The following is a 121,435-nucleotide window of genomic DNA, read 5'->3' as shown; positions in this document are numbered from 1 at the left end:
CATATCCACCCTGTTGTTATCCCTAGTTGTAATGTCACGTTGTCTATCGGTCGAGTAGAGCAGCTTATCTCGACTCTATGGTACGCGGCACATGATAGGTGTACGTATGCTATAAATAAATCGACCTTACCCGAAAAAAAAAAAGCAGATCAGGCATCCGAATCCATCAGCAGTAATTTGATGTTTGTCCAGATTGCTTGCTAGCCGGCCAGCTTAATTATGCATGTACAAGAAAGTGGGCTATAAAAAAGCCTTAATGTTCGACACAACAACTCTCTCCTACAAAAGATGTTGGAAAAATTTACAAAAACTGGCAGTCCAATCCGATCATTGAATAAGACAAGCACTGACGCGCATGAAGTTCAGGATTTAAGGGCATGTTTTTACGGACAGGAATGCTTGAGGAATGAGTTATCACGGTCATCGTGATGCGGACCTCTCCCATTAGTATCCTGTTCCAAGATTAGTATAAATTGCATCACATGGGCACTTAATGTTGAAGAGATTCCTGAAGCAAGACAATTTTTCACCTTGAAAGAGATCCTAATGGGAATCAAATTTGCACTTGGCTCAAATCATGAAATGAGTAAGAATAAGGCATTCTGCTTCCACTTTATTATTGCAGCTGTCCAAATTAGGTCATGTTAATCAACACCGATCTTAAAGGTGTTTCACCTCTCAAGGTTGAGAACTTAACATGAGTTTGCGGACATCAAACAAAAGAGCATGTGAGTTCCTGTTAAGAGTAGATTTTGATTCACAAACCAGAGGTTCAAGGCCTTTTGCATTATATTCAATGGACGAAGTATACATAACATTGACTATGGCAAAATAACATTAGCATCCTTCAGAACTGATAATTTGCCCTCTCCTATAATGCTCTTATTTCAGCTGTTAAATGATTTTTGAATTAGGCATATCCACCTACTAGTTGCAGCATTGTTTTTAGGCACACAAGTTCTCCACCAGCTGAATAAATGAACTGGGACAGTAGGCAGATGAAATCATACATCAAACAGCAAAACATTTCTGTATACACTTGCATGTATTAAAAGTACATATATGCCCTAGAAAGTTGTTTTAAGTTTCCCTTCACATACTCACGACCCGAGCTTTATACATGCAGATGTATGCCATGTGCCAGTCACCTATCAGAAGCAAAAAGGTGCTTAATAGCTGAACAAACAAGTTAAAAAACTAAATGAATATGCAAGCTTTAACAAAAAAAGAATGCAGAATCCAAAACACAAAAGCCACTTATCAGTAACAATACTTTAGGTTGGCAAATAGGTAGTAGTATTGCTTGGAGAATAATCAATTTATTCTTGTGGTGAAAGGGATTTCTTTCAGCTTTACCTAAGCTACAGCAGTTTGAACTTTATACAAAAATCTCATATTAGTGCTTTACCTCCGCCAGAGAGTCTTGTGATATCCTCCTCCCTTTGTGGACTAGGATTGTCATCATCAAATTGAATCCATTTCCCTGGAGCATTATCACTTTCTCAATATGGAACCAACTATATACTTCACAGAACCAACAGATGGCCTAAAAAAAGAGGAATGTGTTTCGAGTTAAACTGACCACTTTCTTGCTTTACCCAACCAACATAGTGCCCAGAGTCCGCACTCCTACCCTTGTGCGTCAGCACCGCAACCAGATCGTAGATTCCAGTCAACTGCACTTTTTTCTCAGAAGATGTAGCTGAGGATAATGGAGAATGCATAATAAATTAGAATGAAGGTAAAAATCAGCAGTTAGCAATTCATTCGAGTAAACAACATATTGGTACGAAGATGCAGGATTATCATCCATCTTTACTCGATAACCTTTTAATTCATCCTTTAATTTCAGGAGGATAAAAATCTTAGGGAAGCAAAATTTTAAGATTCCATAAAAGCATTTTATGGTTGTGCCTAACAAATTGAAGAGACTTTTCCAGCCAGTTAGAATTTAAGCAAGGACTATGCAATGTCTGGGATAAAGCCAGCGGAAGAGGGGGGGGGGGGGGGGGGGGGGGGGGGGGGTGGCGGTGATATTTTTCATAATGTATGTATGTATGTATACAGAATCAAGTTTCTTGCTAGACAATAACGGGCTTTTATGGTCATGCAAAATTGTAATTGTATACCTTTTTCATGGGTGATGGCAGATGGCTCTCCAGAATTATCAGATGGCCCCTGTTGAAAATTTAACAACAAAGAGAGTTATATCAATTCAGATCCAGAGTCTAACACAAGCATATCTTCTTCTATAAAAAAGTAACTGATCTATCTTTCCACAAGCCTGCATTGAAATTTCATGTTGGAAATTGGATCTCCCATCAGTATTGACATTCAAAATGCTGTGTGATGCCATGCGTGGAGGACAGAATGCTTCTAAGAGGCAATATTTAAGGCAGATTTCTTGCAAAAAAAGGTTCTATTGAATGGCCACCTAACATGCTGCTACATGATTAGCTTAAGAAGTATATATAGTTTACTATACGTTTCAGGTGTTTGTAAGAAAAAAATAATAATAGAGATATCAGCTAAATTAACAAGAATAATTCTACATGATAACCTCCATGTCAAACTCTTGTCACCGTGCAGGAAAGGGGGTTTAGGTTGCCACCCCTAGTGAATACAACCTGTGTTTTAACAGTGATGAGAGGGGGCTGTTTCTAATCACATGCCCTCCTGTGCATTGCATGGCTTTCCCTGAAACAAAGGGAAGCAAAACCATACATGGGGTTCACGTGCTTAGATACAAGCCCCTTATATCACCATTTATTTTAACATTGTGATCACCAGGGTTGGCGATCTAAACCTCGTCACTGCAAATGTCTATCTGGGAAAGTGCATATGCACATGCAGTTATTGTGTCGATATCAAACAAGCAAAGAAGATCTGACAGTTGTCCATACCTCTGATTTAGGGATGTTGGCATCATTTTCTTTGGAACCGCTGTTCTTGTCCTGTGTTTTCAACCCAAGCTTGGCATTTTCTAGTTCTCTTAGAGTCTTAATACATGCAAATCAAAGAATGATGGACAACACAACAAATGTGATAAATTTTTTTAATCAAATCAAAATAGAGATCTTAAGTATTTGTTAAAGTTCAGGTAGGTAAAAGGTTATCATCCGGGGAAAAACACCTGACGAGGAGCTTGCAGCTTTTGCCGTAGTTCATCTGAACAGAACTCATAAACATCCAGTTCCAATGGATAGTCCACTTTCTAAAGGAAAAGGTACAAATATATAAATGAAAATGAGGTTAGTAAAGAAACAATTGAACTTTTCATGCATAGAGAAGCAAATCAAACTGCTTCACAAGAATATTCAACTTTAAAAACACCCACTGGAAAAAGGAAGGTTTTGTGTGCGTGGACGCGTGTTTGAGGGGGGAGGGCGGAGAAGATAGAATAAAACCAACTTACCCGCAAAATCTTTGCCTTCTGATTTGACTCCCTTTTCCAGAAGAAACGGACAAACTGAACAGTCAAATACCTGAAAAACATGGCAGTAGCATATTCAGAGAAGAACAGCCACCATTTAGTATACAGAAGCTGAGAAATTTTCGCCATTCTTGCCTAGGCAAGTCATTGATGCGTGATTCTTTTGAATAAATTGCACTACGTCCCAGAGATGGAGAAACCTTCTCCAATTCTGATTTCAGACCCTGATAAGTCAAATCAGCAAATCAACAGAATCAGTATTCATGCACAGATTACACTGCAAATTTGCACAAATATAATATTGAACAACGAACTGAAACATTCAATTCTGTACAAGCTGTTGAGAATTTTCAGCAAAGATAGATTGCACCTGCATGAATTTTCATTACAGAAAGTTCTATATGTTAGTTAAAACCAGAGTAGTGTTGGGAGCAAAGAGGAATTATCTCATGTTCCCCTGCAATAGATGTAGTTATGGTGTTCAAATTTGGTTTATACAAATATGATGGAATCAATACAACTACAAGACTTGAAGAAATGACATCTCAGCATAACAGCTTTAATCATGGATGACTAGAGGTTCTTTAGTGTTGGATGATGCATTGATGTTTATGCACAAGAATTAATCCATTCTGTGAAATGGGTAAAATCCTCTTTGAATATACATTAGATATACATCCCAAGTAATAGTCTCACAATTAATTTTCATCTTCCCCTGAAAGTATCTAATTATTAGATTCTCTATAGATTTGTAGCCCATTACTGCTCCTCACAGATTGGCAATCCCATTTCCCAATAATTTAGCTCATGAAATCACAACCTTTGCACAAATTCCCAAAGGGAACTGCTTTGATATTTCTAGACAAGGTCCATCAAACTCTTATAGATCCATGAAAACCTCTTGCTTCATAAATTTCCCTTATCTCTTTGACATGATGCTTTTGTTCCTATTATTATTCCAGCATTCCCCACGGGACTCCTACAATCAAGCTGCAGTAACTAAAGCTACCTGAGCCTCATAGTACTGCCCCTCTGAAATCCCCTAAAGGATAGGCAGATAGCTACCCGTCTTTCCTAGAGCTCTTATCTACAGTTTAACCATCCCCATTCCCACAAGTGCCCCAGATACTTCAGCTACTCTAGCTCCTCAATGCACAACATAGCATCCTCTCATTAAACTACTTACATGATCAAACTGCATTGCCTTTAGCGATGTTAAACTTATGAAATCGTTTCCTTTTTTTCCCATCTTGGTCTATATCCTCAGTTCCTTTTTCATGTTTTCTTAACACTCCTTGTTGCTATTTTCATTCTCTCTCATATATGCTTGGTAGTTCTCATTAACAACTTCCTTTTTCTGGGTTTGTACCTTCAACCTTGTCATATTAAACTTCTGCTTATACTTTGCCCTGATGTGTCTCAATTGCTCTCATCCTTCACTTATGCTTCCTCTCCTTTTCTTTTCATCTGTCTCCTAAGACTGTAACTAACATTGTTGTGCACCTCGATGACTCCATTCAATGTTCTCTAACTCCCTAGGATGACTGTCATTGATATAGGAACAACTCGTCACTGTGATTTATGTATGCAAGTTGTTGGCTTGCCTGTGGATAATCCTCTCCCACATCAGTACTTCCATTTTCCCAGGTTGAGAAAATGCCCTCCCTCTTATCACTGCTCTTTTCCCCTAACGCGCAACTCCACCTACACCTCATTGTCGCCCTTGTTGCCATCAGCGATGCTGCCCATGACATGGCGAGCTGGTGTCCTTACTCCTATTGCCGTCAGGATGTTGCCCATGAAATAGTCAAGCCAACAACATTCTTCTCACTTTTGTTACCTACAACGATGTCTTGCCACGAGGCCCTATCTCTCTCTTGAGGAAGACTTAAAGAGAGCAAAAAAAAATTCTCTTTCTCTAGTTTGAAGAGAGGTAGGAGGAGACCAGAGTCTTCTCACACCCACCACCACAAGCTAGAGATCTTCAACAATTGGGTTGTTCTTCTTGTTTTGTGTATCTAAAATGAGAGAAGGTGAGGTCATGTTCTCTTGCCCCCCAAAAAGATCCTATATGTTTTTTTTTACCCAAAGGATCCCAATGGTGGCTTGGGATTCCTCAAGATACAAAAAAAATGGAGCCTTTTGATGCCCGATCTGCTACACTCTCCCTAGAGCCACTTTGTCTCCAGGTGAGCCTCTTCATATCTGTAGTCTTAACCGATAAAAGGGGACAAATGAAGTAAAAAGATCGCATATTTAGGTCACCTCAGCCCACCACCCAACTGTTCTCCTTTTCCTTTTCTAAGGTCCTAAGGCTTTTCTCCTAATGGGTGATGGGTTATTTGCCTGCTTCCTTGCTGTGGTGTTGTTGAAGTGCTCAGCCTCTCAACGGCCCAACATGGATGAGTTCTTGCATGGCCAATCAGCAGGAGGGCGATTTACAAGCAGCTTTAGATCAGCAGAACTAGTCCTAAAGAGTTGTTGTAGACGCCCTGCTTTTTATTTTTGGTACAACAGTGAATCATACTGATCTAGCATGAGTATAACCAAGAAAATTGGAAAAAAGGAGTTGTTGTAAAGGAGGGACAACCTCGTGGTTCTTCCGGAGGATCCCACCCAAATGCTAAGCAACAAAGGAGGCGACCCAGTCCGCAGCCTTGTTTGCCTCTCTGTAGACATGAGCGGCCCGAAATACGCCATAACCTCTCGTCAACCTGCAGATGTTCAGCAGTAGCGAGTGTCCATCGTCGGTCCTGTGCTGATCCTAGATCCACTCAATCATCGTCGCGGAATCTCCTTCAAGGTGGATTCTATCTACACCCAAGACGAGCCTCGCATAGATAAGTCCTTCCCAAGCGGCTCTCAACTCTACTCCGGGGACAAACGTGTCAAAAATGTGCCGACCCCCAGCAACAATTAATCTAGAGTCATGATCCCTGATCACAAAACCAACACCTCCCCTGCTGCCGCCATCAGTTATACTGTCGTCGAAGTTCAACTTGGAAAGCTCGGGGGTAGGACCTCCCTGTTTTTTTAATGCCTATTTATAGGCCAAGTGCCTTAACAACAACACCTTGGATACCTATTTTGCCAAAACAACTTAGATCATGATTGCATTTTGTATCGCATCATAGGTTGCATTCTTAAAGGGCCACACTACAGCAAGAGGATTTTGATTTCAGGATCTTTGCCATCCAAAACTTTCGGATGGCAAGTGATCTACCATCTACATTGATACGATGTTAGTTATATAGTCGTCCTACAATTCAACCCACCTGACAAGTCAGGAACTGAGCTTATCAGATGGTAAGCTCTCGCCATCAAATGTTTTATGACAGTGGAACTTCCACCTTCAGTTCTTTTCCAATAGTTTGTCCTTCAGCATCAAAAGCCCTTTGACAGTGTAAGCCACACCATCTGAAGAGTTGACCACAAGACTCTAGAGTCCGAATCCCTTGCAAATTTCTTCATTTTTCACAACCATAGTGAAATTTAGTAATTCTCTTTAGTCCCATAATGCTCGTGCAAAGGCCTACGCCTCCTAAAGAAACTACATAAACCCCTTTACCCCCCTGGAAACAAATCATTAAGCACCGCTCAATCTCTAGCGAGCAGCTGGTTACCAAAGCTCAGGCACATCTTGCAGAAGAGAATGAAAGGCTTATCTTTATAAGGTAACCAAGGTTTTACCATTTTGCAGCTTCGAAGGAGACAAAGCGTGTGGAGGTGCTATGAGAAATTGTGCTGGCCGAGGGCATAATGATTTAGTGAAGCATTCTCTCCACTCCGTTATTTCCTTTTTTCTTTTTGCTTGTATATTCCTAGTTAATTTAAATTTCACATAAGCATAACAAAGCACAGCATAGCCATCCTAGCCTTTTAGTTCCTCAGGGAATTTTTAGAGACAAAAGGTGACCACGCCGTCTTCCTTCCCCACCAATATCCCAAGTTAGTTCCTCCACAATTAGTCCCTCAGTAGCCCTTAGCTTTGATTCTAATACTACATCCCATAGTCCTCATTCCATTTGATCTTTTGTTTGTAGGAAGACACTCGGCATGACCTAGACCACTAGGTAGAATCTGCAAATGGAATCTACAAATCAAATTCCCATCGAAGGTAGCGTCTCGATGGCCACTGGAAGCAAAACATCAAATGGCAACTGCAGAACATCAGTTCAGTAGCAAGGCTCTGAATTGACGCTTGTAAACTACTACATCTGTGACAATCCCCCAACGATTGGAGAGCGGCGCAACCCAATCATATAGTTGTGTGCTTTGAAGCATCTAATCTCACCTCTTGTGGTATTTTGTTGAGTTTATTATCCTATTCTGTTGGCAAGGACACGGTGTCTGTTTTGCTAGCTTTGTTTTTTGTTAGTGTGTAGGGGCCATATGGGGACCTTGATGGTGTTGTTCCCTTATTTCTCACATGTGTCATTCCTACTGGATGCAAATGGAAGAGGAGTTTGCAAAGGTGAGTATAGAGCACCAACAAAGTATTATCTAGGTGTACGGCAACAATCAAAGGGGTCTCGGACTCACCTAGCTTGGTACTCCATTTACGTTGATATATGATGGCAATTCATGCTTCCATGACCTTCTAAAGTGGGAACTGCTGAAGTTTAGGCCCACTCTATCTTGGGAGTTTATGCTTTGGAAAGTTTACCCTATTTCAAGTACAAAACAAAGGCGAGTCTTGGCCTCTCTTCCACATTAAGAGGTCTCTTCCAACCAATCCGGGAATTTGTGGAATTGGGAAGGCCCCGTCTTTCTCACAATTGCTTCTCTAATGAGATCTCGATGGCATTGGGCTCACTCGCAACCTCAGGGTTTCTTAATCTCATTAACAGTGGATTTGAAGGCAGCATTCTCTCGAGCAATAGATTGAAGGGGACCATGCCAGATGGTCTCTATGATGCATTCAAAAATTTGCCATTCTTGGATCTTTCTGGAGCACCATTGGTGGGGAGAGGTGAGGAACATAGGGATCTGGATAGGATAGAGGCCTTGATACATCTTTAACCCTAAAAGAGTGGTGTGAGGTGATCCAAATGGGATCACCAAGGTCATTTTAGATCACTGATAATCCTTATCTCTAGCGATTAAAGATCTTCAAGTCTATAGATAACTGTTTGGTATTCCACGAAAATCCAATATCACTGACCATATAATACCAAAACTACCCCTAATATATTCCATAAAAATATATTTATTAATCATATAAAATAGATTATAATAAATTATTAGTATATTTATTAATATATTAGTTATTAACATATTCTATCAAAATATATTTGTTAATCCTATAAACATATATTAATTATTATTATAGAATTAATATTTTCATTTATACTTATAATACATTCTTATTTTAATAATAATATTTATTTTGATTAGAAAAATAAGGCAAATAGAAGTAATATATTAAATAATTTCATAATATAAATATAAAGTACAATAATATATTTCTATTATAATTTAAAAACACAACTAAATAATAATACGATTAATAATATATTATAATTAATATATCATAAAAACAATATATATAATATTAATATAATATAACATATGAATGGTATACTAATATACTAATTTTTTTTGCTAGATTGAGGGATATTTTTATCTCCAAATTTTAGCCCAAGATCACCCCACTGCCTTAGGATGATCTTGGTTACCCGACCTCAAGGACAGATTTTCCATCACTGGGTTAGGCAATGATTTAAGTATAGGTGATTTAGGATCACTGCCACGTAGGATCACTATGGTGCAACCAAATGCGGTGATTTCATCACCTCCATCAACATCACCCTTGATTCTAGAATGGTCACCCGATACCAAACGCCCCTAAAAGACAAAAGTATTTTAGTCATACAATAGGTTTAACTTACTACATGATGGTCATGTGAAGCAATTCCTTGACAGCCAGTTAACAGAGATGGAAGGATCACATTGCCTTCGAAGCATAACTTTAGAGACCCACTTAAAAAAAAAATTGAAGAGAAGGAAGGCACTTTGCAGGGTCAAACTATTAAGTTTCCCTAATATTTTTGCTGGGAGAAACAAGAAAACTACACTATCAAAAACAAGACAGCTATCAAATTTCAATAGCAAAAGATCGTCATGTTCATATGATCCAGCGCATGCATCATACATGCTGCGATCAGGGCCGGCTCGAGCCTTAGGCGACTGAGGCGGTCGCCTAAGGCCCCCGGCTCGAGGAAGGCCCCTCTTTGCCGCCTAGCGCCTGCTTTATGCCTTCACATCCGAAAGCTAGCCAGCTAGGAGCAGGACTGTAGCTTGTAGGAGGAATGGAGCCATGGAGGATGTCTGTCCCGCCTGCCGCCTGGCTACACCGCTATAGTGGGTTCCCGTCGACGGACAGCGACTCAGCGAGAAGAGCTACGGCTATAGGTGACACCATGACTGGTGAGCTACGAGCCTACGACAAGGACAACCAACGGCAACGGACATTTCCTGATTTCCTCCCCCCTTTTCTTCTCTGAGTTCTCTCCCTCCTCTTCTCTCCCAGTGCTTTTTTTTTTTCTGAACCTTCTCGGCCAGGCCCCAGACTCCGGTTCTTCTCCAGTTTCTCGACGACTCGACCGTCGACGGCTTCTTCAGTTCTTGGGCCGCCGGCTGCCCCTGCTCCGAAGTCCGGAGACCGGAGTCCGGACCTCCTCTGTCTTCTCTAGCTCTCCCCGGCTCCTCCGGCCTTCGCAGCTCCGCTCTAATCCTCCTCGGCTCCTCGCCTCCTCGGCAGCTCAGCTCCTCCGGCCTCTGCTCCTCGCTGACTCGCTGACATCGCCATCCTCGGCTCCTCCATCCTCTGCTTCTCGCCATCCTCGGCTCCTCGCCTCCTCCGTCCTCCGCTCCTCGCCGACTCGTCGTCCTTGGCTCCTCCGTTCACGGTCCACCGACCACCTGAGTCATGAGGCACCGTCACCACCGTGGCACCATCCTCCAGCTCCAACTTTCGAGAGGCAAGAACTTAAGGTTCGTTTGCCAAATGCCAAAGGCCCAAAGTTCATCGTCCACACTCCACGGCAGAGTTTAGACATTTTAAATAGCTTTGGGAAGACATCAGACATGTTAGCATAATATGGTATTCCTAAATTAGTTGGTGTTCTGTAGACTGTAGTTGTCTTTCATTATTTTTTTTTTGTACTTCATCGAAAAAGAAAACCAGAATTAATGTACTTCATCAAATGGTATATACTGATTAGTCATTACTGATTACTGAACAAAAAGATTTTTGGTCCAATTGTAGGTTCGTTGTGACTTCGGCGGTTCGGCCTCTTTTCGTTGTCAAGTTCGGCACTATTCGGCCTCTTCTCGACACAATTAAGTTCGGCACTACTTGTCGGGATCTGAGTTTGTTTTTCTTGACACATCAAGTTATATCATTTTTAACTTTTTTATATTTTGATTTATTTATGGTGTTTTTTTAATTGCTTTATTTGATAATGTTATTATCAAATGAATAGGTGGATTAATTTAGAAGTGAAAATAGTATTTTAATGGATCTTGAGTATAAAAATTTGATTAGTAATTTTGCATCTCAAAAAGCTAGACGAATTATTTTTAAATAAAATTTTAAAATATTTTATAATTATTAAAAAAATTTATTATTTGAAAAAAAAAAGGCCTCTTCTAGAGAGTTCGCCTTAGGCCCCCAAATGTTTTGGGCCGCCCCTGGCTGCGATCCAGTAAAGATAATGAAAAAAGGACTTGATACCCTTTTTAGTTAAGAATATTTTTAAAAAGAATTAAAGGGCATGGTGCCAACCCATGCCAGTTACTGGTATTTGAAAGTTGAAACCTTGCCCTAAAATGTAAAATGGTCTTTTGAAGGTATAAAAATGTGGAAATTTTAAGAACAAATAGATATGGGAACATGTAGAAATCCATAGGTAATAAGGAACATACAGAATGCACCACATTTCTGCACATCAATGTTCTGATTACCATGACTAGCAAACTGTTAATTGATTATGAACAAAAGTTGGAATAGCACAAAAAAACTTCGTTCTGCATGCCCTTAGGCAATATCTGAAATAGGAAGCCTTCTATCTTAAACAGCAGTCAATCTGGCAATATCACTTACATGTTTGAGCCCCTCATGCAAGTGGTTTACATCCTGAGAGATGTGGCATTTCAGTGCATATACAGATTCCATCTCAGAGCTTTCTTCACCACTTTCTGCACAGTGGATCCTGATAAACAAAAATAGTGTGAAGCAATTCCAGATCGAGAACACAGCATCTACAAGTACAAAACTATCAGAACGCCACATTTTAAATAGAACACAGATGCTATATATAACACTTTGTTGGTAGGATACACCTAATATCCTAAGAAAAATAATCCTCACAGCCAAGGTCCGTTGTACCATACCAAACTGGACGGCACAGAGGGCATATCATACCGTACCAGTTCGATACCGATAAATGGTATGAGGTACGGGGGCGCACCAATACTTGGTATGCTGAACCAGTCCCATACCGTACCATATCGATACAGTGATAGTGTGGCACCAATACAAAGCCCGATACCAAGACAACATACCTTGCTCACAGCATATAATAACACCTAATCTTATGCGCCATGGTTTTGTAGCATCCAATGCACAAGAGAAAAGAAATTTGATTCAATAATAATAGACCAGTACTGGGCATGTCCACTGCACGTAAAAATATGCTATCCCGGTAAAAGCATTTTTTATTATTTATGTAATTTTACAAATACCCTGCAATATTTTGGTGCTGCAGTAATAATTTCTCTCTCCCTTAAAATAAGAACTGAACTAAGTGAGATGTATTTATTATAGATGAGAGTTTTTAGAGATGAGGGGAGTGGTAAGAGAGTGCAGAAGGCATGCAAAGCTGGACTCACATCCTAAAATATTATAGATTATAGATGTGTGGTGCACCATGCAGAATATTCTCCATAATTCTTTGATTAATCAAGATCAAAAATAAAAGCTTCAACCTTCTGCTACAAGAAGCAAAAAGGGGGTAAATGCAAGTTATTACATCCAAACTACATTCCTCAATGTAGACGGAGTTGATTTTGAAAGAAAGGAATGTAAAAGCATATGGTCTGAGACGAAAGCAATGATTTCGACAAACACAAAGATGGGGGATAAAACACCAAAAACCAACTCGGTGACATTTTGAGAAGAGCCCAAACTCGCTTTGAATGAGAAGGACAAACTACAGGAGCTTGCAAAGTTCCATGAAATTCTTGAGGAGGTACAATGAGCAAGTCTGGACAGATATATTTGGGGTCAATGGCCCTGAACCATTTGAGACTTTCACTAGAAAAACTTCTTTATGTTTTTTCAAGACAACTGTCAAAATTGAAGATCTATAGTTGTATTAGCATAGTGGAAGACTACCATGCTTCAGTCTACAACACAAGAAATTGTTGTGTAAGAATGATCAAGGACAACACATCATCAGAAGGGATTAATGTTGATTTATATGGCATAACAGAAAGAAAGGATGGAACATTCAAACAAGTAGCATCATCAGAAGGGATTAATGTTGATTTACATGGTTATCTGAAAGGACAACACGTCATCACTAATCAAGTTTATAAATTATCATGCCAATGTTATTTGGAAAAATGAATACAAAGAACATTGAAACAAGGCGATATCCAAATGGATGCTCAACTGACATGAATAATATATAAATTGCTTTTCAAGCATGAAGCATAATGGGAAGCCTAGAAAAATAAAGCATCTAAAAGGAAAAAGTAATATTGTCACATAATATCCTTATAAAAATTTAAAAAATGAATGATACTTATTGATATGCGATTCATCATACCTCATCCTCTTATGTTAATATGCATATATCAAATGACAAAATCACCAAGTAGAGTACAAAGAATGAAAGTTAACTACAAGAGGCATAGCATACCATATCAATTTGCAATAGGTATTCTGGATATGCTTGGCTGTTCAGCAGACACTATGAAACAAAAAACATATGCTGATTTGCAACCACCATCAATTTATACTGCAGATCAGTACTGAACTACTGATTTTATCAAAACTTAAAAATTCACTAGACATAAAGAAGTCCAATGTCAGGTTGATTATGATATTCATTGATAATCACTTAGCATTAGACAAGCTCTCTGTCATTCAATTACTTGGGTTTGAATTTGATCTACCCGACCCTTACATTGCAAATTCTCCTGACAGTATTTTGACAGTAACAAAAGCATTTCTACCATTGGTTCAAGATTGCTAGTACATAGAAAGTACAGGGTGCTGGAAAAATAGTCATAATGAGATTGCGCTATTTATAATGCACATCTTCTGGATATCGCAATATAGCATAGGCAAACTGCCAGGAAAATACATCAACGAAACAACCATTTTATTCTCATTTTGATGTTAATGAATCTTTTAATGATTCTAATCAACTTTCTACTAGATCCTTGTTCTAAGAATGTATCTCAGAAGATAAAAGAGTTGTATACACAGTGTTACTATTCTTAACAAATCCAGGCAAGAAAAGATACTTTGGTGCAAGTTAAGACGAAAAAAAAACATGTAGCTAAACAGGTATCACCCATACCTGCTGACAAGGTCGATCCCAAATAGAGCCTTTACTGTGCCTGATACTTCGCTGTGACAGAAAATCAATTTAAAGAAGATTAAAATCTGCAATATATTGGCAATGTTAAAAGCATTATAACCTAGTATAATCAAGATGAAATAATAGTTAGTAAGGCTAACAAACAATAAGCGAGGACAAAATATAGCATATAATTCGGAAGACGCTAAGAAACAGACTAAACTAATGGAATTATATTAAATTGAGACAAACTCTGTCAGTTGCTAAACATACTGATAATCATTCATATAGAGAAGCATTTTTCCTCATACATCAGAGCTTCGACAGGTAGCATAAGAAGACAAGGATTGGGTTCAAGCACTTGCACCATGAAGTGTTCAATATAGTGGTGATCTAAAATGCAAATAGTAATGATTTAAAATGCAAAAATATCTGTCTGTCATGAGTTTCTTTACATTAGCAGGTCTATCAATTTTTGGAGGGGCTAACAGGTAGAAATAACATCTATATTGATGAAACTTTAGCCATTGAAAATACTATCTTACCAGTACGTCCATTCATTTTCTCAGAATGTCATAATAAATATCAAATAAAAATATAATTTGACACGACAGAAACAGTATTGATCCACTGGAATCCAGGAAGAAAAAATATCAAGAGCTGTAAAAATGTCCACCAGTTGACTTTGCTGGCTCCAAAATATACAGAAATCAATAATATCAGGAAAACAAAACCATATAGCTACATCTAGGTTAGTAAGCCTACCACAATCTCTTTAACAATCTAGCACACAACGAGCTACTGCTCCTGCAGCTTTCAAGATTTAGTAGTGAACTTTCAAGTCCAACAATAAAGGAATACAACATGAAGGCATATAAGACTCTAGGGTCTGCATCATTCATTCTTTGCATAATTTGATGTTGTTTCTTCTTCTCATGATTTCTTTCCAACAAGAAAAAACTGGAAAGGCTTTTTAAAAAGTTCTAGTTGGTTACACATCCCCTTTAACTTTGTGATTGAGCAGGTTATCTAAATGCCCGCTTTTTTCTCCCAAAACCAACTAATCAACCTCCATTTTGTTTGTTTCTTTTCTCTCATTTTTTATGTCATTACTATTTGACAAAAAAGGTGGATACATGCATCTTAGAGAATGCCAAGGCGCCCTTGTCTTTTCTCATTGTAAGTATGGAGTTGTAAGCTTCTGCTTATATCCCTTATCAAAAACACAATGCAACTCGATCCATGACAACTTGGAGCTAAAGCAAGCTTTAATCTTGAAGAAGAATACATGACATAAATGCAGAGATTTAATACAACTAAAATGTCATAATTGTAAGGACTGTTCTATGTACATAATAAAGCACCAATGGACAAAAAATTTGTAACAAGTCATAAAAGTGACAAAATAATGACTACAAAAAGGAGTGTGCAAAATATGGGCAAACCAAGACAACCTCTTATAATTTAGAAAAGCTCCACAACATGAAGAAAAAGGAATCCAATCAACAAAAAAAGAACCTCAAGGAGATCCGAAGTGTGACCAAAAGAAGAGGGAAGGGTGATTGGAACTATAAGTACGATGCAAAACTACCACAAAGTGAATCTGATATTTTCAGCAATGATTAAGAGCCCTGGCTGAAACTGAAAAAAGAAATATACCTTGATTCTGATGACCGAAGAGACTGAGAAAGTGTATACATAAGTTGGGTCCAACATTCTTCAGCATCCTGGCATACATTAACAAAAAGAAACATGTGTCTTAGAAATCAAAAATTTTGATTATGGCTGCAAAATGAACTTAAATAGTTGGAAAAACCTGTTGCATGTAAACACCATTGTGCTGCTGTGCAAATTGGGGATATTTTTTACGCAACACCTGACCAAAGAGGCTATCCAAACATTAAAAAAATAAGAATGACAAGATAGCATATCACATCAATTGCATTTTTTTTCTGCACAAGTATATGAGGAACATGATAGAATGCCATTTATAAGCAGCAGTCCAACTGCAGTATAAACTCAAAAAGATCAACCATTCTAGAGAAACACCAGTACGAGTTCATTGGTTACCCAACTTCATCATCCTAAAAGAAGGAAGAAAAGAAAATGCACTCAAAGTTCGACATGATGTCACAATGAAGTTCAATATTCCATTTTTATAGTTGTCCATCCAAGTACAACCCATAATCATGTTTATCTTGGATCTGTTATCTAAAAGCTAAAGATATACGTGGACACATCTAATAGAATTAAGGCTCAGTGACTTGCATGAAAAAGTGCTTCTGTTGTGCTATACAATCAAAATATGGCATTGAAACTTGAGGATTTTTTTAACCAACATAACACCCAAAATGTTTTAAAAGGCGACTGCCATACACAGGTGGACAAGGGACCACATGAAACCCACAACCAACTCAACCATTAGTTTGAACCTGTCTTATTCGCATGGTTGCATAAGAGTGACCAGATATGTGGTGTCAAATTGCTAAAAAAGAAAACCATGTATGTAGTCCCACTGCATATGCAGCTGCACAATCGCGTATGTGTTCACAAAATGATAAGCAAGCCATCTTTTCAGCCTATATACGGCCCAATGCATATAGTAGCCATGGGTATGCAGTGTGATCAGGGGGACAGCACACACATATGCAGCCTTATGCACCACATTTTAAAGCAGATGACATTGGTTAGGTAATAAAGAAGGCCCGAGCACAAAATGTGGGAAATGAATGCACACGGAGACATTCTAGTACATATCATGATTTCGAAAAAAAAAACGCCAATTATTTTATTGCAAACATTTCCAAAATTTATTCCAGATAGGAAAAATTGTGATGAAAAATGTTTTGGTTTACCAACTTACCGAACCAAAGTCATAGGTTGGAACTGACAATTACCTTTTTCAAGCAATTTCTAAGAAAAGAAAAGTAACTGTTAACCTAGATTTTGAATCCATTTGGGGTTAACTCCATATCTGAGGCCAAATACTCTAGCACAGAAGGGGCTGGATGCAGAAGCAACTCTCCTAAAGCAAATAAAGTTGAGCAATAATGCTAACTCCAAGACCAATATCTGCTTTCTCCTTTAGGAGGATATTGGTAGGAGATTCACTTGGCAAACCAAACGAGATAAAGCTTGAGAAATGTATACTAAAGACATTATTTTTTATCAGAAAACCATTGTTAGATTATTCTGCAGAACTCATAAGACGGACAAAGATAAAAGAATGACGGTAGCACAATAATATTAAGAAAACTTGCAAATTAAAAGCATTTTGAGGAGAACTGACCGACAAAAACTGTAATGGTGCAACAGGCCTGACATTCCGATCCAGATCACTAAAAAGATCGCGAGTTGCAACAGTCAAAAGATGGGAGTACTGATCTAGCTCGTTGCTTCTTCCAGAATTTGTATAGCTACACATAAATAACAGGACATATATGAGCTAAACAAAGACAACAAATTTTTTTTAAAAAAAAACACAATGCACCTTCAGATGGCATCATAACTGTTCCATATAAAATACCACACAAACATTGCAAGGAAAATGGAATGCACCTTGATAATGCGGACTTCAGCTCTGGAACTGAATGAAGGCACTGCAAAGTCGAATTCATATAACAAGTGTTTCCCAGGTTATAAAGACCAGCACTGTGACCCTGGCAATGGTAAAAACCAACTCAAAATTACAACAATGTTGGCAGGTTGTGCCTCTATGAAGGCGCGCCATGTTGTGACCCTCCCTCTTTAATTATGGCGAGGAAAGGCCACCATTAACAATCTTGGAAGGATAAATAAATCTTAAGATAACACAATGAGCAGCTACTGCATTTAAATCTCAAATATAATTTTATGATATGATGTTGTCATGTTTTAAGGATCCCAAGAAATAAATTGCCAAGTCTCCATTTGCACAAACCTTACAGTTAGCATGAACTAGCCTGATTTCACATATTCCATCACAAACTCGAAGCTAATGATTCATGACAACTTCACAAAAATTACTCGCAACAACCATATCATTAACTTAGTTCAAACTTCAAAATACACTTTTTGGCTCCAATTTTCTTCCTTTCATTTGGTTAACTGCAGTTCTAACTGAGACCATAGGATTGAAGCCTCTATCATTGCTTCTGGACTGTAGGTATGGAGATAAATATCGATAACAAATTTTCACATCTAGACCAATTTCCTATTCCCTTCAAATCTAAACAAATTTCCTATCCCCTTTAAACATAAGTTTTCCATTGCAATATTAGTCCTAGGACGATCACCATTATATTCCTCTTTCAAAATTTCTAATATAGATAACTATGACAAGAAAAGGGACAATATGGACCAAATAGCAGAAACAAGCCATTCCATACGGTAAGAGCTGGCAGATAGACAGCATTACTAATCAGCTTACGGCTCAAATACAAGTGTATTTTGTAGCAGTATAGTTAGCAATATCATATTTCAGACAGCAAATCCCACAATATTTCCTCACACCCAACCCTGCCGCACCAAAGAACATTAACAATTTACATCTATCATTTCCTCATTTCTCAAAATGTTTTTGATATTATCTCCTGATCTAGCATTTAGAACATGTAAGAAAACACAGACAAAAAAAAAAATCACTATCAGATTGAGTAGTAAGATACTGATTATATGTGGAGGCATGTAAAATTATCCAATATCTCAAGAGCAATCTGTTGAAAAGGACAAGATTCTAGTTCTAGCTGAGATCATGCTATTAAGTAGTTCATAGAGCAACACCCTTTCAACTGGAAGTCTTGCCAATTGACTGTCATACACGACTGAAAGGTCAAACACATGGGTTTCAACTCACTGCTTCTGGAAACAGGAACTTACAATTCAAATTTTGAATTAAAAAAGATACTACTACGTATCACACGACAGCAAGTAGAGTTGTAGACAGAGTTAAGAAAAAAACAGCAGGAAGCCCCCGGGGGCAGGGAAACACAAAAAAAGGGAGTCCCATAGCACGAGAACCCCACGATTACAAGATCTAGGGAGGGTCAGATACAGCAGTTGTAACCCCATGTGGGAAAAGGCTGTTTCTATGTTTTGAACAAGTGACACCCGGGTCCCAATGAAGCAACCTTACTGATGGGCCAAGGCTTCACCCCCCCCCCCCCCCCCACCCCCCCCACCCCCCCCTGCGGCGGGGGTGAAGGAGGGCAAGGAGGGAAGACAGCTAAATTGTATCCAAAATATAGCAATTTTACTTTGAGAACATAAAAAATGCTTTGCTATGAAGAATTGGAATTCAAAGGGGTAACTTGAAGGGGCAAAAAGAATTCCATGCAGATAATGTGTTGTTTGACTAGAAAGTCTGTAAGATGAACAATCAAATAAGCTCTCATAAGCCAGGCAGGTAAAGCATTGAAAGATGATGTTAAGAACCAAGTGGACAAGTAGGTTATCAACCAATGCATATACTCAATTCGAGAAAGACCATGATTCGTTTTAATGCCTGAAAAAGGAAAATTATCAGTTCTTGACTTCTACTTCACAACCGAAAAATCATCAATACATCTTGCAATTAGCATAACCACAAGTTCATACTCCATAGCCAACAAACAATTACATGTCCTAATTTACTAAATGCAAACTTATGTGCAAGCATGACAAAAATTTGATAATTAAAGCCAACAAATTACTCTTTCACAACTTTCTAGAAACATAGGAGGTGTTCTCCCATCTCTATCATTGTTCTGTGGATGTGTCTTTCAATACTTTTCTCTATGATCAAGTTCACTAGTGAACAAAAAAGTGCGACTACTAAAACCAAAATTTGATTATATGGCAAATTCGAAAACTTCACTCAACAAGCTCTTGCTCACTAAAATGTCACATAAGACAACTTCTTGTGATCTCACATAAGCCTATTGCAATTCCTCTCATTGTCAATACACATAATATTGAATTGGTTGCATACCAACCCATTTTAATGATGCAAATGCAAACATTTCCCAACATAATATTTTTTTTATAAAAAATCATATCAGTATCTTGATTATTCATTTTAAATTGCCCTGATGATGGAATTGACTAAAAAAATGATATAATGATTGTCACCAGATAAAGAGCAAAAATTTCAACCAAGAATCATTAAACTATGAGACTCACCACAGCAACTACTTGTTCTTCTTCTGGCAGATCTTCCATAAAGACAGGACCCTTTTCTGGAGCTTTCACAATTTCATCTGCAGTACCCATCATCATCAACTTTTGGCCCTATCAAAAAAAATTCCAAGTTTCTATGACTTAACATGATCAAGACACAAGAACATGAACGTGAAAAACCAACCAAGATTGAGAGGGACAAAAAATGTACATCTTTTACACCTAAAGTTGACCAATCTGCATCATCCTGCATTAAAAAGAAAGAGCTCATTAACTGATATCACACTTTATACATATCCAGCGTAAAAGATATAATTAAGTTTGCGAAGCAAATGTAATTTTTACCTTCAAAAGACCACCCTTTACCATAATCTTTTGCCTTTCTGGGGGCACACCAGTTAAATCGTACAACTGACACTTAAAAACATAAGGAGGTTGACTAGTGTCAATTTCCACAGCAGGAAACAGCTCCTTTTGCCATTTCACACTCACTGTGTGAATTAACTTCACATAGTCAGTAATCATGCTTAACTGGAACCAAAGGGCGAAAAGTCTAAACAAGTTCCCTAGGAAAATAGGGAATGTAATACACAAGTACCAAATTTTAAAAATTCTCAAACAAAGAAGAAGTATCTGCAGCAAAAATAGTAATGCGCTCATAATGCCTAACTTGAGCAATGGAAAATTCAATTATAAACACCATGATCGATTTTTCTCATTCAAAAATAGAAAATTTAGTGTTAATGGCAAACAATTATGGTACTGGCTCTGCAAGGAAAATAGAAACATACCGTATTCGATCGTATAGAAAAGGCTTTTTTTCTTTTTTTGCATTTAATCTTCTAAATCTAGAGTCAAAAATAACGGAACTCTCTATGTATATGTTAATCTTGACTGACACGTACATATACATAATATATATACAAACCCACATGCACAGACATACAAACACATGCTACACATACTTAGAACTCAAAAAATGCTTTTCTGGACCACTATATATTAATTTACCATCCCAAAGAGATACTTAAGTTGTCCAATAATGACTGATTTTGAAGCATAAATGAAATTGCATTGTATTAATCAAAAAGCTAAAGAGAGATTCGGGGGCCTTGTGCGAGAAAAATAGAAATAAATAACACACCCTAATATGGTATGCCTGACTTCAGGTATGTCAAGCCAAATTTATGTTCAAATCAATCACATCTAATCCATGGATAGAGAGATGGAGCCTCTTTCTTGTCTTGCATGCACCAGCTATATATGGCAATTAGATGGTAAATAAACATCAAAAATAAGAGTCGAGCTGCTGGTGACATGGAGTCTACATGAGTACGGGACACAACCAGACATTGCCCATCATATAAAAAGAACTGCCTTTTTTCTCTAACATGTGCTATTCCTACCTTGAATATTAAACCTAGATATAAATCACTATTCTCTCTCGCCCCTTGGCCATCATCAGCGGCCACCATGGAAAGAAGGAATTCACCCATCTCTTTCAGCTCTCTCCTTTAACCACTATTTTTGACAAGGGTAATTGCCCATTTTTTATGCTGTTCCAAAAGCCTAATGTGCTCCAAAGTGCTCCATTCCCCTCTCTCCTCTCACTCCATTATTCGAAGCCCCTTTGATAGGGAATCCTGTAACTGAAGGCCGTTGCCAAGATGGCACTGGTTAGAGGGAGGAGCACTTGGCCATCGCCAATCACCTAGCTGCTGAGCACGGGTAAGGGATTGAGTGAATGTCACGGGGTCTTTTATATTTAAAAGAAGTCCCCGCATTTGACCTAAAATCGAACTGCAAAATGATGTCCTGACCACCAAGGCAATTCAAGGGTAAGCTGTTTAAAACACTGGTATTTATTCATATAAATTTAATAAGTTTAATTGCAATTATAACCAAGATGTCACATCTCATTTGAGATCACTCCTACACGTCAAAGGTTGCTTTCTTTGCATATGTCATAAACTATTTTTCGACAGGGAACCATAAAGGGGACCGGAGGGTCTTTTGGATGCCTCCCCCAAACCCCAAGAAAAAAGAGAAAAAAGATTTCCAATATCCTATTATGTAGTCTGTTAAAATTTCTTTATGGACCAGCAAGTTTTTGGGATGCCTCCCTTCTTTCTATCTAATTAACTAATATGATCATAGTCTGCTGTACCGCTCAGTATGAGATGTACCACAATGTACCGTTACGAAACTCAGCTCCGAGTTAGTACAAGCCCCATACCGCCCCACACCGAGGCGTATCGGCCTGTACCGAGGCATACAAAAATATGTACCAATCTGTACCGAAGTGCGTACCAACCTGTATCGAGGCATAGAAAGATATATGGTTAGAGAGTTATTTCGGTACAAAATGCGTATCCTATTGTATCGAACCGATAAGGTACCGATACCGTACCCGGTACCGAGATTGCGGACACTGATTATGACGATCACTTAATTACAGGTTGCTGGCTAATTGGTTCCTTATTAGTATTATTTGTTTGCATTTTTGATAATCCTTCCTTACCAAACTAGATTGGAACTCCTACTCCATCCATTCCATATCATCTCCATTAAAATCCTAAGCATTAATAGCCATTTAAGCATGAGCATATAAGGAAACAACATAAGCACCCTGTTAAGTCTTAAAACCTAATCATTAATGATTGATGATTGATGATAGAGATGGGAAAATCTAATTTTGGCAGGCACTCTTTGGGCAGGAACCTCTAGAGTATATTTTTATTTGACAAACAACACTTACCTATGAGGAAACTTTAAAAAAACACTTAACTATGTTACAAACTAAACCACATTGAAAGGGAAAGAAAACACAGATAAGACTGGAAATAGATCTCTGGGTTGGGATCAGAGAAGCATGCCTTTTAATGTAGGAGTTCACATTTTTATTTTCTATGACAAAGCTAATATAATTATTTCTATGCTTTCTCTTATAACTCTTTGAGATCCCATTCATGAATAGTTGAATAATTTGCTTGCCTTTATGAATTATGATCCTCCTTTTACATTATTTATTCACTTTTATGTAGCATTTATGTGTAATTAGATAGAGAGTACATGCTTATGCATGTATATCCAAGAATAGAATGGTTTATGAACTAGCAACAATAATATCAATCAAAAGATGATATTTAAAGACAATTATAATAGCAAAATTTTACATATACAATTAAATGCAAAGACTAAACATAAATACAGATCCAATATATTTGTTTTCTTGATAAATTGCAGATTAAGTTGATTCAAATGTAGTGATAGTTCATGAAGTCTCAAATTTACTTTATTTTGCTGGTTGAATCAGTATATATTATTCTTGCATTCCCTTCTTGATCTTATGAGTAGCAGCCATCAAGCATCCCTTTTGCTACATTGCCGGAACTCCTTTTGCATTCATTTTGCTTCATATGAGTGACAACCCACATCCAATAATACATTGGGTCATGTTTGAGACCATCTCCAAGACAATGCCGATCTCGACCAAGACAAAATTTAGAAATTTATATAATAAAACAGGAACAGATTCAGGATGAAATCTAGACTTAACTCGTCAAACATCAGACTCAATGTGATACAAAAGGTTCACCCAATAATCCATAACTTTCTACATTTAGCATAATCTGAAGATCTAGATCTCATATCTCCAGCGCCGATCTCATAATTGATCAAAATGATTTGAAGATTTTATATCAAAAAGAGAGACAAAGAGAGAGCGTGGAGACCAAAGACAGATACAAAGGATCTGGTTTTATACAATACAAGCAGCTGTATTAGATCACCCAGATAACTCCCACCAACTTTTAAAAAATATTTTGTACATAGTAGATGTGTACATGTAACACATAAAGAAAAGATGTTCTAACATGCTATTATCGTAGATCTCCAATATCTCCTGTCACTCTTCTCTCTTGATATTATTTTTACTAACTATTCTAATTTTGATTATGAGGAGGTTTCTCTTGTTCTTTTTCTTGGAAATTATAGACATCAATATGTCCTTCGGTGGGTATTCATATTGAGCTTGACCTTACGAAGCCCTGCATTAAGAGCCCATGGATACTAAGAAAGGGAAGGAATTGGAGGCATTCGTGAGGTCATGTGAAGAGCTTGCTAGGGACCACCAACTGTTTGCTTAGATGACACCAACCCTTGCCACTTGGGCAACTTCGATTCCAGCACATAGTATTTAGTTTTTAAGATTAGGATTTCCATCCTTGAGTTGAGAGTTATGGTCGTTAGAAAAATCTAAAATACTGTGGAAGTATTTTGGGGACGGGTATTTTGAGAATAGGAGAGATACATTTTAGGGACATCATGGGAGAAGGGTATTTTAAAAACAGTAAAGCTTTCATATGGAACATTGCCACACTTATATAGTTTATAGGATATTTAGCTTTAACGTGTTTTCGTATGATAGATAATTTAATTCTTCATTTCATAAAGTAGAAACACAACCCCAACAAACATTTTTATGTTTCTTTTGTAAAAGTTACTATTCCTATATTTTTTTTCTTTTATGCGACTGAAATTTCTACAACAATAGGCTTCTATTGTCTCCAACAAGCTATTCAGTTGCTTTCCCCAAGAAGACCCTGCTTTTGGATGATATCAAACTTCCGCTACTGCCAAAATTGGCAAAACAAAGTCAAAAACAAAGGATATATAACTCCAATAAGGATTGAGATGAAAGGTAATCAACAATCAGTTTTTTTTTTTTAATGTATGGTGCAACCACAAGGGAAAAAGAACAATTATTAGCAGCCTTGGCCCACGTATGTGTAGAAAAACCTAGAAAGTATTTATGGATATGCAAACGGATTACTTTTGAATAAACACTTGAGATAAGAGAGGTTTAGAGCAAAAGAGAAACATAGAGAAGAGAGGAAACCAAAATACCTCATTTGATTTGGAGAGGAGAGAAGAAAGAACAAATAAGGAAAGAAGAAAAGAGAAACAGAGAGAAGATGTTTTCATACTAACTAACGTTCGCCGTTTCGGTACCGGACCCCGTACCAGTGCCACACTAACATAGTGTCGGTACAATACGGTACACGCATTTTTGGCGTACCAAATATCGGTACGCCACACTCGGCACGCCACTAGTACCGGTACTGGTACCGCCCAATTCAGTACGGTACGGTACAATTACTAACCCATTATCAAACACAATTACTAACCCATTCCTTTAATCTCTTCAAGGGTAAAGAAATTCGGGGAAAACACATTTTCTTCTTTTCTCTCACCTGAAATTCTTCTCCTTTCTCTTGTCTTCTCTCATTTTTTTCTTTTTTTCTCTCCTCCACTACCTACCCAAATAGGGTGTAGGAGATTCTTCTAAGTGTTTCAAAAGTCTCATGAGGATAATGATGCAATGCATTTGGGAGGAATTGATTGTGTTTATGCCCTTCCTGGAAAAAAAGAATGTGGTATATATCTTGTACTTAAATATTCTGGCATTATTGGAAATAAAAGTTTTTTTTTGAAAATAAGATATAACAAAACCATTTGATTCTATTAAGGGCCGTTTGAAGGTATTTAGATTACAAACTCATTCTAGGTGGATTTTTTTTCATTGCTTAAGATTTTTTCAATTAAGAGGCAAAAAAATATTTTTTTCCTAGTGGTTTCCTTTGTTAATTGGAGGAACTTAATGGTAGGAAGAGAAAATCTCTTAAGCTAGAAGACTCTCCTCAAATTTGAGATTTTCAATCCATGATTCCAAGAAATATTTAATTTAGACAACATGGAATAAAACTGAACCATATAACTTTTTAGCAACACCAGAAATCATTAAATGTTATGATCTTGTATAAGTCCTATAGAAAAGTTACGCACCCTTGACTGTCTACAAATGCTCATCATTCCAACATTCAAAGTGTGCATATGAAAGAGACTGGCTTGGTTCCATAGTTTTCGTTTTTCATCCAATAAAATGTAATAGAGAGGTAACTCCAACAGGGAAAGGTCATAGATGCATTTTGCAATAGTATGACGGGAAACATGGATGGAGGTTATGAAAAGAGATATTGGAAAACTTGCAATAATCTTGATGTGAATCCGTGTGAAATGAGGATTCACAACACTGAACCCAAACATGAGACAAGGATTTATAGTTATTGCTAAATACAACAGCATTGCAATTATCTTCGAATGTTCTCGACTTTATGGAGGACCACCCCAATATCCCGGTTATCTACTGGCGAGTGGCGACCCGCAGTCTCACCTATGCCCAGAAAAACAAGAAAACGATCTAAGCCTTCCCATTCTTCCATCAGAGTAAGACTTAATTCCAGCGATGGCGATGCAACCTAAAAATTCAAGAACACCCTAGAATTTCGTCTCACGTGAATCAAAAATAAAGTAAATATATAAACATTAAACGACCACGCAAATGAGATAGGAGTTCCTACAAAATTGCAGTCAAAAAATTTCAAGAAATAATGAGATAGATCGCCCCGACAACCAAAACATCCGATAATATCATCACAGTAAAACAAAGAGAAATCAAGAAAAGAATCGTACCAGTAGGCATGATTTCTATAAGCTCTCTCTATCGGATAGGCGGATGGAGGGAAGACAAGGATTTCTTGGAGGAGGAGGAAGAGAGTATGGGAAGACGAGGCAGAGGAATCGGCACAGGAAGAAGCAACCTGTCGGCTGATGAGAGTTTACGGATTTCGAAGAGGGGTACGAATAGGGCAACCGGTTCGGGGGAGGCAGCGAGCGACAGGGTACGGTGTGAGTCTAGCACATGGAAGGGAATCTCTATCGTCAGAGAGATCTCGACCATCCATCTTAACCGTTTGATGAGATCAATTTACGATCATGGACTCGGAGTCGCAGTCTTTCCACGTCTCCTGATCTGATTTAGTTCTAGGGCTGACATGTCTCAGATTTTGACTTCACCCAGATAGATCCGGCCCAGTTTGAATGAGTCAGGCCCACGCCTTGGCCCATGAGCAACCGAGCCTGGACTCTGGTGCAAGTTATTTATTTGTGCTTCGCAAACATCAAATTCTAACTTCGTTTAGGTTTTAACGATCTTTCGTACTCTTGTTTTGTGTTGAAACACAAAGTTGTGATCTCACCCTCTTCTTGATTACAATAAGCAATAGCTGTAGCTGTTGTTGTTATTCCTCCTCCTCCTCTTCTTGTTATTGTTACTGCTTAATGTCACCTTATCATGCAGGATTTAAGTAGATTCCATGTATTGTTCCGTATTAGCAATCCAATCTAATCCATCACATAATTAGCTTCTCACAGCACATGATAGAATTTGAAACCTATTCTGTTGTCAGTTGTAGTGTTGTTTGAAACTGTGAATCATTGTAGGGAGTGGCTTGCCTTGTGCAAGGTGGAAGCTCAGCCAAATCAAAATGAGACTAGGATCAAATGCAGGTCACTTGTATATCCAGTACCTATTGGTTTCACCAATTTAACCAGCCGGCAGTGTCTAGTTATTCGAGTAGCTATGTTTTTGAAAAGATTTAGTGCTACAATGTTGTTTACTTAAATAAATGTTTCTACCTGAAAAAAAGATACATTTCTACCCAAAGCAAAAAAATAAACTCCAAAATTATCATCTCTCACATCACACACACAAGCTAGCATTGTATAATTGGGAAGGCTCCTACATATGGGTGCAAATGAACTGAGTTGCTCCTGAATTGCTTAGGCTTGGCTTGCTTTGAGATTGGCTCGATCAGAAAACGAGCCGAGAGCTCAAGCACATCCTAAGCTTGGATCTTAAAGGAGCCAAATCCAAATAATAATTTTTTTTTTTTGATAAGATGGAGGGATTATATACGTCCAATATAAATATATCCAACAAGATCAAAAAAACAAAATATCGCAAGCGCAATCAGGATAGGTTGGTCCAAAAATAACCTCTTCAAAGTCCTCCGACATATATATAGCAACCCAATAGAGCTCGTTCTGGGCTAGGCTATTTAGGGTTTTATGGAGTTTTTTTACTCTTCTCATGGGCCCGAAAGCATAGATTGGGCATAGCCCATAAACTTGTGATGGTATTTTCATAGCAACAACAATGGCAGGAGCGACTCCAATCAAAGATCAATCAACCCATCTCAGGAAAAATGGTTCAAACCTATCCCTTTAGCAACTTGGCTCCAATTATGGGGTTGCCACTCTCGTCTTTAAAACCATGGATCCAAACCGCTCAGGAGCTCTGCAATTAAATTATAGACAAATGGTGAAAAGATTCACTCTCATGTTGCCTTTCAAATGGATGACTTTTAAGGTCAATCTAAACCTATGGAACCAAGCACTTACATGCAACGGGCTGTTAATATAACTCACTATCCCCCATTTTCCAGAATAATTCATCTACTTCATTCTTTTGCCACAAATCAATAAAGGATTTCAATATCATTACATGGTCAAACAAAATTACTTGCAATATCAAGTTTCGACATCAAGGGCAGGACACGATGTCTACACCATAGGCCCCGCTTGATCATTGGCTCTCATGCTTGATTATGATTGAAAAATTAGTTTATGATCAGGACTCTTTAGTAAGCGATGAGCGAGAAATAAGAAGAATGTTTTAGGAATTATTTGATATAATCCATAATATATATGTCTAACCTTTATCAAACTTGTTATTGTACCCAACACACGAAAATTGCAAAGTTTCAATGAGGACTTTTTTTTGCAATACCCGATCATTACCAAAACTATTATTGACCATTATGATGGTTAGCCCATTACTTAGCTCAGATACTGCTTTTCCAAATTTTTATTACTAAATAATCATTTATTATAACAGTTGTTATAATGACATTATAATAGAAATTATTGGAAAAAATTCTTCCAGACCATACAATCTCTGTTGGGGTGAATTTTATATAAGTCTGAATTTTAAAATTAATAACATTCCCGTGACAGAAAGCTACAGATAACCAATATCGAGATAAACTAAAGATAAAATGAAAATTTTTGGATATTCAAGGTCTCAGCTTATACCAAAAGAGTCGAACCATTAAAATTTTGAAATTTTAGAAAATATTGTAAAATAATGTAAGAAAATATAAAATATATAAACAAATCTACCTTATCCTATTAGCTTAAATTTATGGAACAAGTGAAGATTTTAACATGGTATCAGAGCAGAAGTCCTGAGTTTTTAGCAAATAAATATTAATTATCATTTTAGAATGTTAATTTCAGAATATAATCATTAAAATATTTGTTTAAAATAAAATTATATTTTATGAACTGACAATTGAAAATCGATCGGTGAGTTGAAGTATATCTGTTTGTATATGTCATACACTCCATTGGAGGAGGTTGATCCTGATAAAAATCGAGATAAAAAATCTTCACCAAACCTCATCAAAATAGGCATGCCATAACGATTTGATCCAAGATCATTGAAATTTGCCAGAGTGTGACTATTTTCAATTCGGGCACCAAACCACCACCTGCAACTTCCATGGTATCAATTTAGACCACTCACCAACTTAGACTTGATGAAACCAGAGCGGCAATTTATTAATATCATGTGACTCGCCAACATGGTTAGGTCAGGTTATAATTTGCGATTAAACAATGCACCAAATGGAATCAAATTGCACGATTATAGTCTTATTTCTCCGTGGAAATTTCAACAAAAGTAGGCCATCAGCCTGAGGTCTAGATCTCGAGAAATGTGATAGACTTCACCCCCCCCAGAAAAAGTGAAACAAAGGGACGAGGTCAGCTACAAACTGCTCCCCCGTAGACCATAGAGTGGAATAATTCCTCTTCATCTAGGCCGATGTCATTGACCGTTGTCTCAACGAATTAATGGATAAACTTAATTAGTAGGCATCCTCGTGCAACAACCTACAGCCGTAGCTCTCGAATAAAAGCATGGGCGGACCCATTTAGAATTAGGTAGTGTTAAATTCGGACAGATAAGTAGATGAAAACTGTCTAAATACAGCACGAACCACACCTAATCCTCTCAAATCACAAAGGAATATGTGCGTTGGCTGTGGGCCACACAGCAAGAAAGGTTTACTATGGATCATGACAGCCATTAATTACTTGAACAATATGACAAATTGGCTAGGTAGGGTAGTATTATGTTGTTCCATAATGTCAGCTTGTGCTCCAGGTTGGCTGGGAGCATGATTCAAATATCTTGCTTGAAGGACCTTTTTCGATCACTCATGAGGTTAAAGTGTACTTAAACCAAGCTACATTTGAGATGTAAATACACTGGATTGAGGTATCAAGGGCAATCAAGAGGTGCAATAAAAGGAAGCACGGAAATCGACCCGAAGTATTTGATGTAGGACAACTGCAGGGAGGAGAGGGAAGAAGGAAGAAGAAGAGAAGAGGAGGGAAAAGAAGAAGAATCAGGCTTCTCATCTGGCTCTGGCCATAGCTTCATACCAGAGTTTCAGAAGAAAAAAAAAAGTCTATTTTCATTAAATCATTCAATAACCCTAAACAAGTGCATGAACCCACATATATAGGACCAAGAAAACAATCTCATAAAGACCATAAAATAACAATATGCAAACAAGCTCACTCAATATAAAATAAAACAAAATAAAGTAACATAAAATTAATCCAGCCACAAAGAAAATGGCTGGACCATCCTCCTGTGACGACTGTGGTCCTGCGTAACAGACGGTCCGGTGCTGGTGTCCGTACCAACCAGTATAGTAGAAGAAGCCACAAATTTTACTGGAAGAGCAATCCACATGCAGCCAACAAGTCGCACCAAACCTATTGTGGTGGCCACCTAATATCATAATAACAATATTATTGCAGCTAGTAAACCACTTGACATGGGATTCCTTCTATCCTCGGCAAGGTGCTACTGGGAACAATTGTTATGCCGGGCCAATTGCCATGAGTGCAATCACTAATGGATATTTAAGTCCAACGCAGGCCTCTGAGCAAATGATGGTGCGTGCACCAAGCACGGAAAGGTCCGCTGGCCAATGCAAATGTCCCAGTTGGAGCGAATGATGGGCTTCTGCTACTTTGGGTCAGTCTATATGGAGGCAAACTTTGACATATTTCAGAGCATTATGCTTGGTTTAAAATGATTACCGTTGGAATATCATGACAGCCATTGCACTGGATTCTGATAACCCTGCTAAGATATAATTAACGGTCATTTATTCAACTTCTTGTAACTTTTTCAATTGGACCCATTGATACTCTTAGATGCAGGGTGTTAGAATTGTCTTACCTGGTTGCTACTGCATGGCTGTACTCATGAAATCTTAAGACCGAGCCCACCTTCTCTATATTGACATGGATTAATTGAGGATATTGGGATAAATAACAACCGTTATGTAACTTAAAACTTGGCTAAAAAGTTCTACTCCTTCGCAACAGATCCACACCATACCAATTCCTATATGGTCCTCCATTCATACAGAAAACATCTCCGAAGGACCAAAGTGATTAAAATTTAAAGAAGACACGTAAAAATCTTTTAGAGTGGTTCTCATGAAACACATTAGGTTGATTACAGAATGCAAAGTGGTTTGCATGCCTTCACGCCATGTTAATTAATTTCCAAGACTTGTTTTGGGATAATTAGATGAGATATTTGAGTCCTTTTCGATGCTTACACTCCCCAGGAGCCCAATAAGCAGAGCTTTGAAGGAGAAGGTAGAGAAGGACGATGATGATGCCAGGCTAACTACCCACATGCATGGCTAGTTAAAGGACGATGGCATCGAACACTCTCGTGGGCCATCGATCATATCAAATCATGATGGCATCATTTTTTTTTTCCCTGATGCAAGATCGCATCACAGTCAAGTAACCATCTTTCGGTGCTTCAAAGCCAATGCTGTTTTAATTAATCTATGTTTCTCTCTGGATACAGCAAACAATGCGAGCGTGAAAGAAAACCTTCCCTTCGCCGTATCGATATACCGTTGAGACGATGCACGCGCATAGATCGGGATGGAGAATTTTCCAGGCTTCTGTCACCATCCTTAAGCTTCTCTCCATCCACAGAACTAATGTCTTTGATTTGATATCACCGGATCTTCCAACCTTCGTGTCTCATTATGCGCATTTCTAAGAGAGAAATCCACTTCTTGCGATATAATCCAATAGACTTGCCAAAGGAATAAAGATTAGACCGGTGGTCTCATGCAGTGACTTTATTTTGGATTTTATTTTATTTGTGCCATAATAACAGACTGTGGGCCTGATCAAGATTTTTCCATTATGTATTTAGAGTTCCTTTGGTTTGCATAAAGAATCCTCTCATTAAAATATTTATTTTAGAAAACTAATATCTAAAAAAATAATTTTTGTATATTTGGTTGGTTATAAAAAATAACATATTATTGAGTGGCTTATAATTGAGCATCTATTTTTTCAAAAAATATAAAAAATAATATTATTTTATTTTATATAAAAGCTTCAGAATATTTTAATTCTATCGATGAAAATTAAACTTCTATATTTTTTTTTTCTCGTGAAATACGGGCCGGAGATATAAAACAGTCCCTTAGGGTGAAGGCAGAGTAAGAAAAAAAATAACTCAAAATATCATTAGTTTTTCCTCCTCCGTGCGCATCACACGTGTTGAGCTCCATGTAACAAGATATTCACAATTTCCAATCAAATTCAAAAATATCATTAGCACATACTTTATACATCCAACTCTGGCGACATCACCATTAAGGTGATAGCACGGTTGGAATAGGATTAAAATTTCAACGAAGTAGCTCAAATTCGAAATGGCAGGCATCAATTAAATGCGGGAACCAAATGCCTTCCGTCTAGTTTGCACGGTAGAGTTGCCATCTGGTCCGCCAGTATTGAAGTGGTGCTTGGATGACGTACTCACACGTAGATATGACAATCATATTGGTGGGGCTCCTTATGGGTCGGAAAAGGTATGAGTGTATTATCTATCTGCATCGGATTTTTTCTGGTGGAAGGGAGGTCTAGTGCGGGCTGCTATGTGGATAGGATTAATTATTCTTCCCCTTTTCTTTTTCTATAAAAGAAAAAAAAAAAAAAACCTCTGGAGACATCAATACGAATTCTGATCACAAGTTAACAAATTGCACCTGGCCTGGTGACACATGCCAGAACCTGATGGTCGATAACCTAGAGGGTCCCTGGCCTCGAACAGGGCAAAAGCACCTAAATCCAATGCACGTCGATTTACGTGCCAACCTCGGGGCCATCCCATCAGTAATCTGGCTTGCAATCTCACACACGTGGGAACGAGCCAGGCGACGCCACCCTAGTCCGATGGATTGGGCTGCCGGCTCTCGCTTCTTGTCCACAAGACGTGCACCGAGAGACGCGGCGCTTGTTCACCTCACCTAACCCACATCCCTTTGACGGTGTGAAGTCCCTTAACAATTTGGCAGGACGGTATTATCCTTCTTAAGTCTATCACGTCTTTCTATTTTTACCAATTAAGTATGAGCTTGGAGAGTGCATGAGATCAAAGATTTTGACTCCAAAAAAGCTTCATTCACTACATCCCTCAAACTACATGCTAACGAGAACATCTTTTGGTGACACCGATTACAGCCGATGTAGCATATCAACCAGTAAAAGCTTAGCATGCAGCCAATCCTAAAGGTGTGTAGAGAATTCTTCAAATTCTAAACTTTTCCAAGCACGGTGACAATCATAAACGGTTTCAATATTGTACGAATGAGTGAGATGTGCAGACGAACTATCTGCATATGATCTTCCGAATGTACAATTTGATAACAAAACTAGCCGATTTGTACGTATGGTTTTCTCGATGATGAATGCTGACCATTGCTTGTATAAATAACTTCTAGAAGATGACCAGATAAATACTTTCGAGCTTCTTTATTCTCTTGTGCAGCCACTCTGCCACTTCTACATCATCTCCATCATTTTCTGAGAGTTGGTCTCACTTAGGCATTGAAAAGTCTTTCGTCAGACACTCTTTGGCAAGAAAACTATTTTATTTTTGTTGTTTCATGTCGGATCCTATATCGAAGCAAAAGTCCGAACAAGATCTCCACCATTCAATACCATCTTGGAAGTAACTAGCATTGGAGCTATCACCATCCAAATACAGTAGCCACCGAACAATACTTGTGATCGTTACCTAATTTCTATGATTTAAACAGGGGCCAATTTTCAGTAGCAACGCTTACTACTCTCCATAGCAATGCTTACCATTCTCCAGAAACAAACAAAAATAAAAACCTGATGATGGTACCTTCCGAACCGAAAAAGATATCCGAGACAAAAAGGAACCCTATATCCAACATAATTAACCTCGCCATGCATGTTTCTAAGATTTTTTTTTCAGACAAATTGATTTGCTTGACAGGAATAATTATTGTGTTACTTTTCTTTTTTGTTAAGCTTAAATATTAAAACAGAGAAGGGCCCTAAGCGTACAATAGCTTTAGAAACCTTTTGGCATCATCAGAAGCCAACATTTTCTGGGTCCTTTCTCCTAAACAACCGTCTCCCTTGCTAAAGCCGATCCTTTTCATGCGCATAAACGAGAATACCTCGTTTCTCTTTGGATCATCCCACCAAAAGTTATTAGCTTGGCGGCTTACACATATGAAGCATCCATCAACTTAGCATACATCGTATTCCCAACAGTTCAAAAGATTACCACATCACATCAAATCTATGCTGATGGTGATCAGATAATAAAGGAAAAAACAAAAAATTCTTGCTTCCTACTCCTAAGGGACCACTCTATGATGCTCCTCAGTCCAATCTAGCTAAAAATTTTATAAGATGACATAAACATCAAAGACAAACTCATCAAGAACCATTTAGCCAGCGTTTAAATATTATCTGACCTAGATGTCACAACTTATAATTATTAGGCGGACCAAATTCACCGTAGGTTACTCACTTCATTCTTTTTTTTTTTTTTTTTTTTTTGGGGGAAACAGGGGGTACATTAACCTCCACAAGGAGACCACTCAAACAGTGCATGGAATAAGAGAGAGACGGGCAAAGTGGAAGGAACTATAATATTTAATTATAGTACAGTGAACATAGGCCAGAAGCATCATAAAATACTAAAATTAGGGAATGCGAGGTGGAATGTCTATTGCATCCACTGTCCATAATCCCATCAACTTTACCCACTACACAGAATAGTATCCAACTAAAATACCCTAAGACCAAGATAACTTGAGACGCTGTGTCCATTTACATTACATACAGAGCGCGCAAACAGAATATTTATTAAATTGTGGGGGAATGAGAAGATGGAATTTATGCTACATCCCACTAATATCACCACTCCCAACAACTTACCATCAATGGAATCATGGAATATATGGCCTTCGAACATCCAAATGCTTACATCAATTCCATTCAATTATCAAATCCCAACATCCACCCACATCCTTCCCCAGAAGGTTGAAGGAGGATAAAGGAAAAAAGAAAAAAAGGAATCCTGAAACCAGGCAAAAACCCTAATGGATAGCAAAGTTATCTTAAATAAAAATGATAACCACCAAGCTCCTTAACTCATAATCCTACTAACAAGATCGTGCATCTAATTTATTAATAATCCCAACTTGTCTTCAAATTAATGGAACCAATACCTACCAAGTTTGCAAATGCTTTGCGCTAACATTTCATTCAATTATCAACCTGAAGTACCATCAACATTTTCCACCAAAAGATTAACAAGGAAGAGTCAAGAGATTTTTTTTTTTTGCTAAAATAAAAATTTAGAAATATATTTAATAAAATTAGAAAATAATAAATTTCATAGAATATCCTGGACAAATAAGAAATCGCCCCATTTACATGTTTAACCTGAAAGGCCACCCATCACTCATTATCGTCTAAATATGTATCCCCTCCACCGCCTCTCTCGAGCCACCCTGGATTTTTTCTTTTTTTTTTTGACAAAAAGAAGAAGAAGGAAGACCATTCCCAAGCCCCAAATGCAATAACAAAGCTACATGATAAGAAGAAGATCACCTCTCACAGAACATAGCACAAACGAGCCATAATAGAATTAGCATGCTCTTACAATTCATCATCATCATCATAATAATAATAATAAAAGGCATTGCATCCCATTTATATCTTTCCCAGCAAGTTATCATTGACAACTTCACAAGAAAAAAAAAAGCTTTTGACATTCCAACATCAACATGCTCACATTAATACCACTCAATCACCAAGCCCAATAATCAACCACATTCTCCTCCAAAAGATCAGAAAGAACCAGAGAAAATGTTGCACAAAAGCATATTTCAATCATGCAAAGAAGCTAAAGCCCACAAGAAATCTAGAAAATTATTCAAGCCCAAATCAGTATATATCCATCTCAATATCTGCACCTCATTACCTCTATAACTAACACATACATGTGACAGGGTTCTTAAGAACAGTTCCACAGACTGATAATAAGAAAACCCAAGGAAGAGAAAGGAGGATGAAAACAGAACAAAGGAAAAAAAAAAGAGTCTATTGTTTACTTCTCTTTGCTCTAAAATTCTCTATTTTTCTTGATCATTGGAAGCCGGAACCTGGAGTATAGATGCGGAGATCGGGCCAGCCATTACCCCAGCAGCTGGAATCCCCCAAGAAATTCTCCAGCGCCGCAGGGTTATCATTACCGTTGCTATCGCCGGAGTTATGCAGCTGATCCATACCAACACCAGTGGAACGGTTCAGATCGCCGGAATTCGGCAGCGCGCCGGCGGCAGACATGGCCGAGCCGGAGCCGAAGCCATCCAGAAAGTTTCCGAAGCCTCCACTGGAGGCGAGCAGCGAACTGAAGCTCCCGCTAATGTCGAGTAGGCGGTCATCGGGGTCGGTGGTCGAAGAATAGAGGACGGAGATCGGCTCCGGTTTGGGAAGATGATCGGAGGAAGGGGGAGGCGGCGGGGACGTGGTGGAGGGCCGTTTGGAGGCGGTGGCGCCGGCTGTGGCGGAGGCGGCGGAGCGCTTGGAGTTCTTGCGGGTGCCGCCGCCGACGGGGATGTTGCGGAGGGCGCCGCCCTTGGTCCAGTACCGGCGGCAGTCCTTGCAGAAGTGGCGAGGTTGGGAGAGATTGTAGTTGTTGTAGTAGCAGAACTTGGTGTTGGTGGAGTCGCACCGGGGGCACTTGAGGTGCTGCTCCGGCTCAGGGAACGTGGGCTTCGCCGCCCCCTGGACCGCCGCCGAGCCTTGCATCGCTCGTAGTGGTGAAGCTCCTTGATTCCTTGGGGAAATGTGATCCCAAAAACTGGATTTTTATCACTCTTTTAGGCTCAAGATCAGATTTTTTTTCTCCCTGTTCGGGAATTGTCAGTGAATCAAATTCTCGCAACTTCAACAACTTAATCAGAAAACTAATATATTTCCGGTCGCGAGAAAACGGACTTTGAACTCAAATAAAAAAAAAAGCCACCTTTTTTTTCCCTAAACGAAGAGCAAAAACAAAAAAGTTTGGGTTCGTTTCGTTTTTGAGAGAGAGAAGAGTGGGACTTTCAGAGTGATCAACAGAAACGAGATACTTCCGGCAATAAAAAGCACCCTCTGAAAAATCTTCAAAAAAAAGGCAAAACTTCGTATACCTTCAATCCATGAAATGGATCTTTTTTTTTGACTCGAAAACTAGTGGCAATTCTTCAGATTTCAACTCTGAAATCTAAACATCTATCACATGCACCACCAATACCAATATTCCCTAACGATGAAGAAAGCATACAAACTCTTGGATTTCCAGACAACACGAAAAGATCGAAGGAGGAGAAAAGATAGAAGAGGAGAGCAGGAGATAAAAATTTCTCAAAATCTCCAACGCGTTGGCCGCTTGTATTGGCGATCTTCGAGACCGGCAGGCAAGAAGAGCCGAGCTACCCTCCTTGCTTCCTCTCTTTTCAAAGCACTCTATTCCACCCTATCCCTTATTTTGTACCGGCGTTAACTATGGGAATATATAGTCGGCCTCACGAGAATTCCACTACCGCCCAATGGTTTTAATGGGTTTGGCTTTTCCTTGGCTTTACTGCGAACCTCCCCTGTGGCGTTGCCACACAGCGTCGGCATATTCGCTGTCATGTGGTAACTTCGGGCGGCGGAAGTCGGTCGTGTATTGTGGTTAGGGTCGGGGGGTTGTGGTGTCGTCCTGCGTTCCCTCCACGCTTACCGAGATAAAATCCTAAGAAGATCTCCGTGATGGAGAAGCCATCGACCGGTGTCGGTCCCATACACCCTGCGTTTTTATTGTGTCGTGCCCGATCTTCTGCCGGACGAGAAGCATCGAACGGACTGTGTTTCCTCACGCGCTTGTGATGATGTTCTCAGGCTCAGGCTCAGGCTCGCATCCGCAGCGCGGTTTTTGTTTCTCCCGCTGCATGCGACTGCGAGTCGCAGGCTTCCCTTCTGCTGCCACGTTGCTTATACAGCGAGTTGGTATGCCCATTAATAGCAAGGAAAAGATCAGGCTTTTGGTCAAGACATTACCTGGCTCGGATTGCTTTTCCGTTTCATGTCTATTAGTTTACGTTATAATGGTAAATAATGATCAATATTTTATTTTCGGAATAAATCTAGCCAAAAATAATCACGATAGTTTTCATCAATTTAAAAACTAAAATTACTTTATTTAAAAGAAAACTAAAATTACATTTAAAATTTTATTCTTTTAATATTTATACCAATATAATTGAATTACTTCTAATAATCCACGTGAACTTACGTGTTCTATTCATTAAATTAATACTAAATACTAATTAATGCTAGTTGTTAGATGGGGCTCCCCTTTAATTAGGTAATAACTACTTATTTTGAAATAATAAAGCCACGGGTAGATTGCGCTTAACCATAGTAACAAATTAGCTATTCTTCGCTATGTAATTAAATTTATAACTAATTTATTTCGAAATAAGAGTGAAAAAAATTCATTAATATCTAGATTTTTATTAATTTATTTTTTTATACAGCTAAGTTCTGAATAAACTTTGTTTAAATAGTACAATTACTTCTATTTAAGACACTTAAATATCCAAACAAGTAAAAAAAAAAAACTATGTTTCAAGACACTACTTATAATAGCTAACTTTATGATATATCTGTGCATAAAATATGTATCTTTCTTGCTCTCTATTCCAAATTTTAACCACAATATCAAAAATGAAAATCCTTTTTTGCATGAGTACTTTTCTAAATATCGAATTTCACATGAATACCCTTCCAAAATTGATATTTACATGTATACCCTCGTAAAATATTTATTTTGTTATTACATTTTTTTTATTCTTATTTTTGCATATCTACCCATACCATCTAGTGGTGTTTAAAAAATTAACGGTTTTAAATTAAAATAACTAAAATATCTTTAATGGATAGATATGCAAAAGAAATAATATTATAAGCAATCATGATGGAGAATAAAAAAATAATTTCAAAAATTTATTTTATTTTAAATTAAAATAAATATACTTTTTATTAACAATGTTAGAAGAACATTATATTAAGGATATTTGTGTAAAAATAGTATTTTATGAGGATAAAAAATAATATAAATTAAAAAAGTATTTATGTAAATTTAAATTTTTAGAAGAGTATTCAATGTAATAAAAAAAATATCCTACATATTATTTATCATATAATTTTTGTAAGAATAAGAGAACAAATGTGCCAATAACTGGAACCGTCCAGAGATGTTAATGACCGTTGTTCTTTTAAAACCTGGCTGGCGGCTTTCATGGTAGTTCCTGATCGCAGCCTCTGCGACACAAACCGTGAAGCATATACAACGCAGCCGGCTTGGCTTTGGAGCGGAAAGCCAATCATCAGAAGATATCACAGCGGTTGAATTCGTGGTTTTCGTTTAAGATTGATCAAGGCGAGTCTAATCTAATATGATCTTATTGGCTGGAGTCTGGATCCGACGGTACGATAGGCGTGGCAGGGGGAGGGCGTAGCCGGTGGCAGCAGAGTAGAGTTTGCGTGCAGGCCAAGCAACCTCTGCGCCGAGCGATTCGTGGCAGCGAATCTCTGCCGTTCGTCCCTGTAACGGACAGCACCTCGGCCGTCCACCTGTGGCGCTTCTCGAGGCGCGGAAATCGTAACGTTCTCGGTCTACCGTCAAAGCCCCCACCCGTCTCTGACATCACACGTGTCGTACGTCGACTGCTCTCGGTACGGCTCCCCTCAGCTAATCCCATCGCCACCTTCTAAGAAATTTCGCGCGGCTTGACTCCAATAAAAGAAAACGCCATCTAGGGGCTCGCAAGGCTGGCGTCCGGACTGACGCGACGCATGATTTGGACCGTTGTTTGGGACTGAAAATCTAGAACGTTATTTGGACGCATCCAACGGTGCAAGACGGTCTGGCGACCGCCTGTTCTAAGTCTTAGCGCAATGGGAATCGCGGTCTATACGCAACGGAACTGTAGGGACAGTTGTGGGGCCCAGGTGAAGTGGGGAACGAGGGACGTCGAGTCCCATCGCGTCCATCCCCGGCGACCCGGCCCCACGTAAGCGTTCGGTCTCCGGGAGTTCGATGCTTGTGGGGTCCATTCTATTAAATATTCTCATAACATAATATAATAAGATGTTTACTTCTTTAAGACCGTATTATTGTAACGACTTATGTAACTCTCCCAAATTAGCTAGCCGAGATTTAGACCTCCATCCTTTTCTATTCAACCCCAACATATTAAAAAAATTAAATCCATTCAAATTTACTTATAAATATTATAATTAGCTCGTAATCAGTTCTAATGGATCCGTACTGCAATATTTTCTAATCCATATAGGTTATAGGCTGAATTCACTCTAATACTATTGTAACAACTCAGAGTTTTATCCAAATTAACTAGCTGAAAGGTATGGTTTTAGATTTTTTGATCCTATATGAGTTTTAAAAATTTATCCAGCGAATAACCAACGTAGGGCTAAATATACGCTTGGGTGGATCCTCACAACTTAACCTCCACGTGTCACATCTTGGATGGGTTATTTTGAGGACTTCTGTTAGGTGCAGCTAGCTGGTAGCTAGCGTTGGTGATGGATGGAAATGGATAAGACGGAAGTATAGAAAAGGAAACGAAGTAAACTGAGGCGTTTCCTTAACGCGCGACGCAAGGGTTTTCGGATAGGGAGCTCAGTTCGCGAGAAATGGTAGGGAGGCGTGTCATTAGGTGACGCGTGTCCAGTTTCACTTTGGAGGGGGTTCGACTTCGTGTGTTTGCTTTGGGTTCCGTTGGGGGAAGTCGGCGAGCTTGGAGAGTTGGACCGGGATGTAACAAAAGGTGGGCCCCGGAGCCGGGAAGCGGTCATGGGCGACGCACTACCCTCAAATTTCGCTATATTGGAAGTCGCTGTCCAGGGACGTACCAACTACCTGGGCCCACCCTACTAGCCACGAGCCCATGATAACTAGTGATGTTTACGGTCCAAGGCAAATGGGGCCTACGACATCGTTTCAGGTAACAAACAGCTTCGAATGATAAGTTATATTTTTGATCCTCCAAACTTAATTTAAATTTTTAATAAGCTCCTAGATTTCCAAAGACTTAAATTTAAATTATTTTTTCTTGTCAAAATTTTTTACTTACACAAATCAGTCATTATGTTACCAATTATATGGTATAAATTATTTAGATAGATAATTACATGACCAGTTGATGATGACGTGATATATGAATGATGATATAATATAATGGATGAAATTTTTTATTTTGATGATGATGTAGTATCTAAACGATGAGGGAGGATACAGGTGATGGTATGACATATGTTGTAAATTTTTTATTCAAAATTATATAATCGCCGAGTATTATGTCATCAATACTATATATTATGTTTTTGGCCTTTTAAATATCTCAAATACTTTTATTTGCATGAAACGGAAGGAGCATGAAAGATAAATATAAGAGAAGTAGAGTGCGGCAACATTCAGCATTTCCAACAACGAAAACAAAGTTGTGAGGCTCCTTATAGCTCGACTTTATAATAAATTAAATCATAGTTTTATTAAAATTTATTATAGCTCGACAAATACACTGAACTCCAGGTCTTCTCAACCCATCCTCACGTTCCAGGGCCAGGTGAGTGGTGGTGGAACAGTGAACTTGACGGGATTCCGGCCAGTTTTGGACCAACAGCAGCGTGGTTCTTCCCGCAACGTCCGACAAAAAGGAAGACGGAAAGCGGAAGCCAAAATGGATGGTCTTACGCGAGAGTGCTCTTAAACAAATCCAATCACGATGTTTGATCTTGGAGAACGACGGTGCATCAACTCAAGCAGTGCTTGAGAACTGTTCCACCTCGCTCGACCCTCTTCAGGCAAAGCTCTGTGAAAAGAAATGGCGAGAAGACTGGCTTTTGTTATCCATCGCCCTCATTGTTTCTCCATGTAGAATTCATGTCCTTGCTCGGTTGCGTCAAGTTTTGTTCCATCGTTGAGAGTCCCGAGAGGTAGTAGGTACAGATTGACCAGAAAGAATGCGACAATGGGTTATTTAGGTTAAGAAAAGAAAGAGAAAAAAACAAGGCATTTGGTGCATAGACTTGCAATCAAGTTTTGCTTACTACGCTCCTATTTAGTCACGGGATAAGGGGTGTCCATTCCACACAAATAGGACTGTTAATGAGCCGAACTACTCGGACTCGGCTCAGTAAAAATCCGGCTCGGGCTCAGGCTCGACTCGTTAGTCAAACGAGCCCGAGCCCAATATGAGGCTCGTTTACATCCAAGCTCGAGCCCGAGCTCGAGCTCGAGCAGCTCACGAGCCCAAACGAGCTCTAGTCTCCTACTGAAAAACCTTATTTCCACACCATAATTTATAAAAATCTGACAACATAGAGAAAAATAGCCTGTTATCGAGCCCGAGCCCGAGCTCGGACTTGTTCTGGTGCTCATAATTGAAACGAGCTTTACGAGCTTAAGCCCGAGCCTTGGCTTTGCCAAGCAAGCCCGAGCTCGAGCCTGAGCTTCGGTGAAACGAGCCGAGTCGAGCTCTCCCAGGCTCGGGCTCGGCTCGTTAACAGCCCTACAAACAAACAGCTGTGATCCTGGGTTATACCGGACTATAGATTACTCTATCAGCATGAGCTTATTCCAGCTTATTTAGGTTAACTCCAATCCTGATTTATAGGAGACCATCGATTACTATATCTGCATGCCTTTATTCCGGTTTATTTTGGTTATGCCCATGAAGATGTGGTGCATGCAACACGTTGCCAGATTTTGCTTGCTATCTTGAATTTCATGTGGGCAACTTGTTCTAAGAACAAGTATAACAGACTTGGCATTTGATGCCACAAGATGCATAATATTAGCCCATCAAAACTTTGTTAGTAGATAATTTATATCAATATATCCATTCCATTATTAAAAGCAATATCCTAAGCGGTAAGCAAGCAGCATGGTTTGCATGAGATACTCTGAAATATGTTTGTATATAGATTGTTATTAAATTTGGTTAGTAGATAATTTATATCGATATATCGGTTCTATTATTAAAAGCAATATCCTAAGCGGCAAGCAAGCTACCCAGTTTGCATGAGATATTCTGAAATATGATTATATATAGATTGTTATTAAAGTTGGTTAATTTTTTTTAAAAATTCTGAACTTTATGCCTCAATTTAATTTAAATCCTGAACTTTAATTTCTTATGGGCTCGTTTGGTTCGCAGGAAAGGGAGGGGGGAAAGTGTGGTCAACGGGAAAGTAATGAAATGCCTCTTGTTTGGTTGGAGTTTTCAAAGGAGAGAGATGGGAAAGTTGTATTCCCATGGGAATATGATTCCCACATTTCATGGGAAAGTCTTTCCCATGAGAAACATGGGAAAGTTACTTTCCCATGAGGTGGGAATCACTCCTTTTTTATTTTTTCCCAAAAAGACCCTTCAGCATTAAAGAAGCATTAAAGAGGCATTAAAGACCTAATTTTTATTAAGGGCATAATAGGAATTATACATAACTTTCCTAGGAAAGTGGATGGTCAACCAAACATAAGCACTTTGGAAATTTGTCACTTTCCTATGGTTAACCAAACATGCCAAAAGTGCTTTCCTAGGTATCCTCTTCCTAGGAATCTGATTCCCAGGAATTATATTCCTAGAAGGGAAAATACTTCCCGCGAACCAAACGAGCCCTATAGTTCAACTTCAGAACTTCTTGACCCGTTTACGGGTGCGAACCCTTGTCGCTCATATGTTAAATAATTAATGAAAAAAAGCACATGCCTCGCATATGTTATTTTTTTTTTTTGGTACAATGACTAATCAACCAACTCGAGAATAGGTGCTGCCAACAGAATCACAAGTGATAAAATGGCCTAAGGATTGGGAATAAGCCCAGCATAGATAGCAATCCAGTCTGTAGTCTTGTTTGCCTTCCGGTACACATGCATGATCTGAAAGGCACTGCATGTGTCCTTTCAATTTACTTACATGGCACCATCAGAGCTCCCAAGCCTAACATTCCCATACCAGGATGACGGTAAATATACATGTGGATTCACTCCTCTGCATCCAGAGCTCCAAGATCTGCACAGGCGGATAGAGCAATAGTAATGGTAATCAAATCGGGCACTACATTTTCTAGGACGTTTCGTTGAACACTCGGTGTGCATCGTTTATGCTTCCCCCATCTCTGACTACATGCTGATGAGAGCTATTTGTAAAATTATGTAGAATGGGCTCAAAGCCGAGAGTTATAAAAAATGTGGGGAGCTGGGTTCCTTTCCACTCGGAACGATGACTTGGGTCTGTGCTATGAGAACACGAAGGAGCGCATTGCCGTCAATGGAGGAAGGTCCTCTTCTCTGCAAACGCCCAAATTGCTTGAAGGGCTTCTTGGTCGGCAACCATTTGCATTTCCGTTGGAGGTGGTCGCGGCTAAGCCTACTCTTTCCTGCGTGAAAATGGCTGGACGTGAAGCCGAGGGAAACAAGGTAGCCTTACTTCTTCTTCTTCTTCTTTTCTTTCTTTTCTTTTTTTTTTTTGTCCTAGACCGAGTGATTCATACAACACGTGTACAGATGCACCTAATAAAATTGAAAAATATAATATCATAAAGCTTCCGAGGCAGCTCTCCATCCTCCGCCCATAGTGTGCTACTGGCATGGTTAGCAACGTACATAGCCTCCCAATTCACAGTCTCGTTGGCTTCTCTAAATACATGCTTTGCCTAGACAACCCCTCCATCCCTCATCATCATCATCCAAATATTGCAAAATTAAGAGATGGTCAGTGATGTAGCCTTAGTTCAATTACTTATTTAACATCTGATTTCAATGACGGAGGGGTCACATTGCAAACGAATTATTAAGTACAAGAGTCGAATGAGTTTTAAGTTCCATTGGGGTATAAAGTTCAGATTATTTTATGAAGTTCAGCCTTTTTTTTTTATTAGGCTATTCATGCATATCTGTCTAAGTTGAATCCCAACTTAGCATATTAAATGCATTTTGTAATCCAAACATGAATGATTTTGCAATAATGGAATCATCCACAGCCTTACCACGTTTACAGTTCTAGCATCTTTTTCTCATGAATCTACCCTTTATATCAAGCCCCGTTATCAGAAAGTCAGGTTTCACTTACTTGGAGCGGCTCTTAAGCTGGGCCTTGAACTAGCCTGTTATGAGAAACAACCAACAAAGATGGCGTTCACCAAACTAGGCCCACCAATTGGTCCATTAATTGTTGATTTTCTTTATCCATGAGAAACCGATCAAGGTCTTAGCATTAAATAACCTGTGGGATGCTATGATTCTTGGTATTAGAACCAGCATCAGCCACAAACTGAGCCACATCCAACCTATATAACATGAGTAGAATTTCCATATATCACAGAATGCTTCCTGCTTGCCACAAAAATTCACATCATACCTGCTACAAGAAGGGACCGCTTCTACTAAATATCATTTCTCAAGGTTTTTTAAAACCTCAATACCAAAATACATAGTTTTTTTTTTCTCTAATCAAAACTGACCGATACCAGAAGAATCAATGCTAGTGAAAGTGTTGGTTTTCTGCAATTCGGCAAGATACCACATATAAAGTATAAGATGCTTGGATATGCGACCTGAAAGGGAGACATTTTTATCCAGAAGCGGAAATAGAGGAAGATTGGGCAGTGAATTCGCCATAGGAAACGCATCACTGATTTTGATCATCAAATGAAAAGACTTCACCAAAAAGAGGTTCAGAATCACTACACTGACCAAGCAGTGAGAAAAAGATTACAGACACGAAGTATATAACCAAGAAAAATTACAGAATCTGGCCTCATATAACATTTTTTTATTGCTAAAATCACAAGTGGATGACTAATAACTCCTGAAAAAATACTATTTATACCTGTGAATTTAAAATTATAAGATAAATAACCTATTTATTGCCACAAGCCCCATATATGCACAATGAAAGGGAAAAAGAAGTAATACCTGCAGTTAGGCTCGATTTGATCGAAGTGACTGAAAATGAGCCATAATGGAATCATAGTCAGGCAGTTTTGGGTGTACATGAGAAGCATTTTTATGTGAGCTTCCATGTGAACTTGATTCTCTGCTTGAACTTGATGTCTTTGAGTTTGCACCATTATCTGGAACGAGAGGTTGTGCTGAATCACGATGCGATGACTCTACTAGACTCCCCTTGAATGTTGAAGATTCAGTCTTCAAAGGTGTCACCAAAGATTGCTCAGCTGATGAATTTGATTGCAGAGACTTGGAACTCTCCTTCCCATCTAAGTTTCTGGCGTGGGTTCTTTTGTTGGAAAAAGATTCAGTTGCATAAGACCTTGATTGAAAGGCCTTATTTTCCATATCAGGGACAGTTGTCATTTCAGATCGATTAATAGTTCTTGAGATACTACCTTTTTTACCCATTGATGGTATATCTCTTGTCCGCCGAGAGAGCTTTGCATCTATATTGCCTCTTCTTCCAATAGCATAGCCTGACTTCAGATCTTCTTCACCACTATTGTCCAAGCCAAAGTAGTTCACTGGCATACCTGAGCTTGATTCAGAATAAGGCTTGATGTGCGGTTTCTGGTCATACGGTTCCTGCTTCGGAACTTCAGAACTTAACATTGTCTTGCTTGGGTGGGAAACAGTTGATTTCTCCCTAATGGGGGAAATATCTGGGCCTTCTGTTGGTGTGGAAGAAGCATCTGTGTGATGCCCCCTTCCGACTGTATGATGTTCCTGTTCATTACTACCTGGATTGAAATTTGTTCCTGTGGATCTTAAACTTGATTCTTTGTAATCTTTCCTGTGCCGTCTCTGAACTGGGACCTCGGTGCTCGCAGGGGAATCATCCACGTCAGAGACAATAGGTTTCTCAATGATAGAAGGAGAATCATCTGAGGCTTGCTTTGATGGGAGTGAACCACCAACCAAGGGGGTCCTTACATAAGGTGGACGATGGTAACCTCTATTTTTAAATCCACCACTTAACCTTCCCAGGTTCAAGCCTTGCCCACTTTCATAGCTCTCATCTGAAATTACAGAATCTTCGATACCAGGAGGCGATGAGGGTATTCCAAACTTGTCCATAGTTTCAGCCTCATCCAATGATGAAACTCTTGGCGATCGCCAAGACTGTGGCTCTTTTTCTCTTGGGCTGATATCCGACCCTTTCATAGAATCATCAGGGTTCCTCTTATCATATCTTGGAGATGGCTGGTTGCCATGCCCACTGAAACCAGAACTTTTCCTGTATCTATTAGAAGAGATTGGTTCTGCTTCACGAGTTTTCTCATTAATATCACAGTAAGATGAAAGAGAATTTGTTTTAGCTCCATCAACACCTTTCTTCTCCTTAATGTAAGTTGTTTCATGTGTAGATCCTGTTGGTGGTGAGCCTTTTGTGGAGCCTCTCTGGATATGAAACAAATTCTGAGGTTCCATAGCTTCTGTACACATGGACTGGTCTATCTCGTAATCATCCTCAGAGCTGAGGCCATCCGAATCATAAGCTGGAGGTATATTATCAGACTGTGATGGACGAGTACCTTTATTGATTGTTTCCGAATACTCTTTATGGGGTTCTGTCACAAAAGGTGATCTAGCATCAGAAACCAGGGATTTACTTTTTTGCTGCCTAGGACTCCAAGGTTCCCTATTTGATGAAAAACTAGAAGACTGTTGCTGCATAAATGAATCCAACAAGTTTCCTCCTGTCGAATGACCATCAGTATCAGAACTATAGTCATCAAAGGCTGCAGCACCATAGTCACCTATTGTAGTATTCCTCTCAGGATTATCCCAAATGGTATCACCATCAAATGCATTAAAAAGCTGGGAAGAGGCTGGTTTGCTTTCATGTACATTCCCTGAACCTACATCAGCATGCTCGACTTTCTCATTGTTCTGATGTTGCACTGCATATTCTGCTTCTGAGAACCTTTTTGGAGTATAATTGTATGCCTCTGAATCAGCTTTTTGAAGACCGAACTCTGAAACATCATCATTGATTGAAGAGGCGCTTGAATGAGATGGAGATCTACTCGGCGATATATTGCCAACAGTTCCATGGCCATCATATATATAGTGGGCGTCTCTCATAGTGCTAGATTCTACTACTTGGGGTTTATGCATCTCGAATTTCATCCCTTGGAAGCTTTTCCCTTCGTTCTCCTCCATTCTTACAGACTCCCTAACAGGGCGTTCACCTTCTGGCCTTGAGCCTTTCGAAGTGCCAGGCGCAGCTCTGATAACATGGACGGTTGATTCCTGTGACCCAGAAAAATTTTGTCTAGAAACATTCCCATGGCTTGCAAGTTCAGCAGCAGCTCTAGCAGCTATGCTAGCCCTTTCTGCAGATTCTGCAGCTGCCTGAGCAGCAGAAGTTGCATCCTTAAATTCCATATTCCAATTTGACTGACTTAAGGCACCATCTTCCTTAGAATATGAAAACTTAAATTCTTCCCCTCCAGATCTATTTTCTGTTAGTGAGCAATCATAAGAGGTCATAAATCTTGCATGTAATTTGAGTATGCGATGAAACAAAAATAAGAGATTCATGAATGAAGGTTATGCTTCTCATACCTGAAGTTTTAGGAGTAGATTGAGAAGACATAGGTACCGAACTGTCAGGAGTGTTCATGCCTTCATGAGACAATGTATTGAAATTGTTTGGTTTGCTGGTCACAACATTCTCAGGCATTTCCCTAATTGATACATTCACTTGGTCTGGATTGACACTAGATGATTGCATTGTCATCTTGCTGGCACTGGTAAAAGATGTAGGGCCATTCTGCTCAATCACAGATTCAAGAAACCTAGTTGTCAGTTTTTCATGCAGGGATCTAGAGCCACACATGCAACTGAAGAAATTTATAAAGCCTATATTTTACCAGCAGATCATCATTAGGCTTCTTAATCTGCTCCTGAAATGCTTCTGGATCCCATTTGACATTATGTTCTTGGGCAATTGCAGTCAAGGTCTTGATTTTTGCCTCAACATCAGGTGCCCTTGCTGACAATTTCTCAACCACCTAAATTTCAACAATGTGAAAGAAAAACAATGAAAAACATGACTGGTAGGTGAAATTCAAAATACCTGATTATCTCACAACCATGAAAACATAACCGACCACGATCATGAACAATCTCCCCTCTCCCCAGTGCTACCCCACACACTCACAAAACACATGCACAGACGCACACAAAAAACATGCAACAAAAATTTAAAACCTACCATACGGCTAACACCACATTCTGGTCGAACTTCAAGAGCTGCAGTAATGAACTCTTTCCCATATTTTGCTAGAAAATGCTTGCGAATTTCCATAAGTTCTGGTATGTCCGCACATCTTGGGGATGCAAAAACAATGCTAGCTACAGCCTCTTTCAGATCTATGGGGCAGCTCCTAGTAACAAGATAGTAACAAGATTATAAAAAGATCAAGCAGTCCGATAAATGACCTCTAACTCTAATGTAGTCAAAATTTATCCAAAGAATGACAATCATATGATGTTGAGCAAAAATATTATTTATCCATAAGACAAATATATAAGATGCATAATCCTGGAAAAGCAAGAGATGCATGTTGAAGTCCTGAGAAAGATTCAAGTAAGAAGAAACTGAACAAATTCTGTGGCAACACAGAGTCAGCATATGCATATACCATCATGAATTGCAGCTTTTGTAGTTCGGATTGGATATTTTTGTTATAACATAAATTTAGGCAGGTACCTTTTGACCTTCATGAATTGGAGCTCATGATTTGTATTTGGGTGTTACGAAAGTGATTCCATAATCTTATAATGCCATCGAGATGAAAGCTGAAACTTTCTAGGCGTTGACTTTTCAACTAGACTCCCATGTCCAGCTTGAGGAATTTGTATGGATATGTACCAACAATTTCAATACACATCAGAAGCTATGTTTATCAGATTCTTGCACGAAGGATGATAAAGATTGGTGGACACTTTTTGGATTCTAAAGATTAGTTGAAAGTCTGGTTTTATCAACCATGAGTCAGTCCTCTTTTTGGATTCTAAAGATTAGTTGAAAGTCTGGTTTTATCAACCATGAGTCCTAAATGACTTGCAAATGAATCCCACCGTGGTATTAGAAATGGACCGCCATCGATGGAGCTTGGTTAAGAATGGAGGTAGTAAAAGCTCTGGTGGAATGTCATATATCTTATACCCTTGAGCTAAATTTGGTGTTCCAAGCAGTAACACATATTTGACAACAATACTCTGTGCAAGTCATACAGAACTAAACTTTAAATCTTCTGAAGCATTTTGTAAGGCAACGTGCATAATCTCTTCTTAATCCTTTATGATGCTCATGCCCTTTTATATTTAAGTAAATTAACAGTCTCATATTACACGATTTATACTTGTTGCCACCTTTGAGGTATATGAAGGTATCATTAACCCATTAGCTTGGCACTTTTCAGCACTCACATCAAAAAGTCACAAACATCATAGGTTTTCAAATCAAAGGTGACATCATCATGATGATATAAATTGAACTATTTCTAATCAATTCACACGCAACAACAAAAAGCACCATCAATTATATATAATACAAAACACCATAATGCATATTATTTTTTAAAGTTTCATATTTTAGACCGTAGAAGATTGGTAAAAATATGATTAAGCATTTTCCCAACTTGCTGCATCAAACAAGTGGATACATGTCTAAATATGATAAGAAAGATTCTGTAAATTCTATTGATATCACATAAAAGGCAAAGCCCCTAAAAATATGCTCAGTCACAACTTTTACCATAACCCTTGTTACATCAAAAATTTAAAAGTTAAATTAAGATCTCAACAGAGAGAGTGGGTCCTGTGTGGATTCCATAGGACAGTAAATTTTTTCCGACACACACACACACACACACACTGTTTTGAGTATCAAGAGACATACTATGACAAAAACTGCTTGATCCAATAAAAGCACAAACTAAACATTTCCATAGAGGTGACATTTACAGAGCAATCTAAAGAGATCTTCTAGCACACCTCAACGTGATGTTTAAGTTTAATTCATAGACAGAAGCTACAGCCAATGCAGACAGTAAAACACTAAATTATATCAAAAGACAAAGAAACCAGAAAACCTCACTCGGAAAAGGGTCCTCTGTTTTGGGAGTTTGTCAAACAGCTAGCAGGAAAGAAAAGACATGAGATGGGGAAAACAGTAAGGAGAGATTATGAAGACAAATTGGCTTGAGTACAGCTGGTCTAAGGTGGCAAAGGGTGGGTGGTTCTTTCGAACAGGCTTATCTGCACAAAAGGGGATCCACATGGGTCAGAATATTCATGTATAGCTTTTTAATAATGCAGCAAATTCTTTTCACCATGTAGTCCATCAATTACTAGAAGAAACTAATAAAGAAGTGTTTTTTTTTCTCATTAAAAAAATCAAGGATAAGCGATACAATTATCTCATATGTGTGAAATTATATATTAAAAATTTTTAAATTCTCTAACACATGCAACATTTCTCATGTGCATGTACATATAGCTAAGATAATAGGGAAATTAAGTGCACCAAACCAGATAGAGGATGCTCTAGATGTAATGTAGTTTTTGAGGATGAAATTGAACAGAACAATGAAAAATGTCTAGTTTTACATACTTCTGTGACTCAATTATTGGCAAACGTGCCACAATAAGTTCACAGTATATCTCAATGAGATCATATGCTGACATTGTCTTCTCCTCCCTGATCACATGTTCAACCTGAAAAAGCAAGAAGAAGGTCAATCCACAGGCAGGTTTGCAGAAGAATGATAATTAGATTTCCCATTTCTGTGTTCTTGATGGCTAATGCTGTACCTCCATCAATGGTCAATTTCAGGTAAAAATCACATAAATATATAAGGTGCCATTAAAATAATTCCAGGTCTAAGTCAGCAGTAAAATGTGAATCATTTATCAGTCACTTGTAAACGAATTGTCACCACATTGTCAAATAATAACTGCTAAAATGAAATTAACTCGAGATAGCTGATTTGTATTGTACAACCAATACCATGGTCAAGACAGAAGACTGCACTCAATTTTTAATTAATCATATAATACTATCATCTCAGTATCAAATCTAGGAGACTCCAACATCAAAAGGTCCACCCATCCAAGTACAGAACACTTGCTTCAGAAAAAAAGCATATACCAAGTTTAAATAAAACTAAAGTGATGAAAATTTTACAGTTCTTGTTCTTCTAAACCTCCCAGAAGGCTGTGTGGCAATATCCTCCATGTCAAATGAAGGATGATTTCAAGCAATAAGCCGCTCGCTCACTCCTCTCCCAGTGAAAGGAAGTCATGAATTATTTGAAATTCAAAAATCCTATGCATGTGCACAAATTTTGAAAGATGACTGACAGACTCCTCCAGCACACACTTAAATCCAGAATTGAAATTTAAACGACTAATATTATAGTAAGGCCCTCAACAATTCATATGACAGCAATGAGATGTCATATTATTCAGGTTATCAGATTAATAATATCAATAAATGAATCCGAATAGATAAACTTAAAATGAGATTCTGAAAACCAATTTCAGGTCAGAATATTTATCATGGCCATATGCAAATCCAATCCTGCTGTATGGTCAGGTTATAGTTTAATTAAGCACCAGTAAAATCCTCACTATTATGCATCAGGGCATCAGATGCATCAGGGAAAAAAATAAATTCAGGACAAGTGATGAACAGTGTTTTCCTGGAATATAATTATAAAATTATGCAAACATTATCTCATATTGTTCTCCAGATTATACTCTTCTTTTTTAGTACAAGCAATTTTGAATTAAGAACAAACAATGAAAATATCTCTCTTGAAGAAAATTTTGAAATCATAGACATGCTGATACTGTTCTCTTGATTTTCCTGTTGTGGCGCTGGATGATGATGCAATGGAGAAAGAAGTTGTGCTGTGTACTATATCAAAAAACCTAAGGGTTGTCAGATCTAAACGTCAGACCCAAAACTCTCCAAAGTCATTTCTTTTATAACCAGGATTGCTTGTTCGCAGTTTTTGTTCCCAGCTTGAATGAAACAAAGTACTCTAAGTATATCCCTATATAAAGGAATTCCCATCCATTGACACCAGAAAGGCAATAATATTATCATATCTCCGTTCAGAATAAGTTCTGCTTTGGACCCTCAGATCCACAATGAAGTCCTTCCGATGTGTGTTTATATCGAGCAAAAGATCAGTAAATTTGTTCTACAATATAGTGAATCTGTGTGATGTTATTGAGGAAATTCCCTTGTTTCATCTAATACTCATTAGCTAAAACAGAAGTTCAGCCAATTGGGGCTCATATATCCCCCATGGTTATTCTATTAAAATTAAGTTGCATAAGTTTCACAAAAAAAAATCTAAATTTTAGTACCATTACAAATTTAAAGAAAAATCATATACACACCAAACTATTGCTTCTTGTGGTTTTAGGAAACTTCGTTGTAGATTACTCTAAATTAAAGAACCATAATGAATCTTAACCTAAGTCAACTATCGGAGGATTATTAGTCTGATCATGACAGCGACAATTATTCACTTGACATAAATTTTTTGTCAATACGAACCTAATCATATCAACGCCCAGTGAAGAGGCCGATCAGCAAATTTGAGTTTGTGATCCTAAGAGATAGGATCTCGCACGAGATCGAATAATATTACAACCTTTCATAATATAAAGGTGAGTCGGGGCAGAAAGAAGCAGAACGAACCCGGATCCGAGCGGTCTGTTCCTGGCCGGAATCCAGAAGCTGGGCCAAATCCCGCTTCATCTGCTTCAATAAAACCTGTCTCTTGTTCTTCAACAGCTTTATTCGCGCCCCCGCAAGCTTCAGCGACGTCTTGCTGCCACCCAATCAACCAAAATCAGCAAAATCCCGTCACAAAATTAACAAAAACAAGATTCAATTCCCCAACAATAAGATCCAAAACCAATGAAAACTCCAGATTTGCAACAGAAAACACCAAAAAGAAAGCAATCTAGGGCATCGAGGAGGGACCGTGATTACCACTTCCCCGCCTTAAAGCTCTTGGGGAGCATATCCGAAATCTTCGATTTGGCGTGCATCGCGCTCCCGAATTCGATCAAGTGCAGAGCGGAGATGGAGAATAATTTGGGTTTTGCTCTCCCTTTAGGATCGAACTTGATTTATTTGCGCGTCTCGGTCGACGGTGGGGACCGGAAGAAGGGAAAAAATATTGCGCGGGCGACGGAAGTTTCGGTGGGCGTGATTAAGCGCGCCTCCTCGACGACCCCTCGCTTTCTTGCGACGAGCCGATAACTATATTAAAAAGAAAAGAAAAGAAAAAGAAATGTTTCATAATGACGGAACTGCCCTTGAAGCATAAAGGCGAACAGTTGCCGTTTGGCAGGACTCAACTGGCTGACACGGGAGGGGCATTCCTGGGAAACACGGGATAAGCACTAAGCAGCTATCATGTTGGGCCCACCTTTTAGCACACGCTAGTAAAGTACACGCGGCAAGCTGAGATTTTTTTTTTTTTTATACAAGAGCGGCACCGATCGGATACAATCACGGCCAACAAAATTAAAGAATAATTAGCTAAAAAAACTCATGATCCATCCAAATAAAACTCTCTGGATGATGTGCAACAAAAAAACTAATTCAATCAGTTGTACATTTTACTTTTCTATAAACGTATGTGGCCAAATAAAAATCGTATTTTTTTTTAAAAGTCGACAGATATTGTAGAGCAACGATCTTTCTTCTTCGAGCGCACCTTCGATTTCGGACCTATTCGATCATAGACGGGTGCCCTCCCAGCTGTGAATTTTGAAGAACCATTCCAGCCGGAGCGATTCGGTCACCTTCATGTGATTAATCCTGGACGGGGACGTGGGGGCAAATTAATGAACGGCGGAGACCGCTAGTCAGGATCTGACCTTAGAAGTCGAAAATGGGAATGGAAATGAGGGGAAGAAAAAGGAGGCCCCACGCGCACCCAACCCCGTGGACGTGGAAGATCCTGTCACGTGTCCAACACGGCAGACGGCGCGTACTTTCTCTTGGAGTTGGACCTGCAAAGGAAGGCGCTTCCTTACGCAGAAAGGGGAAGCCAAATCGTGCAGGTCCCGCGTTGACAAAACTAAATGTCTCGGTACAGCCAAGCGCGTGGCCCCAAGTTTCGACCACCAAGAGGATTTTGACTGGTCTTTTTTATGGGGCTGAAGCAGCCTGCTAATGATTTCGCCCTTGTTATGGGATGACATTATGTTTGATACCATGATAGGGAGCAAATCTCACATCATTCTAGCCAATGCTGTATGGTTGCTATGAAAATCTATTCTCTCCTAACCAGTTGGTAAGACAGTTACAAAGTAATCTATTTATTCAACCTTTTGGTTATTCTCTAGTTGCCTTTACGGCACAATCTGGACGTTGGGGTATTGCCTCTTAACTATCTTTTATTGGATATTCTCTCTTCCTGTGTCTTAAAAGTCAACTTTAATGGCTCAGTCGGGGGTGATAAGGCTGCAGTAGGGTATGTCATTAGGGATCACTATAGCCGGTTGATCAAAGCAGCAGGTAAATTAATTCTTAAATTTTAGTACCTTATGCAAAGCTTTTTGCAGCATGGTATGGCATTCATGCAGCCCTTCATACTTACAAGGCACTCAAGGTGTGGGTTGAAGGGGATTCAGCCACTGTTATCGCTTGGATAAACTCTTCTCCTTCTTATAGATTGCATGTTAATCCACTTTTGAGGGATATTTGGCAATGGAAGTCTATCACTTTCCAGGCATCCCATGTGTTTCGACAAGCTAATCAAGCTGCTAACTGGGTAGCACCTCAGGCAATCAACTATCAGGAGGTTTTGTATCAGGATTCTTCCCTAGTTCCACTGGACTTTCCTAGTATTTTGTTAGCTGATGCATTATCCTGTGCACAATGTAAGATAATAACTTTTTCTTCTTTTCTTTGGGCCGTGGGCCTATTGTCTATCAACAACAACAACAACAACACAAAACAAAAAGCAACCTGCTAAAAAGGTTTATCTTGTTGTTTCCATATGAGCCCCTACATGTGTTACATTAAAGAGTATCTGTCAGAGGGTTTTATTTTTTTTATCCAGAGGATGGTTTTGATGGACAGTTGGGATAGTGTAGCTAAAAAAGGTGCATTTGTCAAAGATGAGCATGGTTTAAAAGCATAACCTACATTCAAATGAACTGAGCAAGGGATGGAAGATCAGCCCACACTATAATCATGCAGGTCAAAATACCTAGAGACGTACCATTAAAGCTACAACCCAGAACCTCAAGTTGCTGAGGGAGGGTTGTCACCACCAGGGAAAGCCCTGGTTCACTATGACGTTGTACAATTAATTCTAGCCTTGTAGGTTATTCATCATAGACTTATCTATGATTTAGATTCGCGAAATGCAACCTTTTACCAGAAGATCATTTCGCTTCCTTGACATTTTCAAAATTTAAGAAAAAGGGTTAGGTTATTATCAAATGTCATTAGATAACGTCAATGAGTGTTTTTCATATTTCCCAATTTATCATCGAGATTGACTATGAAATGAATGGCTAGAAGCTCATCTAATGCAAACTTCAAATCAAAACAAACATATGAACAATTGTTTAGAAGAGGTAAGATCTTTAATATTCGTAAATACTAATGGTCACAATCGAATATTGGGATCATGTATCAAAGTACAAATCTTGGCGACCCTATTTCATGTCAAGTGGCAGGTCAAGAACAACTGTGAAACTGAGCAAAGACACTGTAAACCCTTTTACACCATCTATATTTTCATTCAAAATTTCTTAGGAGTTTGTTATTACAACAATCAACTGCAATCACTTTAAGTTTTCGTAATAGAATGAGGAAAGACTGACCATGCAACAAAAAACTTAGATGACAGAATTTTTGAATGCAGAGAACAGTTTAGGTGACAGCAGCAAAATAAAGGCTAAGATTGACCCGAAGAACATTTTGATTGCATATTGCACTGGGTCCATGTCGGCATCTTTGGATGTGTCCTTTGCACTTGACATGCTAGAAGCAAAAGGGAGAGCTTCTATGACTGCATCTGCTAGATCTGAGATGAAAGAAGAGGTGCAACCTAGGGCTGGTACCCTGCCCCAATTCTCGATGCCTGACTGTAGAGCCAAATGCTTGTACTCCATGTCGATTTCTTCCAAAGTTTCAATATGCTCACTGACAAAGCTGTTTTAAGACAGGCAGCATGAGAGATACATGATATGATCATTAAGACATGGAAACCCAAGCATGTCATGGTGCAAAGAACATTGCCTTTTGTTCAGGCTAACCTACACTATCAGTTCCATGCTGGGAGAGCAACCAGAAAATTGATGGGTGAATGACTTTTGGTAAATGGCAATGCGAACATCATATCCTTCACTAATGACAACCATTCCATTATTGAAATATAAGTGTTATGACAAGTAACATTGATAGGATAACTTCACCAACTGATTATCCACAAGGAGATATAGTGAGGATGCTCAGCTATGAGCATTACTCAACTGAAAGAATTGGCAGGTGTTCTCTGAGAAGCGTAGAAGATTTTGGAGTTGAATACATGCCACAGGATACAAAATGTCCAAAAAATTGGGAGGTTATCTATGGACACAACAGTGGGCATAAATGGGTGTGGTGAATGATGTGGAAATTGAAGCAAAAAGACGCCTTTAGAGATATTATTTTTCAGATAATTCTACATCTAGTAGGCTCATGAGACCTGAAAATAATTGGGTATCATTGGCTATGGTCGTATATGCCACCACCAAAATGAGCAGTGTACGACATATGCGCTCAAGGCATGGGAAACTTGAATTTCTACAGGACCAATAAGTTAGTTTATGGAAAAATGGAACTGAACATTTAAGACAAATGGAAAAACAAATATTGAAAAGAAAGGCTGGATTCTGGAATTTAAATCCAGCTTAAGAACATAACAATTCAAATGCGATTGTATACATTATAGATGCATACCTTATAGGAACAACCATAAGACTTTTCACACCTTTCTGACCAAGCTCAACTATAACTTCGTCGGTATAAGGCTTCAACCACTGAATGGGCCCAACTCGGCTCTGACAAGAAGTTGGGAAAAATGTTAAATGCTTCTAGAAAACCAACATTTCAGAATAGGACTTACTATCCAAATTAACTCTCAATTTCCTTTTATTCTCAAGATGCTGAAGAATGTGATTACACAATAACTCAAGTAGGAGTTGAAAATGGGTCGGATGGTATCCAACCATATCTATTTCAATATCCGGTTCAGATCGGGTTCGGAGACACATTTTGGAATCTAATTGGATGTGGGTACAGATCCGCACATACTATTGTAAATTTTATCAAACACAGATCTAAATCTAGATCTCAAGAATTTTTCAAGAATTTGGAAGCAGATATCTGGATAAAACCGAACCGGGACTTAGATTTGTATAAAAGGGTCTAAAAACAGCACCAAAATAGAACTCAAAATAGGATTGATAGAAAATGGAGAAATGTACCAACGACTTTAATATTTTATTATTTTATTCTTTATAATATTTTCAAAACTTTATTATTTACTTAAAATATGAATAACTTCTACATATTCCTACATTATACATAATTTTTCTTTCAAGTTTTCTAAGAAAGTTGGTTTTGATTGATGATTATTTTCTATCTAGGATGTAATTTAAGAGTAGTGCATAACATAAATCCCTGTGATTTAGATAGTGGTATTCAATAAAAAAATATTAGTATTATATAGTGAGTATTTTTGATTTTTTAATATATTTTTGATATATATTCGATCTGGTCGATTGATCTGGCTATCAGAACCAGTGATCTGATGACCGAAACCTTAACTAGAACAATTTCAATCCAAGTTCAATTATTAGGCCTCAGACCCCTTGCATAGTTACATGCATTGCGTGCATTTTAGATAGCGGATAGCATTCCCAATTTTTATAACAATGTCATTGGTAATAGCTCTTATTATTTAATTCTACGCAAAATTAATTTTATATATGAAACAATATCTGATTTATATCTATATTCGAATAGAAAAGTAGACATAACCAATATTCAACTTGTATTCATATTTGTTTAGAATAAATATGGATACAAATTTGGTGTCAGTCTAATATCCGCATCCGTATTCATTGAAAAAAAAAAGGATATGGATATGGAATATATTCGATCCATTTTCATCCCTACTCACATGCATGGAGACCTGAAAACTTTATAAAGTTTCAACCTCCGATTTTGCGTACAATACCTGATAAGCAAGGGTATGGTGGTTGGCAATTCCTCTAGATTTTAACTCATCCATGATCAAAGCGATACACTCCTCCATTTGATCTTTGTAAGGATCTCCTGCATCCTCCACGTAGCTGAGTGGGACTCCATGAGCACTGAAGAATATCGTAACCTACCATTTTACAATAAAGATGAAACATCACAAAAATTGAACAAGCCATTATTGGTTCAATTAAGTATCCAAAGTAGCAGGGTCCCATATTAATATGCCCAATATATAAACGACTTCTTAGACAAATGAATAGCGTGTTTGGTCAGAGAGTGTTCATATCCATGGGACTAAAACTGTCCAAAAGATACACACAGCTTAGTCGACCATCACTACACACATATCACAGGTCACCATCATCATCACTGCTATAAGTAAATGTTAGAAGAAGAATTACCTCTTCAGGCTTAGAGAAGCCTAATAGCTCTTTCTCTATCAAGTCAGCCATTGATTTGATATAACCTTCTCGTTGATACCATGATTCAATGATAGAAACTGGCAATCTTGCAAAGTAAGCATCTTCCCTGTCATTAGGCTTATACTCCGTAAATCCATTCGAGACAACTCAAGCTTATCATAAATTAAGTAGGAATTTGGGAATGATGAAGTGCAGAACTAGAAATTACTATTCTACCTGAAGATACCCTGAAGACGACGGATGCTTGACCCACTCGTAGATATGGAGAATTGAGGATACAGTGGTAGAATGACAAGCTTCGTAATGTTATCCTTTTTAATCTGTGACCGTGCATGTTAGAAAAAGAATAAATATACATCAGGAAGCAACATGTCAATACTTGTCAAGGAGTTTATAAACGAAGTTTATGCTATAGCAAATTCAGTTCAAGCAGTTTGATGCCCACATAGCACCCCATTTTACTTCATTGAGATATAGGAAGATTACCAACATCAACATTGTTTCCACAAAGCAAGGCCAAATACAACCAACACACATTAGCAATATACTACTGCAAATTTCTATAAGATAGTGAATATTCTAATTTATATATTACGATGCTAGCATATTAGAAGATGAAAATGAAGGCTTTGTTAATGACCTTTGGGCCATGTTTAGTCTGCAGGAACTGGGAGGTGGTAATGATTACCAGTTTCTCATCCTCACCAATGATTCCCGAGAATAGATTTCCTAGGAATAGGAAAACAATTCTTGATTCCTATTCCTGGCAACCAAAACATGGCCTAATTAAAACTCAAGATTTAAATATAATTGCAAAATAATCTTTTATTTGAAACAAAATACAGATCCCAAAAAGAGTCTTCCAAAATGTTTGCAGTTTGTATCACCAAAAGGAAAGCCAGAAAAAACATTCACTTTAGATGTTTCTTTAATATTAAACTAAAACCAGAGTTACCATAAAACTCAAAAATAATGGAAACAAACAACTTTAAACTAACTGAGGAAAAGAATATCTCTAGCTAAGCAAAAATGACAAACACGTACGATGATCATTGCCTACACGGCAGAAAAGCAAAATGACTAACCAGACGAATGGCGTCCTCGGTGAAGGGGTGCCAATATCGCATTGCAACATAAACATTTGCATGCAAGTTCTTCTCTTCCAGAGCTAGTTTCAGCGCATGTGCCTAAGAAATGTCCTAATTCAGATCAGCATTTTGCTTGAAAAAAAAATGGCAGCTTTAGAATTTCTATTAACAAGACCAACAAAGCACCCAATTCTGAAGTAGAGAAGTTGTAAAATCAACAAAGAAATACTAAAAAAAATGATGTTTTACTATGCTTCTATCTTAAGAAGTGTCTGGTAGAAAACTTTTTGAACCCCACTTGTATTTCATAAGAAGTAATTGGTTAACAATATTCATACCTGCTCATCCGTGATTCTTCGTAAAGGTGACCCACCACCGATAGCAGCATATCCCTCTTTACTCTTTGGAGCTCTCAGCATGGATATTAGTTGGGCTAATGGTCGCTGAAGAAACCGAAACAACCTTGGCAACCGTATTATATCCTTTTATGAAAATAAAAAATTATTACTCATGTAATACAGTCTAAAATTAACAACTTTTCAAGATAAAAGATTATGGTCCATGCAAAATGAAACTAAATATGCTTGAAAAAAGAGGGATCTTATACAATTATATTAAAAAAAGGACTGTACATAGCATTTGAAATAGTGGAAGAATTTTTGGTTTGAGGACACATGTTTACCCTTATATCTTCTAATTGCCCGTCGACTGAATTTACAAGGGAAAAGTACCCTTGAAGATGTTAGACTGACACAAAATCTTTAATGTTTGATGAACTACACCTAAATGTAGGCAAGTTATTGGTTATTGTCTCACTTTCGAATTCATTTCTGAAATTATAGCTTGTTACTGTGCACAAAAAAATTGCCACCTACAGTCACATTGGTTTTTAGTTATTTGCTGACCCTCTAATTTTGTCATAGCCCAAGTATAAAACAAAGGGCACCTGCATCTCAGTCCTCTCTTCAGCCATCTCTCTTCTTCTTCTATTCTCTCTCTCTCTCCTCCTTCCACTTTTCAAGTTTTGAAAGTTTTTTCTTGGTTTCGGTTTCAGTCTTTCTAAATTAATTATAGATATGCTAGGCTCAGTAGTTCCAGCATCTTATCAAATAAATGCTAAAAACTAGACAATAAATAACAATTGAACAAGTCCTAAGGCCCTATTTGGGGGAGCTATTGGCAGTAGAGCTTTTGGCAGTAGAGCTTTTATAAAAAGCTGTTTGCTGTTTGGTAACTACATTTCTAGAGTGCTGTGGCACTTTAATATGTCTTAGGTAAACAAACTGAGAAAGTACTTTTGTATGACAAAATGATCATAAAGGATATTACATAGTATTATACAACAGAGCATAATAAAATATAATATATATTAATACATAAATATATGATATAGTATAATATTAATGTAATGTAATATAATATTATTATAATATAGTACTATAACATTGTGTACTATAGAATAATAATTTAATATAATATTAAATTATTTAACATAACATTTCAATATATTATGATATAATGTAATATAATATTATATTTATAGTATAACACAATAATAAAGATATAAAATATTATAATTATGAGCGTAAATTAATTTTTCATAATATAACATAATATTAAATTATTTAACATAACATATTAATATATTATGATATAATGTAATATTTTATTATATTTATAGTATAATACAATAATAAAGGTATAAAATATTATAATTATTAGTATAAATTAATTTTTCATAATATAACATAATATTAAATTATTTAACATAACATATTAATATATTATGATATAATGTAATATAATATTATATTTATAGTATAATACAATAATAAAGGTATAAAATATTATAATTATTAGCATAAATTAATTTCTCATAATACAACATAATATTAAATTATTTAACATAACATATTAATGTATTATGATATAATATAATAAATATTATATTTATAGTATAATACAATAATAAAGGTATAAAATATTTTAATTATTAGCGTAAATTAATTTTCACTCTTCTGATGACCATTTATCTCTCTAACAAATTTTCTAGCTAGACGATAAAATTGGTTAAACAATTACTAATATTTATTTTTATTTATTTATTTATTTTATCTTCTCTATTTTTTTTTCATTTCCTTTTCTTCACTTTTTTTTCTTTTCTTTTATTTTTCTTTTCTTCTTTTTCTGTTCTTTTCCTTCTCTTCTTTCTTCTTCTTCCTTCCCGAAGCTTCTCCCCTCTTTTTTCTTCCTCCCTTGCCTTACTTCTCTTGCGCGGTCATGGAAGGGGAGATCAAGCTCCCGGCAGCGCGACGAGAGGATGGGCGGTGAAGCCGGAGAGAGAAGCTTCGGAGAGAGGGAGAGGCGGTCGGGGGAGAGGGAGAGGCGGTCGGGGGAGGGAGAAGAGGCGGAGGGCGGCGGAGGCGGCGGCGGCGGAGAGGAAGCAGCAGAGGAGGATGGAGAAGAGGAAGAGGGCGTCGGGGGCGATGGCGGGGGAGAGGAAGCAGCAGAGGAGGATGGAGAAGAGGAAGAGGGCGTCGGGGGCGGCGGCGGGGAGCGGCAGAGGAGGAGGGCGTCAAAGGCAGTGGCAGGGGAGAGGGAACGACAGAGGAGGAGAGAGAAAATGCGAAAGGCGTCGGGGGCGACGACAGGGGAGAGGGGGCGGTGGAGTGGCAGAGGAGGGAGAAGATGGGGAGGGCGTCGTGGGCGGTGGCGGGGGAGAGGGAGAGGAGGGGGGTGGGTGGGAGAGGAAGAGGAGGGGGATGGGTGGAAGAAGAAGAGGCGGCGAGATGGGGCATTTTGGGAGGAAAAAGAGTTTTTAAATGGGAATATTTTAGTCAAAAAAATAGTTTTCCGACAAAGCTGAAAATAGCTTTTTCGGAAAGTTCCAAAATGGAGCTTCTCCCAAAAAGCTGTTTTCAACTTTCTAGAAAAGCTAAAACAGCTTTTCGAAATTTTTACCAAACATTCTTTTTCATCCAAAAATACTTTTGGAGAGCCAGATAGTACTTTTTGGCTCTCCAAAAGCTCCCCCAAACGGGGCCTAAGAAGAAATTGGACATCAGGTTTGGTGGCTTCAATGGTTTCACATTAATATAAGCAAAATTTACCCTAAAAAGATGAAAAGATCAAAAAAAAAAGATCACAACTTTTATGTGTGGAAAATATATTTTTATTTTTTGATGATAAACTTGAAAATGATAATGCAGATATCTTTAAAATTTCATCCCTGGATAGATAAAAATATGTGAAAATTTCACTCTCCTCTTTTTCTCGATGGGGCATAACATTGAAAATTTTCAAATTATTTCAAAATCTAAAACCTAAGTTTTATCTTAAGAATATGAATCCCATGTAAAAAATAAAGAAATGACAAGCATTTGCATGTATTGCAATCAAAGAATATCTTGTAAGTCAGTTTTAGCAAAAATTCAAGACGTTAGAAATTTTTACAGCTAACAAATCTAAAAGCACACGAGACAATATATAAGACAAGTCTTTCAGTTTTTTTCACATTACTTAAACCTGAAAGGAATGATAAGTTGTGAAAAATCACGTACTGGATCAGCAAATAAATTGAATAGAAATGGCTGAACATCATGAAGGGTCTCTGGACCACCAAGGTTCAATAGTAGCACCCCAACCCTGTCTTGTGCAATACCCAGAGGCATTCCCATAACTTTTTCATCAAAAGCACATGCTTCCTTGGAAAAGAATGTTTTTCCAACTAGATGTCGGTTCTTAATTGGCGCCTGGAAAGATAATTTGGTAAAATTGCCACTGCTATCAGCTGAGGCATGGTGTGCGACTGAAACTATCTCCAATGGTTGCTTGCTTCGTTGTGAATCTTCCCCAAAACAAGGGAAGGTAGATATGGCATTGCATGTGAAAGCCCTCATCCTATGGAGTGACCTGAAGATAAATAGCCATCAAAATCTAAACTATGAAACAAAGGTGGCAAGGGAATTAGTATTTTAGATGGAAAAAATTTCTTTGTGCTTTGAAAGCAAAAACAACTTATTCTTTAACATCAGATGTATCACAAGAAAATTAAATCATATCAAGGCGAAATTTTGTAATTGGTTAAAGAAGCATAATTTCCTATAAGCATTTCCTTCTAGTAAACTTTGCCCCCATCCCACAGAAAAAGGGAAATATAAAAAGTTAAATAAGAATCATCACCAAGCATAGACAATGTGCAAGGCAAGACTCACAATTCCGGGCAATTGTTAGTTCTTCGGCGACAAAAACCAGAGACTTTGAGGTGGGGAACTCCAGATCCCACAGCTTCCATGCTTTAAACAAGAGTTAATAAAAATTTCACCTGAAAGTGCACATATGGCAATATAATTCAATCATACTGGAATCGACCAATTCATAAAATTAACTCAAAATTTGGAGCCAGCTATTTGCTATCATGTGAGAAGTATATGATAGACTGTGCACAAGTATAATACTAAGTCACATATATATTTACAGCTCCAGATAATTAAAAATTCATTGAAGTCTCTTACATAAGTGTGATACCCATCTCTCACAAGGCAGTTGTGCTGAACAAAAGGTCGAGATCAAGGGGGACAATGGTAGTTAAAATGCAATAGATATACACACATATGTATAATATAAACATGATAATATGTTACAAAGATCAGGTCAGATATTTTTGTGTAATGTACTTTCATGTAACTACATAGCCAAAATTGTTATCAAGTGTTAGCATACATACAACCAATCTTTGGTGATACTCTCCAGAACACCTCCTTTGAGAACCATGTGCAATGGTCAATCCTTACTGCAAAATGCTTAATGAATTTCTAAAAACAATCAAGACACCGACCTCTAAGTAAATAATTAGTCCAATTGAACTACTACTTTCATGATATCAATGCAGCTTGTAATGTCACTTTGTAAAATAATTTCTGTACCAGATTTATGTTTCAGAGTTCAAATTGAATCTTTTCAAACATCATTATTTTCATGTGAATGCAGCATTTTGTACACCAACTCGTTATTAAGTTTCTGACATTATATTTATTCAATTGAACATGCTACTGGAAATCAATCCCCTACGACAGCAATTACTTATCAGCTCTCCATCTATATATTCTATCAATCCTTTTGGCTTTCATTATGGTTGAGGTTTTTGTGCGCAATAGCATCCACGCATCTTATCTTTTACGTGCATTCCATCTTCCTATTGTTCTTTAATGTTTCTCTTGCATGCACATAGGGGTGTCATAGGTATCTGCCATTATTTATTATTGTGGTTTTGTTGTCAAAATAAGTGGCTATATTCGGATTTGCTGCAGCCCAATATTAATCGACAAGCTTACAATCTAAACTCTTTAAAAGCACCAAACAGATAGTATTATAAACCTAATGATTCACCACGATACTACAAATTTAACAAAAAAAAAACGTAAATGGAAAAAGAGGAGAGAGATCTAAAACTGATCAAAATATACAAACAATTCAATCGAAGGATGGAATAATTCAATAATTACACGAGTTTCATCCACAAAGCATCTACGGACGTGGGGTGATATTTGATCTGCGGCTCAAACAAGAAGGAAATCAAGAAACAATTATAAAGATGCGATCTAGCTGAGAACGACTAGGGGGATAGGAGAGGCAGGGGAGAGATGATGTACCTTTGCACAGATGAGATCGAACTCAGATCTCCAGGAATTGAGGAAGAAGCTTGGTAGATTTTCTCCCCTTTTTCTTCTAGGGTTAGTTTTACGGTTCGGAGCTGGCCGCGGAGGAAGGAAGGAAGGAACACGGAAGCGCGGCAGGCTCCAATAGTCTTCGCGGTCAAAAGAAATAGAAGTGGATCCTTCTACAGTCAGCCGTTTCCCCCAAGACAGAACCAGACCGGGCCGCACAGCTGCAAGCTCCGCAATGGCTGATGGATGCGGGTCCCGCCATCCAAGACGGAGAAATACGCTGGAAGCAAACGGAATCGGAACGCCGCTTAAAAATAGCAATAATAATAATAAAATCAAGAAAACAATAATCGAAAATCGACGAGGGAATCCACCGTCTCCTTCCTCTTTTCTCCCTCTCCGTTCTTCTCCGAACGGATCTGACGACACCACCACCGCTGCGCCGGTGGCGAATAGCGGTCGTCGCTACGTAGATTCACCGATTTCTTGAGGCGTATAGAGACCATAACTGGACAACTCGGATGCTATTGTAGCCGGAGTAGAGCAGGTCATCGCGCACAGCGGCGGCGAGCTCGAGGCGTTCTGCCGCGGTGTCCTCCAGGTCATGGCGAAGCACGTCGCCGTCCTGCCGCCCCTGGCAAAAACCACTGGATCCCCCTGGCCGAGATCGCCAAGCGGGTAGTCGCCGACCACGGCTTCTTGCTCATCTTTATCACCTTGCCCATTCCGCCTTCCTTGCTGCCCTCTACCTCTCCATCACCCCCATCGCCCTCCCCCCTCACTCTCACGACTCCTCCCAACCCGCTGGCCCCCGCGTCGGGACCATCATGTCCATCGCCGGGCAAAGGAAGGCGAACACTTTAGGTCGAAGGGAGCCTCGGTGATCCAGTTCCACCCACTCTCTGGCGTAGAGACTAAATGATGGCGAACCCACACCGGCGGCGGTCGCCCGGCATTGGCCGCCAGCGCGGCGGTGGCGTCGCCGCTGGATCCGTGCGGAGAAGAACTGAGACGGAGAAAGCGGATGGAGAATTGGAGACGGATGTGTTTCCTCCTCGAGTTTTTTATTATTCTTTGTCTCAATTTTTACTGTTATTTTAGTCGTTTATTAAAAAAAGCATCTCAAGGAGGGTTTTTTCAAAAAAATAAATTATGATTTTTGATTTTGCAAATTTTATAAATATTTTAAATAGTAAAAATATTTGATTAGATCTTTCGATTTTCAAATATAATTTAATATTATTTTTTAAGCTAATTTCTTGCATCAAAAAATTGTACGTCATGCACGCGTGGCAATTTTTTTTTCTGGCACCAACATGAGTATATAAATAATAATATGATATAATGATTAATAATAATATGATTTAATGATGAGGTAAATACATGTCTTAGCAGCGATATTGGACCCACCCTGCATAAGTCTGCACGACTAAGGCCCTGTTTGGGGGAGCTTTTGGAGGGCCAAAAAGCACTTTCTGGCCCTCCAAAAGTACTTTTAGATGAAAAACTGTGTTTGGTAAATTTTTCAAAAAGCTGTTTCAGCTTTTGCGGGAAGCTGAAAACAGCTTTTGGGAGGAAGCTCCAATTTGGAGCTTTTGGGAGGAAGCTGTTTCAGCTTTTTCGAAAAGCTGTATTTTTGACAAAATTGCCCATATTAAAATAACATAATTATATAGTTTGTCCCTTTATAAACCTAAAAATCTGCTGGAGCCAAGAACCCTAGCCGTCAGACTCCCTTCCGTAAGAAAAGGTATTTTTCTTTTTAATTTTTGTATGCATCTCTTGAACCACATTTTAGAAGAAAATTTTTTTAATCATTTTCCATACATTCCAAAATCAATCTATTTTTTTTTTATCATCAACCTCGCGGCCCATGCTGAGGTCCTCCTCGAGCGTGGACCACGAAGAAGAGCCCCTGGACCGCGAGAAATTATGAAAAATTATTTTATACTAATAATTATAATATTTTATACCTTTATTTTTGTATTATACTATAAATATAATATAATATTATATTATATCATAATACATTAATATGTTTGTTAAATAATTTAATATCATGTTATATTATGAAAAAATAATTTATACTAATAATTATAATATTTTATACCTTTATTTTTGTATTATACTATAAATATAATATCATATTATATTATATCATAATACATTAATATGTTATGTTAAATAATTTAATATTATGTTATATTATGAAAAATTAATTTATACTAATAATTATAATATTTTATACCTTTATTTTTGTATTATACTATAAATATAATATCATATTATATTATATCATAATACATTAATATGTTATGTTAAATAATTTAATATTATGTTATATTATGGAAAATTAATTTATACTAATAATTATAATATTCTATACCTTTATTATTGTATTATACTATAAATATTATATTATATTACATTACATTATAATACGTTAATATGTTATTTTAAATAATTTAATATTATGTTATATTATGAAAAATTAATTTATAATAATAACTATAATATTTTATACCTTTATTATTGTATTATACTATAAATATTGTATTATATTACATTACATTATAATACATTAATATGTTATTTTAAATAATTTAATATTATGTTATATTATGAGAAATTAATTTATACTAATAATTATAATATTTTATACTTTTATTATTATATTATACTATAAATATAATATATATTATATTATATCATAATACATTAATATGTTATGTTAAATAATTTAATATTATGTTATATTACCAAATATTAATTTACTCTAATAATTATATTACTATTATGCTATATTAACATAATATTATTTTATATTACAATAATATTATACTATATCGTATATTTATGTATTAATTTATGTTATGTTTTATTATGTTCTATTGTATAATACTATGCAATGTCCTTTATGGTAATTTTGTCATACAAAAGTACTTTTTCAGTTTGTTTACCAAACACAAAACAAAGTACCACAGCACTTTACGAATATAGTTACCAAACAGCAAATAGCTTTTTATAACAGCTCTACTTCAGACAGCTCTATTTCCAACAGCTCTACTTCCAACAGCTCTACTGCCAACAGCTCCCCCAAACAGGGCCTAACTCTTCAAGATGTATCTCGACGCAAGCCCTTTCCATCACCATCTTGTCTTCAAGTGTGGGCATGGTCACCTTCAAAGGTCATAGGCAGAACTTCCCATGCTCTATTGGTGTCTCTGCAATGAAATCAAAAGTTTTTACCATTTATTGTCCTCTCTTGCTTCGTCTTTCAAATGCATCTTTGCATATAAGAAGAATATCTAAGCTATATTATGCAAAACTATTCTCCATTACTGAAGCCTCTTGTATGCATCGCACATAATAATTATTGGAGTATATAGATGTATACATCAGAACCTAATGAGGATGGAGCCTAGACTATTCGCTCTCATATTTCTCTCTTTACATTAAACTCTTAGGGCTCATTAGATTATGGGTAATTTGATATGGTAAAAAAAAATTTCTATATCAGATTACCATATTTGGTGCAGAAAATGGATAAGAAAGATGGTAAAATAAATAGTAGTCCCATATCTATTTTTCCAAGAGAGAAGGTAAAATAAATATCATTATGGGGCATTTGGTATGGGGTGATCATTTTATGATTGATAATCATTCCATGATTAAGGGTGATATAGGTGGAGGTGATGAGATCACCATATTTGGTTGCACTATGATGATCCTACATGGCAGTGATTTTAAATTACCCACACCCTTAAAATTACTGCCCAACTCAGTGATGGAATGCCTGTCTTTGAGGTCGGAAATCTAAGATCACCTCAGGGCAATGATCTTGGGCTCAAAGTTCAGGACAAAAATGCTCCTCAGTCTAGCAGAAAAATTGGTATACGAATGTACCATTAATATATTATATCAATATTATACACATGATATTATTATATTGATATTATATTTATGATATATTACATTATAATATATTATTAAACATATTATTATCATATTATTATTCATTGATAATTTTAAATTGCAGTATAAATATATTATTATACTTTATATTTATATAATAAAGTATTTAATATATTACTTCTATTTGCCTTATTTTCCTAATCAAAATAATTATTAGTATTAAAAATAATATATCATTAGCATAAATAAAAATATCAGTTCTATAATAACAATTGGTAGATCTTTATAGGATTAATAATTTATAGGTTTAATGAATATATTTTTATGGAATATATCAAGGGTAATTTGGATATTATATGGTGAATGATCTTGAATTTTCATGGAATACTAAATAGATTACTCGTGGATACATGAGAATTGTTAATTATTTGAACATAGCATACCAAATACGGTGATCTTAAATCATTGAGGATCAGATTACCCTGAAATAAGAATCACTAGTGATCTAAAATCACCTCGGTGATCCTATTCTAGTAACCAAACATCACTTCAGAAGAGTGGTATTTGTTTTTCCATGTCGGATTACCGAGTGGTTGTAATCATGTTGGATTATCATTTTTTGATAAAAATAGCCTCACTTATATTATATTAATATCATATTAATTATATTTATATAATAAATATTAACTATATTAACATACATTATATTAATGTTATATTAATATATTGAGTAATAATATTTATATAATATATTATATTAATAAATAATTAACAAAATTATTGATGGGGGGCAAAATGGATCGTCCTGCTCACTACAATAGAGCCACCCAATTTTGGCCAAGTAAACCCCAGCCCTGATTGAGCCGGGCCTCACTCACTAAGAACCAATCCGAGCTCGGACTTTGTTGAGGGCTCAACCGATCTCAGATGGGTCTCCCCGCTGCTACGACCTGCGTCAACCTATTTCCGATGCTCATAGCAACGGCCTTAGTCGGAGCTCGAGACGCCCCCTTTATCTTCGCCGATGCACCCCAACCGAGCTCGGAGCGCCCCCCTTTATCTTCATCGACGAGCCCCGACCGAGTTCGGGGCGCCCCCTTGATCTTCGCCGACGCGCCCTGACCGAGCCCGAGGTGCCCTTTATATTTGCCGATACGCCCCAACTAAGCTCGGGGTGCCTTATCCAATAACGCGCCCCAACCCTCGGGCTCCGGGCACTCTACCGAGCGTACCTCGGAGTTCGGAATGCTAGGCCGACCTCAGAACCCGACAAGCCGACCTTGCCAAACATATGATGCGACCTCACCGAGCTCGGTCTCGCCTACGGCCGCATCCACGAGTCTGCCTACGCCCGCCTATGTGGCCGTACATTGCAACGCCTCTGCGCCATGCTTTGCTTGCTGGTCAACGATAGTCAAGAACAATGCCATGCTGCTCCAGCCATACCCTGCTACAACTGTCAACGTTTTACTGTTCATAAGAACGGACTGCGCCGTGCGCCCCAAGCAGGCTCTAGTTACGCGCCACTTGGCTTGAAACCATCTTGTGGAGTGATTGAGTAAACCCCTATTTGATTTTGATGAGCTCAAAGCATTTGAGTATATTTTATATTGTACTAATGAATTCAATCTAGTGTTTCAGGCAAATATGTATGAATTTCTAGTTAAGTGCCTTAAGCCTTGGTTCAAAGCAATTTGGATAAGTATTGGACTCAATTTGAACCAAAGTCTGCATCCCGAGTCGACTCCGAAAGATTACGAGTCGACTCTGGATGGTTTAAAGGTTCTGGCACAAGCTCGAGTCGACTCCGATACTTTACGAGTCGACTCCGACTGAGAACAGACAGAAAGACAAAAAGAAGAGTTTCAGACATTGTCAGCGAGTCGACTCCAAAATGTTTCGAGTCGACTCTGATGCTTGCCGAGTCGACTCCAAAGGGTAATAGACAGAAAGACGGAACGATGGATTTTGGACCCTGTTACCGAGTCGACTCCAGAAGGTCACGAGTCGACTTCGACATTTAGTGAGTCGACTCCTAATTTTGTCCGAGTCGACTCCCAGAGGAAAGCAGTCAGAAAGGCAGAGAACCAATCTCGGAAACCCTGTAAACGAGTCGACTCCAAGAGTTGCAGAGTCGACCCCCCATATCAGCCGAGTCGACTCCAACAAAGCTCGAGTCGACTCCGAGGCAGATCAGCTCAATAGATAGAGAATCGGTTTTTCGGACTCTGAGAACGAGTCGTCTCCCGAAGATCTCGAGTTGCCTCTCAAGAGAGCCGAGTCGACTCCAAGAATACCCAAGTCGACTCAAGGAAGAAAAACAGAAAGATGGAATTCTGAAACCTTGAGAACGAGCCGACTCCTAAGTGCCCGAGTCATCTCCAGATGTTGGCGAGTCGACTCGAGGTTTGATCCGAGTCGACTCCAGGACGGGACAAGCACTTTAATTCAAATCCTGAACAACGAACGAGTCGTCTCCAGTAAAGCATGAGTCGACTCCAGCAACAGCCGAGTCGACTCCAGATCGCACGAGTCGACTCCGATCCCAACGGATATATTGTCAGGATGTGCAGACTGGACAGAACGGCTCCAAATCACTTTCTAACGGCTAATTTTCGAATGAAACCACTTAAATAGCTAGAGTGAACAGTAGTTGACAACAAGAGAGCTATTCTATCTAAGTATTAAAGCATTTCAACCACCAAGAGCTTCCATTGAGTAAATCCAAGAAAAAGAAGGAAGAAGTGCATTCAACTTAAATCTGAAAGTGCTTCCTTCGCATTCAAGGCTCTACTACTGTCCTCCATCATTCGGCACATTCAAGAGGAGACTCAGAAATCGAGAAGCCCCTACTTTCTCATCTGAAATCTGTTTGAGGGCTTCTAACTCTACTTTGCTTATATTATTCTCACACTTGCTTTTTTAGAAGCTTTCTTTGTGAACTCCCAACCTTTGTTTTTCTTACTGGATTCAATCAGAGGATTGAATCGAGGGTTGTGAGGTTTGTTGGTGAGCCAAAGATAAAACCAACGGTGTAAGGTTGTGGTTGGTGAACCAGAAAAAACCAACTGGGTTTGATTGTGAACCCAGAAAAATAATCGGGTGGTTCTAGTCGGTGAGCCTGTGAAAACTGACCGAGTTCGTTGTGATCTCGTGAAAACAACAAGTTGGGTTGTGAGCTTGTAAAACAACCGACTGTAATCCTAGAAATTATAGTGAACTCTCAAGTGCGGCTTGGAGAGTGGACGTAGGAGTAAGAGTTGGCTCCGAACCACTATAAACTTTTCTGTGTTTGTATTGGTGGTTATCTCTTTCTCTCTTTTTACTCACTGCATCTAGTAAATTAACTAATTTACTTGCAATAGATTTAGTTAATTACTCATTATATTTTTAATTGGTCAATATTTAATTAAAACCCAATTCATCCCCCCTCTTGGGTTGTCTTCTTGGGCAACAAGTGGTATCAGAGCAGGTGCTCTTATATCGATTGGTGTTCTAATCCTTAAAAAGAGTTAAAGATTAAGATGACAACCCCTTTTAGATCTTCCCTTAGTGAGGGGCAATCCACCAATAGGCCTCTATTGTTCAATGGAGCTAACTATACCTATTGGAAGGCTAGAATGAGGATATTTATCCAAGTCCAAGATTATGATGTTTGGAGCATTATAATTAATGGACCATATATTTCTTCTATCTATGTTGATAACATTGCTATACCCAAGCTTGAAAAAGATTGGGATGATAATGATAGAAGGAAGGCACAACTAAATGCCAAAGCAATGAATATTTTTTATTGTGCCTTGGACCCTAATGAATTCAATAGAATCTCTACTTGTAATTCTGCAAAAGAAATATGGGATAGACTTGAAGTGACCCACGAGGGCACAAATCAAGTCAAAGAATCTAAAATTAATATGCTAGTACACAAATATGAACTATTTAAAATGGAGTCTAATGAAACCATTTCTTGCATGTTTACAAGATTTACTGATATTGTCAACGGCTTAAAAAGCCTTGGCAAAAGTTATACTAACAGTGATCTTGTCAGAAAAATTCTTCGCTCTTTACTAAGGTCATGGGAAGCCAAGGTCACGGCAATCCAAGAAGTAAAAGATTTGAATAAGCTGCCACTCGAGGAGCTTCTTGGATCACTAATGACACATGAGCTCACAATGAAACGACACAGCGAAGAAGAATCCTCCCTTAAGAAAAAAGTAATTGCCCTTAAGTCTACTTCTTCTAACAAGGATCTCTCTCGCAGTAGCAGCAGTGAAGAAGAAGACAATGAGGAAGATGATGAAGAAGCTCTTCTTATGCGAAAATTCAGAAGATTCATCAATAGAAAGAAGCCTTTCCATAAGAAGAGAGTTCCCTCGAGTTCCTTCTACAAGGATAAAGGTAAAGAAAAGGAAAGTGAGGGAACCAGATGCTATGAATGAAAGAAATCCGGTCATTTCAGAGCCGACTGCCCCTTGCTGAAGAAGGGCAATAAGTACAAGAAGAAGAAAGCTCTTGTCACCACCTGGACTGACTCCAATAAATCATCATCATCGGAAGAGGAACAAGAGGAAAAGGCCAATTTCTGCTTTATGGCAAACGAAAATGAGGTAACATCGGAAACGCATTTAGATTTTACCTTTGAAAATTTGTATGATGCCTTTAATGAACTAATGGATGAATATAGGTCAATAAACCTTAAAAACAAAGAATTGAAGCTAACTAATCAATTCTACATTCATAAAAATGATAAATTAATTAAGAATCAGGACTCTATCGTAAAAGAAAACTTAGAACTTAAAACAAGCAACTAATTGCTAACTCAAAAAACTAGTACCTTAATTAAAGATAAAGAAAGACTAACTAAGAAAATTTCAGAACTTAAAAACAGCAATCCAACTCTAAAAGATAACTTTACAAAAGATTTAAACTTGCTAAAAACAGAAAAACTGAATTTTACAAAAAAACTTGAAAAATATAAATCTATTGTTGAGAAGTTTACCTATAGCTCTGAAAAACTTGATATGATCCTTAATAGTCAAAGAGCTGTATTTAATAGAGCCGGGTTAGGGTATAAGCCCAAGAACAGACAAAAATTTCTTAAAAACTTCTTTGTAAAAGTCGGTGAAAGTAAAACTAAAAATGTAACTTATTTTTGTTGTGGTAGAGTAGGACATAAAGCTAATATATGTAACCATAGAAAAACAGAAGTTAAAAGAATGATTAAAAAGATTTGGATTCCAAAAGGAACCAACATAACTAACCTTGAAGGACCCAAGAAAACTTGGGTACCTAGGATTGTATGATTTCTTTGTGTAGGAGTGTCTTGCAACCAAGCTCAATAAACACTGTTGGTACTTGGATAGTGGCTGCTCAAGACACATGACGGGTGACAAGGAGCAATTCTTCACCCTAGAGTCTAAACAAGGAGGTGCGGTGACTTTTGGAGACAATAACCAAGGTCACATCATTGGTATCGGTAAAATACAAATCACACCTTCAACCTTTGTTGATAATGTTCGGTTTGTAGATGGTCTTAAGCATAACTTACTTAGCGTTAGTCAATTATGTGATAGAGGTTTTGATGTTCTGTTTAAGCCATCTTTATGCATCATAACCAACTCAATTGACAATAGCTTAGTGTTCAAAGGACTAAGACGTGGCAATGTTTATGTAGTAGATCTTGAAGATCTTGCTAAAAATAGCCGCTGCTTAGTAGCTAGTGATACTAAGATCAATGATGCAAGTTGGTTATGGCACCGTAAATTAGGTCATGCAAGTATGGATACACTATCTCAATTAGTTAAAGGGATTCTGTGATTGGTTTGCCAAAGCTAAAATTTGAGAAAAATAAAATTTGTAGAGCATGTCAATTTGGCAAACAATCTAGAAGTTCTTTTAAATCTATAAATTGTGTCTCTACTACTAGACCCCTTGAGCTACTTCATATAGATCTTTTTGGACCAATTAGGACCACAAGCCTTGGTGGAAACAAGTATGGTCTTGTTATTGTAGATGATTTTTTTAGATACACATGGATCATATTTTTAGCTCATAAAGATGAAGCATTTTCAGCATTTAAGAAATTCCATAAGGAAGTGATTAATGCAAGAAATGCTTCAGTTATAGCTATTAGAAGTGATCATGGAACGGAATTTGAAAATCATCTATTTGAAAAATTTTGTAGTAAAAAGGGGATAACTCATAATTTTTCTGCTCCTAGGACTCCACAACAAAATGGGGTGGTTGAAAGAAAGAATAGAACCCTAGAGAAAATGGCTAGGACCATGTTATGTGAAAGTGATCTCCCAAAGTACTTTTAGGGTGAGGCTATTAACACATCACGTTATATACTAAATAGAATTTTATTGAGACCAATTATAAAGAAAACACATTATGAACTTTGGAGAGATAGAAAGCCCAAAGTAAATTACTTTAAGCCATCTTTATGCATCATAACCAACTCAATTGACAATAGCTTAGTGTTCAAAGGACTAAGACGTGGCAATGTTTATGTAGTAGATCTTGAAGATCTTGCCAAAAATAGCCGCTGCTTAGTAGCTAGTGATACTAAGGTCAATGATGCAAGTTGGTTATGGCACCGTAAATTAGGTCATGCAAGTATGGATACACTATCTCAATTAGTTAAAAGAGATTCTGTGATTGGTTTGCCAAAGCTAAAATTTGAGAAAAATAAAATTCGTAGAGCATGTCAATTTGGCAAACAATTTAGAAGTTCTTTTAAATCTATAAATTGTGTCTCTACTACTAGACCCCTGAGCTACTTCACATGGATCTTTTTGGACTAACTAGGACCATAAGCCTTGGTGGAAACAAGTATGGTCTTGTTATTGTAGATGATTTTTTTAGATACATATGGGTCATGTTTTTAGCTCATAAAGATGAAGAATTTTCAGCATTTAAGAAATTCCATAAGGAAGTGACTAATGCAAGAAATGCTTCAGTTATAGCTATTAGAAGTGATCATAGAACGAAATTTGAAAATCATCTATTTGAAAAATTTTGTAGTAGAAAGGGGATAACTCATAATTTTTTTGCTCCTAGGACTCCACAACAAAATGGGGTGATTGAAAGAAAGAATAGAATCCTAGAGAAAATGGCTAGGACCATGTTATGTGAAAGTGATCTTGATGCGGGATGAATGTGAGGGATTTAAACATAAGGATTGTCAGTAAGTTATGTTGATTAACTAGCTTAATAGCAGCAGAAAATTCAGTCACATATGGGATAAGAAAACATTAACATGAGCATAGTAATTTCAGGACTAGTTACCCGCATGTACTAATTCATTTAGGACTTAGAAGAATGGACCGTTGTGGTTGAGAAACCACTTGATTAGGATACTTCCTTCAATAAATCAGACCTAGAGTTGAGGTTTACCAAACATTGAACTTCTGAAATTTTTCTGGAGGAGGATCCTTGATCTCACTCTCGAAGGTTGATGATTGGATGACCAAGCTTCATCTTCCGTTGCAACAGGGCCCTTTTGCTATTGGTGTGGAAGGATAATTGACCCAATGACATAGAGTACTTTAAGGACCTACAAAGAAACAAGGATTATAACTTTAGCGTGAGAGGGGAATGGAAATCACAAAAGAAAAGGGAGGCGAGAGGAGGTAGGGCAGCGGTGGATGTGGTAGTGGCTTTAGGGCCTCACGCTCAACTTGGAACAAGGGCCTCACGCCCAACCTTCTCTCAAGGTGACAAAGCAAAATTGCTAAGGAAGAAAGAAACTCTTTTTATTCATTCATCAACTGAAATTACAAGATGTCATGAGGAGGTATTTATAGACTTTCCTCATGATTTGAAATTTAAACACATAATGAATGACGCTCCACATTTGAAGGCTTGGTTGTTAGAGAAAAGGAAAGAAAGTTGGCCGGCTTTAAGGGGGAGGATTTGAAAAGTTGTTGGCTCCCATTTGAAATTTTCTTGCATTTAAATTGTGGCCGACCTCTTGGACTTTGAATTTGGGTGACGTGTCAAATTGTATAAGGTGGCATGGTGATTGGTTCTTTTGATTTTGACTCTTCCATTTGGCATTATCCTCTTGGTTGAGATGATTGCTGATGTGGTGTTGAGGTGGCGTCTGGTTGAGATGATTGCTGATATGGTGTTGAGGTGGCGTCCCAATAGGTGTCACATAGCATGTTGCATAGTGATTGGTTCTTCTGATGAGGTGGCATGACGTTGCATTGGTTTCTTTGATGAGATGATGTGGTCGGCTCCTTATGCTTGACTTCATCTTGATTGGCGTGCTTCCATTGGTTGGAGTGGTGGTGAGGTGGCCAGCTGATGTTGATGTGGATGCCAAGGTGGTGCTCCAAGGGTGTGCAAAGGTGGTGGTAGAAACATGCAACATGTCCTGACTTGGCTTGCTTTCTGACTTATTGAGGCTTGCTTTCTGACTTATTGATTTTATTTACAGGACTCGATCAAAGCCACAATGACCTTGAGTTAATTGATTGGAGTCTTTTCTGGATTCTGGTGCCCGCACCAATTCTCCCGGGGTGGGAAGAATTCGACTCTGTCGAACAGGGGTTGGTTTGTCTGTGGTACTTTTCTAGAAGATCTGGGTTGAGTCTCTGTAGGTCCTCTCGAGTAATCCATGAATCATCAGATTTTGGTCGACCCTCCCAGTGAACCAAATAGCGTTGGTACCCTTTGTTCCGGGTGGTGATAGCTTGATCATCCAAAACATGTTCAACCCTATCTCTCGATTTTGAAAATGTGGCTGGAGGGCACTCAGGTGTGGGTTCACTCTCAATGGGAGCATGATCAAAAGGCTCACTAGGTATCAATGTTGGTCCCTTATACTCTATAAGGTCTGAGATGTTGAAGGTCGAGCTAATACCAAAATCAAGGGGTAAGTCAACCACATAAGCGTTAGGTTCAATTTTCTTTAATATCCTAAATGGACCTGCACTGCGGGCATGCAATTTTTTCATAGTTCCCGGAGGAAACCTTTCAGGTTTTAGTCTAATCATTACATAGTCTCCTTCAATGAATTCCTTAGCCCGTTTGTGACGATTAGCTGCTTGCGCATAAGCTTTGTTACTCATGTCAATTTTCTTACTGATTTCATTATGTACATCCCTGACATGTTGTGCATATGATTCTGCTGTCTCTGAGACTCGTGCATGTGAGGGTAATGGAATAAGATCTACAGGTTTCCTAGGTTTATATCCATGGACAATCTCAAAGGGACTCTTTCCTGTGGATCTATTGACTGAGCTGTTATAAGCGAATTCAGTGCGTGATAATAGGAGATCCTAGTTTCCTAGGTTGTCACCGACAAGGCATCTCAATAAGTTCCCTAGACTCCGATTAACGACTTCGGTCTGACCATCAGTTTGAGGGTGGTAGGCAGTGGAGAATTTGAGTTTGGTTCCTAGCATATGCCAAAGGGTCTTCCAGAAATAGCTAGTGAACATAACGTCTCTATCTGATACGATGGTCTTGGGTAAACCATGTAGCCTAACCACTTCATTTAGAAAAAGTTTAGCTATTTTTGAGGCATCATAAGTCTGGGAACAAGGTATGAAGTGTGCCATTTTGGAGAATCGGTCTACACGACATATACTGAATCATGTTTTCTCAGGGTTTTGGGTAATCCTAACACAAAGTCCATGCTAATATCTTGCCAAAGGCATTCGGGGACTGGTAGGGGAGTGTATAGATCGGTGTTTTGTCGTTGTTGCTTTGCTGTGGTGCAGGTTCGACATCGGGCTACTACTTGGGCAACATTTTTCTTTAGACCTGGCCAAAAGAACTGGTCTTCGACTTCTAAGATGGTTTTGTTCCTACCAAAATGACCAGCTAGGCCTCCTGCGTGGATTTCCCAAACTAGAAAGTCTCGAGTGGAGGTGCGAGGAATGCACAACTTATTTCCTTTGAAGAGGAATCCGTCGTGAATGGTAAAATCGGAGAATTGGCTCGAGGGTCCTTGACGGATTGATTGGTAGGTTTCCTTAAAGTCGGGGCAATGTTCATACTCCTCCTTGAGCCTTTCAAAACCTATGACTTCGGTACTAACAGAAGTGAGGAGCATAGATCGTCTACTAAGGGCGTCGGCAACACGATTTTCTTTTCCAGCCTTATGTTTCAGGACGAAGGTATAGGCCTGGATGTACTCTACCCATTTCGCATGTCTAGAGTTCAACTTTTTCTGAGAGTTGAGGAAACGTAGGGCTTCATGATTGGAGTATAGGACAAACTCTAGTGGCAGAAGGTAGTGTCTCCAGTACCTTAGGGCTTGGACCACTGCATACAACTCTCTATCGTAGGTAGAATACCTTAGCTTGGCGTCGTTTAATTTCTCACTAAAGAATGCTACTGGGTGGTTTTCCTGACTTAGAACGCCTCCAATCCCGACTCCAGATGCGTCACAGGCAACCTCGAAAACTTTGGAAAAGTCGGGTAATCTCAATATAGGTGCTTGTGTCATCTTGTCTTTAATCTCTTTAAAGGCTTTCTCAGCTACCTTGGTCCACTCAAAATTTCCTCTCTTAAGGCAATCAGTAATGGGGGCGACAATTGTGCTGAATCCTCTAATGAATCTCCTGTAGAATGTGGCTAGACCATGAAAACTACGAACGTCATGAATATTTTTAGGTACCGGCCACTCAACTATGGATTTGATCTTTTCGGGATCGGCAGATACTCCTTCAGTGGTCACAACAAATCCTAAAAAGATAATCCTAGGTGTCATGAATTCACATTTCTTTCGATTAGCATAGAGGCTATCTTGTCTAAGTGATTGACAAACTTGTCTAAGGTGATTCAAGTGGTCATCTTTTGTCTTGCTATATATGAGAATGTCATCAAAATAGACTACTACAAACTTTCCAATGAATGTCCTTAAAATTTGGGTCATGATCCTTATGAAGGTACTAGGTGCGTTGGATAAACCGAAAGGCATCACTACCCATTCAAATAAGCCGTCTTTGGTCTTAAAGGCAGTTTTCCATTCATCTCTCGGCCTAATTCTTACTTGATGATAGCCACTCTTAAGATCGATTTTGGAGAATACCGTGGCTCCGGCCATCATATCTAACATGTCGTCTAGACGAGGAATAGGAAAACGGTATTTGACGGTAATCTTATTGATGGCACGACTATCTACATACATTCTCCAAGTGCCATCTTTTTTAGGGGTCAGAAGGGCAGGTATTGCACAAAAACTTAAACTCTCCCTAATGAATCCTTTCCTAAGTAACTCGCCAACTTGCTTTTGCAATTCTTGGTGCTCCGAAGGATTCATCCTATAATGGGGTAGATTGGGCAAGGTGGCTCCTGGAACTAGGTCTATGGCATGCTGAATGTCCCTTAAAGGTGGTAGGTTGTCAGGAAGGTCTTTAGGAAATACATCTTTGAACTCTTCTAAGATTTCAACCACTTCTTGAGGGTGTGCTACTGGGATTTGGTATTGGGTCTCCTTAACAGTCAACATCCAAATGGGCGAACCCTTATTGATCTCTTGCTCTAATTCCTTAGCATTGATTAGGTTCAATCCAGGTTTCTTTTCCTTCAGACTACTACTAGCTTCCCTCTTAACGTTGTCCTTAGGTGGGGTAGGGTGAACTACAATTTTCTTTCCATTATGATTGAAGGAACATGAATTTGATCTTCCAAACGGGTAGCATCATGATCGTATAGCCATGGTCTACCTAGAATAATGCTACTTACTCCCATAGGAAGGACATCACACCATACCTTCTCCTGATAGGATTGGAATTGTATCTGGACTTGGCATCTAAGTTTAATGGATAGTGAGGTCGAATTTATCCAAGATACATTATAGGGATTGGGATGGGGTACGGTAGGCAACCCTAAACTCTTGATGGTGTTGGTTGATATGGCATTGACACAGCTTCCACTATCTAAGATGATTTTGCAGGTTTTTTCTCCTATTTTGATAAAGGTTTGTAGGATGTTGGTCCTACGCCAATCTTCTTGTTCTTTAGCCTGGGTCAATATACATCTCACAACTCCAAGAAATTCAGACGTCTCAATGATTTCTTCCTCTTCTTCATATTCATCTACCAAATTGGTCTCTGCTTCGTAGACTTCTTCTCCATAGTTCTCTAGGGTCTCAGGATCTTCTTCTTCTACTTCTCCTATGTGTAACGCTCTAGTGGGGCATTGGCTTGCATAATGTCCTATTTTATGACACCTAAAACAAGGGACATTATTTTCCTTTCTACCTTCAGAGGCTTTTTCTTTGTCGTCCCTACGAGCCTGTGGAGTGATAGGATTGGGTCTGTGTGATGGGTTTGAACTTAGATTTGGCCTGCTTCCAGGGTTGCTAATCCTATTGGGTTCAGGTCGTCGAAAAATAGGTCCCCTCTGGAATCGTTCGCAGTCTCTGGCAATCTGGTAGGCTTGGTCTAAATCATGAATTTTCCTTAAGAACAATTCCCTTTTGAATGTCCTCTTTAAGACCAGCTCTAAACCTAGATAGGGTTACGGCTTCTGACTCGACTATGTTGCACCTCATAGCGAACTCATCAAATTTGGCAATGTACTCAGATACAGTTTTTCCTCCTTGATTTAATCTTTGCCATTGATCTAGTAACCTCTGTTCGTAGGATAATGAGACGTATTTCTCTTTTAGCTTAATTTTCATCTGTCTCCATGTATTGATAGGTAGTTCTTCTCTTTGCCTAGTGATTCTCTCAATATTTCCCCAGTATAACCTTGCATGTCGTGTCAACCTAAGCTTGGCAAATTTGAATTTTCTTTCTTCCGACATTTCATACCACTCAAAATATTGATCCATATCATTTTCCCAATCAATGTATACCTTAGGGTCTAGACTTCCTTCGAAGGAGGGTGCATCAAGTCTGATACTTCTAAGGGCTCGTTCATCCTGGTCTACATGATCCTGATGTGGTCGTCGCTGATTATGTTCAGGAATGAAAAGGTGGCGATGGGGTTGGGGTGTCAATTCAGGTTCCACGTGGGTCTGTTGATTTTCCTCTAGGGTTCCTAGCCTCTCCTCAACTTGATCAAACTTATTGTTCAATTGTTTGAACTGCTCAGTCATAGTCCTTAGGATGGTCTCAAGATTGGGGTCCATGGCTTCAATGGGTTGTGTATGTGATGGGTTGTAGGGTGATCCTGATCTAGTTGTCATACAAGGCTAAAAAAAAAACAAAATGACTAGCCTATGCTAGGGTTTGCTAAATCTAAATCAAAGACTTATCTAATCAAAATTGGTTCACCACTTGCCCAGGCCAGTTGGACTAAGAGTTCGTGTAACCGCCATTAACCATACTTAGTTGACACCAACCGCTTAACGGGGCTGGGCAGATAAGATGGTAGCTACGACCCTGATCGGAACTTTTCTAGACAGCAAGGAATTAGCCAAATTTAATTAGCCTAAAGACTCGTTGTGGTTTCTAAGTTAAGTTGGCTAGTTGAGTTTTAAATTAGGCTTGGGTTCTAGATTTATAAGGGTGGTTGTTTTGGGCTTAGGAAAGGTGATGAAATTCTTTCCTTATGTTGCAATTAGAGTGCCCTTAATATGATTTATGATGGATGCAACTATTTTAAATGTCCACACAAGTTGAGATTTAAAATTTCAAATTTCAAATTTCGAATTTAAACTTTTGAATTTTGAATTTCAGATTTGAATTTTAGTTTTCAGCTTTTGAATTTCTAATTTCCAATTTCAAGTTTAAATTTCAAATTTAAATTTTGAATCTCAGATTTTTTTTGTTTCAATTTAAGTTCCCACTTTTAATTTCAAATTTTGAATTTCAAATTTGGATTTCAGATCTAATGTTTCAAAATTTCAAGTTTTGAAATTCGAATGCAAAAGTCATATTGAAAATTTCAGATCTGGAAATTTCAGATTTGGAGCCCAAACCTAAAATTTCAAATTTAATTTTAAAATTGTTAACTTCAAATCCTAAATTTGTGGAAATCAGATCTCAACTTTAATAACTGAAATTCGGAATTAAAATTTAAAATATTTAGATTTAATTTATAAACTTAATAAGGCATGCAAACTAGGATTTTGGCATCAATGGATTTCAGAAAAGTGCAGAAATTTCAGCAAGTGCAGAATTTCAGCATAATCAATGTGCGTGTCCTAATTAACCTTGCTCTGATACCAAAAATGATGCGGGATGAATATGAGGGATTTAAATATAAGGATTGTCAGTAAGTTATGTTGATTAACTAGCCTAATAGCAGCAGAAAATTTAGTCACATATGGGATAAGAAAACATTAACATGAGCATAGTAATTTCAGGACTAGTTACCCGCATGTACTAATTCATTTAGGACTTAGAAGAATGGACCGTTGTGGTTGAGAAACCACTTGATTAGGATACTTTCTTCAATAAATCAGACCTAGAGTTGAGGTTTACCAAACATTGAAATTCTGAAATTTTTCTGGAAGAGGATCCTTGATCTCACTCTCGAAGGTTGATGATTGGATGACCAAGCTTCATCTTCCGTTGCAACAAGGCCCTTTTGCTATTGGTGTGGAAGGATAATTGACCCAATGACATAGAGTACTTTAAGGACCTACAAAGAAACAAGGATTAGAACTTTGGCGTGAGAGGGGAATGAAAATCACAAAAGAAAAGGGAGGCGAGAGGAGGTAGGGCAGCGGTGGATGTGGTAGTGGCTTTAGGGCCTCACGCCCAACTTGGAACAAGGGCCTCATGCCCAACCTTCTCTCAAGGTGACAAAGCAAAATTGCTAAGGAATAAAGAAACTCTTTTTATTCATTCATCAACTGAAATTAGAAGATGTCATGAGGAGGTATTTATAGACTTTCCTCATGATTTGAAATTTAAACACATAATGAATGGCGCTCCACATTTGAAGGCTTGGTTGCTAGAGAAAAGAAAAGAAAGTTGGCCGGCTTTAAGGGGGAAGATTTGAAAAATTGTTGGCTCCCATTTGAAATTTTCTTGCATTTAAATTGTGGCCGACCTCTTGGACTTTGAATTTGGGTGACGTGTCAACTTGTATGAGGTGGCATGGTGATTGGTTCTTTTGATTTTGACTCTTCCATTTGGCATTATCCTCTTGGTTGAGATGATTGCTGATGTGGTGTTGAGGTGGCGTCTGGTTAAGATGATTGCTGATATGGTGTTGAGGTGGCATCCCAATAGGTGTCACATAGCATGTGCATAGTGATTGGTTCTTCTGATGAGGTGGCATGACGTTGCATTGGTTTCTTTGATGAGATGATGTGGTCGGCTCCTTATGCTTGACTTCATCTTGATTGGCGTGCTTCCATTGGTTGGAGTGGTGGTGAGGTGGCCAGCTGATGTTGATGTGGATGCCAAGGTGGTGCTCCAAGGGTGTGCAAAGGTGGTGGTAGAAACATGCAACATGTCCTGACTTGGCTTGCTTTCTGACTTATTGAGGCTTGCTTTCTGACTTATTGATTTTATTTACAGGACTCGATCAAAGCCACAGTGACCTTGAGTTAATTGATTGGAGTCTTTTCTGGATTCTGGTGCCCGCACCAGATCTCCCAAAGTACTTTTGGGATGAGGCTATTAACACATCATGTTATATACTAAACAGAGTTTTATTGAGACCAATTATAAAGAAAACACATTATAAACTTTGGAGAGATAGAAAGCCCAAAGTAAATTACTTTCATGTCTTTGGTTGTAGGTATTTTATTCATAATAATGGCAAAGATAATTTAGAAAAATTTGATTCCAAATCTGATGAAGGTATCTTTTTGGGATATTCTACATCAAGTAGGGCATATAGAGTGTTCAACAAAAGAACCCTTGTTATTGAAGAATCTATTAATATTGTTTTTGATGAGACTAATGATCTTCCTCTAGCAAGAGAGTAGCTTTTGATGATGATGCAGGAATACTTGAGAAAAAGATAGATCACATGACTCTACAAGAGGATGAATCCAAGCAAGTTGAAGAAACTTCAACAAGCTAAGAGGTAATTGCCGAACATGAGCTTACAAAAGCTTGGAGGTATGCTCACGGTCATCCTAAAGAGTTAATCTTAGATGATTTATCTCAACGTGTTAGAACTAGAGCCTCTCTTCGAAACTTAAATAATTATTTTGCATTTGTTTCACATTTAGAACCTAAAAATATTGAAGAAGCTGAAAATGATGTAAATTGGATAAATGCTATGCAAGATGAACTTAACCAATTTACAAGAAACAAAGTATGGAACTTAGTTGAAAGACCCTCTGAATACTCAATAATTGGAACTAAATGGATATACAAAAATAAACTTGATGAAAATGAAGTTGTGGTTAGGAACAAGGCTAGACTAGTAGCAAAGGGCTATAATCAAGAAGAAGGTATAGACTTTGATGAGACTTTTGCTCCTGTGGCTAGACTTGAGGCAATTAGATTGTTACTAGCATTTGCATGTTATAAAGATTTTAAATTATTTCAAATGGATGTAAAAAGTACCTTCTTGAATGGGTATATTAATGAGGAGGTTTATGTAGAACAACCCCCTAATTTTGAAAATCATCAATACCCTAACCATGTATACAAATTAAATAAAGCACTTTATGGTCTAAAACAAGCCCTAGAGCATGGTATGAAAGACTTAGCAAATTTCTATTAGACTATAAATTTTCTAGAGGGAATGTAGACACAATCCTATTTTTGAAGAAGAAAAACAAAGATATGTTAGTAGTGCAGATTTATGTAGATGATATAATTTTCGGTGCCACTAACAATCATCTTTGTGAAGAGTTTGCTGAATTAATGCAGAGTGAATTTGAGATAAGCATGATGGAAGAATTGAACTACTTCCTCAGACTTCAAATCAAACAATCTAAGGAAGGGATCTTCATCAATCAAGCTAAGTATATTAAGGAGATGCTCAAAAAGTTTGATATGGATGGAAACAAGTCAATCAGCACACCCATGAGCTCATCATGCAAACTAAATAAAGATGAATCAGGCAAGTTAGTAGATCAAAAGCTGTATAGAGGTATGATTGGATCACTATTATATCTTACAGCAAGTAGACCTGATATCATGTTTAGTGTTTGCATGTGTGCTAGATATCAATCTAATTCTAAGAAATCACACCTAATTGCAGTTAAAAGAATTTTTAAGTATCTAATACGAACAAAAAACATACGCTTATGGTATTCTAAAGAATCAAGCATAAACTTAGTAGGGTACACTGATTCTGACTTCGTTGGTTGTAAACTTGATAGAAAAAGTACCAGCGGGTCATGTCAATCCCTAGGAGAAAACTTAATTTTATGGTTTAGTAAGAAACAAAACTCGGTTGCATTATCTACGGCGGAACCCGAATATGTTGCTGCTGGAAGTTGTTGTGCTCAAATTTTATGGATCAAGCAACAACTTGAAGATTATAGCATTAAACAAGATAAGATTTCAATAAATTGTGATAATACAAGTGGCATAAATCTAACTAAAAATCTAATGCAGCACTCAAGAACTAAACATATTGAGATAAGACATCACTTCATAAGAGATCATGTATTAAATGGTGATGTGATGCTTGAATTTGTTTGTATTGATGATCAATTTGCTGACATCTTCACAAAACCATTAAGTGAAGATCGATTTACTACTCTTAGAAGAGGGTTAGGAGTGATTGACCCATTCATTTGATTATATCCCTTCATTCATTTATTTTGATCATTAATTTATGGTTGATATAGCATTCCACGTCTATGATCATCAAATCATTCTTTAAGATTTAAAGATTACAATATCCCTCTTTTTGGCACCGTAATAACTGAGATTTTGGTTATGTGTCAGAGTTAGAGTCGACTCAAATGAATGTAAGAGTCGACTCGCGCATATTCAGGAGTCGACTCGAGGTCGAGTCGACTCGCGCCTTACTAGAGTCGACTCGAGGTCGGAAATCCATCTTTTAACCCTAATCGAAATAATTTTTTCCAAACTCTCTTTTCGGCCGCCACTGTTCAAAAATCCTAGAGTCGTCTCCTACCTCGTCTCCGACCCCATTCCTCGTCCTTTCCCCCGTGTTTCTTCCCTTTTTCCGTCCTTCCATTCGTGTTTAGGCCAAAAATGTCTAGAAAAGCCGTTGTCCCGAGCCGGAAGAGACCTCTCACCGCGAGCGGTGCCGAGAGGTGGTCCAAGGCGCGGAACGAACCCGTGAGGCCACCACCTCCGGTTCCTTCTCCATCTAGATCGATTCCCTCACGTCCATGCGCCGGGAGGGTTGTCTCCACCGGGAGGAAGGTCAACTCCGACTTCCTCTCCCGGAAAGGATTCACTTTAGGGCATCGCCTTAGAGCCCAAGGCCTAGATCATTTTTGCTCCCTTGACCTCCCTACATACCCAGGGTTAGTCAGAAAATTCTATGGGACCGTCACACGGGGTGGCGGTTGTATCCAAAGGACTGTAGCAAATGTTCCTATTTCTGTTTCGGAGGATCTCATTGCTCGAGTCCTCCACCTCTTCCGAGAGGGGATTGCTCCCACACACCCCACTGATAGGACTGAGGCCCTTACAGCCATCTTAGGAAGACCACCTCAATCCCCCATAGAGGAGGTGTTTGCAAATTAGCTTTCAGCTGAAATGCGACTTCTCCTGAGTATCATCTCTAGGACTCTATTCCTTAAGACCAGTAGGTTTGATTTCATCTTAGAAAAAGACCTAGCATTGATATTCTACATTCTACATGACATTCCCCTAAACTTCCCAAAACTTATCTACAGCTACATCTGTGAACCCCTAGACAAGCCTAGGTTGAGTTTCCCCTACGACATGCTTTTCACACTCATCTTTAGGGAGTTAGAAGTCCCTATCCCTGAGGGGGAACCGTCTCGCTTACTCAGGTATACCGATCATATGGGTGAGGGAACTCTCCACCGGATAGGTTTTCACAAGGTGGAGGGGACTTGGGTTAGAAAGTTATCCACATCCACACCATCTGAGCCCACTACTCATCACTCACCTACCTCTGACCATGATCAGGACCACTCCACAGAACCTTCCACCTTCCCATCCACAGCTGGTCCCTCATTCCCTGCCGAGCCCTCGACCTCTACTGGACCTTCCACAATGCCACCACCTTAGCAGCCACTAGAGGTCAGGATTAGTCCTGAACAGCTTCGAGAGTTGAGGGATGACATAGTGAGGGAACTCAGAGGTACCTCCAGTGCACCCTCCACTGACCTCACCCCCTTTACAGTAGCAGTCTCCATGATAGTAGCTGAAGTAAAGGAGGAGCTGTCAAATCTGAGGGGTCTAGTTTAAGATCAGTACTTGAGCCTTACAGCTATTAAGGAAGACACAAGGCAAATGCGAGACAATATTAGATCAGAGCTGCTAAGGCAAAGTCAAGGTGCAGAAAGGCTTGCAAATGTATTGATAGACAAGCTTGACACAATCAATGAAAGTGTGACCCAACTGACCCAGACACACGCTACGTGACCTCAGAGATTATTGCACAACTAGAAAATGTGTCTGAAGGAATAAGCTTGGTTATGCAGGCTCATCAGCGGAGCATGGGCGCATCATCCTCTTCTACCAGACGTCCTTAGATTTGTACTTTTATGTAATCATTTAAAGTCTTTTTGGACTTTCCATCATGTATTCAAATTTTGTAATCAATGAATTGAAGTTATTTTCTGAAAAATTGAGCATTGTGTCTTTTGTGTTATGACTTTCTGTGTTATGTGCTTCTACATTGATTCTTTGATACTTCACCTTTTTGCTATGATGATAAAAAGGGGAAGAAAATATGATACATTGAATGTGTAAAAGGAATCTCTAAATAAGAAAATTTTTTTAAGCTAAATATGATTTGTCTTTGTGGATTCAATACCTCGAGGCTCATTATCTCTCTGTTGGGGCTCCTCAAGGAGTAATCTCCAGAATCTATTCAAGGGATATTCGGAGATTAGTTGAATCATATTCAAGAACAAATCGTCAAATTTTTCCTTCTATAATTAAGAATTTCAAAGTTTAAAACATTAAATGAAAATTCAGAAAACTCGAGCAAAATTCAAACAAAATTGAATGCACATACTGAGGGGGAGAATATGAAATTCTAAGAAAGCAAATTCATTAAAAACATATAAGCCAAACAATTGATTGCATGATTTGAAGGCTTATATAATTCCAAATAAAAGGGGGAGCTTTAATTTCAAAGTATACTGACTCATACCTTTCAATTTTGGATACACTAAATGACTAGACATTTGAATTCATTTCGAAACTTTATTACAATTCACTTCTTGATTGAGCAATTCGCTTTACAAATACTCAATGTTTTGTCATCATCAAAAAGGGAAAGATTGTGGAGTGATTGAGTAAACCCCTATTTGATTTTGATGAGCTCAAAGCATTTGAGTATATTTTATGTTGTACTAATGAATTCAATCTAGTATTTCAGGCAAATATGTATGAATTTCTAGTTAAGTGCCTTAAGTCTTGGTTCAAAGCAATTTGGATAAGTATTGGACTCAATTTGAACCAAAGTCTGCATCCCGAGTCGACTCCGAAAGATTACGAGTCGACTCCGGATGGTTAAGGTTCCGGCACAAGCTCGAGTCGACTTCGATACTCTACGAGTCGACTCCGACTGAGAACAGATAGAAAGACAGAAAGAAGAGTTTCAGACACTGTCAGCGAGTCGACTTCAAAATGTTTCGAGTCGACTTCGATGCTTGCCGAGTCGACTCCCGAGGTTTTCGAGTCGACTCCAAAGGGTAACAGGCAAAAAGACAGAATGATGGATCTGTTACCGAGTCAACTCCAGAAGGTCACGAGTCGACTCCGACGTTTGGCGAGTCGACTCCTAGTTTTGTCCAAGTCGACTCCCAGAGGAAAGCAGTCAGAAAGGCAGAGAACCAATCTCGGAAATCCTGTGAACGAGTCGACTCCAAAAGTTCCAGAGTCGACCCCCATATCAGTCGAGTCGACTCCAACAAAGCGCGAGTCGACTTCGAGGCAGATCAGCTCAATAGACAGAGAATCGGTTTTTCGGACTCTGAGAACGAGTCGTCTTCCGAAGATCTCGAGTCGCCTCTCAAGAGAGTCAAATCGACTCCAAGAATACCCGAGTCGACTCGAGGAAGAAAAATAGAAAGATGGGATTCTGAAACCCTGAGAACGAGCCGACTCTTAAGTGCCCGAGTCATCTCCAGATGTTGGCGAGTCGACTTAAGGTTTGATCCGAGTCGACTCTAGGACGGGACAAGCACTTTAATTCAAATTCTGAACAACGGACGAGTCGTCTCTAGTAAAGCATGAGTCGACTCCAGCAACAGCCGAGTCGACTCCAGCAACAGCCGAGTCGACTCCGATCCCAACGGATATATTGTCAGAATGTGCAGATTGGACAGAACGGCTCCAAATCACTCTCTAACGGCTAGTTTTCGAATGAAACCACTTAAATAGCCAGAGTGAACAGTAGTTGACAACAAGAGAGCTATTCTATCTAAGCATTAAAGCATTTCAACCACCAAGAGCTTCCGTTGAGTAAATCCAAGAAAAAGAAGGAAGAAGTGCATTCAACTTAAATCTAAAAGTGCTTCCTTCGTATTCAAGGCTCTACTACTGTCCTACATCATTCGGCACATTCAAGAGGAGACTCAGAATCGAGAAGCCCCCACTTCCTCATCTAAAATCTGTTTGAGGGCTTCTAACTCTACTTTGCTTTTATTGTTCTCACACTTGCTTTTTTAGAAGCTTTCTTTGTGAACTCCCAACCTTTGTTTTTCTTACTTGATTCAATCAGAAAATTGAATCAAGGGTTGTAAGATTTGTTGGTGAGCCAAAGATAAAACCAACGGTGTAAGGTTGTGGTTGGTGAACCGAAAAAAACCAACTGGGTTTGATTGTGAACCTGAAAAAACAATCGGATGGTTCTAGTTGGTGAGTCTGTGAAAACTGACCGAGTTCGTTGTGATCTCATGAAAATAATAAGTTGGGTTGTGAGCTTGTAAAACAACCGGCTGTAATTCTAGGAATTATAGTGAACTCCCAAGTGCGGCTTGGGGAGTGGACGTAGGAGCAAGAGTTGGCTTCGAACCACTATAAAATTTTCTGTGTTTGTATTGGTGGTTATCTCTTTCTCTCTCTTTACTCACTGCATCTAGTAAATTAACTAATTTGCTTGCAATAGATTTAGTTAATTACTCATTATATTTTTAATTGATCAATATTTAATTAAAACCCAATTCACCCCCCCTCTTGGGTTGTCTCCTTGGGCAACAAGTGGTATCAGAGCAGGTGCTCTTATATCGATTGGTGTTCCAATCCTTAAAAAGAGTTAAAGATTAAGATGACAACCCCTTTTGAATCTTTCCTTAGTGAGGGGCAATCCACCAATAGGCCTCTATTGTTCAATGGAGCTAACTATACCTATTGGAAGGCTAGAATGAGGATATTTATCCAAGCCCAAGATTATGATGTTTGGAGCATCATAATTAATGGACCATATATTCCTTCTATCTATGTTGATAACATTGCTATACCCAAGATTGAAAAAGATTGGGATGATAATGATAGAAGGAAGACACAACTAAATGCCAAAGCAATGAATATTTTTTATTGTGCCTTGGATCCTAATGAATTCAATAGAATCTCTACTTGTAATTCTGTAAAAGAAATATGGGATAGACTTGAAGTGACCCACGAGGGCACAAATCAAGTCAAAGAATCTAAAATTAACATGCTAGTACACAAATATGAACTATTTAAAATGGAGTCTAATGAAACCATTTCTTGCATGTTCACAAGATTTACTGATATTGTCAACGGCTTAAAAAGCCTTGGCAAAAGTTATACTAACAGTGATCTTGTCAGGAAAATTCTTCGCTTTTTACCAAGGTCATGGGAAGCCAAGGTCACGGCAATCCAAGAAGCAAAAGATTTGAATAAGCTGCCACTCGAGGAGCTTCTTGGATCACTAATGATACATGAGTTCACAATGAAACGACACAGCGAAGAAGAATCCTCCTATAAGAAAAAGGTAATTGCCCTCAAGTCTACTTCTTCTAACAAGGATCTCTCTTGCAGTAGCAGCAGTGAAGAAGAAGACAATGAGGAAGATGATGAAGAAGCTCTTCTTGTGCGAAAATTCTGAAGATTCATCAATAGAAAGAAGCCTTTCCATAAGAAGAGAGTTCCCTCGAGTTCCTTCTACAAGGATAAAGGTAAGGAAAAGAAAAGTGAGGGAATTGGATGCTATGAATGCAAGAAGTCCGGTCATTTCAGAGCCGACTGCCCCTTGTTGAAGAAGGGCAACAAGTACAAGAAGAAGAAAGCTCTTGTCACCACCTGGACTGACTCCGATAAATCATCATCATCATCAGAAGAGAAACAAGAAGAAAAGGCCAATTTCTGCTTTATGGCAAACGAAAATGAGGTAACATCGGAAATGCATTTAGATTTTACCTTTGAAGAATTGTATGATGCCTTTAATGATAAGATCGAGGCACTTGTCCTTCAAGATCGGCTGGGGCGATTTGTTCGTGATCAGGCCGATGGAAGGGCGCCCGAGGGGCAGAGCCTAGTACCATGCGTCGGGCAGAATGACCACCGTCCCATCGCAGGCATCATCCACACCGTGGTCATGTATCCCACATGCTAGCGGCTTCTTGACCTCGGAGGGCAGTGGAGAGGCCTCATGTTGCCCAAGGTGACAAGCCAAGAGGGGGGGGGGGGGGTGAATTGGTTTTTGTTAATTTTCGATTCCTTAATTATGTTAATTGATGAATAAGTGATTTAGAACAATTTACAATACAAACAACAAGAAGTATAGTGGTTCGGTGCTCTCCTATGCACCTACATCCACTCCCCAAGCGATCCCTTGGGAATTCACTATAATCTCGCGGATTACAGTTGGATTGTTTTCCGGGCTCACAATCCAAAAATCTTTACACTTGGTTTTCCGGGATCACCAAAAACCTATGTTGGTTTTACGGGCTCACCAACAAACCTTCACCGTTGGTTTTATGGGTTCACCAACAAACCTACACCATTGATTTTATGGGCTCACCAACAAACCTTACAATGTTTTAAGAAGAAAAAGAAGGTTGAAACTCCTAGATGAGAAGATATAACAAATGTAAGCTACAAAGAAGAGTTAGAATATAGTTATCGCTTTGATATGGTTCTTCTCTTCTTTGTCAAGGAATGCTTCACTCTTCAAGGGTTGGTGGAGCTATTAATGCCTCTTTATGATCTGCTCAACCACTTCCTTTTGACTCTTGAATGAAGCACCTCGATGAAGAAAATTAGGGCTTTTGTCTTTCTTGGGTAAGCTTTGATATTTTTCAAAAAAATTCTTTGCTCTGATGAATAGTGTCATTATAAATACTTTTCCACAAGTTTAGGTTACTCCCCATTGGTTAGATTTGAAAAACTATCCGTTACTAGCCGTTGGAAGCTCAAAAAGTACTTCTGCAGAACTAGCCGTTATGCTTCTGCCCGTACTGGGGTCAATCCAAACTTTTCTGGGGTCGACTCAAACCACTGTTCATCAGACTTGGGGTCGACTCAACTTCCAGTGGGGTCGACCCAACTTTCACTGGGATCGACTCCTGCTACAGTGGGGTCGACTTTCTCAGGGATCATAGAACTTTGTATTTCAGCTGTTTTTCATTGGGGTCGACTCAACTCTTTTTGGGGTCGACTCAAGCTACAGTGGGATCGACTCAAGTTCCATTGGGGTCGACCCTCTCAGGGATTCCAGAGACAGCTTTGAACGACTTTGTCTTGGGGTCGACTCATGTTCAGTTGGGGTCGACTCCATCTGGGGTCGGCTCAAGAAAAGTTGGGGTCGGCCCTCTCAGTAAATTTCAGAGACTTGTTTTCTTGAGGCTTGAAGCTGGGGTCGACTCAAGCATACTTGGGGTCGACTCCACTATTGTTCATCCGTGCTATTTTCGCAGAGGTGTGCCTGATGGTTACATGATGTGTCAGGGTCGACTCCACCTTTGTTGGGGTCGACTCATTCCACACTTTGCTGCATCGTAAGGTTAGACTCATCCATACAATCAATGAAATATACTTCAAGCAATTTTGAATGTATGCCAATGGTAGTGCTACATACTCTTAACAATAAAAATTACTATTGTGCCCTTAAGAGTACGTTTCACTTGAAACTTTGCTAAATTAGAATTTAGAATTCACTATCTCTTTTCTATCGCAAATTTTATCTCATTATTAATCATTGAAAGACATCTTGATCTCATTCTTCTAATGTATCAAGAGTGTCGAACTCAGTAATGATGTATCATGTTAACTTGTAGTATTTAATTAGATATTTTCTCAATGGTTGTGTTAATCATCAAAATAACACTATCATCCTCACCTCATCTCTATCAGCCCGGGTCAGATAATCCAAAATTTAAGCTACAACCCCCGAATGGGACTTTAACCCCTTAAGGTTAGGGTTTTTAAATCCCATAATATGTTAATCAATAAAGTAATCCTCTGGGATTTCCTAAAAGTGTCTTTGAAGTGTCTTAATGAGCTCGATATGCCCCGGTAGTCTCTGCAACACGAGTTATGTAACTATAAAGTTGTCCCTGGAGTTCGGCTCGGGCGCCCTGAAGTGTCGATCGAGAGCCAAAGTGCTCCGCAACTGCAGGATCCAAATCTACAAAGTCATCCCTGGAGCTCGGCTTGGAACGCACTGCAGTGTCGACTGAGAGCCAAAGTGCTTTGCAACTGCAGGATCCAAATCTACAAAGTCGTCTTTGGAGCTCGGCTCGGGACGCCAGGCAGTATCGACCGAGTGCTAAAGTGCTCCGCAACTGTAGGATCCAAATCTACAAAGTCGTCCCTAGAGCTTGGCTCGAGACGCACTGTAGTGTCGACCGAGTACCAAAGTGCTCCGCGATTACAGGATCCAAATCTACAAAGTTGTCCCTAAACCTCGGCTCAAGACACCCTGCAGTGTCGACTGAGAGCCAAAGTGCTCTGCAACTGCAGTATCTAAATCTACAAAGTCGTCCTTGGAGCTCGGCTCGGTATGCCCTGCAGTGTCGACCGAGAGCCAAAGTGCTCCACGACTGCAGGATCCAAATCTGCAAAGTCGCCCCTTGAGCTCGGCTCGGGGCGCCCTGCAGCGTCAATAGAGAGCCGTTGAAGAGCTCTCCCGACCGCAGTAATTTACAAGTACGCCCCCAATCTGAGTAGGGTGCGTCCTGCAATAAGGTGCCTGTCTACAATAAGGTGCCCTCGGGGCACCAAGTGTTCTTCGACAGCGCGCCCCGACCCGAGTTCGGGGTGCCTCGCGTCGTGTCGATTGTGAGCCAAAGGACCGAGCTCGGCTCAAAAAGCTCGGCGAACTCTTGTAAACTCTATGGAGCTACATGGCAGCGTGGAGGCTGAGCTATCCCTAAATTGCATAGTTTGGGTCATACTAGCTAAGCATAAAGCCCCAGGCGAACTAAGCTCAAACGCCATGCCAGATTTCAAGATAGTGGAAAAAGGCCACTTCATTCATGATTGAAAGGCCAAGGGCCGAGTACAAAAATAGCCAATGTTAAGGTCGGGCTAAATACAAAAAGGCCCGAGTAGCCTATTTAGCAAAAGCAAAAGAAAAAAAAACTAGAAAAGAACTATCAGCTTGAGCAGCCCCTGACCCGGCCACCACGACAACCTCTGTGATGAGCTTGCATGACTCAACGAGCCCGCTCGCCCCGGACATTATCCACCCTGGCGTCTATGGGCGTAGACAAAGTGTATTTTGTATTGGAAGCCCTTCGTGACACCGACGATGAGTTTCTTTGACCTCTCCTCAGACCGAGCTCTATCCGACACAATTCTCTCGTCATGTCGGGCCATTGGGGTCTTATTGCTGAAGACCATCTCTGCGACTTTTCACAGCAAAGATGATAGCTAGGAAAGAAGATGAAAATAAAAGAAATCGGGTGAAGGCTCCAAGACCTCCTCCCCCAAGGTCTTATATAGCCTACCTCGACGGCTCAGATTGGGTTAACCAAATGCCTAAATAGCTTGATCTCACCACACAGCTTCCCCAAAGGCTCCCTTGACGGATCTTCCTAGGTCATAACATTGAAGACCGAGATGGTTATGAGAACCACTTCGGAGAACATGCCATTAATGGCTAACTCCTCGCGTTCCACCTAGCCATGCCTTGGAAAGGAGTGTCCATGTAACACTTCAAAGAACTCCTACGGCTACTTCTGCCCCAACTGACGTGGCAGCTTGATCTATTCAAGCTTGGCTTGTAGGACCCGAGCTGGATTTTATTCTCGGGCTGGTGCTTATCCCTGAGCTAGATTTTATTCTCGGGCTGGTGCTTACCTCCGAGCTGGATTTTATTCTCGAGTTAGTGCTTACCTCCGAGATGAATTTTATTCTCGGGCCGGTACTTACCCCAAGCTAGATTTTATTCTCGGGCCGATGCTTACCCTCGAGCTGGATTTTATTTTTGGGTCAGTGCTTATCCCCGAGCTGGATTTTATTCTTGGGCTGGTGCTTACCCCCGAGTTGGATTCTATCCTTGAGCTAGTCTCTGCCCTCGAGCTGGTTTTCCTTATTCTCCGATGCCGCTCCTTGAGTTAACATCGGGGTGCTCTGCGGAATCAAATGAAGAGATACGAGCTCGTTCGACTGCAAGAATATCCCTAAGACTGGAAGTAAATACCGAGCACAGAGACTTGGCAAAAGCTTCACACAAGAACTCAACACAAAATACCAAGTGAACGAGTTCAAATATTTCATCAGACTTCAAAATACAAAGCATTGAAAACAAGTGTGCTTCATTCATATTAAAAGGGCCAAGGGTCGAGTACAAAAGAAGCCGACCTTGAGGTCGGATTGAATACAAAAGGCCCGAGTGTCCGACTTTACAAAAGGAAAATAAAAACTGGCTCAGTCGACTTGAACGACCACGGTGCCAACCTCGGGAGCAGCTTTAGTTTCGATGTTAGCCTCGGAAACAGCTTCTGGCCCCATCTCGGTGGCAACTTTGGGGATGATCTCCGGCTTAGCTTCAGTAATGACCTCTGCGGCACCCTCGTCCACTTCGGTGGCTCCACCCAAATTCGGTTGGAGGTTGCTGAGGTCGACTCTAGGGCAGAGCCTTTGGGCTTGACCACGGCAGTTCTCAAAACCCTAGATTATAGCATTGGTAGCCCCCTCCGCCAGCTCATCAAAGTACTCCTCCGACTGGCGGAACTTTTTGATGGCTTCGCAGGCAGATTCCTCCACAAGACTTTTAAGTCGCTTGGCCTTTAGCCTTAAGGCCTCAGCTTCATCCTGCTGGCCATTCAGAGCAGCTTCAAGCTTGGAGATACGGCCCTCAGCGGACGAACAAGCTCGGGCGTGCTCGACCTCCATATTCTGGATCCAGGCGAGTCTGTACTTTCTTCCCGGCCCTTCGACATCGCTGCTCGGCGGTCGCCGCCCTCTCCTCAGCCTCATGCTATCGCGACCGCAGCCCTCTCCTCAGCCTCGTGCCGTTGTTGCTCAGTGGCCGTCGCCCATTCCTCGGCCTCTTATTGCCGCTGCGCGACAGTTATTGCTCGAGCCTCAGCCTCCTGCCTTCAAAGCACGACGTGCTCCATCCTCGGCTGGAGCACCCTCATCTCTCCCCGACAGGCAAGTGTGCCGGATACTAGCATGTCGACTATATGAAGGAACTAGCATAAAAGATAAAATGTCAGCCGAGGTCGAGCACTTGCGAAGGAAATAAATGAGAAGTGAGAGGGTTACGCTACTCACCATGATGCTGGCCGAATAAACTTGGCTGGCGAAGTCATCGAGGTCCTCCTCTTTCATTAGAGCTCGATCGCGTGGAAGCATGACACTGCGCACAAGCTCGCGAGTGACGTTGCCGGACTTAAGAGCCATGTCATCCTCGAACACCCGACACTAAGGTCGGAACTGCCTCCTCCCAGGATCGGAAGGAATGGAGTCGACCCCAGCCAAGGTTGGAACCTCAGGAGGAGCCAAGGCCCCAACTGAAGGCGGAGCCTCAAAAGGAGTCGTGGCCCAAGCGGAAGTCGGGACCTCGAATTGAGTTGGGATCTCGAGCCCACTTCTCAGCTCGAGACTCGATTCATCTGATCGGGTGGCCTTCCAAGCCTCCCGGGTTAGGCCGACGGATACGGTCGTCGCCTGTTCAGAAGGATCCCCTCCTACCACTGATGGGGGCGTTTGGGCCTCCACTGACAGAACCTAATCGGATCCAGCCCAAGCAGGAATGTCAGCCTCAATTAGAGCGAGCTCACCCCCCTCAATCCCAAAGCCAGAGCCAGCTTTGACTTTCTTCGGCTTTCTATCAGACTGAGCTCCATCCGAGGTGACCACCCTCTTTCTATACTTGGCCATCAACGTCTCGGCGCTGAAGATTATCCTTGCAATTTATGGCAATAAAAGACTTTGTCAGAATCCGACATGGAAAAAGGAAAAGAAGAGTAGCTGTGCTACCCTTACCCTCAGGACGAGCCGGGCTCGGGCCGACATTCATTAAGGCCTCCTCGTTGAGCAGGTCGGAAAGCCATGGAGTCCATTCCAGCCCAAGCAAACTGTCCAGAATGCCCTGCTTGGAGTGTGATAACTCAGGAAGCTTGTTGTTCACCCTGGCCAACGGAAAGTTTCAGGTCAGGTTAAACCCCCACGGCTGCTCGGAGAAAACAAAGAAGAATTTATTCGTCCACCCATGAATGGAGGAAGGAATGCCCCGGAAGAGCTTGCGGCCTCCTCGAAAGGAGAAGTACCACCATCCTTTGTCTTCGGGGTTGCCTTTTAATATAAAGCAGCTTCGAAAGATGCTCATCAAGGGGGTAGACCATGTACAAGGCAAAGATCCAAAAATCCGATTATCATTTTTCACCAGTTTGGAGCGAGCTGTGCGGGCACAAGACGGTAAGCTGTCAGAAGCTTGTCCACGAACCCCTGCAGAGGGAACCTCAACCCTGCTCGGAGTGTCTCTACATGCACCCTGATCCAACCTTTAGGTGGATCGGTAACTCGAGCCCTGAGCTCCGGAAGCTCAAGGATGAATTTGGGAGGAAAGAAAAATTGAGCTCGGGCTAGGCCCAGCTCTTCTACACCCATGATCGACCCGGTACCATATGGACCTTGGCCCACCTCGAGCCAAAGACCAACTTGACCTCGGAAGTCAGAGGGCAAATGATGGGGGCAAAATGGATCATCTTGCTCACTACAATAGGGCCACCCAATTTTGGCCAAGTAAACCTCAGCCCTGATTGATCCGAGCCTCGAGCCCACTAAGAGCCAATCCGAGCTCGAACTTCATTGAGGGCTCAGTCGACCTCAGATGGGTCTTCCCGTTGCTACGACCTGCGTCAACCTATTTCCGATGCTCATAGCAATGGCCCTAGCCTAAGCTCGGGATGCCCCCTTTATCTTCGCCGATGCGCCCTAACCGAGCTTGGGGTGCCCCCATTATCTTCGCCGACGCACCCTGGCCGAGCTCGGGGCGCCCTTTATATTCGCCGATGCGCTCCGACCAAACTCGGGGCGCCTTATCCAATAACGTGCCCCAACCCTCGGGCTTGGGGCACTCGAGGGTCGGAGCGCTCTACCGAGCGTACCTTGGAGTCCGGAATGCTAGGCCGACCTCAGCACCCGATAAGCCAACCTCGCCAAACATATAATGCGACCTCACCGAGCTCGGTCTCGCCTACAGCTGCATCCACGAGCCTGCCTACGCCCGTCTTTGTGGCCGTATATTGCAACGCTTCCACGCCATGCTTTGCTTGCTGGCCAACGACAATCAAGGACAACGCCATGCTGCTCCAGCCATACCCTGCTACAACTGTTAACGTCTTACCGTTCACAAGAACGGACTGCGCCGTGCGCCACAAGCAGACTCTAGTTACACACCACCTGGCTTGAAGTCATCTCTACTCATGATGAGAACGGGCCATACCTCCGCCATCTGGGCACCTCTACAGGGACTATAAATAGCCCCATCAGGTAACGCCTAAGGAACTTTTGATCCATTTGAGATCCACTCTAACTTGGACGTCGGAGGGCCTTCATCGGAACCACCGGTGAGGCTTTGTGCAGGTACGCCGTTGCGCGGAAGGTGGTTCACCCTCTTTCTTAACCTTCCAGCAGCTCCCTCGACTCCTCCGGCGGGGTCACCCTCGAGCCAAATTTGAACCACAACAATTATTAATAATTAATATATTATTTTTATAATACCAAAAAATAATTGAATTTATTATAACAAGAATTATATTTTTAATATATTTATAATTAATTTAAAAATATTTATTAATTCATGTAAACATATTTCAATATTCAAAGTAGTTATATTCACATGGTATATGTAGGTTGGCCATAAATGGCCAACTAATGGATTAAGAAAAAAATATTACTTGAATTGTTTATTCAATGGTATTATTAAAATTTGGTAATATTTGCATATAAGATTTTTTCATTTAAACATAGTCATATTTTTCCAATGCTATTTTCTGTATTTATTTTTTTGGTTAAATGATTCCTAAGAGTTGTCAAATTATCCCTTAATTTCTTTCTCAAAGCATGAGCCGTAGATGTGCCAAATACTAGTATAAATTTTTACAAGGATTTAAGGGCCTCTTTGGTTTGATACAAGTGAATACGAGTTGGAGAGTAGTTCACCAAAGTACTTTCAGCTCCTATTTAGTTAGAAGTTGCTCTCAACCTTTTCTCCCTTAAATTGGGTTAGATAGGAACTCAATTAAGCTCCACTCCACCAACCAAAATCCATTCACGGTTGAGCCCTTTCTTAGTGCCTCAAATGACAAGGAATAGTATTATTCAAGCTAAAGTTGGGTTATAACATACCATATATGGTTCGGATTTTATCTTTCACATGAAGTGGTTGATCTTAAAGCATTCTGCACAACTCTTAAAGCATCTGCACAACTCTTAAAGCATATGCACAACTCTTAAAGCACACCAAATTTCTCAGTGAGTTCTTTCGCGTGAGTAAAAGATGCAGCCCCGTCCCCCGAACATAACCTCTCGTCCCCTCGAATCCCCGAGATTGTAGCGTTTATGTGATCTCCTCTCTCCTCTCTCCTCTCTCCTCTCTCTCTATAAACCCGGATTAAACAAAAATTGGAAGAACTACCAAAAAAAACACTGAAAGAGCAAAAAGGAGAGCAAACGATAGCGCGCTTGAACTTTGCGGGACTGCGTCTACGCCTCCCCAAACCGATCAAACGTCCCAAAAAAGAAAGAAATATCCTCCCAAAACAATCCTCACCACCGCGATCAAAGCCGCAGATCCCTCTCTCTCCTCTCCCTCTTATCTCATGCGACCCTTGTCCTCTCCTCCGCCCTAGGGTTTGATGCCGTCCGAGCCCTTGATGTCCTCTAGATGGACGGCGCCTACCCGTTCTCCCTCCGCTCCCTCTTGATCGCCGCCGGAGCCACCGCTTTGTGCTGTCTTTGCTCTCTCTGGGCCCTCCGATCGGTCTCCGGCGGGGTCTTCAAGAAGGCCGGGACGATCAAGAACAAGAAGTCCTGCGGGTGTGCGTGCTCCTCCTGCGGCGGTGGCGGTGGAGACTCCGGAAACGCTCGGGCAAACGGGGAGATGGCGGTGGGCGGCGCAAAGAAGGCCGCGGCAGTGGAGCGGCTGGCCGGGGGTTCGATGATGGAGCAGCTGGTGCCGGAGATCACCACTCACGCGCTCAGCTACCTGGATTACACCAGCCTCTGCCGTCTCTCCATGACCAATTCCTCCATGAGGAGGGCTGCGAATGATGATGGGGCCTGGAAAGCCCTCTATCACAAGGTATTTCCTTCCCCCCACCCCCCTCTTTCTCTCTATGTCCATCTTTACTGTTTGTGTTATCATACATGCCCATAATCGCTACTATTGTCGATTCCTTGTTGAATTTAAGGGGTTCGTCTTTCAATTGTTCAGTTGGGAAGAATAAGGCAAGGTCAGGAATAATACAGAGATGGCTTCAAGAAAGTGTTATTTCTTGTCTAGAATATACTGACTAGCGATGCAATGTTATTTGTTTTCTATAACATGCTAACCAGGGATACAATGTCATGCCGAGGTCCTACCAGATACGTGTTGACCAATATAGCCAGCCACCTATAAGGATATTCATGTGAATGGATAGTTGGAGTTCTGTCATCTTTAAGGTTCTCTTGACCTGACAATGAAACTCATTGGAAAATCGAAACCCTGCTCTTCCAGCGGAAAGGTACCAAAAATATTAGAATGAATTTAGAAATACCAAAGTAATCTTTCTTGATGGGCTGATGTTTGGTAGGTAATTATGGTATTGTTTAGGAGTTGCTGTTTGAATTCAAGGGTGTTTTCTTGTTATATCCATGGCACCAATAAGCCTCTTTACCAATCCGCTAGAAATGAATGAGTGCCGTATGGCGCAGGTTAGAGTGCAGCTCAGACCTGTCTTTCATATGCTTTGCGCTTTGAGATTCGGGAATGGAGTTTGCCTTATGCTACTTAACATGGGATGTTGCTTCTGAATCTCAAAGTCTGCCATGTGGTAGATAGGCCCGAAGTGGAACTAAGTTTCCACTTTGCAGTACCCTAAACCACACTTATGCAGGAAATGATTGTTGGTTATTCCATATTGGTAAATATGGATGAATGTCTTTTCTTTTTCTCCCTCTTGAATCCGTAGCTAATGCTGGTTTTGTTTCTACTTTTGATTAATGTGACATTTTTTGGAAGTTATTGTAGAAAAGGTTTGTTTATTAACCTTAAGTGGGAAACCTTATTGATTACTATACATGATATAAACAACCAAGTCTTATGAATGAGTTTCATGGCATCTTATTGTAGCCCCACTGATTACAACATTAAATACACCTCCCCCCCCCCCCCAAAAAAAAGAAAAAACAGAAGAAAAAGGATCCTTTGATGCATTTTTGTATTCCACTTCTCGTGTATCATTTTAATTGTTAATAGGATAATAGTTGTCCATCAAATACTTTTGACATCATCGAAAAGATCATGGTTGTCCATCAAATACTTCCTTGAATCACTCACATGCAGTGCACATGCTAAATGCAGTTCTCTATGCATGCTTGCTTTCTATATTACCATATTATCATAAATTAAAGATGCTCTATGACAAGCATATAAAAATGATGCCACATCGTAGGATATACAATTCCAAGTAAGAGAGAGGCTTCTTGTTAAAACTAGAAAGCAATGAACATTTAAACTTATTGACTATACAATTTAAGCTTTTACAATCAGGGAGGACTCCACAGTTATACTTGAGTCGAATAAAGTATAAAATGAGATTAAAAAAAAAGGCATGATTTGATATAGGGAACTACATGTCTACATCCATCTTCGAGACATGAATAATAAACACCTAGTTGTTATTAGTTAGTAATGGTTGGCAATACAAGCTGATGCTAATGATCCTAAATCTCTTGTTATACTATATCCTATCAAGGACAGACATCAAACAGGCATAGCACATGACCTACTCAGTTCAATTGTAGTATTTATCAGACTAGCCCATTATCATCTTTGAGATGTGATGAGCTTGAGTTAAGTATATCATTTTTTTGATTTCAGTATCGGGCTTAGGCCATCAGCCATCTAGTTATGAAAGCTAATCAACTAGTTAATGATCCAACAAGTGGCAATTCTGGGTCTATAAAAGCTGTGATTATTCCTTGGTTTTGGGGTCTAGAAAGACTAGTTGTTGAGTTTATTTGGAATGTAAATTGTGATTGAAACTAGAATTGTATCTCCTCTTTGATTCTTGAGAGAATATTAGGCTGGTTAATCCGACTTCATCATTCCTTCTGTATCATCATCTTTAGTCGGTCTCTATTTTCTTATATCCTGCAGATGCCCTTTCGCTACTTGACACTGACCACATATCTTCTATCAATATTTAACTTTTCATCTTCCTTTGAAACCCTACTAATTTCTTTCTTTAAAGGCCACTACTAGTGTTATAAATCTTCTGTTTGGTACGAAAAATTGATTGGAGGAAGGATGGATAGGGGAGGAAGGATGGATGTGGGAGAGGATGGATGGATCTTCCATCCATCCACCTGTGTTTGGTGAAATATGGAAGGATGAATGGGAATAGTTTCCTCCTTTATTTAGTATAGAATGAATGAAAGGGAGGATAGATGATATTTGTATGACATTTTTACTAAACTGCCCTTTGATTAAAAAGAGTGAAGAAGTGTTAGGATTTTGTCAAAAAAAATAATGAGGGGTAATTTTGTCAACATAGAAATCCACCTCCATATGCTCCATCAATTCTTCCTTGCATCCTTCCAATTTGAGAGGGTGCAAATTGATGGGCTAGGATGGCTGGACAATCCCTCCTTTTCATCCATCCTTCCTAAGGCTTTTTGAACCAAATGGTGGATGGGGGACATCCATCCTTCCAATCCTATCCATCCTCCCTCTCATGACCCCAACCAAACACGGTAAAAGCGGCCACCTAGGTGCTTAACTAGGCTGAGTTGTCTAGGCTGAGCTTGCTTAAACCCAACTTCTTGAAAGGTTTCTTTTCATATTTTTTTTTCCCTTTTCAAGCCTTATATGAGACATGTGGGAGGGCAGTGAAAGCTACGACCAACCTAGTAGTAGCTATTGGGCTGATCAATGGCTATTGGCAGGTCAACCAGCAGCTACAAGTGGTGGTGGCTGCAGAGCTGCCAACTCTAGTGCCAAATTTATGTATTCCCTGTCTCCACACCAATTCACCTTCTCCTTCTATGATTTTTATTCTTCTTTCTATTCTACGCCTACCTCTTCTTCATCTGGCCATTCTTCAGCCTTTTCTTTTAATTTTTCTCTTTTGTTTTGCTTGCCGCCGCCTCCTCCTCCTTGATGGTTGGTTGTCGGCTATGGCCCGGCAGCCTTTTGGTTGCTTATTCTGCCATCCTCCTCCTCTTCCTTCTATTTCTTGCTAAGTGCTGACTACTTGGGTTGTGTTTTACAGCCTACTAGCTGCTATAGTGGCAACAATGATGCTGCTGCTCTCCTTTTTCTAGTGGATTTTAGTCTTTGGATTTTTTAAGTACGAAAACCAAGCTTCATGATGTTATATGTGGTGAAAAAAGAATATATATGATATATGTATATGCTTATTTATGCATATGTCTAAAGATTTGCATAATAAAAGCTTGGAGGACTTTCATCCCTAGGCAACCACCTAAGCGCCTACTTGCTCGCCTAGGCTATACAAGAGGTCCATTGCATTGCCTTGTCTAGGCAATTGGACAACCTTGGCCATTGCATAAAGTATTTTCCTGTACAATGTGTGTGTGTAGTGCTAGATTGTGATTGCAAGATGCTCGCATTGTATAGGTTTATGTACTCTGGTATCTTGTGAACCTATTCGTGACAGTGCATGCTAGTCTAGCATGGACCGATCTTGTTTAAGCCCCAGCATGTGAGTGAGCATATGACTAGTATGGCCCATTGTGTATCATGCTACCTTGTGACTGGCATGGGCATGATATACAATACTTTAATCTTGCTGAAAAATCAAGCCTTAAGGAATAACTCCCTCTAAAGCAACATGTATGTTTGCAAATTTTTGAAAGAGGAAGTCCTAATTGCAAGCGGCAAAGAACAGAATCAAACATGCTTTTGTATTTGCTTTTTTTATACTAAATCCATAATCAGAAATTATTCTTAGCTCTTGTTATGATTGATATACATATTTTAATTTTGAACATCACCCTTCCATGTTTATTATCCATTATAATATGAAATGAATGCTTCAATTTTGGATAGCAAGCTGATTAATGGGCTATAGATGGACTAGCAGATTGTATCTTGACATCATTTGTGTCACATGATATAATCTCATTAACATGAGATAAAGTCCACAAAACTGATCGCTCTACTATTATTTATGCCAGATGTCACATCCCTTCTCCAAATGGAGAATCTTCAGGTTGGAAACTTGGGAATTATTTGCCCAAACATTTGGACCTGGATAATTCGCTCTGGTGGGTATTCCCTCCTTTTCCTCATTAGTTATGCCATTGGAGCTAAATTGTTGAACGCTTAGGTTGGCCTCATTGATTACTTGCCCAACCTGATGATAGCACGAATTTGGAGGAGCCTGAGCTTGGTTGCAAAACAGTGGCCTAGGTCTGGGGTTGAAGTTGTGTAACTAGGCATAGGCTGTCTTGAACTTGGGTTAGTTTCTAGTTATGGAGGGTTGAGCCTCAAATTACCCTACCTGATCATGCCCACCCAATGTTCATCAACATGCTTGGCTATCAATATTTTTATTTACTTCATTTGTGTTGTTAAGTATTGTTATTGCACTTTTTTTTCAGTAAGTATTATCTCTCATATGAATAATATTGTTATTGATGGCTAGTGCTGCTATCATTACCAAAATCACCATTATATATACTGAAAAATTGCTTAGATAGGCATGGATTAGCTATTTCTGTTTTTGTTTTAGTGGCACTACTATTTGTTTGTCCCGGTTTAATGCACCATTTTGATTGTTGTGTATTTTCACTTAGAAGGACGCACACTTATTCTATATATGTGTATGCATAGTTAGACACATAGATATATTGTTATTATAATGCTGTTGCTATCAATGAGAGGGGGAAACTTGTAGACCCAGTTGAAGGTTGAGTTTATAGATAGTTCAAGTAGATGGACCACTGGCATTAAGAGAAAGGGTGTCAATCCATGACTTGACCTGCCAAGCCAACATGCAACTGCCGCGAGATAAGTGGGTCTGGATTTCCAAATGGGTTTGTATCGTATACGATTGGCCCGAGTAACCTACTTATTGAATGGGTGGGGCTCAGTTTTGAATCATGACATATCCAACCCAATTTGAGTTGTTTAACAATTGAGTTGGGTTGACATTAGTTTAATAATTAAGTTGGGTTGACACTATTATGATGCAACCTATTTAAGACTCATTTACTCAGTGGGCTGTGTTAAATACTTCTACCTATGGATTAGTACACATGTCAAATTTAGATAGTTAACAATTCTATAACATACCTTACCTGACTCCAGTTGTTTATTAAATGGAATAAACATGTCTGGTTGGGTAACCTGTTTAAGAAACAGGTGGGGTTCAGTTTTGATTTCTGACCTATTTAATAAATGGGTTGGATTTTGGTTGACAGGTCTTTCCTAATACCTATGCCTCAACCTGACCCAAGCAGACCGTTGCAACCCCTAATTAACAGGACAAGACAAAATTGCTGTGTTTGGCCTATAATCCTGAGATTGTCGCATGAAAGAGTGGATGGAGTGATTGGTTGCAATGGTACTATTTCATAGCAATGGAATTGGTATATCAAATGTTTAGTGAGATAAAAGGCATCAATTCTTATTATTATAATTATCATTTTTCATGATTCAGTTATCTTTTTTTTTTTACACAATAATGATTGATGATTCATAGGCACATGGCCCTCATTCTATAGTTTTGGTTATTTGGGTAAATATACGCTATGGTTTCCAGCAATTTCTAGAAGAGTAAGCAGCGCTAATTCTGTCAATGTTTTCAATACGATATGCTATGTCACTTCAACCATGAGTTTTCCAATATGACAATGGATTCTCAGTGTTGGATATGGCAAGAAGAAAAAGTTTGGTAGTAAATCAGAGTAATGTATTTATTCAAACCATTGAGCAAAGATTCTGCACTTGAATTGTTAGTTCTTTGAAGTGGAACAGTTGTAATGAAGGATTTTTACCCTTACATGACTTGGATTTGCAGGAATAAGGTGCAAATTGGATTTTAATTGAATGGATCTTGAAATACATTTTAATGGAAGGATGCATCCTAAAGAAGAAGAAACCGAATATTGACTCCTAGCAAGTCCAATCAAGGAGTTCTTGGTGTATATATTAAATGATACGAATTTTTGAACTTGTGAATCCTTATGTTGGATCTTGAATCTTCCTATGGATGTTCTGATACTCTGCCTTCTTAATCTGAAGAAGTATGTAAATTTATTACTTTCCCTCTTATAACCTGACTTAGTATGAAATGATTCTTAACTCTTGCTCTGTGTTTGTTTATATGGTTTCAAGTTCACTATGTCCTGTTAAACTTGTTTAATTCAACACTGAAATGCATCATATACTTCTTTGGCATTTCAAAGTTTCAAGTTTCCAGAAAAACAAATAATCTAAATGGCTAATGTTTATCTTGTAGGATTTCACAGTGGAGCAGGACAGTATCACACCAGTTCATGGATGGAAGTCTTATTATGCTGCTACCAGAGCCATTGTTAGTGTCAATGTGGAGTTCTTTAACATCATTAGAGAAAGATCTCTGCCTGCAATGAGTCGCTTTTGGCTTAATGCGGACTATGTGAAATGCATACATGGCTCTGGAGAGCTATTTATAGGGTATGACCTGAATCTTTTTTTTTTGTTTTTGTTTTTTTTTAACATACAAAGATTGTTATGCAACAACTTTTATGGTGAAATTAGAAAATGATGCAACTGTTCTTTATTGCAATATTGCATTCTGATATGATCTTTGTTAGCATACTTTGAAAAATTGAATATATTGCAAGGGCCTGGGTAAGGCCAAGCCCGAGGCTGTGTTTGATGTAGCCTTAAAAAAAAGTGCCTCCGACTTTTAAAGCAAGAAAAGTGCTTCCTAGAAAAGTGAGTTTGTTGTAACAACATCTGAAAAGTGCATCTACAAGAAAATTTAAAAAGTGCTTTCAGGAGAAGCTAGAAAACCTAGCATTTGGCTTCTCTTTTTGTGGGAACTTTTTAAAAAGCAGAAGCAACACCAATCATGTGCTTGGGATGAAGATGGCATATTTGACATTCATCTCTTTAACGCATAATTTATACTTTGATCACCATGGCATGGTGGAAATTTATATAAAGAACAAACCTTATCTATTTGGGTTGGCTCGGTAGACCTTTTCTTGGATTTCTTTCGTTATTGGTTGAGGAAAGAAAAAGGGGAAGTGTCATAAATGATATTAGTGATTCTGCATTTTGTATTAAATGCAATTCTTGATCAAAAGATGCTCTTTTATTCTGAATCTATCCCCAGTAAAGAATTCAGTGAAATAAGCTGAATATCTATATTTCTTGCTGGATAAACAAATATATTGGATTTGGACATAAGTTAATTCCTAATGTAGCAATTTAGTTCCTTTTTGAGTTTCTTATAACCTCATGATTAATTTACATCTGAAAATTGCTAAATGAATGTGGATAGCTTGCTCAGCATTCTTCTGATTTTTTTTTTCCATTTGAGTTTCTTATAACCTCATGATTAATTTACATCTGAAAATCGCTAAATGAATGTAGATAGCTTGCTCAGCGTTCTTCTGATTTTTTTTTTCCATATGCCATCCCTCATTAGTTGATAAATAAGGTCCGAATTTGTTTAATTGTGATAAACTGTGTACTAGTACATATGTCGTATTTCATCAGTCATTTGGTTGTCAGATTCTCATGTCTGGCAGGAGTATTGATGATGAAAAGCTTAACAAAATAATCTTTGATGCATGAATTGTTGTTTGAGCTAGATCAGTTTCCACCTTTTCTTTACCCTCACATTCAAAAGATGACGGTGAATCAGTAGTTTTGCTTCCTTTATTATATGAGAAAGTGCAGAAGGGATAAATGGTTTTAGCTGAAGAGAATTATTGACTGGGTAAATAAATTCTGAGGAAAGCTAGAAGTGCATTGTGTTACTAGGGTGATCCAGATTCTCATCTTTACAGAATAGCAAATGTATGTGGCAGGAAGACGTACTGGAGAGTCCCTTTCTTGCACTCGATAACATGTGTTTGTGGTAAAAACAAGGGGATTAGGTGTACAAACAAAGATTGGCCTGGAGAAGTTCTATGATATGGTAAATGAGGTTGCAAGAAAAATGGGTTTTGGCGCTAGTTGCCATTTGCTCTCAAATAGGCATGGAACAATTAATTGGAATATTTTCTTTTAGTTGCTGTTTGTTCTATAATGATGAACAAGATGGCTATGCAGACTTAGAATTCCAGCTTTGTTCTTTTAGTTGTTTGTGCAGATCCTGACTGTTGTGCAATGTTTGGATGATGCTCATAGATAGGCTATACTACCTTTTGTCTCCTTGTTGAACCTGAATCTTGCTAAAATGCATGAGTCTAGAACTTCTCTGGTTGGCATGTGGGTGGAGGATTCAATGTCTAGGAGGTTATCTAAAGATGGGGTGGCTGTTGGCTCAAAAATCAGGGTGCTCCAAGTTTGAGCTACAATTAAATGTGGAAGGCAGAGAGAAACATCATTGAGTTTCAATTACAAATAAGATGGGCTTGTTCAGCTGGCTCGTTTGAGTTATTATTATAAAGTGCTTCTGGGAGAGCAAAAGTTCATTCACGGGGAAGCAGGCAACAGTCAAATGATAACTAAACTTTCAAGTGATATGCTATGTGACCTTATTGGTAAATGCAGAAGATTGGTTGAGAAAAATCGTGACATGGAGTATATAAGGGTTTTGATTAAAGGCCAAATGGTTTGCTCGTGATCTAAGACCTTTTTTGTTTTGAAGCTGCTATAAATAGTAGCAACCGTGCTCTGAATGCAGAAACTTTTTAGATTGGATTATCCTTCTCTTCTGAATTTTCCATTGTTTCTTAAGAAATTTATCAAAACATGTGGATGTTTTGATTTTAGAGATCATCAGGTTTAGGCAAACTGTTTTATATTTTATCTTTTCATTTCTCTGTGCTGCTAATTTGCAAACCTATATGTTAGTACTAAAATTATAACTCAGAGTAGTGAATGACTCCCTTTCGTTTTCCTTCACATAAAACGTTTCTCTTGATTATTATGAATCAATCAGCCTTGAGTGCTTACGTTTCTCTTGATTATTATGAATCAATCAGCCTTGAGTGCTTTCTATCTTAAACTATCATATATACTTCATTGATATATGTCAGGTTAGACTGTAAAACAACATATGTATCAAATAATACTATACATGTTAAAGCGACATAATGTGTACAATGCTCTGACCTGGAACATTTTTTTTTGGTCACTCCAAATTAGTGTGGTCTAGACCAATCTTATGTCAAGATACTGCAATTCCATGGATAACTTTAGAATGTCGGATTTCGGATTCCAATTGCAAGGCATTCATCCTTCTGCTGCTGCTTATGCAGTGCTGGGGTTTATGGTGAGCACCAGATGATTGGTCATGCAATGGTTACTTGTGCATTCAGCTTCATGCTTCAAGGCATTTTGTAAATTGTCTATCAACATAGCTAGTGGAATAGAAATCATTACATGTTACAGCATTGGACAGTGGTTTCACTTGTGCTCTCCCTTGCAGAGTACATCTATTCGTTTCATTAGAGCCGCATTACATGACTATGTAAAAAATGTTTCCTCTTCTAACCGGCTGCCCTTCATTGTTGGTTTCATTTTATAGGTATGCTGCGGTGATCGACAGTTGGTCCATGGCACTCAACTGGGATCAAGGAGGTGGTCAAGGTGTTGCCTTTCAGATTAGGGATGTACGAGCTCGTGTGCTCAGCGACATGGCGTGGGTCACCATGAAGGCTTATGTTGATATGGACTCAGGACCGTTCCATATGACCAATATCTATGAGTTTCATAATGGTCGGTGGTATATGGTTCATCATCACAGTTCAGTAATGCTCACGGATGAGGATCCGGGGCCCCACAATCTTTTTGGTTGAAGTGCATAGGAAATATATTATTGCTGGATGTGGCAGAAGCTCTTGTTTCTTTCTCTCTTAGGTTTAAAATTTTCTGGCTTTTTAGTTTTACCATTTCTCCCCGTCAGAAGTTGTCTTTATAAGCGCACCAGGCTAGACTGTTGATATATGTTCATCATCTCTTTTCCGTCGAGAGGCCATAAATATATTTTTTAATTTCTTTGAACTTTTAAATTTATCCTGAAATGATTCAGGACAGGAGAAGCTTTCATTAGCTTTGTATAGATGGCGATGCGGTGACATACTCAAACAGGAACAGGAAGATTTTGGGAGCTAATCATTTGAAAACATTTGATTAGAATTCCATGCCTCATTATGCTGGTCCAAGTTTTATGATGATTTATTATGGGTTTTATCTGTGTGACTGATCATATTAGGCGCTAAGGATAGCCTGGAATGTTCGGGTGCAGCGGATGAACGTTGTTGTGGGGGGTTCATTATTTGAAGCCGCTGACATGCTGGCTCTATGCTTTCGAGTATGAAGGGCATGATGCTTCTTTTTGGTCGATGTAAATCGGAGGAACTCATCACTGAATGCAAGACTAGCATCAGTTGTACTCGGGAAGAACTGTTATGCGAGTGCTCGGTCTCAAACAGGACTCTCCATCCGTGCATGCCATCGTGAACCAATGAACGACAGTGTACGAGATTGTCCTGGTGGACGCGCTGCTGTTTTTTTTTTTTTTTAACTGATGTATTACATGGTATGGGTACGAATATAAAATAAAAAAATAATAGATTTTGGAGTGCATTGGGCAACTTCATTTTTGCTATCCCCAAAGAGTGTTGTTTTTTTCCCCCCTAGGAGCTGCTGCCTTTGGATTGGCATTTTAGGAGGCCACAAATTATAACATTCTCTCCTAGGCTCTTGCCACCGCAATCGGACATGTGGCTTGGTACTCTTTTTTTTTTCTTTTTGCTGAAACAGATGTATCATATATAACGGGTACGAATATATCAAAAAAAATCAAAGGATAATAAGTTTCGAAGTGCATCGGGTAGTTCCCTCTTCTCCAGCCACAGGGTCTCTCCAGAATAGTAAGTCATATAGAATGCTACTTAATCTGCTGCCTCGTTGGCCTTGCGATACACATGCTTAGCTTGCAAGGCCATTCCACTCCTTATCACCATCCGAATATCCCTAAGGAGCAGATAGTAATCATCCACCCCTCTCACGCTCTGCTGGATCCAGTCAATGACAGTGGCCGAGTTGCTCTCGAGCACTATGGTGTTAGCTTGCAGCATGTGCACTAGTGACGTGCTCTCGATGGAGTAATCGTTCCATTCCTTATGGATGGAACCTTTTTTTTATTTTTTCTTAAAAAAGTTAGCGTGAGACCTCGTCTTCTCGTAAAAAAACAAACAAACAGTCATATTATCCCCTCCTAACCAAAGTCAGCCGTCCAAAGCGCAAGCAACCGTCATTAGGTATTGTGCCATCAAGTTCTTTCCCGTCCAGCTTTCTATTTATTTTCCATCGATGAATTTTCTGATTGCTCTCTCTGTCTCTCTCTCTCTCTGCTTTTGGGGAAAGGGGGTAAGACCGAGAGATATCGCTTCTGATCTGATTGTCTGGCTCGGCCGGCGAGTGCAAATATGACTGTTAGATTCTCACCTCCATCCAAAAGAAGGCAAAATGTGTTCGCAATCACTGTGTACCGGTGAAGTCACAGCATGCCATTATGTTAGTCAAATAGTACTTCACTACATCAAAAAAAAAAAAAAAAAAAAAAATAATAAAAATGCAAATATCAAAAACAAATTCCTGAAACACAAAATATAAGCTATAATGAAGAAAATAATAGACAAAACTAAGAGCTTTACTTTACTATCGAAATGCTATGCGACACATCTAATTTGGATTCGCCCATGAAACTTTTTGCTCTTTGCTGACTCCCTCTTTATCAAACATTAGAAATTAAACAACAAATGTGAAAGCGGTATACAGAGATGCAGCTGAAATCAGAGGAGGTTTCCGTGGAGATCGATCGATGCGTGAAAAAGGAGCCAGAGACTTTTGGAAGTTGCAAGGGACTATTTTAAAAAAACTTTCATTTGACACATTTTTTTGATGTAAATGTAATGGGAGGTCGTGACAGTAATGTTAGAGTTTTATTAATAATATAGGAAATAGAGTTTCAGTACAGAGCCTCCGCTTAGCTTATGAGCCAACACGAAGGGAACATAAGAAGCTTTAGGAGACCAGGCCTTCTGATGCGACAGTCACGTAGAGGGTACATGTCGTTCTTATCTCGATAGCAGGGTGTCATCAAAAGCACTCTTCTTCGTTTAGAAGAGGCTGCATGCATGATGGCTGGAGCCTCTCCTGGCCTTGCTGCGCGCCCAACTCCAGCTTCCGGAACCGAAAGCTCCATGGTCTCCAATAGTCCCGTTTCTTACATCTCGCTGGCGAGGTAAGGCAGCTCCTGTGCATCCTTTCTGATCTTGCCCTCGTAGCACGTACAGTGTCCAGCTTTCGAGTAAGAACAGAATTTGCTTCTTAACTGTACCTGTCGAGGGGGGTAGCTTCTTCACCTATGGCTCCTTTCCTTGCACAGGCACTAACAAGTAATGGTCACAATACAGCCCCAGTCAGCTATTTCTGGTTTTCTATGACGCGGAGGATAGCTGAGGTATTTGATGGGAAACTCGGCCACGGAACAGCCCCGTATCTTAGCAAACCCAATGGTTGTTTCGTTGTAAATGCCTATACACCAATCGATGATGATGACCTTTTCGATGTTGATCTTTAAGCCTGTCGGCATTCCAAAGGTGAAGATAATGAACTTGAGATTTTGAGCATGCCTTGTGTTTGCGTTGCAGGCTGTGGATGTTTCCGGCGATCTCTGCTATTACTTTTTTTTTTTTTTTTTTTGGCTAAAGCGGATGTATTATACATGGCAGGTACGAATACACCTCCAAAAGGTCAAAAGATAACAATTTTCGGAGCGCACTGGATAAATCTCTCTCTCCTAGCCAAAGGGTCTCCCCAAAATGGTTAGCCATGAATAAAGCTATCCAGTCTGCTGCCCTATTGGTTTCTCGATACATATGCTTTGCCTGAACGGCTATCCCCCTACTTATCATAGCTCAAATATTTCTGAACAACGGATGACTGTTGCCCCCCCCACCCACAGTCTGTTGGATCCAGCCAATAACTGTCGCCGAATCGCCCTCCAGCACTATAGCACATGCTAGCAATAAGCGTCGGGCATAACTCAAGTCAGACCAAGCTGTTCTCAACTCCGCCCTAGAATTGAAATGTCAAAAATCTGGCAGCCACCAACTGATCACCTTGGAATCAGACCTCTAATGATGAAGCCAGCCCCTTCCCTATTCCTACCTTCCAGTACACAACCGTCAAAATTTACTTTAAGGAAACTCGAGGGTGGAGGCTCCCAGATGAAAAATACCATGCAAAACGCTCCATGAGCAAGAGAGGAGCCCTAGGTATTCTGAGTTATCAACGGTCCATCCGACAGATGCGACTGAATAACCTCAGCTGCCTGGCTCCGAGCCCACTCAATCACGAACTGTGGTGGGGACAACTCAAACTGCTTGGTTCCCAATTAATTGATGATAAGCTAGTTTGCTAGTCTTTAAGATGCTCCCTATCCAGCTGCACCACTTCGGTCCAAATCCCCTTGCCTTCATTAAGAATGATAAGAATTTCCGGTCAACATAATTGCCGAATGCTTTCTCGAAATCAATCTTATACATTAGCCCCTTTCGCTTTCGATCTCTCGCAAAAGGAAACACTTTCAGATGCACTCAAGTAACAAACGACAATGAATATGAAGTTAGGATGGAGGCAACCCCAAAATAGATAAGACAGGCTATTGAGCTATCACAGTGTAGGTTGTGTACTATTGAACAATGCAAGAATATTAGGCATATTTGGTTCGCGACCGAAATCTGAATCAAAATCGAAATAGAAATGGATTGCAATGGAATCGGAATGGACATACCCCATTATACGCATTTGATTCGTGACTGAAATTGGAATCAGAATGAAATTTCAAATACTAAGAAAGAATAGAGATCGAATTTTGGAGGATTGGGGGGTTATTCTCGTTCTCCCTAAAATCAAAATGGGAATGGGACTCTCTTCAACCGAATGGCTAAAATGAAACACACACATTCTCATTTCCATTTTAGATGTTTAACTCTTCCGAACTAAACACGCCATTAGTATATTGATACGTAAATTACCTTAGTAGAATATATTGATGGATAAATTTAAATGCACAAGCAGCCCGAGACTTGGCCGCATGCGCGTTTGAAAATGGAAATGCCCGCTTTCCGCGGACGCGTCCCCAAAAAGACCAAAATAGCCCTACTTAAAATTCCTATAAATACCTCTTGATTTCATCCTATTCGGGACACAAAAAATTAGAGAAAAATATCAGAAAAATTCTGAAGAAAAGTTCTTCCTCTTAGCCACCTCTGATTTTCATCTTTGCAAGTATATTTATTTTTTTTTTATTTCGTTTTTCGTTGGATTTGCAAGTCCGATTGGGTTCGATTTGGCTTCTTCTGAGACGAACCAAAGAAGAAGTTTAGGGTCGTCGTATCTCTGATGAGGATTGCCGGGAGATCCGTACGTGGGAGCAAACACTTCTTTGGGACAGCTTCTACGCGCTTCGACCTAACTTCAATCAAGCTATTTTCTTTAACTTTTATTTTAAATTTAATATTAGTAGATCTATAGTATTTGCAATTTTATGGTTGAAATATGTTAAATGAATAGGTTTATTTTGTGCTAGAATAGATTTCTTTTGTATTAAAATAGAATTATTTTGATGCCGAATAATATATATATATTATTCTCTTTAAGATTTTCTATTAATTGTAATTTTTAGATTTATTTGCTTATTTAGGTGATATATTGCTAACAATCCAAAGAAGTGTTTGTTTATTTTTTTTGTTAGTAATATATAATTCAGTGAATCATTCTAAAAAGGTAACACTTTGTTTAATCTCCAAGAGGCTTATCATATCTCCTTTTGGACTCCTCAAGGAGTAATTTTCAGATCCCATTCAAACGAAAAATTCAAAAATTGGTTAATACATAATAATTAATTCATTGAATCGACTTATTAGATCTCAATCAATTATTTCTAATAAGGTAATAAAGCATATAATTCATTGAATTGACATTTTAGATCTCAATTAGAATAATTAATTTACTACCACAAAATTAGTAATCAATTATTTTAATAAGATAATAAATATTATAATTTATTTTTAAATTGAATTGATATTTTAGATCTCAATTACAATAATTGATTTGCTAACATAAAATTAGTAATCAATTATTCTAATAAGGTAATAAATCTTATAATTCATTGAATTGACATTTTAGATCTCAATTACAATAATTGATTTGCTGGCACAAAATTAGTAATCAATTATTCTAATAAGATAATAAATTTTATAATTCATTGAATTGATATTTTAGATCTCAATTACAATAATTGATTTACTGGCACATAATTAGTAATCAATTATTCTAATAAGACAATAAATCAATTCTAATATATAATTTATTGATTTGACATATTAGATTTCAATTATAATAATTGTCTAGCTAGCACTAAATTAATAATTAATTATTACTAATTCAAAAAAATTCAAACAAAAAATTCAAAAATTGATTAATACATAATAACAAATTTAAGTTTGTACTTAGGCTTTTGTCAAAATTGAATTTGTGTGATTTCTAGTGATTATATCCACTAACTAATAGTGTCAAAGAAAAGCTTGTCAAAAAGGCATACATGCCTAAGAAAGTGAAGAAAAAAGCCAGTTTTTGCATGCATGCAATTTTAAAAATTTTCAAAAAAATGCAGCGAAAAGATAGAATTAAACTCTTTAATTCCAAGCAGGCAAGGGAGATCATATCTCAAAAATAAATTACAGAAACGTTTAAACTATTTATGTAAAAAAAACTATAAGCATGATTAATCATAAAATTAGAAAATCAGCAATCCTTGTTGTGGAGTGATTGATTAAAACCCCATTTGATTTTGATGAGCTCAAAGCATTTGAGTATATCTTGTGATTACTAATGAATTCAATTGAGTGTTTCAGTGAAAATCCTGTCCAAGTGTCTCTAGATTTGGTTCATAGTATTTTGGATAAGTTAAGAAGTCTGCTGAACCAAAGTCTGAGACTCGAGTCGACTCCCGAGTATCACGAGTCGACTCCAAGCGTATCAAGTTCACTGGCACGAGCTCGAGTCGACTCCAGACTAGTACGAGTCGACTCCGACTGAGAACAGAAAGAAGAACAGAAAGCCTCATCTCAGAACCTGTCAACGAGTCGACTCCTGAAGTGCGCGAGTCGACTCCAATGTTCAACGAGTCGACTCCAGGGTAGTAAGAGTCGACTCCAAGAGGTACACAAAGAAAAGTCAGAGAGCAGTTTTCGAGTCTGAGATTCGAGTCGACTCCCAGACAGCTCGAGTCGACTCCAAGACAAGCTTCACGTCAAAAGGCAGAAGACCAACTTTCGGAAACTGAGAGCCGAGTCGACTCCAAGGAAGTTCGAGTCGACTCCAAGACTGGATGAGCCAAAAGACAGAGAATCGGGAGTTCGGGCTCTGAGATTCGAGTCGACTCCAAGGACAGTCGAGTCGACTCGAGTGGACAAAATTCAAAATTGGATCCACGGACTTCAGTGGATGAGCCGACTCCAAAATTGCCAGGTCAGCTCCAGAAGTTGGCGAGTCGACTCCGGGTCAAGACGAGTCTGTTAGATGTATGCCCTAGAAGCCAATTTGGCTGACACATTGTTGATTCTAGGGACATAATTTTGTACTTGACTATTTATTATTGAATAAATAAAAGGCATCCTTTCATTCATATTGTTTATGTGTCTATGAATCGTCCAAGAAATTAATAAGATGATGATACATATTCTCAAGAGTTGAGAATTTGAGCCATGTATCATTGGTGATTAATTTCTAAATGCTCCTGATCAATGGATCATCACGAGGACGGTGATCGATCCGATCAGTGCACAGATCACTCTCCTTCTGGATGGACGAGACTTGAGTCCACAGTGTAGGGACACTGAAGTGATAGTGCAGATGCTTGTTAGAGAACAAGGGTACTGAGCGTGACCAAGACAAGAAGTCACTTGGATGTCTATCCACTCGTCAGTGACTTGCTTGATGTTGCAGTAGTGTGACTGGTCCTTTGACCTGCGGTGCTTCGGCTACTCACAGTGAGGTTATTGTAGTTTGACTGCACACATACATGGTCTCTAGCCATATGGGTCCATGCAGTGTAGATTGGCTGCAGTAAGTTCACTGTAGGAGTAGGGTATGCACCTATAAGGAATCTATCGACCTTGATAGAAGAGGAGTGATCCTATGTGATTTGTTAGACTGAGTTCTAAGACCTTGGCCAGGGCAGTAATATAAAGTGGAAAAAGAGTTTTCCATTAGCGAACTCAAGTCGAATAAATCTTGACATATGACAGACGATGGGGTTTGACGAGTTGTCCATGACCTCCGTCCTGTAGGGATCCACGATAGTAGGACTGTATCACACGTTAACTGCACCTAGAGGTTCATCTTTCTATTCTACTGGGTAGCCACTACATGCTGCTAGGTGTCACTGGTGGATGGTGGGACTCATAGGGATTATCTTGATGATCGATAAACCCTAATGAGTTGAGTTGGAATCGTTCCAACCCATTGAAAGGAGTTTTCAATGATATTGAGATAGAGATCACAATATATCTCACTACCAGTCA

The 121,435-nt window shown here is 39.1% G+C and overlaps 5 protein-coding genes across 7 annotated transcripts; 1 reads left to right on the top strand and 4 right to left on the bottom strand.

Moving 5' to 3' along the window:
• Nucleotides 1-750: 750 nt before the first annotated feature.
• Nucleotides 751-26,859, bottom strand: LOC103712935 (ubiquitin carboxyl-terminal hydrolase 6). The gene is made up of 18 exons (XM_008799644.4): nucleotides 26,698-26,859; nucleotides 20,509-20,654; nucleotides 20,375-20,410; nucleotides 20,167-20,274; nucleotides 17,587-17,687; nucleotides 17,318-17,444; nucleotides 15,845-15,904; nucleotides 15,688-15,755; nucleotides 14,029-14,079; nucleotides 11,541-11,649; nucleotides 3,569-3,657; nucleotides 3,416-3,485; nucleotides 3,134-3,214; nucleotides 2,904-2,999; nucleotides 2,130-2,178; nucleotides 1,583-1,702; nucleotides 1,409-1,483; nucleotides 751-1,148 (listed from the first exon to the last, which is right to left on the bottom strand). Exons 1-18 carry the CDS (start codon nucleotides 26,705-26,707, stop codon nucleotides 1,093-1,095), a joined length of 1,452 nt encoding a protein of 483 aa, XP_008797866.1. The 5' UTR covers nucleotides 26,708-26,859; the 3' UTR covers nucleotides 751-1,092.
• Nucleotides 26,860-36,273: 9,414 nt separating this feature from the next.
• On the bottom strand, nucleotides 36,274-38,088 carry LOC103712936 (dof zinc finger protein DOF3.1-like). The gene has a single exon (XM_008799647.4). The coding sequence runs from the start codon at nucleotides 37,333-37,335 to the stop codon at nucleotides 36,670-36,672; it is 666 nt and encodes a 221-aa protein (XP_008797869.2). The 5' UTR covers nucleotides 37,336-38,088; the 3' UTR covers nucleotides 36,274-36,669.
• Nucleotides 38,089-46,238: 8,150 nt separating this feature from the next.
• Nucleotides 46,239-54,875, bottom strand: LOC103712964. 2 transcript variants are annotated; one of them, XM_039125301.1, is made up of 8 exons: nucleotides 54,621-54,875; nucleotides 54,324-54,456; nucleotides 52,221-52,324; nucleotides 49,815-49,986; nucleotides 49,471-49,611; nucleotides 49,163-49,370; nucleotides 46,556-49,059; nucleotides 46,239-46,469 (listed from the first exon to the last, which is right to left on the bottom strand). In XM_039125301.1, the coding sequence occupies exons 1-7, from the start codon at nucleotides 54,677-54,679 to the stop codon at nucleotides 46,562-46,564; spliced, it is 3,315 nt and encodes a 1,104-aa protein (XP_038981229.1). In that variant the 5' UTR covers nucleotides 54,680-54,875; the 3' UTR covers nucleotides 46,239-46,469; nucleotides 46,556-46,561. The 2 variants fall into 2 exon arrangements, with proteins under 2 accessions (XP_038981229.1, XP_017699740.2); XM_017844251.3 differs by having other exon boundaries at nucleotides 46,239-49,059.
• A 2,476-nt stretch (nucleotides 54,876-57,351) lies between these two features.
• On the bottom strand, nucleotides 57,352-68,089 carry LOC103712934 (ferrochelatase-1, chloroplastic-like). 2 transcript variants are annotated; one of them, XM_039125299.1, is made up of 11 exons: nucleotides 67,457-68,089; nucleotides 67,068-67,362; nucleotides 65,631-65,740; nucleotides 64,977-65,328; nucleotides 61,755-61,898; nucleotides 61,414-61,515; nucleotides 60,545-60,648; nucleotides 60,308-60,434; nucleotides 59,881-60,033; nucleotides 58,599-58,699; nucleotides 57,352-57,809 (listed from the first exon to the last, which is right to left on the bottom strand). In XM_039125299.1, exons 3-11 carry the CDS (start codon nucleotides 65,708-65,710, stop codon nucleotides 57,494-57,496), a joined length of 1,479 nt encoding a protein of 492 aa, XP_038981227.1. In that variant the 5' UTR covers nucleotides 65,711-65,740; nucleotides 67,068-67,362; nucleotides 67,457-68,089; the 3' UTR covers nucleotides 57,352-57,493. The 2 variants fall into 2 exon arrangements, with proteins under 2 accessions (XP_038981227.1, XP_017699741.1); XM_017844252.3 differs by having other exon boundaries at nucleotides 67,068-67,851.
• Nucleotides 68,090-102,952: 34,863 nt separating this feature from the next.
• LOC103712933 (F-box protein SKIP8-like) lies at nucleotides 102,953-113,969 on the top strand. Its single transcript, XM_008799642.4, has 3 exons — nucleotides 102,953-103,739; nucleotides 110,131-110,327; nucleotides 113,362-113,969. The coding sequence occupies exons 1-3, from the start codon at nucleotides 103,323-103,325 to the stop codon at nucleotides 113,630-113,632; spliced, it is 885 nt and encodes a 294-aa protein (XP_008797864.1). The 5' UTR covers nucleotides 102,953-103,322; the 3' UTR covers nucleotides 113,633-113,969.
• Nucleotides 113,970-121,435: the final 7,466 nt, after the last annotated feature.

Source organism: Phoenix dactylifera, chromosome 4 (assembly GCF_009389715.1).
Source record: "Phoenix dactylifera cultivar Barhee BC4 chromosome 4, palm_55x_up_171113_PBpolish2nd_filt_p, whole genome shotgun sequence".
In the NCBI taxonomy this organism is placed as follows: domain Eukaryota; kingdom Viridiplantae; phylum Streptophyta; class Magnoliopsida; order Arecales; family Arecaceae; genus Phoenix; species Phoenix dactylifera.
The sequence above is the reverse complement of the archived record's forward strand: the minus strand, read 5'-3'. Positions and strand labels throughout refer to the sequence as shown.

What these genes read in the sequence shown, in the direction of transcription:
- LOC103712935 (XM_008799644.4), bottom strand. An exon ending in AAGAACAAGTAGTTGCTGTG is followed by an intron (nt 17,688 to 20,166) that starts GTGAGTCTCATA and finishes TACCATTGCCAG; the next exon opens with GGTCACAGTGCTGGTCTTTA. An exon ending in CTTCGGTCATCAGAATCAAG is followed by an intron (nt 14,080 to 15,687) that starts GTATATTTCTTT and finishes TTTCTGTCACAG; the next exon opens with CGAAGTATCAGGCACAGTAA.
- LOC103712936 (XM_008799647.4), bottom strand. Translation starts at nt 37,335, where the DNA reads ATGCAAGGCTCGGCGGCGGTCCAGGGGGCGGCGAAGCCCACGTTCCCT.
- LOC103712964 (XM_017844251.3), bottom strand. Translation starts at nt 54,679, where the DNA reads ATGCACGCCAAATCGAAGATTTCGGATATGCTCCCCAAGAGCTTTAAG. An exon ending in AACAGACCGCTCGGATCCGG is followed by an intron (nt 52,325 to 54,323) that starts GTTCGTTCTGCT and finishes TTGCTTTTTCAG; the next exon opens with GTTGAACATGTGATCAGGGA. An exon ending in AGCCTAATGATGATCTGCTG is followed by an intron (nt 49,371 to 49,470) that starts GTAAAATATAGG and finishes GTGATTGAGCAG; the next exon opens with AATGGCCCTACATCTTTTAC.
- LOC103712934 (XM_039125299.1), bottom strand. Translation starts at nt 65,710, where the DNA reads ATGGAAGCTGTGGGATCTGGAGTTCCCCACCTCAAAGTCTCTGGTTTT. An exon ending in ACCATACCCTTGCTTATCAG is followed by an intron (nt 58,700 to 59,880) that starts GTATTGTACGCA and finishes ACTTCTTGTCAG; the next exon opens with AGCCGAGTTGGGCCCATTCA. An exon ending in CTTATGGTTGTTCCTATAAG is followed by an intron (nt 57,810 to 58,598) that starts GTATGCATCTAT and finishes GTCTTAAAACAG; the next exon opens with CTTTGTCAGTGAGCATATTG.
- LOC103712933 (XM_008799642.4), top strand. Translation starts at nt 103,323, where the DNA reads ATGGACGGCGCCTACCCGTTCTCCCTCCGCTCCCTCTTGATCGCCGCC. An exon ending in GGAAAGCCCTCTATCACAAG is followed by an intron (nt 103,740 to 110,130) that starts GTATTTCCTTCC and finishes TTTATCTTGTAG; the next exon opens with GATTTCACAGTGGAGCAGGA. An exon ending in TCTGGAGAGCTATTTATAGG is followed by an intron (nt 110,328 to 113,361) that starts GTATGACCTGAA and finishes TTCATTTTATAG; the next exon opens with GTATGCTGCGGTGATCGACA.